The sequence below is a fragment of the Oryx dammah genome, unplaced genomic scaffold, assembly GCF_014754425.2.
Source record: "Oryx dammah isolate SB20612 unplaced genomic scaffold, SCBI_Odam_1.1 HiC_scaffold_28, whole genome shotgun sequence".
Classification (NCBI taxonomy): domain Eukaryota; kingdom Metazoa; phylum Chordata; class Mammalia; order Artiodactyla; family Bovidae; genus Oryx; species Oryx dammah.
The window spans coordinates 27,322,659-27,444,554 of record NW_024070212.1 but is presented as its reverse complement, the minus strand read 5'-3'; the positions used below and the strand labels follow the sequence as shown (position 1 = coordinate 27,444,554).

The 121,896-nt window shown below is 38.4% G+C and overlaps 3 protein-coding genes across 4 annotated transcripts; 1 reads left to right on the top strand and 2 right to left on the bottom strand.

The window, feature by feature from the left end:
- Positions 1-23,198: 23,198 nt before the first annotated feature.
- BCAS2 (BCAS2 pre-mRNA processing factor) lies at positions 23,199-40,238 on the bottom strand. The gene is made up of 7 exons (XM_040230984.1): positions 37,688-40,238; positions 37,489-37,581; positions 34,773-34,843; positions 31,156-31,317; positions 25,229-25,279; positions 24,627-24,707; positions 23,199-23,508 (listed from the first exon to the last, which is right to left on the bottom strand). Exons 1-7 carry the CDS (start codon positions 37,778-37,780, stop codon positions 23,382-23,384), a joined length of 678 nt encoding a protein of 225 aa, XP_040086918.1. The 5' UTR covers positions 37,781-40,238; the 3' UTR covers positions 23,199-23,381.
- On the top strand, positions 27,621-28,054 carry LOC120856047 (peptidyl-prolyl cis-trans isomerase FKBP1A-like). The gene has a single exon (XM_040230985.1). The coding sequence runs from the start codon at positions 27,651-27,653 to the stop codon at positions 27,996-27,998; it is 348 nt and encodes a 115-aa protein (XP_040086919.1). The 5' UTR covers positions 27,621-27,650; the 3' UTR covers positions 27,999-28,054.
- Positions 38,846-79,623, bottom strand: DENND2C (DENN domain containing 2C). 2 transcript variants are annotated; one of them, XM_040230982.1, is made up of 18 exons: positions 78,445-79,623; positions 76,929-77,065; positions 76,390-76,502; positions 75,438-75,608; positions 69,000-69,096; positions 64,843-64,887; positions 62,800-62,987; positions 59,266-59,375; positions 57,582-57,651; positions 56,977-57,054; positions 56,244-56,384; positions 55,631-55,779; positions 54,988-55,165; positions 49,851-49,892; positions 48,463-48,568; positions 42,161-42,400; positions 41,832-41,918; positions 38,846-40,778 (listed from the first exon to the last, which is right to left on the bottom strand). In XM_040230982.1, the coding sequence occupies exons 1-18, from the start codon at positions 79,266-79,268 to the stop codon at positions 40,747-40,749; spliced, it is 2,808 nt and encodes a 935-aa protein (XP_040086916.1). In that variant the 5' UTR covers positions 79,269-79,623; the 3' UTR covers positions 38,846-40,746. The 2 variants fall into 2 exon arrangements, with proteins under 2 accessions (XP_040086916.1, XP_040086917.1); XM_040230983.1 differs by having other exon boundaries at positions 42,161-42,397.
- Between the last annotated feature and the right edge of the window lie 42,273 nt (positions 79,624-121,896).

Here is a 121,896-nt window from a genome sequence, read left to right as displayed (position 1 = left end):
GGGGTTCCCAGAGGGGAAGGGGATGAGGAGAGGGGAGAATTAAGTTTGTAAAGAGAGGGAGATTAAAAGATACAAACTTCCAGTTAAAAAATATATGAGTTATGGGTATAATATTTAAGGTGGGGACAATATAGGCAATAATTAACTAATATCTTTGTATGCTGACATATTGTAACTGGTGAGCATTTTTGAAACATATAGAAATATCAGATTCCTTTGTTGTGAAACAGGAGCTATAGTAGTGTTGTAAGTCAACTGTACTTCAAAAACAAACTCAAAAAAAGAGATCAGATTTGTGGTTACCAGAGTTCAGGGGAGGGAGAATTGGATGAAGGCAGTCAAAAAAACACAAACTTCCAGTTAGAAGATAAATAAGACCTAGGGATGGAATGTACAACAGGATGAGTTAACAGTGCTGTATGTTATACATAAAAGCTGTTAAGAGAAAAAATCTTGAGTTTTCATCACAAGGAAAAAAACATATTTTTTTGTATTTATGTAATTCTGTTTCTATATGAGATGATGAATATAGACCAAACTCACTGTATTGATGTATGTAAGTCAAATCATGCTGTCACACCTTAAACTTATACAGAGCTGTATGTCAATTATATCTCAATAAAGCTGGAAGAAAAATTTTAAAATAAATAAAAAGGGAAGGAAAAAAATGAGGCTGATAGACTTGTTTGACACAAGGTTGCCACAAACCTTCAATTTGTTTAAAAATAATTAAAAAAAAAACAACACACAGTATCAGCAAAGCACAATAAAGTGAAGCACAATAAAATGAGGTATTCCTGTGAAAAAACAGGCAGTTAACCATAAAAGTCAGCATAGTGGAGAGAGATTACATCAGTAAGGAATCCTAGTAATGTTGCATTTCCTGACACGGGTAGTGTTTAAGGAGTGTGTGCTTTATAATGATTGGTTATTCTGTATATTTTATGTATTTTTCTGTGTGTGCTATATTTATAATCAGCAGTTTAATTCCTTTTTTTTTGTCTTCTCTATTTTTGCTTACTGTAGTTCTGCTGTTTAAAATGCTTCTTATTTATTTTTCTCAAAGTTATCTTTATCATGGGCTTCCCTGATAGCTCAGTTGGTAAAGAATCTGCCTGCAATGCAGGAGACCCTGGTTCAGTTCCTGGGTTGGTACAATCCCCTGGAGAAGGGATAGGCTACCCACTCCAGTATTCTGTCCTGGAGAATCCCAGGGACTGTACAGCCTGTGCGGTCACAAAGCGTCAGACACAACTGAGTGATTGTCACTATCTTTATCATTACACCTTTATATGCTATCCGTTCCCCCTCTTTAAGCAATATTTATTACTTCCCTGCCATGCACAACGTGAGCCTGGGTTTTTTTCCTGCTCTCTCACCTCATTCTCTTCATCCAGTTTCAGTTAGTAACATTACCTGTCTCAGCTTACATTTGTGACATTAGATATGTTTATCCTATTCCTAGGCTTCCCTGGTGGCTCAGATGTAAAGAATCCACCTGCAATGCAGGAGACCTGAATTCAGTCCCTGGGTCGGGAAGATTCCCTGGAGTGGGGCATGGCAACCCACTCCAGTTCTTGCCTGGAGAATTCCCATGGACAGAGGAGCCTGGGGGGCCCAGTCCGTGGGGTCACAGAGAGTCGGACACAACTGAGCAGCAAAGCACAGCACAGCATATCCTAGTCCTCCTGGATTTGTCACCCTTAAATGATACCTTTTTGACTCTGAGCTATTACAGATGACGTTTTTCAAAACTTATTCTATTTCCAAATTGTCTCCTTGCATTTTGTGATGGTTCTAGTTTTCTTACATTGTCAGAGCATGTCACGTTGCATCACCCTCATTCATAAGTTTATTTTTCTTATCTGTACCTTTATGTTTGTTTATTTGTTTTATATCTGAAATGATTCTCACTGACAGCTAAATGATTCTCCTTCAGCTAAAGTTTGCCTATGTTCTCTGCTATTCGTTCTTGAGCACTTTCCTTAAGAAAGGTTTGTATAATCAATATCCTTTGGGTTCTTGCTGACTTAAAGCTGTTCATCAGTAACCTTTATGTGTAAAGAACGGTTTGGCTGAATGAAAAATAATCTTTGCTTTTCTTTACTTGAGTATATTGTAGTTATTATTCTTGTGTTTTCTGGCATTCAAATTTTGCTGTTTGGGGAAGTCTATGCAGTTTGTTTTTCTTTCCTTTTAAATGGTTTTAACATTCTACATGCGTGTGTGCATGCTAAGTCACTTCAATCTAGTCAGATGCTTTGCGACCCTATGGATGGTAGCTCACCAGGCTCCTCTGGCCATGGGTCCTCCAGGCAAGAATACTGGAGTGGGTTGCTGTGTCCTCTTCCAGGGTGTCTTCCCAACCTGGGGATCGAACCCACATCTCTTATGTCTACCTGTATGGGCAGGCAGGTTCTTTACCACTAGCGCCATCTGGGAAGCACCATCATGTGGCTCACCAAACAATTCTTCCTTGAAATTTGGATAAATTCACTTTTTACGAGAATTTACTTATTGATCATTGGTTCTAGCAGTTCTTCTGATAGTCCCTAAAATGACATTGCAAAGAATAATAACAGAGGCCAAGGAAAGGCCTTCATTGCTTATTTCTTTAAATACTATTATTACCCTGGTCAAACTTAAAACTCAACATTCAGAAAACTAAGATCATGGAATCTGGTCCCATCACTTCATGGCAAATAGATGGGGAAATGATGGAAACAGTGAGAAACTTTATTTTGGGGGGCTCCAAAAATCACGGCCGATGGTGACTGCAGCCATGAAATTAAAAGATGCTTGCTCCTTGGAAGAAAAGCTAGGACCAACCTAGACAGCTTATTAAAAAAGCAGAGACATTACTTTGCCAACAAAGGTCTGTCTAGTCAAAGCTATGGTTTTTTCAGTAGTCATGTATGGATGTGAGAGTTGGACTATAAAGAAAGCTGAGTGCTGAAGGATTGATGTTTTTGAACTATAGTGTTGGAGAAGACTCTTGAGAGTCCCTTGGACTGCAAGAGATCAAACCAGTCCATTCTAAAGGAAATCAGTCCTGAAGATTCATTGGAAGGACTGATGTTGAAGCTGAAACTCCAATGCTTTGGCCACCTGAGCCATTGGAAAAGACCCTGATGCTGGGAAAAATTGAAGGCAGGAGGAGAAGGAGACGACAGAAGATGAGATGGTTGGATGGCATCACCGACATGATGAACATGTCTGAGTAGGCTCTGAGAGTTGCTGATGGACAGGGAGGCCTGGGGTGCTGCAGTCCACGGGGTCACAAAGAGTCGGACATGACCAAGTGACTAAACTGACCCTGGTCAAAAGTAATCCTGCCCCTGTTAACTCTATTTTTCTAGACCTTTGATAGGTAGCAACCCAGAAAAAAAAAAAAAAAAAGAGAGAGACATAATTCACATCCAATAAATGCACCTATTTAAAGTGTACTATTTGGTGAGTTTTGACATAGACAGTTTTGGCATACATAGGCCCCACACTTTTGGCTCCCAAAACGTGTGAATACACACAATTCTCCTTGACAGCCTCATTTGATGACTAACTCTCCAAGAAGAAAAAGAAATTTCAATCCTCCTCCAAAGGAAAACTAAACAATAGACACAACAGGATGCCTAGTATATCAGCTGAAATCCCCAAATACAAGTCTGAGGTTTTGCCTAAAGATTCTTCAGAGTCTTTTCTTCTTCTTCTTTTTTTTAAAGGGGGGGCTCTAGTGTCTTTTCTTGTATTTTATCCTGAACATGTTTTTTTAAAAATATAATTTCTTTATTTAAAGTGTTTGGATAAATAATATACAATTTTGAAAAACTCTGTAAGAATTTAGAAAATACAACCCACCACAATGACAAAAGAATCATTACACCCCTTTAAAACTGTTCAAAGATCCATATTTTTATAGTGTTAGTGTCTAGACCTGAAAGAACCAGCTTTTAGAAGCCACATAATACAAATTACAGTACATCTAAGTTATAATTTTATGTTCACATTACATATAGGTATTCCTAATATATTCATAAGTAATCCCTGGACATTTTTTGTTCATCTCTGAAGGTTTTTATCCTTTTATAAAACAAATACTTTATAGTGGACAATCCTGGCAGATATGAAGTGATCAAGGTTAACATTACCAGTAAGATATCGAAACATCATGTTGTATCCTCAGATACATTAAGAAAGGTACATCACTTTGTAGTATCCTTCCAAATAATGCAGAACCTCAATAATTATAAGAAAACGTCAGAAAATTGTGAGATGATTGTCCCAATTGTGGGATTGTGTATGAAATAACTGTATTCTTCAAAAGGGTGTCCCCAGTGGCTCAGTGGGTAAACAGTCCACCTGCAATGCAGAAGACGCAGGAGACCTGGGTTCAGTCCCTGGGTTGGGAAGATCCCCTGGAGGAGGGCATGGCAACCCACTCCAGTATTCTTGTCTGAAAAATCCCATGGACAGAAGAGCCTGGAGAGCTACAGTCCATGGGGTTGCAAAGAGTCAGACTTGACTAAGGAGGAGCACAATAGATAGATATGATTCTTCAAAAGTGGCAAGTTTTGAGAATTCCCTGGCAATCCAGTGGTTTAGACTCCATGCTTTCACTGCCAAGGGCCCAGGTTCAGTCCCTAATTGAGGAACTAAGATCCCAGAAACTGTGTGGTACGGCCAAAAAAAAAAAACCATCCAGTTTTGTGTGTTCATTATTCTTAATAATTGCAATGTATTTCATTGTATGAATGCTGTATAAATTACTTAACCAGTTCTCCATTAACACACACTTAGGATATTGCCAGTTTTTCTCTACTACAAACAATGCTCCTGTGAATACTATTCTACATATTTTGGGTCTTTTTGCAAGTAAATCTGTAGAACTCATTCTTGGATCAAATACTATATGCATTCAAAAAAATTTTATAGGTATTATCAATTTCCTTCTTAAAAAGCTAAAGCAATCAATAGTACTTTTTGCTCCAACCTTACTTTCAGCATTATGAAAGTTTCTTCCCCCCTAAATCATCTACAACAGTGACTATTATCAATTATTTTTATATTGACCAATTTAATAGAATAAAAAGTGATGCATTATTAGAAGGAGGATTTGGGGGAAAAGGTGAAGTACAAAGCACCAAAAATCTGTCTCCCGACCTAGACCGTAGCTGCACTGGCAAAATCTGTCTGGTGTAGCTATTTTGGAGTTCTGACATCTATAGAAAGGCTTGCAACTTCCAGGGGAAGGCTTGGACAGTAAATTGTGGTTAATTCTGGTCAAGCTAAGCTCCTAGCTCAGCAGCAGTCACCTATCTGTGTATCCTAGTCCCACAGCAGGCAGCTGTGCATGTGTTTCAGAAGGAACTTGGATGGAGCTCGTGGGAACCAAGGTAGGTAACAGGATCTTGTGCTCTAACTGTGGGGAGATCTGTGTTTTGACTGAGGATTGCTGCTTTTCATCAACTAAGTGCAGCGTTGGGCGGCCATTGCTACATTCAGCCCCACATTGTTACAAGCCTCTCCAGCTCTGTCTGAAATGACTTCCAAGGTATTTAAAGGACTGATACTCTTTTTTTCTTCCTCTTTATTTTTCTATTGTTTCCCTTTTGGAAGTCAGACTAGGACATTTAAGGACTAGATTATTCCAAAGCAACCACATATACAAAAGAATTTATAAAGTCATGCCGAGGGGAAGGTACAGGCTCAGAAGAGATAAATGGTGCTGCAGTATACACGTGGGCGCATGTGTCTTTTCAAAATCTGGTTTTCTCACAATATACTCTCAGAAGGGGCCTGCTGGATCACCAGGTAGCTGAATTTTTACATTTTACAAGCACTTCTTTCTTTTTTTTGGGGGGAGGGCATTTTATTTACTTGTTTTTTTGTAGCTTTATTATTAATTAATTAATTTTTTATTTTACATTGCAGGTGGACATGACTGAGTGACTGGACTGAATTAATTTATTTTAATTGGAGGCTAATTACTTTACAATATTGTGGTGGTTTTTGCCATACATTGACATGAATCCGCCATGGGTGTACATGTGTCCCCCATCCTGACCCTCCCTCCCTCCTCCCTCCCCATCCCATCCCTCAGGGTCATCCCAGTGAACCAGCCCTGAGCACCCTGTCTCATGCATCGAACCTGGACTGGCGATCTGTTTCACATATGGTAATATACATGTTTCAATGCTATTCTCTCAAATCATCCCACCTTCACTTTCTCCCAGAGTCCAAAAGACTGTTCTATACATCTGTGTTTCTTTTGCTGTCTCACATATAGGGTCATTGTTACCATCTTTCTAAATTCCATATATATGCGTTAGTCTAGAAAAACATCTATTTCTGCTTTATTGACTATGCCAAAGCCTTTGACTGTGTGGATCACAATAAACTGTGGAAAATTCTGAAAGAGATGGGAATACCAGACCACCTGACTTGCCTCTTGAGAAACCTATATGCAGGTCAGGAAGCAACAGTTAGAACTGGACATGGAACAACAGACTGGTCCAAATAGGAAAAGGAGTACGTCAAGGCTGTATATTGTCACCCTGCTTATTTAACTTAACTTCTATGCAGAGTACATCATGAGGAACACTGGGCTGGAAGAAGCACAAGCTGGAATCAAGATTGCCAGGAGAAATATCAATCACCTCAGATATGCAGATGATACCACCCTTATGGCAGAAAGTAAAGAGGAAGTAAAGAGGAACTAAAGAGCCTCTTGATGAAAGTGAAAGAGGAGAGTGAAAAGTTGGGCTTAAAGCTCAACATTCAGAAAACAAAGATCATGGCATCCGGTCCCATCAATTCATGGGAACTAGATGGGGAAACAGTGGAAACAGTGTCAGACTATTTTGGGGGCTCCAAAATCAGTGCAGATGGTGACTGCAGCCATGAAATTAAAAGACGCTCACTCCTTGGAAGAAAAGTTATGACTAACTTAGCATATTCAAAAGCAGAGACATTACTTTGCCAACAAAGGTCTGTCTAGTCAAGGGTATGGTTCTTCCTGTGGTCATGTATGGATGTGAGAGTTGGACTGTGAAGAAAGCTGAGCACCAAAGAATTGATTCTTTTGAACTGTGGTGTTGGAGAAGACTCTTGAGAGTCCCTTGGACTGCAAGGAGAGCCAACCAGTCAATCCTAATGGAGATCAGTCCTGGGTGTTCATTGGAAGGACTGATGTTGAAGCTGAAACTCCAATACTTTGGCCACCTCATGCGAAGAGTTGACTCATTGGAAAACACTCTGATGCTGGGAGGGTTTAGGGGCAGGAGGAGAAGGGGATGACAGAGGATGAGATGGCTGGATGGCATCACTGACTCGATGGACATGAGTTTGGTGAACTCCGGGTGTTGGTGATGGACAGGGAGCGACTGAACTCAACTAAACTGATACCATATTGGTGTTTTTCTTTCTGACTTACTTCACTCTTACAGGTACTTCTTTACTGTTCTTTACAATGGCTGTTACCATTTACATCCCAGCAGCACCATAAAAGTGTTCCCTTTTCTCCACGCCTTCACCAACATTTGCTTTTTGTCGACTTTTTGATGATGGCCTTTCACACTGGTGTAAGGTGATCTCTCATTTAGATTTGGATGACTCTGAGAATTCACGATGTTGAGCAAGTTTTCACAGGCATTTTAAAATTTTCAACAGTGAGTAAAGTAGAATTTACCTGTTGAAGTTGTCTTTTGAAAATCTGCGTATTTTGAAAACCATTATTTTCAACAACTTGCCAGGGAAATTCTTTGAGAGCAGGTATCATTTACAGCCCAGAAGTCCTTGGGAATCTTAAGTGCCCATAAGCAATAGGTTTCAGGTGGAGCTTTTTGAGTCATTTTGAGTGGTGCGAGGTGATGCCTCATTGTACTTTTGATTTGCATGTCTCTAATAATTCACCATACTGAGCATCATTTAATGTGCTTTTTAAAAAAAAATCTTGTGGGTTGTATTTACCTCTTGATGATTTCTTCATCATAGTTAGCCCTGTCTTTATCAGCACGGTGAAAGTGAAGTTGCTCAGTCATGTCCGATTCTTTGTGACCCCATGGACTGTAGCCTACCAGACTTCTCAGTCCATGGGATTTTCCAGACAAGAGTACTGGAGTGGATTGCCATTTCCTTCTCCAGGGGATCTTCCCGACCCAGGGATTGAACCCGGGTCTCCCGCATTGTAGGCAGACACTTTACCCTCTGAGCCACCAGGGAAGCCCAATCAGCACAGAGACATCTATAATAATAAAAAATAAAAACAAAAGTTCAAAACAGCAAACCCTGCAGAAGGTAGAGAATCTGATTTTTAGAATTACTATATTACTAGGTTCAAAAGTTCAGTTTTCAACAAAAAGTCACAAAGCATACAAAGAAACAAGAAAGTACAGTCACTGAAAGGAAAGAAATAAACCAACAGAAAGTGTCCCTAAGAAAGGCAAAATGGCAGGTCTATTAGTCAAAGAGTTTAAAATAACTGTCTGAAAGATATACAAGGAGATACAAAACATAAAATTAAACCCAAAAGAAATTCCAAAGCCAAAAGTTACAATGAATTAAATGAAACAGGTGGGGCTTCCCCAGTGGCTTGTGGTAAAGAATCTGCCTGCCAGTGCAGGAGACACGGGTTTGATCCCTGGTCTGAGAAGATCCCACATACTGAGGAGCAGCTAAGCCTGTGTGCCACCACTCTTGAGCCTGGGCTCTAGAGCCAGGAGCCACAGCTGCTGAAGCTCGTGGGCCCTAGAGCCTGTGCTCTGCCATAAGAGAGGCCACTGCAGTGAGAGAGGCCTCTGCAAAGAGAGAGGCCTCTGCAAAGAGAGAGGCCTCTGCAATGAGAAGCCCACGCACCACAACTGGAGTGGGCTCCGTTCTTTGCAACTAGAGGGAGAGCCTGCATAGCAACAAAGATCCAGCACAGCCAAAACAAATGAGTAAATAAACAATTTAAAATATGAGGGGAAAAATGAACAGTAACTAGAGGAATTTAATAGCAGAGCAGGTGGAGGAAAGAATCAATGAACTTGAAGATAGGATAACAGAAATTATCATGTCTAAAGAATAGAAAGAAAAAGAAGAAAATCAGAACAGAAAATCTAAACAGAATCTAAAGAACCTAGGTGACAACATCGAATAGACTAATACAGACATTGTAGGAATCCAAGAGAGAAAAGAGCGCAGAGAAATTATTTGAAGAAATAATGGCCCCAAACTTCTCAAATTGAAAAACGCAAGTATAAACATCCAAAAAGCTTAATGAATCCAAGTATGATATAATGAGCTCGAAGAGACCCACACCAAAGTACATTATAATCAAACTGTTAAAAGATAAAGGCAAAGGACGAATGTTGAAAGCAGCAAAAGAGAAGTGATTGGTTCCAAACTTTCCTCAATAAGATTGTTAGCAAATTTCTCATCAGATACTTTGGAGGCCAGAAGGCAACAGGCCAATATAATTAAAGTGCAAAAAAAAAAAAAAAAAAAAACAACCCACTAAACCAAGAATCCCTGGGAAAACTGTCCTTCAGATGTGAGGGAGAAGGGAAAACATTACCAGATTTAAAAACAAACCAAAATTACTGAGGGGGTTTATTATCAGTAGACCTGCCCTATGAGAAATGCTAGGAGGACTTTCCTGATAGTCCAGTGGTTAAGACTGCATGCTTCCACCCCAGAGGGCACAAGTTTGATACCTATCAGGGGACTAAGATCACATATGCCGAGCAGTGTGGCCAAAAAAATAAAACCATGGCCTCTAGGGGCCACATCCTCATGCCTAGCAGGACTGACAAATAAGCAAGCAGTTCTAACATAAAATGTGGTAAGTAAATATATAAGCCTGTCTACAACTTAGAGAACAGGTACAAAAGAATGTAACTGCTACACGGTGAAGGATATTAGGGAAGACTGCAAGGAGACTAAGACCCTTACCTGCTCCTTGAAAGATAAGCATGAACTCATCGGCAGCAAGTGGAGAAAGTATTCTAAGGAGAGGACAAAGCATATGAAAAGAGACAAAATAATGAAAGGGCATGTCATGATAAGTTTGGAGAATGATGAAAATTTGAATTGCATTCAGATAATGAATTGGTAGATGAGACATAAAAGATAACTTGTCTTAATTTTAGAATCTGTAGCAGAACTTAACATGTGCCACATACTGTTCCATGCATTCTATGCCCTTTATGTATATTAATTCACATATTCCTTACAGCAACCCTGTCAGAAAGGTTCGATTGTTGTATATATTTTTAACATGGGAAACAGACACAAAGAATAAATAAACTTGCCTGAAGTCACATAGCTATAGGTGCGCATCAAAATTTACTCCTGGAAGCTTGACTTAAGCACTAGGCTCACTATCTGCCTCTCTCTGAAAAGCTTTGTATGCCACTATAAAAAGTTTAGGTTTCAATTATAGGTAACAAAGAGCCAATTAAGAATTTTAAAGAAAGAATGACTTATTAGGCTAACTTTGGAAGGACGATTACTTTGGTAGCCGCTTTGAGGGTGAGTGGTAGTGTTCTTGCCTGGAGAATCCCAGGGTTGGGGGAGCCTGGTGGGCTGCCGTCTATGGGGTCGCACAGAGTCGGACACGACTGAAGCGACTTAGCAGCAGCAGCAGCAGCAGTAGTAGGAAAAAATGGTTATAAGGAAAATAGGGAAGAAGCTATTCCTATCATTTAGAGGTAAGGAGGACCTGAATTCATGACAAATGGCAGTGAATACAAAAGAAACCAGGATTAGTGCAACACGTCCAAAGTAAATGAATAGGATTGGGTAGCCAGTTCAATATAAGGGATACAGAGTTATTAACACCTCTCTTGCAAAACATCCAGGTGGAATTGTCTCAAGGTTACAGTGGAGAGGGAATTCCCCAGTGGTCCAGTGGTTAGGACTCAGCACATTCACTGCTGGGGTCTGGGTTCAGTCCCTTATTGGGGAACTAAGATCCTGCAAACCAAGCTTCTTGGCCAAAACAAACAAACAAATAAAAAACTGCTGGGGAGTCAGGCTTATTGACCCCTGATCCAGATTATTGAGTCATCAGATTATTGATAGTAGTTGAAGCCTATGGGAATAGTAACCCCACATAAAACAACAAAAGAGAGCTTTAGGGAATACCAGAATATAAGCAATAAGCAGAAGAAGAGAAGTAGTCTCTAAAAACACAGATAAAGACTGGTAAAACAGGTAGGAAGATAATTTTAAAAAATAGAAAGCAATAAATACCATAAAAGAATTACAAACAAAGTAATGTGGGAGTTCAGAGGAAGATTAATCTTTCTGAGCTTGTTAAGTCATCTGTAAAATTAAGTTGGACTAAATGGTCTCTGAAATTTCTTTTGTCTCTAAACCTCTGAATCTATTCAATGTCTATCATACACCCACTAATATGGTAGATGAAAAACATTGGAAATGACATTTATAATTAAGGAGTGAATTTTGTGGCAAAGCCTGTGGGATGCAAACTCAGAGATGAGAGTATGATAACGTGTGTATAAAAGTTTAAAGGAGAGAGAGTGGAATTGGGATTCAGATAGAGAAGAAGAAAAGTGTGGACAGAAATAAAGATGTGAGCCCATTTACTTGATGGAATTTAAAATCAGTTGGGAATTCATGGGAAGTAGGGTTTTACTAGGTAGTGTAAGGTCAAATTATGGTGGTTCTTATAAACCAGAGGAGGGGTTTAGATTGACCTGGAGTGAGCAGAGAGCTGCTGTAGATTCTTAGGGTGATTTTTGTACAGAATTTTTACTGCTGTCAGCTTCAGTGTGGTGGATGCTACCCTTATCACCCTTCTCTAGGTCTGAAGCATTCCAGCTTCTGCGAGAGTAGACAACTGGTAACTCTCAGCTAAGTCCTTCTCTGGATCTTGCCTTGGGCTGAAGACAGTCACCTTGTCCAATGTAATGTTACCTCACAGGGAGCAGCCCTCATTCAGTAACTAGTTGATTGCGTTTACAATGGCCCAACCAAACCATCCCAGTTCAGAAAACTCCAAATTGTCATCCCAGATGGAGAGCTCCCAGTAGGGACTGACCGAAGTCTTCATTGCTACAGTTCAACTTCTTTTCCTGCCCACTTCTTCTTTCACTCTCTCACAGGTGTGGATCCCAGGAATACTCCCTAATAAACTTCTTGCATGCTAACCTCCATCTTGGAAGTTTTTCCTGGTGAACCACATTGGAACACCCAAGAGAATTATATTTTCACTCAACTTTTCATCTACACTATTTAACAATGGAACTGAAGAAAGTTTTTGAACCCAGATTTTGATTTGAGCAGTTTTCCTCAATAATGTTGACATGTATAGTCTAGAACACCAAGAACTACCTTTTATAAAACCTGTAATATCTATGATCACATACCTTTTTTGGTAATGTACATCAGTTCAGTTTGGGAAGAGAGTATAGCTACAAACAGCTAAGCATAAATAATAAACACCAATCAAAAGGAAATATTGAGTTTGTTGTAACCATGGCTTGGCAGAACATACGCTTGGCTAATGGAGAACATTGTTGGGTACCTTGTATAGTAATATTCTTGCAAGTCACAGATGCTCTGCAGAGGTAGTCCATAGCTGAAGCTTTTACAGAGTGCTATTTCAGGTCACAAAGAAATTGCAACACCATTTGATTTCTTTTTTTTTTTGCAGTTGTCCAAAATATCTTACTTTTATGTACTTTGCACTTAGCACCACTTAAAAAAAATCACCAACAATTATACTGCCAGATGGCTCTCAGCTAAACACATTACTCTCCTTCAATTTAAAAACATCAAGAAAAAAGTTCAGAAATTTAAAACTTGGAATAAAAATGGGCAACAAAACATTGTCATTCTAAAGTTGGTGGTAAAGTGGTGAGCATTGTTAGAAAGGTGGCCTCAATGTGTCCACAGCATCAAAGCGCCTGTGAAACATGTCTTGCTAAGACAATGACTGGTCTGGCAGCTTTTGGTTCTTTTGGTCACTCTGCATAGTTTGTGGGACCCTAGTTCCCTGACAAGGGATTGAACCCAAGCCCGTGGCAGTGAAAACTCAGAGTCCTAATCACTGGACTGCCAGGGAATTCTTGGCCTGGCAGTTTTTGAAGGAAAGAAGTGGAATGGACAGAGGATGGAGAGATTGGCCATCTATAATGCCGATGGGCTACAGACACTTTTTTGTCCGTATGATGCCTTGTTTTTCAAAATGTTTTTTTCTAAACAATATTAGTAGATGTAGTTTAGAAACAAGTAACATTCATTGCTCACTAAAATTATCAAATTTTTAACTGTGAAGTAAATAGGCTTACATTGCACTCTTTGTAATACATACAAATTCAGTAAAGGGAAACATCTACTGAAAATGCTGGGTCTGCAATTGACATATTGCCAAAGAATAAATTATATCCTGTGCTGTAATTATGTATTCAGCAATAATGAATACTAGGAGAAAATAGCAAAGCAGTAATTATACCAATTACAATTGATTAGTTGGTATTAACATTTAAAAATGTGCTCATTTTATTATACTGTGCCATCTTATGCCACAGGAAGACTCATGTATGGAGATATCTTGTTCCTCTTTAAAATCCCTTTTTATAGTTGATTACATTCAGTGAACTTGGAAGAATACTGGGAATTTGTATTACCCATGATGAAATTTTATTTAGTTATTCTACAATTTTCATTGCTTTATGTTACTATGATTTCTAATTTTCTAATCTGTTTCTCCTCTGCTTTTGAATACTATCATTGCATTTTTTTAATCACTAAATTTCTATATAGCACAAAATAACTGTAATAAGTGGAGTATATCAGTATCCACTATTGTTTATTTTTTGCTAGAAATTGAGATTAAAGGTGACAGAGTAATTCTATTCTATATAAAGTAGAACTCTGCTTCTTTGCAGATCTACAAAGTATGCGTTTGACAGTTTAGCAGAACAAGTTGATGATCCAGGAGTTGTCTTTACAGTTTTTAACCCTGAAGTAAATAGATTTACCCTGTACTCTTTATAATACATACAAATTCAGTAAAGGGAAACATCCATTGAAAATGCTGGCTCTGCAATTGACATATTGCTGTCATCAATAGCAATTAGTGATGAGCATCTTTTCATGTGCCTACTGGCCAGCTGCATGTCTTAGGAGAAGTTTCTGTTAAGGACACACTACATAGTTTTAACATCGAAAGTGAAGTCTTGAGATTAAATTTAACCTCTGAAAAAAAAAACAGAAGGATCCTTCAATCTGTGAAACATCAGAGTAAGTTAATTATCTCCGTTTTCTCAAGGCTTAAAAAGGAGAGCAGACAGGTATTATGAATTCCTGCATAAATAATTTACTTGACTTTTTATGACCTTGTGCCCTCTATGGTCAGACAAAAATACTGCCAGAAATAAGCAGTTTCTCAAATTAAGAGAGCATAACAGAATGTGGATTGAAGGAAAGACCTTCAAACTTAGCGAAAAGTACAAGATGTAAAATAAGGCAAAGAATAGTTAAGCATGGTTAGAGAGATGTTTTTAGGGCCAATTTTAGTGAGTGGTTAAGATTTAATTATGTATGTGCGCTCTCATGGTGTTAGTGGTAAAGAACACGCCTGCCAATGCAGGAGACACCAGAGATGTGGGTTGGATCCCCGGGTCAGGAAGAGCATGGCAATCCGCTCCAGTATTCCTGCCTGGTAAATTCCATGGCCAGAGGAGCCTGGCGGGCTACAGTCCATGGGGTCGCAAAGAGTCAGAGACGACTGGGCACACACAAGAATACTAGAGTGGGTTGCCATGCCCTCCTCCAGGGGATCTTCCTGACCCAGGGATCCAACCCATGTCTCTGGTGTCTCCTGCACCGGTAGGCAGATTCTTTACCACTGCACCACCTGGGAAACCCAAAATTTAATTACAGCTATAGCAAAAGCCTAACATATATGGCCATTAACAGAATTCAATTTAAGAAAGTTATTTCCTAAGCTGTACAAACATCTTTCCTTTGAAAGAGTTTGTTTGTACAGTATGCAGGATAAAAGGAAGATTGAGGGGAAATGAAGGTGAGACTTTACACCTAAGGTATAGTTGATTTACAATGTTGTATCAATCTCTGCTATACAGCAAAGTGACCTAGTTATACACATACATATTGATACATTCTTTTTAAATGTTCTTTTCCATTACGGTTTATCACAGTATATTGAATACAGCTCCCTGCGTTATATATTAGGATCTTGTTATTTACACATTCTAAGTGTAATAGTTTGCGCCTGCCAACCCCAAACTCTCAGTGCATCCGGCCCCCTTCGCTCCTCTCTTTTGACAATCAAAAGTCTGCTCTCTATGTCCCTGAGTCTGTTTCTGTTTTGTACATAGGTTCATTTGTGCCATATTCTAGATTCCACGTATAAGTGATATCATACGGTATTTTTCTATTTCTGACTTGCTTCATTTAGTATAATGATCTCTAGATGTATCCATGTTGCTGCAAATGACATTATTTTGTTTTTCTTTTTAAAAAATACCTATTTATTTCTCTGCATCAAGTCTTAGTTATTCTTCATTTCCAAGCTCGGGCTCCAGACTGCATGGGCTCGGTAGTTGTTTATTATTATTGATAATCCTCTTTTTGATGACCCTCCATACTGTCTCCCATAGTGGCTGTATCAACTTACATTCCCACCAACAGTGTAAGAGGGTTCCCTTTCCTCCACCCTCTTTCCAACATTAGTTATTTGTAGACTTTCTAATGATGGCCGTTCTGACCAATGTGAGATGGTACTGCGTCGTAGTTTTGCTTTGCGTTTCTCTAATAATTAGTGATGCTGAGCATCTTGTGCCTGTTGGCCATCTGCACGTCTTCTTTTGAGAAATATCTGTTAAGATCTTCTGCCCATTTTTTGATTGGGTTTTTTTTTTTATGTTGTTCAATTGTATGGGCTGTTTTATATTTCAGAGATGAAGCCTTTGTCAGCTGCATCATTTGCAAATATTTTCTCCTATTCTGTAGGTTGTCTTTTCATTTTCTTTAATGGTATCCTTTGCTGTGCAAAAGCTTGTAAGTGTGATTATGCCCCATTTGTTTAATTTTGTCTTTATTTCTATTGCCCTGGGAGACTGAGCTAAGAAAACATTGGTACGGATTTATGTCAGAGGATGCTTTACCTATGCTCTCTTCTAGGTGATTTATGGTGTCATGTCTTATGCTTAAGTCTTTAAGCCAGTTTATTTTTGTGCCTAGTGTGAGGGTGTGTTGTAACTTCACTGATTTACATGCCTGCAGCTGTCCAACTTTCCCAGCACCATTTGCTGAAGAGACTGTCTTTTTTCTCATTTGATATTCTTGCCTCCTTTGTTGAAGATTAATTGATCATAGGTGTGTTTCTGGGCTGTCTATTCTGTTCCAATGATCCATATGTCTGTTTTTGTACCAACACCACACTGTTTTGACTACTACAACTTTGTAGTATTGTTGTATTGTCTGAAGTCTAGGAGAGTTTTCCCTCTTGGTTTTTTTTTTTTTTTCCCCTCCAGGATTGCTCTGACAATTCTGAGTCTTTTATGGGTTCATGTAAATTTTTGGATTATTCTACTTCCGTGAAATATGTCATGGGTAACCTGATACGGATAGCATTAAATCTGTGAAGCTGAGCTTTTTACTGTCCTGAATTGTGTAATCTTAAATTCCATATCCAAATCACTTGAACAAAAAATTTTAAGATCTAGAGAGAGAAAATTTCATAGTGGGGGTATGAACACCCTTCCTTCTCCTATTCTATTTAAAGCATTTCTTTTCACTTACTGAGATATAATAGTACATTTGCACTACCATCCATTTCATTGCTAGCTCTGCAGAGTGAGATATACATTCACATGAACAAAATTTGGTTGTAATAAATGATGATGCCCATTTTAAAGGCATTTTTATCTGTAGCAAATTTCATATAAATTAATATTTCTAGCATACTTCTTTCTATTTTCAATTGGTTTGACATTCTCTTGTAATCAATTTTTAACTGATGGTGCAAAATCAACTTTGGGAAAGACAAAGTATAACCAAAGGTAACTCAAAACATTGCTGTTGATAATAATGTCAATTACTGTGCAGTAAAATCTTATTTTAATAAATATGAATTGCTATGTTGTAGCTAAGCCTTATTAAAATGAAAATTTCCTGCTACTGTACACAGACTATTTAATCATTTAAGAAAAACAAGTACTAAGTAAATCATTCACATCATATAAGCACAGAATTCTCCTTTTTCCTTGTCTGTATACCACCATTTCTTCTAATGTAGCTCAACAGTAATTTATGGTATGATATTAGATATGTCATCACTATTCAGGTGTCAGATTCCTGGTTGGTAAAAAATTAAGAGCAAGACTTGTACCAACAAGGACCTACTGTATAGCACAGGGAGCTGTACTCAATATTTTGTAGTAACTTATAAGGGAAAAGAATTTGAAAAAGAATATATATATTCAGTTATACACACAACTGAGTCACTGTGCTGTACACCTGAAACTAACGTGAGACTGCAAATCAGCTACACATTTTAAAAAGAGCACGGCTTGCAAGCTGTAAACATCACTCAGTTCCTATCTCACTGAACACAGCCCAGCCACACGGCACACATAAATGATTAGATGGAAGTTGGAATATCAGTTTTTAATTGAGCAGCTGTGGGCCCAGCTAAAACTTCTTTATAGGAGAAGATAATACATACCAGAGAGACAAGTGATCCCTCCAACAGTAAGTCACTGAGAGAGGAAACTGAGTTTACCCCTTTCAGTTTTCATTCCAATCCCAAAGAAAGGCACTGCCAAAGAATGTTTAAACTACCACACAACTGCACTCATTTCACATGCTAGCAAAGTAATGCTGAAAATTCTCCAAGCTAGGCTTCAACAGTACGTTAACCAGTGGGAGGAGAGTAGAGGTGAGGGGAAAAAAACAACAACAACAAAAAACAGTACATGAACTGAGAATTTCCAGATGTTCAAGCTGGATTTAGAAAAGGCAGAGGAACAGAGATCAAATTGCCAACATCCACTGGATCATAGAAAAACCAAGAGAATTAAAAAAAAAAATTACTTCTGCTTCATTGACTACACTAAAGCTTTTGACTATGTGCATCATAACAAACTGGAAAATTCTTCAAGAGATGGGAATACCAGACCACCTTACTTGCCTCCTGAGAAATCTGTATTCAGGTCAAGAAGCAACAGTTAGAACTGGACATGGAACAATGGACCAGTCCCAAATTGGGGAAAGTGTATGTCAAGGCTGTATATTGTCACCCTGTTTATTTAACTTATATGCAGAGTACATCATGTGAAATGCCAGGCTGGCTGAAGCACAAGCTGGGATCAAGATTGCTGGCAGAAATATCAATAACCTCAGATATGTAGATGATACCACCCTTATTGCAGAAAGCGAAGAGGAACTAAAAAGCCTTTTGATGAAAGTTAAAGAGGAGAGTGAAAAAGCTGGCTTAAAACTCAGCATTCAAAAAACTAAGATCATGGCATCTGGTCCCAGCACTTCATGGCAAATAGATGGGGAAACAATGTAAATAGTGACAGATTTTATTTTCTCAGGCTCCAAAATCAGTGCAGACGGTGACTGCAGCCATGAAATTAAGACACTTCTTCCTTGGAAGAAAAGCTATGAGAAACCTAGACAGCATATTAAAAAGCAGAGACATTACTTTATTAACAAAGGTCCATATAGTCAAAGCTATGGTTTTCCCAGTAGTCATGTATGGATGTTAGAGTTGGACCATAAAGAAAGCTGAGCACCAACGAATTGATACCTTTGAACTGTGGTGCTGGAGAAGACTCTTGAGAGACCCTTGGACTGCAAGGAGATCAAATCAGTCAGTCCTAAAGGAAATCAGTCCTGAATATTCATTGGAAGGACTGATGCTGAAACTGAAGCTCCAATATTTTGGCCACTTGATGTGAAGAACTGACTCATTGGAAAAGACCCTGATACTGGGAAAGATTGAAGGCAGGAGGAGAAGGGGACACAGAGGATGAGATGGTTGGATGGCATCATTGACTCAGTGAACATGAGTTTGAGCAAGCTCCGGGAATTGGTGATAGACAGGGAAGCCTGGCATGTTGCAGTCTGTGGGTTCACGAAGAGTCGGACACAACTGAGTGACTGAACTAAAACTCCTCAGAAGTAGGACACAGCAGAACACTCCCAGTAGGTCAAGGCGGAGGAGAATAGGAATTTCATCAGGACATTGAGCAAGTCAAGTGCAAGTTAGAAATGTGTGCCAGCTCACCTGGGCATCCTGCTCCTCAAGGTATAAAGATACCATGGTAGTGGACATCTTTGTGATGAGAGCTCTCAAATGCTTGTCTCAAATCACACCACTCCAATCCGAACTGGTTACCCTCTACTGAGTGTACAGATATAATCCTGGGATCTTCTTTCACCCATCTCCTTGGAAGAGTCCCTCTACCTTTCCCCTGCGTTAGATCGGAAGAGTTCATCTTCCAGTAGCTGCTTATGATGCTCAGGAAGTAAATGTTTTTAAGATCTCATTTGACTGAAAATGTCTTTATTCTGTTTATTCTTAACTGATAATTTGACCACCTGATGAGCCTAGGTGGTAAACTTTTTGTAAGAATTCTGAAGGTATGCCTCCATTTTTTTCTTTCTAGCTTCCAGAAATGATGTTGAATGAGCTGGAAGATATTTTGACTGATTTTTTTTTTTTTCAAATATGTAACAGATCTCCCCTCCCTGCGATCTTGCAGGGCAGGCTTTGCTGTCATTATAACATAATCATAAACTTACCTCTGCAATCCGGCAGAAGGTAAAGAAAACATGGAACCCAAGGAACTGCAGCAAAAGCACAAAGATTATAGGAGACTGTGAGCAGATGGGGGCAGAGTGTGCTCTCCTGAGCTACAGGAGAGCAGCAATGTCACAGTCAGCAATGGTGATCTTCCTGCTGGTCTTGCTATTATGACTGGACCCAAAATACTCCAAGGCTTCCACAATATTCATACTTTAAAAAAAAAATTAATTTGACTGTACCAGGTCTTAGTTACAGCACTCAGGACTTCCATCTTCATTGTGGTGTGTGGGGTGGGCATGTAGGTTCTAGTTCCCTGATCAGGGAACCTGGGCCTCCTGAATTGGGACTGCAGAGTCAGCCACTGGACCACTGGTGAAGTCCCTTACTCTCTTTTCACCTTGCCAAAAATCATGTGCTTCCCATCCAACCATTCAGTCATGGCAGTGCAGAAGACACCTGGAGATGATGGCCTTCTTATTAAAAATTACGCAGTTCAGCTGAGGTTGAATGTGGGGAGAAGGGAGAGAAAGAATGGAGGAGAATGGAATCTGACGTGACACAACAGTCATGTCTACCAGGGGAGGGATCTTTCTTGCATATGAACCCCTTTGGAAATCTGATGTAAGTTATACTCTGTTAAAAAAATGCATACACACATGTAAAACAGGATGTGAAGCAATCTTCAACCAGTTAAAAATATTGTGTATAACCTTTCAGATATTTGCCCATATGATAGAAAATCACTTCCTTTTGTATATTACTTAGGAATTTTCCTAAGTAAATTTAGAAAAGTTAGAAGTAGAAATGGAGAGGGTGGGAGAAGGATGCTGTTTCCAGAAAACTAGAACATAGAAAAATCCTAAATCATACAAGGACTGTTCCCTTTGAATGTGGCCAGCTTTGAAAAGTATACTATCAACCCATGGTGCTCAGTCATGTTTGACTGAGTCATGTTCAACACATCATAAAACTCTAAAAAATTGTTGAAATTAAAGTGTAATTAATTCCCCTCCCCATCATAAAGACATACATAGCGAGCTTTATCTTCAACAGTCTTAACATGCTACTGAACTTTCCCTAGGGTTTGGGCTATTGTGATGCATTTTAGATGCTGATTCTAAATCTTTAAAGATTTTTAAACTTCACCACTGTACCTTTTTTTGGACATGTTTTCTAAGTACTTCATACACTTCTCTATTGTCCTTCTCTAATTAAGCAGTCAACAGCTCAAGGCCAATGGGCTTCTGACTGAAGCGAAAGACTTACCAGTTTCAACAAATTTCATATATTCATTTTCCGGTCATTTTTAAGAGCAACATATGAAAATATTCAATACATTATATAAATACTGCTATATAAAAGATAAGTAAAGCTGATGGTGCATCTGATCCCATCACTTCATGGGAAATAGATGGGGAAACAGTGGGAAGAGTGTTGGGCTCCAAAATCACTACAGATGGTGATTGCAGCCATGAAATTAAAAGATGCTTACTCCTTGGAAGAAAAGTTATGACCACCCAGACAGCATATTGAAAAGTAGAGACATTACTTTGCCAACAAAGGTCCATCTAGTCAAGGCTATGGTTTTTCCAGTGGTCATGTATGGATGTGAGAGTTGGACTGTGAAGAAAGCTGAGTGCCGAAGAATGGATGCTTTTGAACTGTGGTGTTGGAGAAGACTCTTGAGAATCCCTTGGACTGCAAGGAGATCCAACCAGTCCATTCTGAAGGAGATCAGTCCTGGGTGTTCAGTGGAGGGAATGATGCTGAAGCTGAAACTCCAGTACTTTGGCCACCTCATGCAAAGAGCTGACTCATTGGAAAAGACTTTGATGCTGGGAGGGATTGGGGGCAGGAGGAGAAGGGGATGACAGAGGATGAGATGGCTGGATGGCATCACCGACTCGATGGACATGGGTTTGGGTGAGCTCCGGGAGTTGGTGATGGACAGGGAGGCCTGGCGTGCTGTAATTCATGGGGTCGCGAAGAGTCGGACACGACTGAGCGACTGAACTGAACAGAACTGAACTGAAAGCTGATGGTATGAGCTCTACCTAATAATACTGAATATTTGATAGATCATAAATGAAACTCCATATTATTACATACAGAGAAAAAGAATGAGTGCATTGACACAAAAATTTTGACTTTAAAAAAGTCATATACAAATTATGGACTTTTTTGTAGCTTTAAAACCAGACTCTTAATATTGTCAATTATACCCCACTCCCAAAAAAGCACTATACCGTCTGTAGAGTCAAAACTATCATTTTTCCAGTAGTCATGTATAGATGCAAGAGTTGAACCATAAAGAAGGCTGAGTCCTAAAGAATTGATGCTTTTGAATTGTGGTGCTGGAGATTCTTGAGAGTCCCTCGGACAGCAAGATCAAACCAGTCAATCCTAAAGGAAATCAATCCTGAGTATTCATTGGAAGGACTGATGCTGAAGCTCCCAATACTTGGGCCACCTGATGCAAAGAGGTGACTCACTGGAAAAGACCCTGATGTTGGGGAAGATTGAGGTCAGAAGAGGGCAGCAGATGAGACAGTTGGATGGGATCACCAACTTAATGAACATGAGTTTGAGAAAATTCCAGATGGTAAAGGACAGGGAAGCCTGGTGTGCTAAGTCTACGGGGTCACAAAGAGTTGGACATGACTTAGTGACTGAACAACAAAAAGCACTATTAATGTAATAGGTTTGACAAGTTCTAGGTTTTAATGCTAAGCATTGTTTTTTTCTGGTGGGAGTTCATCTCAGTGATTTGTAAAAGGTCTCTGTACAGGGAGACTATGTATCCTTTGATATGTTGCAAATATTTTTTTTTGAATTGGTTAGGAATCTTTTATAATTTAAATATTTACAATTAGAGGGTTAAGAACACACCCATGGTGCTAACTACTGGATTCAAAACCTTGATGACACTTTCTAGCTAAAAAAACTTCAGCAAATTACTTCATCAGAACCTGTCAGTTTGTATATGAGAATATGTAATTCCATAGGCTTTTGTGAGGATCCATTTTTTTAAACTCATGTAAATTTAGTTCATCTACCTAAAGTGCTTAGACAGTGCTCAGCACATACTAAGCTTTATGTAACTGTTGCTTACAGTGATGATGATCACAGGTAACATATATAGAGCCACTCTGTTTCTTTAGTCTTGTTTGGTAATTAAAAATTTGTTTAGAACTACCTCTTTATTTGAAATACTTATATTAATAAACCAAAATTTCCAACTTCTTGTACATGTTGAAAACTTTCAGTAAGGATCTCTTGGGTACAAAATATGGTCACAGTGACTCAAAATTAATTTTAAGAACAAAACATTATTCTAAAGCCATACTAATCTTGGAAATCTAAAGTCTCTTTTAATAGCAAAAACACAAAAGAAAACAAACCATCATCATGTTTAAGTTTTTTATTTTGCTAAAATGTACAAACAGAATACAACTACCACATTTTATGGTTTCTAAACATATAACCACTGATGGTTTCCAAAAGATGCTGATGTTCCTCATAGTTAAGATGCCTGATTTTCTGTGAAAGGCCAGTGTACCTTCCTCTCTACCCACCGAGCCAGTCTATTTCAGAAGTCTTGCCGTATGTTTTCTTTGTTTGCCTCTCCGTGTTGCTGCTTCATTTGAAAGAGCTCATTTTCTAATTGTACAATAGTCCTTTCAATCTCATAATTTTTACTGACCAGGGATACCCAGCTAGAAAATAAAACAGAGGGGAAAATTACCTAAAGCGAAATTTCTCTTACAAGATGTTTATAGTATACACATAACTATACACATTTATAGTACACACATTTTTAACCAGTATATATATTTTTAACCATAATACTAACCTTTACTTTTAGCTTTACATTTTCAAAAGCTGAGGCACAATTAGCGAGGAAAGTGAGTAAAGGGTATGTATGTATACAGGACCTCTCTGCACTACTTCTTAAATTGCATGTGAACCTACAATTATCTCAAAATAAAAAGTGTAAAAAAAGAACAAATTAGAAAGAGCTGAAGAGATATGAAAGAGTGATTGAAGTTAGTATTTAATTGGGTTAGAAAAGGATAGAAAATAGGGCAAAGGCAATAGTTAAAAATGATGAAGAAATTTCTACAGCTGCTAAGATAGAATTCCACAGATTCAAAGAACCTTCCCCTTCTACCAGAAAAAAAATCTCTAGGACAAACGAAACAAACACACATGTACATGCAGATTATATCAGTTTGAAGAACAGTGTGGAAAGATGCAATAATAGACTAATAACATGGGGTACTCAGAGGATGAGGGGAAGGTAGAATAAGGACAGTGGTGTGGGTGATGGAGGCAGGGAGATTAGGGAAAGAGCAAGTCAAAAAAGAAAAGACATGATTAAAAAAATGACTATATTCAGAGATTTGTACAAATTTATTTGCGTATATGAAGAACAACATTAAGAAAACAAAATATATAAACAAAGGGGAAAAACTCCTGAGACATACACAAATGATCAAGAAAGTAAGGAATTCCCCTCCTTTAAGAGTTTAAAAATAGACTTTTTTTCCTTTTAAAAGGCAGAATTCTATTCAGAACAGAAGTAGTAGATGGAAAACAGGGGGCTCTAAAATCAGAATAAATTAGCAGTGGTTCAGTTTTTTGTTTGTAACTCTAACTTCCTTTCAAGCCCATACTTCAGAAACAGGCAGAAACAGTGAAGACTGGGATTCCGGAAAAGCATTTCTTTGATACTTGTGGCACTCTATTTGAATACTGTTTTAATCATATTGTTGAATCTTGATCTTAACATGTGCCAAACAATTTAAAAGGTGATGGAATTACAGATACTCACGTTGACTCCATTTCTCTTAATTTAGATCCAGCTGTGAGTTGCATGTTCTTTCGTTGCCAGTTTAAGTCTTGAATATGTTTCCTGTTAAAAAAAAAAAAATTTATACAACCCACCTACATTCTAACATAAGACTAAAATCAACAGAAAAGTCTGTAATTAATATATCTTTAATTGCTTAAGAATGGATAGTCCCTCCTTCCTGCTTTTCCTTCTCTCTGATAACTTTTGTTCAGTTTTTGATGAGTATTCTTTCAGATACTTTCCTGTATGTGTATATGCATACAGAGATTAGGGTGTGTGTGTGTTTTTAATTTAATATAAATCATGTTACACATATTATTCTACTACTTTTCCTTCTAAAAGTATCACTTCAATAATTGCAAACTTGCAAACTGCAAATGACCCCAGAGAGATGTTTTCAGATCTCAGGTCTATTTCTTTTCAACTCAGGTAGGGCAAACCCAACACTAAACAGTGGACAGAGTGGATCATCAATTATTTACTCTCATATGACCACAGTCCAGTGGTTCCTTTTCCTTCTTATTGTATTTACTAAGGATTCACCTAAACTTCATTCTAAAATAGAAAGAAAAACAATTTACCTTAACTTCTGAAGCTCTTTCTGTGCTTGCTCAATCATATGAACTAGATTTCTAAAAAAGAAAATCAGATTAATGTACATTAAAATCAAATAGTGCTAACTAAAAGTATACTGTCTAGTTGACACAAGGCCAAGTTTTTCTGCTAAAAATAAGCCAGTATTTTTTGAGCTCCCTGTGCCAAACATCATGTTAGACACTCTACAATACTGACTTAATTCTCACAAGAGTTCTTTGAGGTAGACATCATTATCCCCATTTCACAGGTTAGGACACTATGCTCAGATTAAGTAACTTGGTCAAGGTAACACACATGATTAAGTCTCAGAGGTGAATTCAGGTCTTATAAAACTCTTGAACCCAAGTTGTTTACTGATAATTCTGATTTTGTGTACTTATATCAAATCTTATTTTTTGTTGTTGTTGACTATTTGGTATTATATTTCTGAAAATTTGAAATATATACACATAATGTATTTCTGTATATTTTTGAAATACATACATATACAAAATTGTGATATTTAAGTTTGATACATTTGATATGTTTTCTGGATAAATATAGACACAATTTACTTTACAATTCTGTATTGGTTTTGCCATACATTGACATAAATCCACCACGGGTGTACATGTCTTAAACTGTTATTTTCTTTACATGGAGAAGATGAGGGAATATCTGATGAGTATACTTTTTTCATCATTCATGAGTATACCTCCTTTTATCTGTATTTCTTCACCTACATTTAGTGTGTCACTCTTTCCTCCTGTCTACTGCTAACTAGAGAGAAGAAAAGAACTGTTGTGGAAGGCTGTAGATTCAGATTCCAGTCCAAATCAGCTCTAACCAGCAGAGGGGAGACGTTGAGTTATACAGAGTTCCCTGCAATTATCATTAGAGAAATGACTCAAGGGTGGAGTTCAATCTCTCTCTTTTCCTAAACTACAGCTTTACCAAGATATAACTCCCATACCCTGTCAGTTTCCTCTTAAGGCAGTAGAGTCCATTTCAACCATACTGGCTCTGCTAAGCTCTTGCTCTAGATTCAGTATTATTTCCGGGCTTTTGTGGCTCAAATTCCCTGCTTCCCTTCTGAGTTAATTCTCCTATCTCTACCAAGTGATTTTCAAAAACTAACTCTAATTCTATAGAAATTTGGTCTTCAAACAGTGGTGCCTCTCCAGGCTTACTTTCAGCTCATCCCACTTTGACAATTATTCCACCCTGGAGACAATAAAGCTTAGTACTCTATTCCTGACCTCCGACCATTAATAGGGAACTTTCCTTTGAATCACCTCTTTCTGGAAGCCCCGCTTATTGTTTTCTGCGTTCTTCTAGCTTCCCTCTTAAACACACAGGCCCCTCCTCAAGTATTCTGAATGCTGAAATTGACCACACCGTACCATGGGAATCAGAAGACTTGAGGTCTAGTCTCAGCTCTGCCCTAAATAGCTATGCTTCCTTGGATGGGTCACTCGACATCAAGAGGTCTAAATCTGTTTATTTGTAAAATTAGGGGCTGACCTTGAAGGTTTCCCTTCAGTTTCAAGTAAAGAATTCCCTCCTTATTAATGAAATACTGTTTTTTTAAAGCAGTTCTGCACCAAAACCTACTTAAAATTGAAAAGTTTTCTGCCCAGCATATTGGACATCTGTGAATCCTATCAAAAAGAAAGAAAATTTACTTTTGCTAAGATATAGTATAGTTCCTCTGGAGAAACATCCATTGGGTTTGGAGGAGACAAAATAATGGGCAAAAGAAAGACCGACACTAGAAAGTGTTATGCAATTAAATGGGAACAGTGATGCGCACAGTGATCTGTGTAGTTACTCAAAAGAGGGAGAGTAAGAGAGGCAGAATTTTAATCAGGAAGAAAAGGAAACAGATTAAAGTCATGCCTTGAATAAGTTGAATTTGGATAGAATAGTTAAAAGGTATTTCAGGAGGAGGTAAGGCCTGAGTAAAGGCTCGGAGGCAGATTTTATCAGTTCAGTTTAGTTCAGTCACTCAGTCGTGTCTGACTCTTTGCGACCCCATGAATCACAGCACGCCAGGCCTCCCTGTCCATCACCAACTCCCGGAGTTCACTCAGACTCACGTCCATCGAGTCAGGGAGGCCATCCAGCCATCTCATCCTCTGTCGTCCCCTTCTCCTCCTGCCCCCAATCCCTCCCAGCATCAGAGTCTTTTCCAATGAGTCAACTCTTCGCATGAGGTGGCCAAAGTACTGGAGTTTCAGCTTTAGCATCATTCCTTCCAAAGAAATCCCAGGGCTGATCTCCTTCAGAATGGACTGGTTGGATCTCCTTGCAGATTTTATGACAGTCACCAAAGAGAGGACTACACTTTTGCTTTGAATATCACGTTAAATAGCCTGGACCTTGCTTGGTCCACCGGCCAACCCAGCATCCGCCGCTACTGCAGCCATGGGAGCGCAGGTGGAGACCATCTCTCCCGCAGATGGGTGCACCTTCCCGAAACACGGCCAGACCGGCGTGGTGCACTACACAGGGATGCTTGACGATGCAAAGAAATTCGATTCCTCCCGGGACAGAAACAAGCCCTTTAAGTTTGCGCTGGGCAAGCAGGTGGTGATCCGAGGCTGGAAAGAAGGGGTTGCCCAGATGAGCGTGGGTCAGGGAGCCAAGCTGACTATCTCCCCAGACTATGCCTATGGTGCCACTGGGCACCCAGGCATCATCCCACCAAATGCCACTCTCATCTTTGACGTGGAACTTCTAAAACTGGAATGGCAGGAGTGGCCTCCTCCCTGAGCTCCCCGTTCCTGGATGTGCCACAGGAGGATCTGGCGCCTCCAGACGCACATAGCAAGTCCATATGGAGCTCTTCCTGATGTCCCACTGCGCTCTGTAGAGGCATCTTCCCAGAGAAATGTGTTCTGTCACCGGCTTTGCTCTTCCCCTTTCTCCTCGTATGTGTGCTGACCTGAGCTATATGCCATAAACCTCAAATTACTCAATTTGTTTTTGTTTTGGGATGAAGATTGAGTTTCAGTCCTTTGGATCTAGGTTTCCAATTAAGTATTAGTCAAGTATCAACAGCACAAGTAATGGGTTAACTTTAGACTAGGAATTGGTGTTGAGGGGGCGGGGTGCAAGAATCTTTATTTTTTTGGATCAAAGTTTTATCTATTATATATTAAACGTTTTTGCTGCTGCAAAGCCATAGCAGATTTAAGGCGCTTTTGAGGGTCAAATTATTCGCCAAGTTGAGAGATGTCCTCGGGTTGAATTGAAAGCCCTACCCAAAGCTGCAGTGGGAAGGAGGAGAGCATTTGCCTCCACTGCCCCACCCTCACCCTCCTCGTAGACCCTCTGCCTTTTGAAAGCAGATCGTTTTCACTGAGATGTTGGACATTGCAGATGTCTGTTCCCTGGGCCAGCAGAGACCTCTGAAACCTTCATGGCCTGGCCTTTGTTTTTTCCTTCTATCCTGTGGTTTTTCTAATGGATATCCAGGATTTTTGTAATCGCATAGCTATCCAAGCTCTACTTCCTAAATTTTAAGAACTTTAATCGAAAGTTAAATTGAAGGTGCTGTTTGCAGACACTTAACACCCATGAAAGTGTAGCCATCATGACAAATCCTTGAGTGTTGTCTTAAGAAAATGATGCTGGTCATCACAGCTTCAGCATCTCCTGTTTTTTGATGCTCAGCTCCCTCTGCTTACCTCACAGTTTCCTGGCTTCTCCTTGCCCCCCTCACCTCTTTACTGTCCTGTGTAGTGATTTGGTGAGAGAAATTGCCGTCCACTCCCCCAGCCTACCCCCACCCCCTGCACTACACATGACTGCAATAAGTGCTTTATGCTGGCTTTCCTCAAAAAAAAAGAAAGAAAGAAAAAATAGCCTAGACCTTAAGTAAAGAATGATTATTAAAGCTTTACAGCTTTACTTATGGAAGCAATGCTCAATCTGAGGCATCTCTTTCCCCCTGCCGCACATCTATGTTTTCCTCCTCTCCTAGAATGTTTTCACTCTCCTCTGAACATCCATATTTCACCCTTTTCTGAAAACCTGTACACTGCTGTTGGGAACGTAAACTGGTACAGCTACTACGGAAAACAGTATGAAGGTCCCTCAAAAAACTAAAAATAGAACTATTAATACCATATGATACAGCAATTCCACTCCTGGGCATATATCTGAAAACAAAATGAAAATTGTTCGAAAAGACACATGCACCCCAATGTCTGTAGCAGCACTATTGACAATAGCCAAAACATGGAAGCAACCCAAGTGCCTATCAACAGATGACTGAATTTAAGATGTGGCACATATGTACACATCAACAATGGAATTACTACTCAGTCAAGAAAAGAAATATTGCCATATGCAGCAATGCGGATAGTGCTAGAGAATATTATGCTTAGTGAAATAAGTCAGAGACAAATACTGAATGATACTACTTACATATGGGATCTCAAAAAATAATACAAATAAAATATACACGCAGAACAGAAATAGACTCCCAGATACAGAAACAAACTTGTGGTTAACAAAGGTGAGGGAAGCGGAGGAGGGACAAATTAGGGATAGGTAACAGATACAAATTATTATATGTAAAGTAGATAAGCAACAAGGGTATACTGTATGGCATGGGGAATTATACCCATTATCTTGTAATCACCTATATAATAGAGTATAATCTGAAAAAATACCAGATCACTATGCCATACATCTCAAACTAACACAAAACTCAACTGTACTTCAATAATCCCCACCCTCACATCTCATCCTTTTACAATGGACCTAATCCTTAACGTCCCCTTCTCTGGATCTCTGTAGCTTACAGACCACAATGCAGCACACGCCTCCACACTGCCAAAATGCACTACTTGGTTATCTGGCCTAGAATATCTTGCCTCCTCAACTAGATAAAGAAAGCTTCTTGAGAACAAAAATCACATTTTCCCACTTATGAAATACACGTTGTTTTGGATTGATTTGTTCTCTTAAACTTCTTAATCGTCCTAACTCCACTGTTCCTTTATTTGCCTTGCAACATTCACAACAGAAATTGAATTGTTTTTTCTGCAGTTTCTTAAATTCTGGATTTTGCCCACAGATCCTTATGCGCCCACAGAAGTTTGATGATGATTATGAAAACTTGAGAAAAGCTATTTACCATTTTGTGATTTTTGCTTTACTGTTTCAGGAATCATCCTCTAACAAATGGTTTTATGCAGTCATGAGGTTCAATGGCCTTAAACTGTTAATAGAAACGTGTGATTTTAGGGCTCAAAGAAGCCATGAAGATCATCTAACCACTAACTTTTACAAATTGGAAACTGAACCTTAAATACTATAGACAGCAAAACCTAAAGCTAATTATGTGGAAAAGAAGTAGTTCAGTAGCACTCGTTTCTGATGTTAAGTCTCTACTTACAATCAATTCTCATTATCTGCAGATTCTGTACAAGAGAACTTGCCTATTAACTCAAATTTATTTGTAACCCCCAAATCAATCCTTGCAGAGTTCTGTGATCACTCATGGATGTGCTCAAGAGCAGCAAAAAATGCTACTTAATACTTCTGAACTTTGTCTTCTCTTTTATAAAATAAATAAAATACAGAACCTGTCAGGGTGAGTTGTTATAAAGTGTGTTAGATTATCGTCTATGTGAGATGGGTATATATATACACATGTATGTTATTTCTCCCAAATGCTGAAATGGTTCAGTATTTGCTAATTCAGTATTCAAGGCCACTTTAAAAAGCAGAAAGCGCAACTAGTGAGAGCTGACTGTATAAGCAACCCCCCACATTAAGGATTATAGTCTACTACCAAGCTGTTTTGTAAATCAGACCTCAGAATTTGCTGTTGTAATGTTACACAATAAATGTGTTAGGTTTAGGTCCCCTTAAACAGGTGGGATGGGTCAAAAAAAAAAAAAAAAAGGTTTCTTACTCATTATACACTTTCCAGGCATTGCATCCATGCTGGGACATTAGTTCCAGATTCTCAATTCGAACAGCCTGATGCTCTAACTGTGCCATAGAATTGTTTACGCACTCTTGCCATGCAGTGATGTCATTTTTCTGACCAGAGGAAGGGGCTGGAAGTTCGTATCTGAAATTAAACAACAAGAAATAAAACCACATATTCCTCCAAATCTTTCTCTCTACTCCCAACAGAATGCCTCATAGGTCTACGCACACTGTAAAAACAGAAGACTGGAAAAAAAAAAAAAGCCAACCAGAAGACTGAAGATAACACGTAGACCTTGCAATAATAAGAAGCACATTTATCCTAAGAATCGATTTACAAATAAGGTTTAGCATTATGATATACAGTAACAAAAAACTGTTCACTTCATTGTGAAATGATACAATAAGCTACAGTCTACATTCACAAAAAGGACTGTTATATTGGCTATTAAATTTTACTAAAGAATACTTAGAATATTAAAATGTTTGTAATACATTAAAGGAAAAAATCAGGATATGAAAAACTACGCTATAATTTTGTAAAACACACCTACATCTATGCACCCTCCTACCCACATATCTATACCCCTCTAGAGAAAAAAATGGCAAAGGTATATAATGATTTTTACATTTCACACTCAGTCTTTTCCCTATTTTTAATAATACCCAGTCCTTCAATACAGCCAATGTAGCCAGCAACATATACTCTTCATAAATCCCAGCTCATTACTGAGTTGTTACAAACTAACTTTCAATTTCCATTTTGTTATTTTTATTAGATACTGTAAAAACTTCACATCATTCCTATGAAAAACTGAGGGACATGCAGCTGGGACTAAGAAGTAATAAACCACTTTGTTTCTTTTTTTTTAAAGCAAACTTTACACATACATCATAAATGTATCATTTTAAGAACTTCAGATCATAACGCACAATAAAAAATATTTCACACTGTGACACAGTATACAAATACACATAACTGAACAGGAGTTTCACAAAACAGTACTTAACTTTATGTGCAATGCATTCTGATTTTTTTTTAAATCTTTCTAAAAAAAAGTGCTGTGATGTCTTACTAAACTTCACAATCAACTGCTTAATGGATTTTAACCTACGTATGGGTTTAAAATATGCTGTTATGAAAGAGCTACTACTGTGAAAACCTTTAGAGCAGAAGCACCTAGAAATGTGAGAACTAAGGAGCCTTGGAAGTTTTTCTGCTTTTATCATGTCAGGCCAGATAGGAAATGGAGCATAAAAAAGAAGAAATCCGGTCCTTTGGTTCTACAGGCTCAAATCCCTCTTATAATCTGTACATATGCTGAGAGGATAACTCCACTGTTTACGTGGCCCTCTCCACTCTGCCAGATTATATATTGGTTCTCATCATTTCAGAGTTATCTTAGAGCTGAAGGGGACCTAGGATGGTAAGCAACCCAATTCTCCATTTTAGAGAAAGTAACAATTGTCACCCTGCTTATTTAACTTATATGCAGAATACATCATGAGAAACGCTGGACCGGAAGAAATACAAGCTGGAATCAAGATTGCTGGGAGAAATATCAATAACCTCAGATATGCAGATGACAACACCCTTATGACAGAAAGTGAAGAGGAGCTAAAAAGCCTCTTGATGACAGTGAAAGTGGACAGTGTAAAAGTTGGCCTAAAGCTCAATATTGAGAAAACAAAGATCATGGCATCCGGTCCCATCACTTCACGGGAAATAGATGGGCAGTGTCAGACTTTATTTTTGGGGGCTCCAAAATCACTGCAGATGGTGATTGGAGGCATGAAATTAAAAGATGCTTACTCTCTGGAAGGAAAGTTATGACCAACCTAGATAGTATATTCAAAAGCAGAGACATTACTTTGCCGACTAAGGTCCGTCTAGTCAAGGCTATGGTTTATCCTATGGTCATGTATGGATGTCAGAGTTGGACTATGAAGAAGGCTAAGAGCCGAAGAATTGATGCTTTTGAACTGTGGTGTTGGAGAAGACTCTTGAGAGTCCCTTGGACTGCAAGGAGGTCCAACCAGTCCAGTCTGAAGATCAGCCCTGGGATTTCTTTGGAAGGAATGATGCTAAAGCTGAAGCTCCAGTACTTTAGCCACCTCATGCGAAGAGCTGACTCATTGGAAAAGACCCTGATGCTGGGAGGGATTGTGGGCAGGAGGAGAAGGGGACAGAGGATGAGATGGCTGGATGGCATCACTGACTCGATGGACGTGAGTCTGAATGAACTCTGGGAGTTGGTGATGGACAGGGAGGCCTGGCGTGTTGCGATTCATGGGGTCGCAAAGAGTTGGACACGACTGAGCAACTGAACTGAACTGAACAAAAGAATGTTTCGGGTTTTTTTCCTGAGGAAGGAGAAACAGTTTTGTAGTAAAGTGGTATGGGAAGGGAGATAGTAGAACCAAATTCAAACTATGCAGGCACTCTGAGTTTACTAACACTGTCTGTGTAAGAGGGAAGCACTACATGTCTAATCAGGAACATGTCCTTGGGAATTCTTAAACTTGAACTTAATTATAATTTTCCATTCTCTTGTTCTTGGATTTTAAAAGAGTTTATATTTTAATGATGGTGGAAAGAACATTCTGAACATTAAACAAAAGATTATATAAACCACGAGTGTAACTATTATATGAAAAAACATGTATTTATATAAAAGCAGACAAGTTTTTTTCCTTTTCCACATTTGAACATGGCTACAGAAGTTATCAATAACCTCAGATATGCAGATAACACCACACTTATGGCAGAAAGCAAAGAAAACTAAAGAGCTTCTCGATGAAAGTGAAAGAGGAGAGTGAAAAAGTTGGACTGAAACTCAACATTCAGAAAACTAAGATCATGGCATCTGGTCCCATCACTTCAGGGCAAATAGAGGGAAAACAGTGGAAACAGTGACAGACTTTATTTTTGGGGGCTCCAAAATCACTGCAGATGGTGACTGCAGCCATGAAATTAAAAGACGCTTGCTCCTTGGAAGAAAAGTTATATGACCAACCTATACAGCTTATTAAAAAGCAGAGACATTACTTTGCCAACAAAGGTCCGTCTAGTCAAAGCTATGGTTTTTCCAGTAGTCATGTATGGATGTGAGAGTTGGACTTTAAAGAAAGCTGAGCACCGAAGAATTGATGCTTTTGAACTGTGGTGTTGGAGACGATTCTTGAGAGTCCCTTGGACTGCAAGGAGATCCAACTAGTCCATCCTAAAGGAAATCAGTCCTGAATATTCATGGGAAGCACTGATGTTGAAGCTGAAACTCCAATATTTTGGCCACTTTATGTGAAGAACTGACTCACTGGAAAAGACCTTGATGCTGGGAAAGACTGAAGGTGGGAGGAGATGGGGACGAAAGAGGATGAGATGGTTGGATGGCATCACCAACTCAAAATGGACATGAGTTTGAGTAAACTCCAGGAGCTGGTGATGGACAGGGAGGCCTGGTGTGCTGCAGTCAGTGGGTTGCAAAGAGTCGGACACGACTGAGAGACTGAATTGAACTGAACTGACAGAAGTTTTACTAATAAATTAAAAGTAAAGAATGATCTGAGCCCAGCTGAACCAAGAATAGGACTTACCGTTTCATACTGAGCAATTCAATTGGTTGTCGAGCAGCCAGTCTTTCAAATTCATTTCTCATTATGTCTGTCTGACATATAAATTGAAGAAAGAATTATTTCCAAAATCATATGAACAAACAAATTAAAAACCACCAAACAAATAACGGATCTAACCTACTTAAATATTTATACTTTACTACTACCTATTATAATGGATCACCCCCCACCCCCAACTCTTCTCTGGGGTCAGTGCTCTCTAGAATGTGAAACTTGCAAAGACACAGACCCATTTCATATGGAAAGAGGCCCTCAAAGAAAAGCCGTTTTTGTTGTTTAATCACTAAGTCATGTCTGACTTTTTTGTGACTCCATGGACTATAGCCCTCCAGTCTCCTCTGTCCATATAATTTTCCAAGCAAGAATACTGGAGTGGGTTGCCATTTCCTCTAGAGGATCTTCTTGACCCAAGGATGGAACCCATGTCTCCTGCATTGGCAGGTGGATTCCTTACCACTGAGCCACCTGAGAAGCCTCTAACAATTTTACTATTTTCAAAAAAATGTGGTATAGTTCTACCTCTTTAGGTCCAATGTTTCAGTCTACATTCTATTTCACTTAGACTAAAGAGTAAGCTAAAAAGGTGTTCTAGAAGTCCACATTCACTGTTTAGAAGTTTGCATTAAGTATGTCTTTGTTGGAGAGAGCCTTTTCTGGACTACTGCTGAGCTTCACATTACTCTAAGAAAATATGGTTATTTAGTTTCCGGGAGAAACTAAGGCATTCTAGATAGAACCCTATGCACAGTGACAGAGTAAAAATTAACAATTAGGTAAGAAAGAAACTACAAATATACAGTACAAGCTGTCTTCAGCCGTGTAACATCAGAGCCCTTACCTAACTCAACGTGACAAGTGACAGATCTGAAATTTTAACTTAACTCTCTTCAAAGACTGAGGCAGCACTCACAGGACTAAGTTATAAAAGGAATTCTAGGCATGGATGGCATACATTAAGCATTCATTAAACTGGCTTAGAAGCACTTCATACATTCAGTGATAAATATTTGAATGCCTATTTTCTCTTTCACATGATGAAAATACAGTGGTGAAGAAGATGAAAAAGATCCCTGTTCATGAAGCATTCTCATCTCAGTTTAGACAGGCCTTCCTCAATCAAACTATCTGAAGTAGTCACCTAGTCACTCTACATCATATTATTACTTTATTTCTCTGTATAGCTTTATCAACAATTTGGTATTTTCTGATTTATCTGTCTCCACACTCTAGAATGTAAACTCTTGTTCTCTAATAATTCGTTAAGAACCAATCTTCAGAAATAGTTGTTAAATGAACTAATCAAAGAGCAGTTTCAAAAGCAGTTTGAGGAGTGCTTAAGGTCTTGGGCAAATTATGTAGCCTAAGCTCCAGTTTCCCATCTAAAAAATTGGGATATTAAACATATATAGTTTACACAGTTTTTTTAGGACTAAGATAGTGAGTGCAGTATATTATTAGCTCCCACTATAAAAAGCGCTAGATAATCAGTATACTAATTATAAAGACAGGAAGCACAGAAATAATCAGTATACGAACTATAAAGATAGGAAGCACAGGTTGTATCTAAGAGAGCTAAACACAAGACTGGCTCAAGTATTTAAGTTTGTGACTGAATACAATTATCTGAAACTTTCAGAAATCAAGCTAATAAGGACTCAATACTGTCCTTAGTTCTTAATGTGGTAACATCTATATTTGGGTAACAACATTTAGAAAAAATCATGGGAAAACAGGCATGCCAGTAGGAACATCTCTCTCCTACTTAAAACTTAACCATTATTTTTTTGAGTCAGTGATGCTATCCAACCATCTTATCCTCTACCGCCCACTTCTCCTCAGCAACTCAATGGACACGAGTTTGAGCCAGCTCCGGGAGATAGTGAAGGACAGGGAGGCCTTGGTGCGCTGCAGTCCATGGGGTCTCAGACACGCCTAAACAACAATTAGACCCGAAACAGTATTTTGGATAGGCTTCCTTTGTAGCTCAGTTGGTAAAGAATCTGCCTGCATTACAGAACACTCAGGTTCAGTTCCTGGGTTGGGAAGATCCCCTGGAGAAGGAAATAGCAACCCTACTCCAGTATTCTTGCCCGGAGAATCCCATGGACAGAGGAGTCTGGCCGGCTACATACAGCCCATGGGGTCGCAAAGTGCCGGACACGACTTAGCGACTCAACTACCACCCACAGTATTTTGGTTTCACTTCTAGGCTAAATATCTAAACGGTTTGATATGGTTCACTTAGACATTATTTGTCTCTACAAGCAACGACATACATTAAGTATTTAGGCTTTGAAACAAAGGCCAAAATCCTGTGGCTCTCAGAAGCTTAGGTAATTAGGCTTTTGTGTATTTTAATAAAAGCCTAGATCACTTGTTTTATACTTAGAGGAAGAGGATCCCTTTGAGAATTTACACAAAAAATCTATCTTGAAAGGTCGTAACACTAATTTTTGGATTGTTAGGTCAGTCTGCGGAGCCCTAGGAAGTCTTGTGGGTCTCAGAACTCTGGAGAAGGCTTATCTATGCAGCTGTTTTCAACTGAGTGACATTACTGACAACAGGGTAAGGAGTGGTGAAGCAGGAACACTTAGCTGGAATTTACAATTCTCTTTTACGTGGCAAAGGCTCTCTATCCAAAAGGGTTCACTGTGCGCTGGGCTCAAACATCACTTACCTCAAAAGCAGAATAATCCGGGGCCGTCAGGTAGCTTAGATAGTTCTTCGTAGGTCGGTATCTGCGAGTTTCCTCCTCCACCAACGCCGCAGCCTAAGGACGAGAAGAGGCCAGGGTAGGAGCAGCAGATTGTTAGGCGCTTCTTCCGGCACTATAAGCCAACGAGCGCTGAGCCAGTTACACAAAACCCCGAACTTACCGCTTCGCGAACACCAGGCGCTTCATAACCCTGATCAAAATACGGCAGCGCATCCACCACAACCTCCCCGGCCACCAAACCAGTGCCCGCCATGCTTAGGTTCACTGGAGTTTTCTAAGTCTGCGCGGGCTCAGGTTCACTTTAATACTCCAGTGCCCGACGCTAACGTAATCACGTCACCTGCGCCCGACACTAACGTAATGACGTCACCTGTGCATCTGCTTTGGTGCACGCCCAGTTGTTAATTCTGAGGGCACGCCCACTAGAAATTGCCCGGCCATTTTTTTGTTTTGGTCGGATATGACGTCACTTCGTGGTTTCCCAGAGTCCCCGTTGCGTCTGTTTCCTGTTCCCGCTTGCTGCATCTTTTTGCAGTCGACCGGCAACGAAGTGCGGAGGACTTGGGGCTTTCGGTTTCGACCAGGATGTTGGATAGCATCACTGATTCAAAAAAATCTGGAAGTGGAATCCTGTAAAATTTTTGGAGGGAACTGGCTGCAGGATTTGGCGGGGAGAAAGATATTGGGTTCCCACCTCGGCATTACTCCCGTAACCTTCCACCTTCTTCCCTTAAACTTCTTTTCCTTTGCAGTTCCTTCCTGTATTCCCACTATTCTTTGTTCTCGGCGCCCTGAGAAGTTTTGCAGTGAATAAATGCAGGGAGTGGGCTCTAGTCTCCAGTTAAAATTTCGAGGCTTCAGGCCTGCAGAAGGAAATGAACCTGATCTCCCCGCCCCAGGGCGAGATGGGTGATTGCACGTTAATCCCATCTTTTAAAAAGGCTGATTTTTGCCTTCTGGGCGTGTCTAAAATCCAATCATTTTGCCTTTATACCTTTCGGTAAAGAAGAGCTCTTCTCACTGCCTCCAACCATTCCTGCTATTGCTGATGCCCAGTCTCTGGTCCCTGGCTTCCAGTTCCCTTCGACCAAGCAGGGAAAGACCAAAAAATGTAGTAGCACTATACACTGTGCCTGGTGTGCAAATCTAGACCTGGACTTCGCCGAGAGCTTGAAAATGTTGGCCACGGTTATCAGGCTTGGTTAATTTAGGGCCGTTTATCCTTTACCTACCTTTAGATAAGTGTGTTAGCTATAGATTTAAATGAAGTAAAATATCTTTACAACTTAAGCAATTTTATTTCAAATTCTCCAAGAGATCCATGGTATTTTTTTGTGTTTATTAAAAGATCTGTGAACAATATTTTATACAAATCTTGAGCGATTATCTTACAAACGTCCAGAATTCGTAATTCTTTACAAAAACAAAACAAACTTAAGGAAGCAGCTTCAGATGAGAGGGATAAAAATAAGACTCCCATCCCTGAAGTAAAAGGCTCCTCACAGAGGGATAAACACTCAATTCCCAGTTACTGATTGTTCCCTCAGGGTGGGAGTGTCAGAAGAGACCAAATGGGGAAATGTCTGGTAAAACTCCCACTGGGGTAAGCTGCTTAATAAACATTTTTTTTTTTTTTTTAAGACACGGGCTCAGTTCTATTTTCTGGACCCACATCTATAGGAATTGTAGTATACAGCACCCATCTTAACATGTTGTCTGCTTCAGATCCATCCACACACACCTGAATGGGTTGTAATGACAATACTGCACAAGTCAGTAAGTTGTATCATAACACAACTTATGATGTTTTAAGTTTGAATATTTTTTATGCAGTTAAAGCCATCAGCAGGAGTTGAAGAAAACAAACTGACACTTGCTATTAACATTTATCAATTAAAATTACACCATGGCTGACAAATTTCTCTTTCAAATCACGGCTACTACTTTAGATGTTAAAAGTTGGGGTGATTATGTGGTGTGTGCCCAGGAAATGTCCATATTCTGAGTCCAGTTTAGAGAAAAAGTCCAACATTTCTAGAAGAACCAAGAAAAGAGTCTCAGCTGGACACCTGTAGCATGAAGTCCTGTATTCTCAGAGCTGCAAGTTGGCTCTGGTGCACTTCAGCTTAAAGCAAAAAAACAAAACAACCTTTTCCAATAGCTATAATCCCACAGAGCCCAATTTTCCATCTGTAGGAATAACCAGCTTTGTTTTAAAAAATGAATGGTCCTGGCTTCAGTTTAAAGTTATTTAAACTCTCTGAATTCCACTTTCTTCGTCAATGAAATGAGAGATGCAAACAGTTGATTTAAAAACTAAATTAAAGATGACACACATACCATTCATGGCACAAGATGGACCTTGAAAAAGAAGGTAGTTTTCATGCCCTCGAGACAAAATTTTCCTATTAGTTATATATTTTTTCTCTTTTGGCCATGTCACACAGCACATGGGATCTTAGCTCTCTGACCAGGGATGGAAACTGTGTCCCCTGCAGTAGAAGTGTGGAGTCATGCACTGAACCACCAGGGAAATCCCCCTATTAGCTATAATTTCCTAGTGTTTAATGTTGACACATGAGGGACAAGCTACCCAAGTGCCACACAATGTGGAAGGAATGTTGTAGGGTATCTATTTTTATAAGATACTCAACAATAGTGTTAATAAATAGGACTTCCATGTGAGATTCCCCTAGCTTTAAACACTCCCCCCGCCCGCGCCACCCCTAAAAAAAAGAGATGAGTATATTCCTTAAACAGCCCATAGGTTTAAAGCTGCCATGGTATTTCAGTGATGAGAATTATGTGTGAAGGGCTTGTGTCCTCTTCTTATATCATGCCTCCCTAGTACCTTAAATGCAGCACTTTTCTCACTGTGCTCCACTTTGAGCTGTTTTTAAAAATGCAACACCATGTCCTTCTCTTGTAAAAGACAAGTGTCTTCATAGGATAAACTCAAAACACAAAGAGTGAGCCAAGACTCAAAAGGCCACTTGAAAAAATCTGGAGGCAGACAGAGTAAAGGAAGTATAGGTTCCAGACTACTCCCAACAATTCTCCAGTGGTTACTACAGCAGCAACAGGAGAATTCTCCTCCAAGAACCTGGCCCAATCTGTAACCTTTCAACATTTTGTAGAATACTTCAGGGCATCCTGACTCTTGGAAAAATAGTTTCTTTGGCAGTTTCTGTTCTATTCAGGATGGAGGAAGTCAAAATTTCATTTCTTCTGCAAAAATTTCATTTTACTTCCTAAAGGAAAAAAGAGTGAACTCTCATTAGTTCATTTTTATTTAGGATATATTATTTGATGCAAGGGATTAAACCTAGTCATTCAGAACAGCCCAGGAGTAAGCTGCCATCTCAAGTTATCAGTTGATGTATTTAACTACCAAAAAACCCAAACCAAACATACACACACAGAACCCCCAAATGTCTAATTGTAGACATAGAAGGAAACTCAGACATCATCTAATCCCGCCTTTTCCAAATCTGACTGCAGGTTAAAATCGCTTTTCCTGTTCTCCAGAGATTTCCTGGAGCCTGGTGAGGGGTGGGAGTGGGTTTGATTAATTTTTTTTTGCCACACCATGCAGCCTGCAGTGTGGGATCTTAGTTTCCCGAGAAGGGATTGAATCATGCCAATTGCAGTGGAAGCTCCAAGTTCTAACCACAGGACTTCCAGGGAATTCCCTGAATTTTCATTTAAGTTCCCCAGAGAGTCTAATATTGTAGTCACAGCTGAAAACCACTGATCTAATCTAACACTGCAGTACAAAGATGAAGTAACAGCCCCAGGCATAATTTGAAGTGTAAAATTAGAGACTTGCAGAAAATCCTCTTTTGCTTCAGATGCCTTTAACCAGGTATTTTTAACCTGGAGTGCATGGATGGACTTCAAGGGGGTCCATGAACACCCTAAAAGTATATGCAAAATGTGTTTATATACTCCAAGGGTATTTTTCTGGAAAAAGGTGCAGTTTTTAATAAGATTCTCCATAGGATGTAGTCTAGAAAAAGATGAACAATTATGATATACAACATTCTTATATTATGAGGAAGCTTCATCTGAGGAAAACAGTCCCATGCACAACTCTGATGGAGAATCCTAACCGCTGAGAGTCCTGTCATCCTCCAAATACTGTGGAAATAGGGCCATGGTTTCTGGTCACTGTATGTGAGGTTCTATCGTTGATGTGATGGTAAAGCTTTTGTGATGAGGCATGCTTACACAAAAGTTTGTTATCTTGTTTTTTTTTTTAAACTATATTTATCTAATAATAATAGGAAAACACAGCAACTTACCAAGACTTCGTAAAATTCTATTCACTCCACTGGGCTCAGACTCAGGAATTGTTTCCAAATACTGGAGCGCCCGGACCTCAAACAAACCTACAAAGAAAACTCATGCTGCTCAAACTGTCATACACTCAAGACTGAAAGTCAACTGAATAAAACTGTGCTCACTACCAGTGTACTTCCAGAGCTAAAATGATATCACAAAATAAAATTTTTCCCATAATAAACAACTGATCGTGAGTCCTTTTGGCCTTATGTTATTTTTTGTTTATATTATTTTCAAATCTTTCAAGTGCTCACTAAATACAGAAGGAGACCTTTACGATGAAACTGACCTTTCACCCCACTTTTCCGAAGCTCTCGGTCCTGGATGAATCCTGCAAACATCTGAGTTTCCATGAAGAGATCCAGGAAGTGGCGTACGCTTCGGGAGGTGTGAGATTTACGAAATGGCTCCCTTTGGAATACACGCTCCCCACGCTCAGTGACAGTCATGCTCAAAGAATAATGTCCCACCAGCTCCACAAAAAACCTGACAAATGCTTCAGACACCAGAGAGTTGAGTGTCACATCTTCTGTAATATGAAAGAAAATAGAAAGGGGGGGAAAATCCCCTAAGTTTTGTGTTTATAGGGATACTGGCTCTGGTTATAAAAGTGACACCTAGGCAATCATAGACTAAAGGTCAGAGAATAAATATAGGAATCCTCATTCTCAGCTTTCTTGCTCTCTTCATGACCAGAAAAATAGCAAATGGCTTATAACCTTACCTTCACTGTCTTCCCACACATACTGTGGTCTGCGTATCTGTAATTTCCCTGGAACTGCTCTTTCAAAGACCACCAGTGAGAAACAGCTGAGTTTAATGTACTCTTCAATTTTTAATCCTCCTTAAAACTCTGTGCTGCGCTTGTGCTGCCCTCCTCCTCATTCCTTCTGTCTCCCACAATTTGATGCTCTTCTTGATTCCTCTCCTGCCTTTATGACCAAACATTTGTTTTACTCTTGACTCTTCTTCCTCTTCCTGGGATTGGTCTTTGGACCCCTTCTCTCCAACATTCCTTTCCTTAAAGAGCTAACTGGCATGGAGAGAGAGCTGACCTTCTTTGTCAATAATTCTCAACCTCAGATCTCCAGTCCTGATATTTCACAAAAATTTACCTTCCACACTTTCAGGCTACATTTTAGGTGATCACCAATTGGCTGTCCCATTAGCATTTATATTCCTTTTGTCTAAAAGTCACCATCTAGGGCATTTCCTGGCAGTCTAGTGGTTAGGACTCTGTGCTCTCATTGCCCAGGGCACAGGTTTGATCCCTGGTCTGGGAACTAAGATGCTACAAACTGCAAGGCTCGGCCAAAAACAAAAAGTCACCATCTCAGGTCCTTTTAGGAAATTGGTAGACTATGAATCACATAAATAAACAATGCATGTCAAAACCAAATTCATTATATTTCTCCACCAAATCAGTTTCTTGCTCAACTTTCTCATTTCATACTGCATCATGATTATTCCATAATAATAATTTAATGACTGCCTTTACAAATATAGTAATAATCCAGAGAGGCAGACGTATCATTTCCCTTTTACAGCTGAGGAAAATAAAGCTCAAATCAAAGACATTCTCAGGTAACCTCACCCAGTGCCAGAGAGAAGCTGCAGGACCTCCAAGTCAGGTGAGTCGTAACCACTGTAATCTAGCACAATGTGCCTCTTGCTCTTTCCCATGGGCTGACTGGGAATCTGGGACTGAGGTTTAATCAGATGTCTACCATGAAACAGCTGTATAATAGTGGGCAACTTGTTTTACCTCTCAGGGCCTCTCTTTCTGTATCTGCACAACGAGGTGGCTGATTAGGCAATTTCTAAGGTCTCTTCTGACATTACATTTTTTTTTTTTTTGACATTACATTTTTTTAAAGTTTTTTATTTTATATTGGAGTATAGCCGATTAGCCATGTTGTGATAGTTTCAAGTGCACAGCAAAGCGACTCAGCCGTACATATGTGTATCCTTTCTCCCCCAAACCCCACTCTTGACATTACATTTTAAATTTTTTTTTAAGTTATTTATTTATTTGGCTGTGCTGGGTTTTAGTTGTGGCATGTGCGATGTAGTTCCCTGACCAGTGGCTGAACCTGGGACCCCTGCATTGGGCGCATGGAGTCTTAGCCTTGGGATTACCACAGAAGTCCTTATGTTTTTATTCTAATCTAGATTTCCATTATATTTTGTTCAACAGATTTTCTTCTCATCTGTTTTTTCTGCAACTGAGAATCCATCACTGCTTTTATGGTCAACATCTTTGCCCCACTCTCTCATCCCTTTCAGTTATTGTCCCATCCCTCCTCCAGTTTACAGCAAAAAATTTCTTGGAAGATTTGTTTATACTTAGGGGGTCCCTAGTGGCTCAGTGGTAAAGAATTGCCTGTCAATGCAGGAGACTTGGGTTTAATTCCTCAGTTGGGACAATCTCCTGGAGAAGGAAATGGCAACCCACTTCAATATTCTTGCCCGGGAAATCCCATGGACAGAGAAGCCTGGCGGCCTACAGTCCATAGGGTCACAAAGAGTAGGACACAACTTAGTGACTAAACAACAACCCACTTTCTTACACCTAATTCCCTTTCTTTTAAAAATTATGTTTTTCAATACCTTATCTCCCATTCTTTGTTTCTCTTTTAATGTATATACATTATACATTCTTTTACATGCATGAATATTTCATAAGCCCAGCAGTGAAATGACCACACAAATGCCCACCATCAGCTTAGAACAGAACATCACGTGTATCTCTGAAGTTCTCTGTGTGATGCCCTCTCAGTGGCGTTCTTCCCCTACTTTCCAATAGAGGGTGACCGTTATTTGTAATTTTGGTATTTCATTTACTTTCCATAGTCTTACTACACACACGCAATCCCAACAACATAACCCCAACCCCTAACAAGGTTCTGTATGTCTTTGAACATTATATAAAACAGTATCTTCTACTGAAACTTTTTATTTTATTCAATGTGTGTGTGTTTAATCTTTTTTCTTTTGGCTGCACTGGGTTTTCGTGTCTGCGCAGAGGCGTCCTCTAGTTGCGAGGAGTAGGGGCTACTCTCTAGTCGCGGTGTGGGCTTCTCACTGTCGAGGCTTCTCTTACTGCAGCATGGACTTTAGGATGTGCAGTCTTCAGTAGTTGTGGCACACAGGTTTTGTTGCTCCAGCTTGTGGAATCTTCTGGGACCAGGGATCAAACCAGTGTCCCTGCATTGGCAGGCAGACTCTTAACCACTGGGAAGTCCTCAGTGTGTGTTTTTAAGACTCTTTTTTAATGCTATATGCTCTTGTCAGTGGAAATGTAGGTTGTTTTTAGTTTTTGCTATCACATACAATACCACTACAAAAATTACTATACTTGTTTCCTAGTTATCATGTGCAAGAGCTCTCTTGTATATATATTTAAAATGGAATTGTTGGGTTGAAGGATATATATGGAGAAGGAAATGGCAACCCACTCCAGTGTTCTTGCCTGGAAAATCCCAGGGACAGGGGAGCCTCGTGGGCTGCCATCTATGGGGTTACACAGAGTTGGACACAACTGCAGCGACTTAGCAGCAGCAGCAGCAGCAGGATATATATACCTTTAATGTTACTAGATGATGCCAAATTGTTTTTTCAAAGGTATTGAACTAATTTAAACATTCTCATCAATACTTGATATTGTCAGACTTTAAAAATTTTTACCAATATGGTGGATATAAAATGGTATCTCAGTGTGGTTTTAATTTACATTTTCCCGATTTTGATGAGGTTGTGTATCTTTTCATATATTTGTTGGCCTTTCGTGTTTCCTCTTCTATGAAATGATTGTTCATATCTTTCCCCCATTTTTCTCTTGGGTTGATCATCTTTTTACTTTTAAATTGGAGGAGTTTTTAAAACTAAATTCTACATACTATTCCTTTGTTAGTTATATTTGTTGAAAATGTCTTCATTTAGTTTGTATCTTGTTTTTTATTCCTTTTCCATGGTGTCCCTTGATGAACAGAAAATTTTAAAATTTAACATAGTCAGGGACTTTCCTGGGTGGTCCAGTGGCTAAGACTCCATGCTCCCAATGCAGGGGCCTGAGTTTGATCCCAGGTCCAGTAACTGGAACCCAACAGGCTGCAACTAAAAAAGATCTCATATGCCACAAAAAGATTCCATGTGCTACAACTAAAAAGAAAAAAAATCCCACATGCTACAAATAAAGACCCAACACAGCCAAATAAATAAATGGTAAATATCTTTTTAATTAGCATAGTCAAATTAATCAATCTTATCCTTTATCGTCTGTGTTCTTTGTGCCACATTTCAGAAATCCATTACTGTCCCCAAACATAAAATATTTTCTATCACTTTCTAAACATTTTTAATGTTTTACTTGTAACATTTAAGTCTTTAATTTATCTGAATTAATTCTGTGTATAATGTGGAGTATAGATCCATCTCTGTTTCTTTTCATGTGGAAAACCAGCTGCCCTAGAATTGTTTATTGAATGGTTCGTTCTTCTCCCACTGCTATTCCGTGCTGGTGCTGACTGACAAAAGTCAAGTTTCCTTATGCATGTGCATTCTCTATTCTTCCCGTTTTTATTGCTCTATTTGCTTCTTTCTGAACCCAAACTAAATAATCTCAATTACTATGACTTATAGTTAATCTTGATGTTCTGTAGGGCAAGCTCGTCAATCTTGTTTTTTTTCAGGAGTGTCTCAGCTATTCTTGGTCTTTTGCACTTCCACTAAAATTTTACAAAAAGATGAAGGTCATTCTAGTTTTCTCTTGAACATTCCCCTGTCTCACTTTCTTCCCACCATTTCATTGAATCAGCTGTTACCAAGGTTTCCAGAACCCTTCCCATTGTCAAATCCACTGGTCAATTCTCAGTTTTCATATTATTGGCCTCTTTGCAGCATTAAATATAACTGTTTACTGTTTCCTTCATGGAATACTTTCTTCACTCAGCTTCTGCAATCCATACTCCTGTGTTTTCCACCTACTTCACTAGCTGCTCCTTTTAGTCTCCTTTGCTGGATTCTTCTCTTCCCAACTGTCAAATGTTGTAAATTCAAGCACATCATTCCCAACCAGGGCTCAAGCCTTAAATTGTTTAAATTTTCTGCTTATACTCACTCTATTGGGTTATCTCATCTGGTTCCTCAGCTTTATTTATTTATTTATTTATTTATTTTGGTTCCTCAGCTTTAAAATAGCAATGTATGTCTCTAGCCTAAATCTTTCCTCTGAATTTCAAATTCTTGTATATAAATGCCTACTTGATATCTCCAGCTGAATGTCTGCAGATATTAGATAGGTATCCAATAGGTAGCTCAAGGGGCTTCCCTGATAGCTTAGTTGGTAAAGAATCCACTTGCAATGCAGGAGACCCCAGTTTGATTCCTGGGTTGGGAAGATCCACTGGAGAAGGGATAGGCTACCTACTCCAGTATTCTTGGGCTTCCCTTGTGGCTCAGCTAGTAAAGAATCTGCCTGCAATGCAGGAGACCTGGGTTGGATCCCTGAGTTGGGAAGATGAAACTGTTAAGAGAATGATATAAATCTCTCTGAAATTATGGGCTTCCCTGATAGCTCAGTTGGTAAAGAATCCGCCTGCAATGCAGGAGACCCAGGTTCGCTTTGTTCAATTCCTGGGTCAGGATGATCTGCTGAAGAATAGATAGGCCATCCACTCCAGTATTCTTGGGCTTCCCTTGTGGCTCAGCTGGTAAAAAATCCACCTGAAACACGGGAGACCTGGGTTCGATCCCTGGGTTGGGAAGATCCCCAGGAGAAGGGAAAGGCTACCCACTCCAGTATTCTGGCCTGGAGAATTCCATGGACTGCATAGTCCATGGGGTCGCAGAGTTGGACACAACTGAGCGACTTTCCCTTTCAGGTATCTCAAACTTAATATTCAAAACTGAACTTTTAGTTACTCCTCTAAACTTGCTCCTTCTCTAATGATCCCCATCAGTAAACAGCCTTTGAGTTCTCATCTGTAAAGTGGGGATTAAATAATAATACCTGCTTTATACAGATATTACAGGATCAAATAAGATGTATGCTAAGTGCTTAAAACAATGCCTAGCACACAGTAAGCCACCCAATAAATATTATTCATCTTTTCATTCAACAAATACTTACTGAGTATCTATTTAGTGAATGCTGTTCAAAGTATTGGAAATAGAAAACAAACAGACAGTCACTGTTCTCATAGAACTTACACTCTAGCACATCAGATGGTGACGAAGACCCTGGAGAAAAATTAGGTCAGGAAGGAGGACAGGAAGTGCTAAGGGAATGGGGACAATTTTAAACAGGACAGTCAGGAAAAGCCTCACTAAGAAAGTGACATTTGAGCATGGATCTACAAGAACAAAGAGCAGGAGCCACGTGCCTAGGGGAATAGCATTCCATACATGGAACTGAGCAAATGCCAAAGTCCTGAAAAAGAAGGGGACTTGGCACATCGAGGGTAAGCAAGGAAGCTATCAGCTTATGAAGGCACAGGCAATCTCATACTATTTTTGTATATGCTTTGGCAGGATGCTGGGCATTTGGTTTTTACTGTCTGGACCTTAAATCCTCAGCCACTTGTCTCATACCTTGTGAGAAATTCTGCTCCTGAGCCAATATTTCATTTCGTTCTTCCAAAATCTGTATCAGGGCAGCTTGTAACTTAGGTGGTAGAATTTCATCCTCATCAGATACCTTAAGAGAAGAAAATTGAGATTTTCATGAGCTTTGAAAGAGAAAGTCTCAAACTTAGGGCCCTATTAAAGTCCCCCAGGTTCCACAGGTGGCTTTGTATGTATTTCTGCTAAAAGGAGTCTGTCTGAAGCTTCCTTCCCTACAATGAACAGAATCCATGATGTTTATGGTGTGGAAGTGTTAGTCGCTCACTCGTGTCCGACTCTTTATGACCCTGAGGTCTGTAGCCTGCTAGGCTCCTCTGTTGATGGGATTCTCCAGGCAAGAGTACTGCAGTAGGTAGCCATTCCCTTCTCCAGGGGATCTTTCCAACCCAGGGATTGAACCCCGGTCTCCTGCACTGCAGGCAGATTCTTTACCATCTGTGCCACCAGCTGCTGCTGCTGCTGCTACTAAGTCACTTCAGTCGTGTCTGACTCTGTGAGACCCCATAGATGGCGGCCCACCAGGTCCCCCATCCCTGGGATTCTCCAGTCAAGAACACTGGAGTGGGTTGCCATTTCCTTCTCCAGGGAACATCTTAATTAAATTTAAGAAAAATAAATAATATGTCTTATAAGACTCTTTGGAAGTTTCCAAATCAAACAGTTCTCATCTCCAAGTCTTATGATATATTACAAAGATCATTCCCAAATAAATGGTCCTTTAAATGTGATGAGCTGATTGATTATGAAAAAAGAAAGTCTCAGGAAACATTCTTTTCACCCTATGTTCAGTGCTCACAAACCTATATACAGGTTACATACAGAGGGTTGCTCTAAGGCTTTTCTAATTCTCCTCTTCACTATCCAGAATAAGTGACCATTTCTTTTTGCCCCTACTGTATCTTGTGCAAATTTCAAATATATATCATTTCTAAAACTTTATGGCTATATCTGCTCCCTCTCCCACTGTAAACTATAAGGCCTGAGGGATCAAACTGAGTGTCTTACTCATCTTTAGTTTCTGACTGACTAGCAGAATATCTAGAAATAATTGGTGTTGAATGCTTGTTAAATTTAATTAAATTAGAGGCCTATATATCAACCTATAAGACTTGAAGGGAGGGTTACCTCTTTTGAGAATGACATTTAATCTGTTTCCTCCTTCCTTAAATTGAGACAGACAGCTATGAACCCAAGACAAATTTTTCAGGTCAATCTTGTATGACTGGCCACAGTGTCAAGTCAAGTGTGTGTGCAGGAACTATAGGTCTTACCTGAGTCACCTTCTCTAAGTACTTTCACATATTTTCTGGCCAATTATCCCCAAACGTTATGTAATCATCTCCTTTGTCACTCACCTCCTGTAAAAACTTGTCTGCGCAGAGATCAACTATCAGCACCTATGGAATAAAGGAGCCAGACAAGTTAAACCAGAGACATTCAGAGAGAAATACATTAGACGTCGTTAGATCAGGAAGAATGTTTTGATTCTTTTATGCAATGGGAATAGTTTTAAACTTAAAGGGTTTTTTGGTTCTGTTTTTAATTGAAATATAACTGACTTAAATATTATAATAGTTTCCAGTATATAAAGTGATTGGATATTGTTATGCATTAAAGTTTTAGCCCATTTAAAAGGTAACTCATCAACATTAGTAAAAAATATTTCAAGTTAAAAAAAATGATGGTGGCACACCTAGAGATTAAAAGACACTAAAAAAACCCACACCAACCAAATACAGTGCATAGACTTTATTTGGGACCTAATTCAAGCTATAAAAAATTTATGAAATAATTAGAGATCTGAATATTGAATTTTTCTGATATTAAAAAACTGTTATTAAATTTTTTAGGTGTGATAATGGTATTGTGATTATGTTAAAATGATCTTAGGCTTAGAGATTCATATTGTAATATTTAGAATTATGAAATGACATCAGGATATGCTTCAAAATATTATGGGAGAGAGGTAGTACAATTAACCTAAACTTTATAAGTATTTAAGGAGGGCAATTCGGAGAAGGCAATGGCACTGGACTCCAGTACTCTTGCCTGGAAAATTCCATGGACGGAGGAGCCTGGAAGGCTGTAGTCCATGGGGTCGCTGAGGGTCAGACACGACTGAGTGACTTCACTTTCACTTTTCTCTGTCATGCATTGGAGAAGGAAATGGCAACCCACTCCAGTGTTTTTGCCTGGAGAATCCCAGGGACGGGGGAGCCTGGTGGGCTGTTGTCTATGGGGTCACACAGAGTCAGACACGACTGAAGTGACGTAGCAGCAGCAGCAGCAAGGAGGGTAATTAATTTTACTCTTTTTTCATTTTTACATATGTTTAAAATTTCCATAGTAACAAGGTAAAAAATAGGTTAATACCAAAATTAGAAATGTTTCTATACACTAACAATAAAGTATCTGAAAAATAAATTAAGAAAACAACTTCATCTTCAACTATATCAAAAAGAATAAAATACCTAGGAATAAATTTAAACAAGGAGGTAAAAGATATCTATGCTGAAAACTATAAGATACTGGTAAGAAGAACTGAACAATACACAAAAAAAAGGAAAGATATTCTGTGGTCATGGAATGGAAGAATCAATATTGTTAAAAAGTTTGTACTACCCAAAGCAATCCAGAGTCACTGCAATCCCTATCAAAATTCCAATGGCTATTTTCACAGAAATAGAACAATTCTAAAATTTCTGTGGAACCACAAAAGACTCCAAATAGTGAAAGCAATCTTACAAAAGAAGAATAAAGGTAGAGGCCATCATACATTCTCATTTCAAACTATATTACAAAGCTATAGTAATCAGACACATAGCTTAATGGAACAGAATATGGGGTTCAAAAATATACCTCACAAATAGCCCATTAGCTTATGACAATGGAGCCAGGAATATACAACAGAGAAAGGACAATCTCCTCAATAAATGGTTATAGGAAAATTAGATGCATGCTAAAAAATAAAATTGGATCCCTATCTTATACCATACACAAAATCAACTCAAAATGAATTAATAACTTAAACATAAGACCTGAAATCATGAAACTCCTAGAAAACATAGCAGGGTAGCATCTTTACATTGGTCTTAGCAATGATTTTTTGGATTTGACACCAAAAGCAAAGGTAACAAAAGCAAAAATAAGCAGGTGGGACTACATCAAACTAAAAAGCTTCTGCACAGCAAAGGAAACCATCAGTAAAATAAAAAGAAAGTCTACAGAGTGGGAGAAAAATACCTGAAATTCATATACTGGATAAGGGGTTGATATCCAAAACATATAAAGAACTCATACAACTCAACAGCAAAAAAAGAAACCCCAAAGAATCCAATTTAAAAACAGGCAGAGAAAAAAAAACAAAAAACAGATAGAGGAATTGAATAGATGTTATTACAAAGAAGGCATGCAGAGGACTAATAAACATGTGAAAAGGTACTCTACATCAAAGAGATGCAGACCAAAAAACCACAATGTGATATTATCACCTGTTAGAATGATTATTAACAAAAGACAAGAGGTAACAGATACTGGCAAGAATGTAGAGAAAAGGAAACTATTGCGTACTCTTTATGGAAATGTAAATTGGTTTTGCCACTCTGGAAACAGTAAGGAGGTTCCTCAAAAAATTAAAAATAGAACCAGCACATAATTTAGCAATGCCACTTCTGGGCATGTATCCAAAGGAAACAAAATCACTATTTTGAAGAATAGCTGCACCCCCATGTTCACTGCAGCATCATTTACAACAGCGTAACAATGAAACAACCTGTCCATAACAGATGACTAGATAAAGAGGTGGTACATATATACAAAGGAATATTATTCAGCTATAAAAAGAAGGAAATCCAGCCAGTGGTAAGAATGTGGATGCTAAGTGAAATAAGTCAAGCAGAGAAAGACAAATACCATATGATCTCACTCACATGTGGAATCTAAAACAACCGAATTCATAGAAACAGAGAACAGATTGGTGGTTGCCAGAGATGGATTGGGAGATAGATAAAATGGGTGTAGGGAATCAAAAGGCACGAATTTCCAGTTATAAGGTAAGTAAGTGCTGGATATGTAATGTACAGCATGTGACTACAGTTAACAATACTATATTGTATATTTGAAACTTGCTAAGAGTCCATCTTAAAAGTTGTCATCACAAGAAAAAATTTTTTCTAACTATGTTAGGTGATGGATATTAACTAAACTTACTGTGGTAATCATTTTGAAATATATGCATGTGTGTGTGTGTATGAAGTCCTTTCAGTCATGTCTGACTATTTGTGACCCTATGGACTGTAGCCTGCCAGGCTCCTCTGTACATGGGCTTCTCTAGGCAAGAATACTGGAGTGGGTTGCCATTTCCTCCTCCAAGGCATCATCACGACCCAGGGATCAAACCCACGTCTCTTATGCCTACTGCATTGGTAGGTGGATGGATTCTTTACCACTAGTGTCACCAAGGAAGCCCTCAAATATATGCATATATCATATCATATCATTATATTGTACATTTAAACTAATACAATGTTATATGTAAATCATTTCTCAATAAAATTGGAGGGGGAAGGTTAACCCATCAGTGTAATAAAGAAGAGTTTTTTCATTAAGTGGTACTTGGATAGTAGGTTATCCACATTTAAAAAAATGAAATGATCCCTACCTCCTTTCTTTCTTTTTTTCTTTTTTGGTCATATTACGCAGCTTGTGAGATCTTAGTTTCCTAACCAGGGACTGAACTGACATCCTCAGCAGTGAAAGTGCTGAGTCTTAATCACTAGACTGCCAGGGAATTCCCCCTACTTCCTATTATATACAAAAAAATAAAAAATCAATTCCCAGGCTTAAGAGCAAAAAATTAAAGGCATAATAATAAAGCTTCCAGGAACTAACAGAGGAGGCTATTTCCATGAAGCTAATATTAAGAAAAACTTAAGCAGTTCACACACACACACACAAAAACACTAACCACTAAAAAAAAAAGATTGATAGTCTGGCCACATTAAAATTAAGAACATTTCCTTCCATATTTAAAAAAAATCTTTTTGGAGAATAAAAAGGCAAACCACAAAGGAGTTCATATTCAGAGTATGAAAAGGCCTCTTACAAATCAATGAAAGTAAATAATTCAGCAGAAAGATAGCCTATGGATTTTACAGAAGATGACATTCAAATGGCTAATAAACATACTGAAAGATGCTCACCCTCAACCATAATCAAGGAATACCAATAAAACAAAAATAAAATACAACTATCTGATAAGCTAAATGATATGAACTGATCACAACAAGGGCTGACAAGGATATGGAGCAACAGGAACTCTCATACACTGCTGGAGGAAGTTTAACTTGGCACAACTACTTTGGAAAAACTTGACTTTACTTACTAAAGTTGAAGATATGTTTGCTCTATGACCCAGCAATTCTGTTTCCAAATATTTGCCCATAAAACTGCATGCACATATGTACCAAGGGTCATGAACAAGAATATTTATAACAGCATTATTAATAATAACTCCAAACTGGAAACAACTCAAATGTCCATCAACTGTAGAATGGATGAGAAAATTGCAGTATATTCACACAATGGATTACTATACACAATCAGAATGATCAAACTACTGTTAAACTCATCAACATGAGTGAATCTTAAAGATATAATGTTGCTTGAAAGAAGCCAGACTAAGAAAGAAAAAGAAAAGAAAAATATTGCTGTATGAATCCATTTATATCAAGCTTAAAACCAGGCAAAACTGAACTATATTGTCTAGGGATACATGCCCAGGATGTTAAGTTATAAAGAAAAACAAGAAAATGAGCATCAAAAAAAGTCAAGATAATAGTTACCTTGTGCAAGGAGTGGGGAAGAGAACAGTGATTAAAGCATGAGGGGGACCTCCCTGGCAGTCCAGTGGTTAAGATGCCGAGCTCCCAGTGCAGGGGCAGAGGTTTGATCCCTGGTCAGGGAACTAAGATCCCACATGCCACACAGTGTGGCTGAACAATAAATAAGAATAATTAAAAAAATATTTTTAAACAAGAAAAAGGAGGCATGATGAGGACTTTGTTTCCATGGCTGTAATGTCTCTATTCTATTCCAATGTTGGTTACCATTAGCATTCACTTTGTGATAATTAACTGAGCTATACATTTTGTTTTGGGCACTTATGTATATGTATGTTATATTTGAAAGAATTTAAAAATCAACCCAGAGTAGTTTTTGTGCATGATTAAAAAAAAAAAAAAAAAGACCTATTCTTCAGAATAACACAAGAATTAGCCCACGGTTCAATGCTATAAATAAGATATAACTTCAGATTCACGGGTACTATAGTATTTTTCTCATTTTAATAAGCAGATACAAAAATATGATAGCATAACAATAATAAGTACATAGTATTATTAATTAATGACATATCCGTCACTGTTAAAAATCACTTGTTTTCATTTGCCAGTGCTCCAATCTTTTTCACAGGTACGAATTCTCCCATATTACCTCTTCAATGGGTAGGTCCTGGAGCTGTGGTAAGGAGCAAGACAGGATTCCAATAAGGAATGGAGTAGGTGAGCACACAATGTCAATCATAGATGCTGGCAGGACTGGGATGTAGGTGTGCTGCCAGGTGAACGGATACAGTGTGGCAACCACTGCATGACCACATTTTGACAGGGTGCTAGCCAGAGGAGAAAGCAAACTGATGTCACACAAACAGCAACATATGGTGGGCATGTCAGATATGACATTACAGGATTACAAACTGGTGCCAGTGATCACAGATTAACAATTCTGTAATTACTCATTAACATTCTATTTAAATTTTTAACTTAATTTTCTGAAAATCTTTAATCTCAATCCAGCTGTTTCCCACGATTTATATTGCTAAAAACTAGTGTATACTCAGAGAAGCAATACCAATTTTTAACAAATTTCAACAAAACACATTTTGAAGGTAAATTAATTGCAACCCTCAAAAGAAACTGGTATAGTTGAACACAAATAGCTTTTGGATTATCCATGTCGCTACAGCATTAAGTAACTGAGGTCCTACCTAAATTTTTTTTTTTTTTAATATGGCCAAATTCTAAAACCCTAAGAACAAGTAAAACCCCAGTCTGATGTGACGTATCTTATTTCTCACCTTAGGCTATTGGCGACAAAGATTACCCTCCGCTCCAAAAGGAGAGAGGCACAGACTCGAATGAGATGGCACACGCTCAGGCACTTAAAGAGACACTCAAAATCAACATGCTCCAGCCGTGAGTCCAGTGGTCGGCACAGCTCAATGGACTGAAATGCAAACATTTCAATCAGGGGAGCTGAGGTGGGAAAAGATCCCTAATGACAATACTAATGGACCCTGTCACTCTTGTACAGATTAAATTCCAGAGAGGGGCTCCTGCAGAGTTTGTGAAGCAGCCTACACTGATCTCAAGACTTAATACTTTAGTTTCATGCCATAAATTTCTGGTGAAATCTTTTATCCCACTGGACAACATTTATCATATTGAAATTGACCTCATGCAGGTCAACTTATGAGTGGTTCAATCTATAAATGGCAGAGAAACCTCTGGTTCTTGGGGTCTAGGATCAACAATCTCACTGATGAACTGGATGTTTCTCTAGTGCTTCTGGGACTGAAACACACTCTGTGAAATTTATGAAAAGGAGAAAGGTTTCTATCACATAAGGTCTACTAGTATAAGGACTGCTTTTTGGCAGCTAGCGAGTCTCCTCAAAATTAACTAACTTACCCCATCTCCAGCCCCAGGGAGGTAGCTCTTCACTGTGATGGTGCGTCCAGGAGCTGGGAAAGGAGCTTCCATGACACTTCGCATGAAGGGGTAAACCAAAGCTGGAGACATTTCTCTTCTCTTCTCTACTTCGTCCAGAATCTACATACACAAAACATACATATTTTTTTAAATTAAGAACTTAGTTCAAAAACATAAAAGAATCCTATTAAAGGAACTGAAAAACTGGGTGCACAAACTTGAAAATAATACGGTCACCAGATTTTAAGACAGATAAGCTTCTGCCACCTTTAAAAAAGTTCATTAAAGGCCTCCTTTCTCTTGGAGGTATCTTTAAATCTCTAAGAAAAGTTACTAAAATAAATCAATTTAATTTTAGAAAGGAGTCCCTTTTTATATCATCAAGGAAGGGACAAAGAAGGTAACACAATAATATCCTGCAGTTTGGTGCCTGGGAAAGACATGAGACAAGATAAACTTCAGGCAAAGTTCTGCTTTAAGCAGCAAGATTTAGCAAACTGAAATGAGGATTATAGGGCAACATCATGTGGTTTAGAGATCTAAGTTTAAGCCTTCAAACCTGTAGTTCGAATCTCCTAATGGAAAGCCCTTTCTAAAGTAGAATGTTAAAAGTCTATGCCACTTAACATTGCCTAGTGAAGTCATCAGAAACAAAGATGTACTCAGAGCTCAGAAAGGACACCATCTTTCATAGCACCCATTCTCCACTCACCTTTGAAAAAAGGTTGAAGCAGCCTAGGCGACTGACCATGCAGTACACCTCAGGGAGTCGCTTTCCTTTGCCCTCTGGCTAAACAACAACAAGAACAACAAAGCAAAAATTAAGTAGCACAAGTCTTTACTAATTTGGACTATTAATACCTCTTAATACTCTTTAGTATAGAGTAGGAACCAAAGGTCTCATTCTCAGTGAACACTGAAAGATGGAAAAATGCTAAAAAAAAAAAAAAAGATAGTATGATTCATTCCAGCTTAATGAAGGCATCTAAGCAAGAAGAAAGTAACTCAGAGCTCCCTCGACTAGCTCATTGTACTCCATTCCTCAAACATAAGCAGACTGACTTCAGCTATAATGTCAGTGCTTTCATTATCTATTAGAGACAAACAAATAAAATAAATCCATACCCTTTCTATTCCAAAACACTCTGTGGCTAACCTCCACCCTGCTCTTACTGTTTAAAGTTAACATAGCTTCTTTGTAATACACAGATCATTGAGTAGCCCCCAGACTCATCTAGAAATTATGCTTCTGAAGTTCCTAGTCTGACTCTATTGTTTCTCGACCAAAGCTGCCTGGAGCACAGGTCTGGGACTTACCAAGAGCTTCTTACAGTAACCAAACCACCGGCTCCCATCTTCACCAGTTAAGACAAAGGAGAAGGTTTCACTGAAAAGAATAGTTAATAGTTTGAGATTCAAACAACTACTTATGACATTCCTTGGAACAAGCAATTAAAAATTAGTGTCTAATTTTGTGATGTAAGAGGAAGAGCAGCAATTTTGTGATGTAAGAGGAAGCATTGATATTATATTTATTGCAAGTCATGTTCTTCCTGAGGGAAAATTCTCAAATTCTCAAAGGTCCAGCCCTTGAGAATATCTTGCTTTGTACTGGAGTGAGAGAATAGGTATGGGATGAGCTGCTGAAGCCACCACCTCCTTTCACTTTCTTATCTATCTGGTCAGCTATTAATCAAGTCTATTTTCCTTTTGTTGAATGCTCAGTTTAGCCAAACACATAGGTAAGCTAAAAAGGATTTTAATAAGCTATTCTTCCCTTCCAAATTCTTCTACTTAGTTTTGAGAGGTCATATGCAACAGTGATAGGCAAAAGAATATATTAATACATAAAAATTAATAGGAAAATCGATATCTCATTAGAAACATAGGCAAAAGATAAAATGCATAGATAACTTACAAAATGAAGACCTAGAGAGGCCCAAGAAATAAATTCATTAACAATCAAAAGGAATTCAAATCTGAACAACATTATATACATATGTCTATATACGGCCAAGAATTAAAGACTGGAAGGGAACATCTCAAAACACTTACAGTGATTATCTCTGAGTAAACCAGAATGCCAGTGATTTCTAATTTTTGCTTTTTATTTACTTCTCTGTATTTTCCATATATTTTAGAATGAACACACATAACTCTTGGGGAGAGGGAAAAGCCAACCATGGAGCAGCCAGGTCGATATGAAAGAAGCTGCCTATGTGGTCAGCAGTGCAACTGACAGCACAAAAGCATCAGGATTGATGGCTCAGAGATGAGAGTGGTGATCAGGCTAAACTGGTTGTGAGAGGCAGCAGCTTAGTCTGGAGGCAACGCGGCGTGGAAAGGCACAGCCACTTAGGCAACAGCTGAGGCTGTCTTCCAGCAGGTCATCAGCATGTGATATGGTTCACATAATCATGCTTTTCAGCCTAAATACATGACCAGTAATTCCAGTTTTGAAAGAAGCAGTCATCTATTTACAAGCAGGATATGAGATGATGATGTCTTATTAATTGAAAATAGTAATTTCCTCTAGATACTGGGAAGAAATTTTTTGTAATTCCTTTCCAATATACTTACACCTTCCAAACTCCAGCCTCCTTTTTGTACAAGTTTGACAGGGGAACATACAATCTGGGCTATAGCTTTTTCTAACAATTTGAGGGAGATACAAGATGCAGACACTGCCATGTTTTATTTTTGTTTTTAAGTTCAGCATTTTTTTCCTTTTATGTCCACTTGGTGGCATTTCTGATTGTATGTAAAGTGGAACTTTTTTTCCTGCAGAATTGGCAAATTGAAGAGACTCTCAAACTTGTTTTCCCGTTAACACTGTGCTTTCCTTTCGGGAGCCCCACATAGGAAATGTCCTAATTCTTTTCCTTCCTTCCCTGCCACAGAGTACACATAGCTTCACTACTGGTTCTATCTGTTTCTCGAACATTCTGATTCTACTTTTGCAGTTTCAACAAACAGAAATCAGATAAAGTAGTCTATTTACCTCTTGAGTTCCGAGGTTGGCACCCAGTCCTTTGAATCAGGAAAACAAAATTTGGGGATAACTTTGAGCCTCTCTTCAGTGTCTCTGGATTGCTTAAAGCCATGATCACCCTGAAAAAAATAACACTGGAAATGACTAATATTCTATGTAAGTGGAGTGTAGAAATAAAAAACTCAGCCTGTTCTCAGGAAAAGGGTATCCAACAAGTCGAGGTAGCAACCTGCTCCAGTACTCTTGCCTGGAAAATCCCTTGGACGGAGGACCCTGGTAGGCTGTAGTCCATGGGGTCTAGAAGAGTCAGATGCAACTAAGAGACTTCACTTTCACTTTTCACTTTCATGCATTGGAGAAGGAAATGGCAACCCACTTCAGTGTTCTTGCCTGGAGAATCCCAGGGACGAGGGAGCCTGGTGGGCTGCTGTCTATGGGGTCGCACAGAGCTGGACACGACTGAAGTGACGCAGCAGCAGCAGCAGCAGTTATCTCAGAGTGGTTTTGTGCAGTTTAATAAAACAGGAGGGCCAAGACTGTTAATCACTGAAATTTTCTAAGGAACAGTTTCTTTCTTTCTTTTTTTTTTTAATTAATTAATTAATTTATTTTTAATTTTTACTTTACAATTCTGTATTGGTTTTGGCATAGATTGACATGAATCCACCACAGGTGTACATGCGTTCCCAAACATGAACCCCCCTCCCACCCCCCTCCCCACAACATCTCTCTGGGTCATCCCCGCGCGTCAGCCCCAAGCGTGTCATATCCTGCATCAGACCTAGACTGGCATTTCGATTCTTACATGATATTATACATGTTTCAATGCCATTCTCCCAAATCATCACACCCTCACCCTCTCCCTCTGAGTCCAAAAGTCCGCTATACACATCTGTGTCTTTTTTGGAACAGTTTCTAAGTAAAAAGAATTCTGTTTTTATATAGAGAGGGTACTTGAGGAGATCCTATAATCTGATGTAAGAGAGAAATTATTGAAAACAGTTTCTTATCTAGAGAAAGAATCTTAATTCAAGTATTCACATACTAGTCAGAATATTTTTATGAATCATGGACTATAAAATAAATGAAAATCTATGTTATACTGATAGCAAAAACCTAGTCAGCTCAAGATACTCTCTGATCAATAATCCAAGATATTTTGAAAAGTCAGATGACCGTTACTTAGAAAAAACAGTATTTTTAGAATCCACCCCACATATAATCATTTCCCTTAGCATGTAATCTTTGTTACCTAATTATGGGTTTGCGACTTCCTGTAAAATTCTAACATGGAAGACCCTTTTGTGCAAGTTTGGTATTGTACTTTAGAGAACAGTCTAAATTTAGTTAAGTCAAAAGACATTTAAAAATTAGTACAAAAATAAGCAGATAAGTCTAATTACCATATTGACTTCATGTAACTAATATCAATGACCTACCTTTTAATTTCTAAAACAAAACAGGGTTTTTGATTTTGTATTCAAAGGCATGCTCCCTCAGGCACGAGGATCTTGGGGATAAGTGGGGACATTCACAGGTGCTCAGGGACCCTGGCTCACAATCTGGTGTTCAACTGACCCACCAGCTGCAGGGTTTCCCCCTCAGGCCAGGTGCAGGACTCAAACCTTGTGTCCTGACTAGGGGTAGGGAAGTTGAGCCGGGGTAACTCCCTTACTATGAGCCCGCCACTCCAACCCACAGCAGCTGGGCAACCCTCAAGGGGCTGTAGCCTCCACACAGGCACATGCTCAGTACTTGGACTGGGGGTGATGAAAAGGCTTGCACCTCTAGACCACCCATTGAATAGCAGTAGCAATGCCCAGGGCAGGGCATTAAGACACTGCATTAAGGCATTAAGCAAAGCCATGCGTTGCTTAAGACACTGCGGGGTTAATGCTTGCCTGATCCTGACCCTCCCCATGCATGCCGCAGAGGGTGGCAGCAGCCAATGAGTGAGGCTGGAAAGGGGGAAGCCTGATAGGACCTGGGGAACCAAGAAGTAGGAGTGAGGACACCTAGAGAACCCATTTAGGGGAGGAAGCAGGTGAGACCATGCATGAAGCCAGGCTTTAAGACTTTGGTACACGCCCCATTGTCTCAGCAGACCTCACTCCTCGCTTACAAAACACAAACTCAAATATAAATTGAGAGTTTCCTGTGGAGCAGGGCTCTTCTAGGAGAGAGATGCCTTTTGTGACGGCACTGGTCACATACCCATGAAGTCAGTCCTGCTCCTTACTCAGCTTCAGCCAATTCATGCCACTTAGCAATGTGGGCTGAGTGCCGGCAGTCTTTCTAGTTTCTCGGGAAAAAGCCAAAATACAGATTTCTATATGAAATTTGACTTTTAAACAAAAAACTGGCAACAAAAACTTTATTATTATTTTATTACTATATTACGGCAACCCCCCCCTCCAAATATGTCTGTGGGCTTAATAAGCTCAGAGGCCATCAGTTTGTAAGCCCTGATGTAATGACCATGTTCTTTATTTTTACAGTCACAAAGCTCAGAGCCACATTTAGGGTCTATTTTGTAAGCTCTGTGAGGGCAGGGACCAAGAAGATCTATTTTAGTTGTGTTCTTAGCATGTAATCTTGGCAAAAAGTAGGTATTTATGAAATACTGATGAAACAAATGAATGAATGATTTTGTGGAAAAGGCAAAGTAAAGGAAATAATACTGTTAATAATATTAACCATTTATCACATGCTTACTATGTGCTAGAAACTGCATTAAGCATGTTATATACATTATCTCATTAAATCCTCACTAATACGGGATAACATTATATTGTGCTACTACATGCTAGACACTGTTCTTAGTGCGTTATATTAATTATTATATAATGAGCTCATTTAATCCTCACTAAATAGGGTAGACACTGTTACGATTACCCCTCCTTCACCAATGAAGAAAACAAGACGCAGACCAGTTTAACTGCTCTAAGTCACAGAGTTAATAAGTGGCAATTACAGACAGTTGGCTCACAGTCCGTGCTCTGAACTGCCACCTTACTCCGCCACATTTATCATTCCCCTCATTAAAAATGGGGCTTCCCTGGTAGCTTAGAGGGTAAAGAACCTGCCTATAATGCAGGAGACCTGAGTTCAATCCCTGGGTCGGGAAGATCCCCTGGAGGAGGGCATGGCAACCCACTTCAGTATTCTTGCCTGAAGAATTCCATGGACAAAGGAGCCTGGGGAGCTACAATCCATGGGGTCAGAGTCACACACGACTGAGCAACTTCCACTCACTCACTCGCTCTCATTAAGAAGGAGAAAACTGAGGCCTTGTAACTTGCTAAAGGTCACTTAGTAAGCAGTAGAGCAAAAAAATAAAAACCCAACTTGAATAATGAGTTTTATTCCCCCTTGGTTGCAGCTCATGCCTGACACAAGATATCATCAGATCCATGTCCTACAAGAAGTATAGAGTTAGTAAAAGCTGATGGAGACAACAGTAAACAAGAGGAGAGGGATAAATACACAGAGACACAGGAAGGCCATCTGTTCCTGGATGTCTCATGGTCTCTATGCACCTACCTTGCTAGGGAATTGCTGTATGACCTGGGGAACGTAGCTTGCTTCTGACGGCTTCTTCTGTAGAGACACCACCACAAAAAGTTCAAAGAGCTGCTGCTCCTGTAATTCAATCAGATCCCGCTCTAAAGTCTGGTAGTGCGGATTCCTCTTGGAAGACTGCTGCAGTTGTGCTACGCGCTTGTGGCGACCTGCGATGAGATCATGGAGCATTGTCTTCCTTTGTAGCCCTATCTTCCCTCTAGCACCCAGAGGTCATGACCCATGCGGGGCTAACCTTCATTCAGTGGTTGTTAATGAGTGTTGACTAACGAATGTCTGTACCCAGACGTGCTTGTCAGGGCTATAACACACGTGGAGGACAAGTGCAGATTCCCACAGGCAGCTGGGGGCTCTGCAGTGGGACTGATGTTCTGTGTCCCAACTGATACCTAGGCATGTCCCAACACATACTCTGTGTTATCCTATCTTTCATGGCATGACACCAGTAAAAGCACTGGCCAGACCACAGATGCCACTGCTGAGACCATGAAATCATAGGTGGGGGAAAGATCTGATAAAATAATTGAGCCCTATAGAAGGTAAGTACATAAAGAGACAATTTTTATAAAATTAAAACAAAACTATCCTCACATGAAACAAACTATTGTTTTCCCTTCTCTCTTTGGTATGTATTATGAATGATGGACATATATCAATAAATGGTGCTAAACACAAGAGGAAAAGATATTCATTAGCAGATTGTTTCTCAAAAGAAAGAATTTATAGAAGCATACTATTTATACAGTGTGAGCAATCCCACTCAAAAGTGGATAACATTTACCCTTTATTCTCATCACTCTAAATTCTGGATAATTTGGGATAGTCTCCACTAGAGGGAACGCAGTAGTTGCAGAAGAAATAATCTAAGGATCCCAGAGATTTGCTTATGTGTCATTCTAAGCCAATGACTGAAAGACTCACCCTCTAATTGTTTTGCTTTTCTTTCGAGATGTGATGCATTCTGCCCCAAAGAAGTTATGATGTGGATCAAAATATTAAGAACACTTAAAAAAGTGCTCTAGGCAAGCCTTCTTACTCCAAAGGGCTTAGCTCATATCAAGAAAATTTTAGGGCCTGATTCTCAGTAGCGACAGCACTAAGTTAGTCATCTTTACACATCCACGTTGAACTTGATGATGACTGAGGTTTCACCTTAAATCAGGCTACTGAATCAAACACCTGAAGCAACTGAGGCTACTGGTAGGAGCACATGATTATTAATCATAAAGTCAGAATATCAGACTTGGAACTGCCCTGTTCTTGGCTTTGATAATTCACGTCTCCTACTTTTCCCATGCCTCAGTTAAACAGAAACGAAATAATTTGCTGTGAAAATCCATTAGATGCAGGATACAGAGCCTTTGAGTACTTGAACAAGTACAACCAAAAATGCATGGTGTAGTTTGTACTCTAACAGAAAGTAAATGGCACAGTAATTTAGAATATAAATGCCTACGAATAAGAAACAGATCAGTGTTGCCTATCTCAAGACACTTAATGAATTACACTTGAATGACTATGAAAAAATCAGATATTTTTGTCTCAGAGGATGACTCACATGCTCTGTTTTGGTTGCTGGGAAATGGCTGCATATGTGTCTGAACACGCAGCTCTGCCGCTCCCCTCAGAACATTCCATCTTAAAACTATATAGGTTTGCCTCACACCACCATGGGAGATTTTTTAAACTTTTTATTTCATATTGGGGGATAGCTGATTAACAATGTTATGATAGTTAACAGCAAAGGGACTCAGCCATACACATATACATGTATCTATTCTCAATTATGGGAGTTTTTTTTTAATGGGAGATTTTGAATGCTGTCACAACATCTGACAATGTATTGTTTAGTTCCCTAAATCTCAACAGGATCTTATAATGAAGAAATCACCGACAAAGTGAAACTTGGTGTAGAAAACATATGCTTCATCACAAAGGTAGGTGCGACTCCACCTACAACCAGGATCATCATGCGAAAGGGAGCAGCCCCACTGACTCACTCACTCTTTGGTAGATACTCGGCATCACTTTCATACCCACCAGGTTCACCTGAAAAGAAAGAATTTCTATTTGTATTGTCCAACAACAGCAGGAGGAACACGAGGAAGAGAATAATGGAAAAGACCTGGGGACTTAAGAGCAAGGAATAATAAGGAGGCTGAAACTTTCTCCAAACTGTATCTTGATACTTAGCTGTATCAAGGCTCAGAGAAGAAACTACTCCATTCCACCTTCTTCCCACACCCACTTCCCTCCTTAATTCCCCTCGCATCCCTAAATCTAGACTTTAACAGCAGTTCAAACTAGCTGCAGGAAGTCTTGGTTAGAGTAGATCCTATTTCTACATTCATAGAATGTAGACATATTTGTCTTTCGATTCCCAAATAAGGTATCACAGGTAGAAGCATCAACCTGGCTAACCAAAAGTCTCAACATGGAACAAACTATGAGTTTAGATTAAAAAGAAAATGTGAAGTTAAGAAAGTTAAGAAAGATTACCAAATGAGTTTATCAAGTAACATTCTACCTCTTTTAACATGCTTCTAAGCCACCTCGAAGGCCAAACTGAACTGAACTTTACTCTGAATTCTTACAGTACTCAGATGGCTTTGAACTACTCTTATTTTCCACAATTGGATTTTAAGTGTTTTGAGGCTAAGGGGCTTTGCTTTCAGAAGGGAATATTGTGTACAATACTAGGTGTATTGTCAATTTATAAAACAACAACAACAAAGCAACCAAAAGATAAAACATTGTAAACAAGTGAATGAAAAATTTCTAAATTAAATTTAAAAAGTTAAAGCAAAATTTTAAAATGTAAAGAAAGGGAAAAAGTTTTAAATATCAGGAAAAATAAGGACTAGGAATCGTAAATGAAAAATATATGTAAGTCTGATTGTATAAAAATGTAAAATTTCTAATCTAACAAAAAATCATTAGTAAATTCAAAAGGCAAACAACCTGGGAAAATATTTGTAGTATACATTGTAGACACCAGGCTGTCTTCTTAATATTCAAATAGCTGTCATAAAGAAATATGGAAAAACACAGCACAACAAAAGATGAATAAAAGGTAGGAATAATTCATAATTAAAGAAATGTAAATTAAGACAATAAGTAAGATATACTTTTCAACCATGATACTGGTAAAAAATAAAAATCTCTAATTAACTAAGATAATGAGGAAAATATCATTTTCAAAAGTTGTTCATAGAAATGTAAACTGTTACAATCTATTTATGAGACAATTTGGTTAGCAGTTATAAAAATATTAATTTATGTGTTCTTTAAAGTATGTGTGCTTTGATTAAGTCCACTGCTAAGAACTCATTCTATAGATGTATTCTAACCAATATACAAAATTATATATAAGTAAAAAGTGTACATCACAGCATTGTTTGAAGAAAAAATAACCTATATCTCTTTATAAACCTTAATTATCCCCAGATTAAATAATATGTTAGAAACAGCTAAATAAATTCTTTTATATTTATACAAAGAAATGCAGTACAGATATGTGGATCTCTCTGTGTTGATACTGAAAGAGCTCCAAAGTATATTAATTATACTTTTTTTTAAAAAAAAGCAAGACATAGTATAAAGTTATTTGGGGAGAAAAAACATTTGCATGTACATAAAATTTTCTGGGAGTAGTAGCAGGAAGTTCTGGAAACACTGGCTTTCCATTTTATCTTATTCTATATTCCTGCAATTTCTTGCTGTGCTCATTTTAGTTTTGTAATAAGGGAGAAGAGAAGATTAAAAAATGCTGTCTGTCCATAAGACAGGAATGAAAAGTACACAAGAGATGTTACAGAAAAGAAAGCTATCTAAATATTGTGTACTATCTAGGTTTTATAACTTCAAACTAACTACAATGACACAAAGTATACTGGGGCTCTATCCTATTAATCAATAAGTAAGAATAAACACTGTGAGCTACTGAACCCTGTCTATATCCTTGGCACCAGGCACCTCTTGGGAGCCTGTGAGGTGTCTGGGAAAAAAAGAAAAGAAAAGAAGGAGAAAATGGGAAGGGAGGAAAGGTAATTTACCTGGCAAAGACCTTACAAAAGATCATTTATACGGCTTTAACATATTTACCTCTGGGTTTGATGACCTGCATTCCAAGACATGGAATGAAGGTTAAGGGGTTTATAAGCCAATATTGAGAATCTGTAAGGATCAAAAAAGTACTAGGTTGTCCCTTTTTGATAAGTGACTTTAACACACAAAACCGTACTTTCGAAGAAGGGCAGTAAATCATTTTGTGATACTTGAGAATTGAGAGTTAAGAAATGTTTAGGTTGGAATAGATTCACTAAAACCTAGCATGTACTGGCAGAGTAGGTAAATAGAATCATCTGGTTCTATGAGGCACTGTTGATACACAGACAAAAGCTTAAGGAGGAAAACAAAAACCTGAGAACTGTGACTACTGAGCCAGGAGTCCTCAAGCATGAGAGAAACTCCTGTCCAGTGAAGAGGCTGGCCAGAGACCAGGTAAATGCACATTTCCTTTGAGCCACGCAAAAGAAAATAAACTTGGAGGGACTCCTCCTTTCGTGTGTATATGCTACAAGTTGGCAGTTTATGCCGTTGATTTTTTGTTCTTTTCAATAAAGACAGTGAAAAAAAGGATTTGATGCTTCAAAAACTTTTCTTAGGGTCAAATTTACTAAAATCTTCCTAATCCATAAAGCATACACATAAAATAACAGATCAGTGATAACATACTTACAGTAGCATATCTGGTGAATATACTTATCAACAGACTGCTGTTAATCTGGGAAAATTGACAATCTTTTCTAAGAATTTGTCCTGGTTCCAGTGTTGATATTTCATATAATTTGCAATTTATAATTTATTTCCTTATCTATAAAATAATAATATTTGCTACATACAGTTATTTAGAAAAGACAGTCATAATGTATCTGAAAGGATCCAGCAGAATATCTGGCATTACTTTTCATCTTCTATATCTCTTTTTGAATTACACAAATAAAAAGCATTTGACTATATCTTTACTGGACATATGAAAACATCTAGAGAGGAGATAGTCAAACTGCTAAAAATCAAAAACTGAGTAATTGTTGGTGATAAAGAAGAATAAGAGTTTGTGGTGTCATGTTCCTTGATTCAAATTGATGCTTCCTCTTCTCACTCAGCTGCTTACTCTGTAAAATTAGGATAGTCCCACACCGCCCAGTGTGGTCATATTTATACACCAGATAAAGTACATAAAGAAACTATTACTTCATTCAGTTAAGTAGTAGCTATTATTATTAACAATGACCAGAAGTATTTCTTCTATAGAAGACTAAAATGTTTTAATAATTGCTTCTGAAAATATGAAAATTCACATTTTAAATGGTGATGACAGGATGATTTTAATCATCACAAAAAAGAAAGAGCTTTGAATTGTTGAACGCAGAAGTTTACTTTCACATAGTTCACTCATAGAATGAGGAATAGATTTTTAATGGAAATTAAGAAATTTCTGTCTTTGGAAGTCTTTGCAAAAATATGAAACATTCTTCTCTGATATGATTTGGCTGTTGTTTCTCACCTATGAATCTCATATATAAAAACTGTTAACTTCTACATATTCTGTGCCAGACAAGCAAGTTTGTTGTAAAGAAAAGTCTAATAGTTCATTAGGAATGTTGAAAGGTTCTCAGTCAAGACAATCTAAGTTTTATCTAGGCATCTGAAGGAGAACTCTACTGAACTTATTAGATGACTACAGGTTGAATACCACATACCTTCAGTATATATACACTTAATATTTTCATTTCTCCATTGAACGAGTCTACACTGACACTATAAATCAAAGGACTATAAAACATGGATGAAACCTGTCTATGAAAAATCATTCCCATTGGTTTATAACTATTTTAAAATTTATTTACTTATTCATCCAGTAGCTATTACTTGGTAAAGAGTCAGACATGACTTAGTGAGTGAACATCAACAACCAGAACTAAATAAAAGGGATTTGAGGAAGAACAAGAAATAATCCCTTAGGCTAAAGAAGTTTTATGTTTAAGTGGGAGAGACAGGAAAGTAAACCAAAAATTATAATTCTCATCAACCATTAAATTATATAATGATCTGCCTAACATATGCTAATAGTTATGGACAGCTGGAACAATTCTTACCTTTAGAGGGAGGTACATCTTTTCCAGTGTAAGGGTGTAACTTGACCCTTTTCTTCCCTCTCTTAGACTCAAATATATCATCTATTTTTAATACAAGCTAAAAAAAAGACCAGAAAAGTACAAGTTTAAACAAACACCAACAAGTTTTGCAGTTTGATAATATTAACTTATTAGTGATTCTCATTCAGAGAAAGATCCATTTTAAAAATAAAACCTTTACATTTTTCAATTTTGAATCTAAAATTATCTTTAGTAAGATGACATGCTATTCTAACACAAAATCCATTTAATATGGGTAAGATAAGTGGGAAAGGATATTTCCTTTCTAGAGGAATTCAGCACAGGCTCCTAGAGAGATTGCTTGTCATTCCATGTCACAACATGCAGGAAATCTGGGTACTGCACTCTCTGCATTGACCAAGCCTCACCAATGGGCTCAAGGTTTTGCATGCCCAGAGTAAGAAGTGAGACATTTATTCATTTGGAAGGCAGGGTGAGGTGCAGTTATTTTTGCTCCCATGAACTTTTGCAAAAAGAGGATAATCACACTTAGAAAGTTTTAGTCAAAAGAAATATTCTTTTTACTACCAGGAACACTAATATTACAACTTATTTTAGAAACATGTCATAAAAGTAGGAGATTCTCAAATATGCCTAAATACAAAAACCATGTTCCATTTAACATGCATTATTCATTACAATTCTTTCTTTGCTTCTGAGAAGTATGTATAAAAGAGAGCAAGAAACAGATACAGACTGAGCTTAAAAAGAAGGAAAGATCAACAGCTACTTTTAAAAGGAGAAACTGATTAGGTTTTCTATGTATATTTTTATTTTTTCTTAAAATTCCAAGTTTTTTCTTAACTATTAATCTTGATTTAACATATTTAGTGCCCAGAATTAACAACTGTTAGGAGCATTATATTAACGTAAGATGATAACCAACAAAGTTGCTTGAGAAAAATGTTCTTTTTTCCTTTGTCCTTGTCTCTCTAGCAATCCTGGCAATCCATAAGCAGTGAGTCAGTCCACTGCAAGAAAAATAACATGTGAGAAACATGTGCTTTAAATACACAGATTATTCCCACATTTTTGGATGAGTTTATTCTTTTAAAAGATTTTTCTTTAATGATATTTGCAGCTGTAATTCAAATGAAAAGTTACCCATATTCTTAAATATTACCATTATAAACAAATATGAGGATCCAGACATATAAAGTTATTGTTAGGGGTTATAGGAAAGATGTTTGAGAGTAAACACACATTTTGGGTACACAAGGACAAAAAATAGTAAAAATATTCATGTACATTTGAGAAGTATACTCAAAAGTACAATGAAATGTTATAAAGGAAAGGGAACTATCTATTCCAGAAATATGAGATAAAATAATAAAATTAAAATTTTGATTGTGAGCTAGGAAGAGGAGCCTATAATTACCTTCTAGCTATAGAAAATATTGTAGAATATTCTTCCTAAGAATGATGGAAACCATATTGCTATGTACACACTAGAGACAAACAACATAAAATTAGGAAATCTACTCTAGCAAACAATCCCACACAGATTTCCACAGCAGAGAAAGAAAGGAAGGGTGGGGAAGAGGCATATGGACTAGATCAGTTATTTTCAAACTATGAAACCAGTTTCCCTTCCAGGGAAAGCTCTAGTCATCAAAGAGGAAATACTGCAAAAACTGCTTTCCTCATGGAATGTTGTTCCCAAAGATAGTCCAAAACCAAAATTTGTATTGCAAATGGAATATCCTACAGGGGTTTAATCCAACGAGGCTTGAGGCTTACAAACAGAAATGCTAACAGTTTGTTCCTGCCTGACAATCAAGAATTCCAAAAATCATTCTGTCTTCCTTACTTCTCAAAAAAACCTTTGGGAAAATATTAGAACAGGAAAAGTTGAATCATCTCACCTATAATCAAAAAGAGAGCAAGCTTTGAGTACTCAAGGGATCCACAGTACATAAACACTGAGGGATGAAATCAAAAGCACTGCAAATCTCCTCGGGTCTCATCGAACTCCGTAATCCACAATTTCTAAATATTTGCTAATGTTATTCCAAGAACCATATCTTAATACAATTCCTTATTTTGGGGGGCTCCAAAGTCACTGCAGATGGTGACTGCAGCCATGAAATTAAAAGATGCTTACTCCTTGGAAGAAAAGTTATGACCAACCTAGATAGCATATTCTAAAGCAGAGACATTACTTTGCCAACAAAGGTCTGTCTAGTCAAAGCTATGGTTTTTCCAGTGGTCATGTATGGATGTGAGAGTTGGACTGTGAAGAAGGCTGAGCGCCGAAGAATTGATGCTTTTGAACTGTGGTGTTGGAGAAGACTCTTGAGAGTCCCTTGGACTGCAAGGAGATCCAACCAGTCCATTCTGAAGGAGATCAGCCCTGGGATTTCTTTGGAAGGAATGACGCTGAAGCTGAAACTCCAGTACTTTGGCCACCTCATGCAAAGAGTTGACTCATTGGAAAAGACTCTGATGCTGGGAGGGATTGGAGGCAGGAGGAGAAGGGGACGAGAGAGGATGAGATGGCTGGATGGCATCACTGACTCGATGGACGTGAGTCTGAGTGAACTCCGGGAGTTGGTGATGGACAGGGAGGCCTGGTGTGCCGCGATTCATGGGGTCGCAAAGAGTCGGACACGACTGAGCAACTGAACTGAACTATGTGTCTGTGATCTAGCTCCTGTGAACACGTGATCTGTTCTGTTGTGCCAGCATGATTTATCAAAGAGAACTGTGCAGAATGCCTGGCAATTCTTTTTTTTTTGGAGTATAGCTGATTTACAATGTTGTGGGCTTCCCTGGTAGCTCAGCTGGTAAAGAATCCGCCTGCAATGCAGGAGACCTGGGTTAGATCCCTGGGTTGGGAAGATCCCCTGAAGAAGGGAACAGATATCCACTCCAGTATTCTGGCCTGGAGAATTCCATGGACTGTATAGCCCATGGGGTCACAAAGAGTCAGACAGGACTAAGTGACTTTCACTTCCATAGCTGATTTACAATGTTGTGTTAGTTCCTAGTGAATAATAAAGTGATTCAGTTATACATTATATATACTTTGTTGTTGTTGCTTAGTCATTAAGCCCTTCTGACTCTTTGTGATCCCATGGACTATAGCCCATCAGGCTTCTCTGTCCATGGGATTCTCCAGGCAAGAATACTGGAGTGGGTTGCCATTTGCTCCTCCAGGCGATCTTCCCAACCCAGAGATCAAACCCACGTCTCCTACATTGGCAGGCAGATTCTTTATCACTGAGCCACCTGTGAAGCCCTATATATTATGTATATCCTGGCAATTCTTTAAACCTCTGATTTTTAAGTAGTCCTCACCATACACAGTAAAATAAACACCTGAAAATTTTTTTTCCCAGAGAGATCAGTTTAATGCTTTAAAAAAAACTCTGTGTCTTTAACACTTCATATGTTAAAGAGAGAAGGGCAGGAAATGGTTCAGAAGAATTAAAGTAACTATGGAAAGAGTATTTCCCAAGGAACCAATCAGCAGTTACTAAACCAAGAAACAGCTATGACTTTTGTTTAAAGTTAAAATCAGATACAAAAATCATGGGCTAAATGAATACATATAACTAATTGAGATGGGGTTAAGGGAAGAAATACTATTTAAAAGATTTCATTTCTTTATTCCAGCATAGTAATCCTGAAAACATTCTGAATTACAGAACAGAGTAACATAAAGAGTTTTTAAATATTTTCATGTAATTTCTTAAGTGTCTCTCTTAAAAATATTATGTATTACAAATAACCCAAATTTCTTCATTTTGGTTCAATGGCTCTCATCGAGATGATTTACACACTTACTTCCTTTTCTCCTTTGAGAGAGAAGTCATTTTTTCAGTATAATTGGCAAAAATTTATATTTCTAAGAGTAAAATATCTTTTTTCCTTTCTCTGAATGGAAATTTTTGGCATATACTTTGTCATTACTGAAAATTTATAAACTCAGGCACAAAGCTGAGTTAACTTTGGCTATTATACAAATGAGTGAGAATCACTGAAGCCAGCCTAATAGAAGGCTCTTTTACATGAGATTTGAGTGCTTCCTTCACATGGGCAGCTGATTTTAATGAGAACTAAGGTAACTGGAACAGAGAAGGCAATGGCACCCCACTCCAGTACTCTTGCCTGGAGAATTCCATGGATGGAGGAGCCTGGTAGGCTGCAGTCCATGAGGTTGCTGAGGGTTGGACATGACCAAGCAACTTCACTTTCACTTTTCACTTTCCTGCATTGGAGAAGGAAATGGCAACCCACTCCAGTGTTCTTGCCTGGAGAATCCCAGGGACGGGGGAGCCTGGTGGGCTGCCGTCTATGGGGTCGCACAGAGTCAGATACAACTGAAGTGACTTAGCAGCAGCAGCACGGTAACTGGAAAAGGTCAGTTTTCATTCCAATCCCAAAGAAAGGCAGTGCCAAGAATGTTCAAACTACCATACAATTGTACTCATTTCACATGCTAGCAAAGTTATACTCAAAATCCTTGAAGCTACGTAGGCTTCAGCAGTACATGACCTGAGAACGTCTAGATTATATAAGCTGGATTTCAAAGAGACAGAGGAATGAACAAATTGTCAACATTCATTGGACATGGAGAAAGCAAGGGAGTCCTAGAAAAATGTATACTTCTGCTTCATTGACTACACGAAAGCCTTTGACTGTGTGGATCACAACAAACTGTGGAAAATTCTTAGAGATGGAAATACCAGACCACCTTATCTGTCTCCTGAGAAACCTGTATGCAGGTCAAGAAGCAACAGTTAGAACCTCACATGGAACAACTGGTTCAAATTGGGAAAGTATGACAAGGCTGTAAACTGTCACCCTGCTTATTTAACTTATATGCAGAGTGCTGTGTGCTGTGCTTGGTCACTCAGCTGTGTCTGACGCTTTGCAACCCTATGGACTGTAGCCCATCAGGCTCCTCTGTCCATGGGAATTCTCCAGGCAAGAATACTGGAGTGGGTTTCTATGCCCTCCTCCAGGGGATCTGCCCAACCCAGGGACTGAACCTAGGTCTCCTGCATTGCAGGTGGATTCTTTACCAGCTGGGTTGCTAGGGAAGCCTACAGGCAGAGTACATCATGTGAAATACTGGGCTGCATGAAGCACAAGCTGGAATCAAGATTGCTGGGCGAAATATCAACTACCTCAGATATGCAGATAATAACACTCTAATGGCAGAAAGTGAAGAGGAATTAAAAAGCCTCATGATAAGGGTGAAAGAAGAGAGTGAAAAAGCTGGCTTAAAACTCAACATTTAAAAAACTACGAACATGGCATCTTGTTCCATCACTTAATAGCAAATAGAAGAGGGAAAAGTGGAAGCAGTGACAGATTTGGCTCCAAAATCACTGCAGAAGGTGACTGCAGCCATGAAATTCAAAGGCGCTTGCTCCTCAGAGGATAAGCTATGACAAACCTAGACAGTGTATTAAAAAGCAGAAACATCACTTTGCTCACAAAGATCCATATAGTCAAAGCTGTGGCTTTTTCAGTAGTCATGTATGGATGTGAGTGTTGGACCATAAAGAAGCTGAGCAACAAAGAATTGATGCTTTCAAACTGTGGTGCTGGAGAAGACTCTTCAGAGTCCCCTGGACAGCAAGGAGATCCAACCAGTCAATCCTAAAGGAAATCAGTCCTGAATATTCTTTGGAAGGACTGATGCTGAAGCTGAAGCTCCAACACATTGGCCACCTGATGTGAAAAGCTGCCTCACTGGAAAAGACCCTAAAGCTGGGAAGGATTGAAAGCAAAAGGAGAAGGGGGCACAGGGGATGAGATGGTTAGATAGCATCACTGACTCAATGGACATGAATTCGAGCAAACTCCAGGAGACAGTGGAGGACAGAGGAGCCCAGCATGCTGTAGTCCATGGGGTCGCAGAGTCAGAGATGACTGAGTGACTGAACAACAACAAAGCTTACCAAAATGAAGCCCTCTAAGGGCTTTCCTGGTGGCTCATATGGTAAAGAGTCTGCCTGAAATACAGGAAAGGAGGGTTCAATCCCTGGGTTGATCAGATCCCTTGGAGAAGGGAATGGCAACCCACTCCAGTATTCTTGCCTGGAGAATTCCATTGACAGTCGAGCCTGGCAGCTACAGTCCATGGGGGTCACAAAGACTAGGATATGACTGAATGCCTTTCATCACTCACTCACCTAAAATCAATTTCACAAATCCATACACATACACACAAAAACCTTGGCAAAAGCCATTCATGCATTCTTCTTGCATGAGCAAAACTTAAAACTTAAGGCTGCTTTCCAAATCTTCTAATTCCAGTAGGTCAGTTTTATCCTGCTATTCATTTCAGTCTAAAATTTATTTATTCTCATTTGTGGAAATGCTGAAATAAGAGTCAAAGAATGAAAATACTGGAGGTCTTACCCTTGGAAGATTTTTCCTTTTCCTGTTTGCAACTTCTCCAGCTCGGAAAAGCTTCCATTCTGTTAACGTGACTGGCAATGTAGTATCTTTTGTGAGCTTTGACCTTATATAAGCTTGTGAGTTCTTCAGTTCCATAGTCTTCCGGTGAAGGAAATGAGGTCTGGGAGGAAGCTAAAAAAGAAGAGGTATTGGTAAGGGTAAGATCACCTAGGTAATGCCTATGTTCTCAAAGTCAAAGCTATTCTCTCCCAAATATTTATCTTTCCTTTAAAATCATTTCAAACGAGGATTCTGCCTGCAATGTAGGAGACCCAGGTTCGATTCCTGGGTGGGGAAGATCCCCTGGGGAAGGAAATGGCAACCCACTCCAGGATTCTTGCCTGGAGAATCCCATGGACAGAGGAGCCTGGCAGGATACAGTCCATGGGGTCACAAGAGCCAAACACAACTTAGTGACTAAACCACAACTACCACCACCACCAAGTGAGGATACCATACTTTCTTTTTCACTGTAAAGAAATTTCTCAGGATTCTAATCCAAAGTTCTTCTACAACAATGTAATTGAATTTACAGAGAACAACAGCTCAGAGTCCTCATTAGCTCAAGGCAGCCTTTGCTTTTGGGGGTGGTGAGTGCTCTCAGGGACCAGACAGGTAATTTAGGCCGTAGGTGATGCAAACCTATTACGGAGCTGTGGTAACTAGAGTGAACTGAGAGGTTTATGGCTTGTCCAGAGGCGTTTACGTTCAAGTTTTCTGAAGTGTTAAACAGCAAACAAAACCCCTCCCCCAAACCAAATTTAAAGATAGTTTTGTGCTGCCCCCTCAAAACAAAGAACAACAAACCCATATTTCAGTGCCTCTCAGTTTCGGCCCTAATTAAACCATTTTGACCTTTTTTTGTAGCATAAATAAGATTCTAATTTTTTTTATATCAGTTCTCTGGTTATACCTTGGGTGTTCTGAAAGCACTTTTAGGGGGTGGGAGCTTCCATGCTGAAGGGGATCTCCACAGGGGCAAAGGCTGCACTGGAATGTCTTCGTATGGATTTTCTTTGGTAGGATCTTGAAAAAAAAAAAAAGGAAAATGAAGAAGTTTAGACAAACATAATTACATGAGAACAAAGTGACTACATGTAAAAGGAAAAGAAAAAACTGACTGGTTCAGCTCTCTACTCTACATTGCTTTAGGGATATAGGTCTTAAAATCAGTGGTACTTTACATTTACAAACCACTCAGGCATCTAACCAATCTAAAAGAATTTGCAAGATACCACACTGGAAAGGCCTACTTCTGAACTGAAGAGTCCACTAAACTCAATGTAAAATCCATTAGAGAATAAAAGAATTTATACAACAAAGGTTTCAATATTAAAAAAGAAAATCTAGAGCAAGACATACTTGATTGTAAAGGAAAATACCACACTCTACTTAAGAGCTGCCCCAACTACATACTCATTAAATTGAATTGCAGAGTTTGTGAACACCTACATATGATATCCTCATAGATATTGTCCTCAGACTGTGTGTAATAAAGTGCTGAGCCAGAATTTCTTCCAAGTTCTTCATGAATCTTCCGTGAGTTCCGATTTCGAAAGTGCTGAATGTCCTCAAACTCAAAGGATTTCCTTAAGAAAGAAGATATACTTTAAGGTTGTCTTTTAAAACTATGGCATGACAGAAGTTAATAAGTAAAGGACTTGTGTGAAAAATTACAAAGATGTTTTTATCAAATACCTAAAAATAATTAGGCTGGAGCCTTATATGAACCATGAGAAAATGGAAGGTTTTTAGCCAATTGCATGGGTTTCCCAGGTGGTGCCACTGGTAAAGAACCCATCTGCTGATGCAGGAGTCAAGAGACCTGGGTTCAATCCCTGGGTCGGGAATATCCCCTGGAGGAAGGCATGGCAACCCACTCCAGTATTCTTGCTTCAAGAATCCCATGGACAGAGGAGCCTGGCTGGCTACAGTCCATGGGGTTGCAAAGAGTCAGACATGACTGAAGCAACAACTTAACAGGAACACAGCCAATTACATTCATGTTCTTCTTTGCGTACTTTATTAAATTTACTCTCTAATAAAAAGTGAGCCTACAGCCAGCATGCCCTAAATGAAAAAGAAGAACGTACTAGCTTCCCTATATGTTTTTAAAGATAGAAAATGGAAGTTTTTCAGAAACAGACTCACAGACTTAGAATGAACTTATGGTTACCAGGGGGAGGATGAGGGGAATGGATATTTAGGGAGTCTGGGGTTGACATGTATACACTGCTATAATTAAAATGGATAACCAACAACGACCTACTGTATAGCACAGGGAACTCTGCTCAATGTAATGAGCAGCCTGGCTGGGAGGGGAGTTTGGGGGAGAAGGGGTACATGTATATGTATTATTTAGTCCCTTTGCTGTCCACCTGAAACTAACATAACATTGTTCATCGGCTACACTCCAATACAAAATAAAAAGTTTTTAAAAAATAACGTGGCTAACATGTAGATCCACTCTCTTCCAGGTACATATATTTTATGAATATTACTTGATATGATCATTAAACTATCTCAGCACACATAATTACATTTTTTTTCCTTATGATGAGTACTCTTAACATCTCTTAGCAAATTTCAAATACGCACTATTGTGTTATTAACTAGCTTTATTGTGGTGATCATTTCACAATACATATACAATATATACATAGCAATATATCAAATTGCTATGTTGTACACCTGAAACTCATATAATGTTACATGTCAATAATATTTCAATAAAAATTTTTAATTAAAAAATAAAAGTTTTTCTATGGCTGTGTCAGTAGATTGTCTTAGATATTACCAGTACTCCTAAAACTCTTGTAGGTATTGTCCCCTCGGGTCAATCAACATCTGTATTTCAAATTAGAGGTGTAACCCACACATGGAAATGGAAATTGGTTTGAAAAGGAGAAAACCCAATGGTTCTATAAGGAGAATACTGAAAATCATTACCTTTCAAATAAAAACATACCTTTTAGATCTCCCTCTGATTTTTCCACCATATTTCTTTGGTTCAGGTTCCTGAGAAGAGGCCAAAGAAGATTCTGCACAAGAATTATTTTCACAGTATTCTCTGTCACAGTTTCTTTCTTTATATGGCATAACGCCAGATTCAGATAAATATCTGAATGTCCTACGAGGTTTTGGCAAAGGATTTATAGAAGGTCTGCATTCTTGTCCCTCAGGCTCAGAGTAAATGTTTTCTAAGCTCTTCGTTACTCCATATGAACTATCCAGAACTCTGAAATTCAGTTCTTTTTCTGAAGAGCCACAATGCTCCAAAGCCAAATTTAAGACTTTATCTGGCGAAAGTGCTTCTATTTTCTTCCACAATATTTGTGAGGTATAGAAATTTCCCGGAGGTAATGAAGTCTCTGGATCTAAAACTTCTTTCCAGTTTTCAATTTGTTTGACCCGAGAACACACCCAGTTGGGTTCTGATTCATTTTTAAATAAGCGTGTATCATCATATTCACGTTTTTCACTTTCATCCTCACTCTGATTGTGGCTTTTGGCGTCTTCATTAATACCTTGATCAACATTTTGAGTGTTGGTTACATCCAGCTTTTTGCTCTTTCCCTCAGCAACAGGCGTTTTCTTAAGAAGACTCTCTTGATTACAGTTATTATATCTCACTCCAAAGTCCTTTGGATGCCACTTATCTGGGTTAGATATACCATTAGTTCTTCCTTCCCACTGGGAAATTTTTTGCTTGATGTTTTTGCAGTGGCTTCTTGACAGTGTATGAACAGCAGAACGAGAAAAGCCAACATCCATGTTCCCAGTTGGGTGCATGACAAACAATGAATTTTACTAAGGTCCCATCAGAAGTCACTGTGAAAAACTATATTCATTATCTCACGAGTTAGAATCCAAAAAATTCCAGTATTTTCCTTTCATCTTTAACTTGAAAATCTTTTTTAAAAAGAAAAATTATCATCACCGATCCTTGTTGAAAATGACTACAGCTCTATCTTGAATAATCCTATTAGAATGAGATGAATATGTTAACACAGTTTTATAATTTCCTAATTTAAATTACACTAAAACACTGCCCACCTATCCCTAAATAACTCACTTATATTTCATATGTAAAGAGGTACCTGTCATCCATTAAGTAATTCAACTTCATTAAGGCATTCCTAAGATAGTGGCATAATATTACAGAGAAAATACTATTTATGGTATTTCTCAAACTATCTGCTTTCATGTTCTGCATATTTCCTAATATTAAGTAGAATGAGGTTTTATAAGAGATTATAATAGTAGTATACAACATTATTTTGTAATTAATCAATTCTTTTTTTTTAAAAGAAACTTTAATATTCATTTATTGATTTATTTGGCTGCATATTGGGTCATGAGGGCTTAGCTGCCCTGTGGTATGTGGGACCTTAGTTCCCTGACCAGGGATTGAACTCGCATCCCCTCATTGCAAGGGATTGAATTTTTAACCACAAGACCACCAGGAAAGTCCCCATAAATCAATTATTTATGAAACTTTCACTTAACGAAACAGGAGCAACAGAGTACTATCAGAAATACATCTCAAATACCAAAAGTTTATGTATAATTTCAGAGGAAGAGTCAATTAGTCTGGAAACACACCAATAGCTGATTTCCTTTTCTAGTCCTATGTTGAGAGATAATATTAGCTCATCACATACTCTTATTTCAACCTTGCTATTAGCAGCCCAGATTTTCATATTGTTTTGTTTTTTAGTTACTAAGTCGTGTCCAACTCTGCCACTCCCATAGACTGTAGCCCGCCAGGCTCCTCTGTCCATAGGATTTCTCAGGCAAGAAGACTGGAGTGGATTGCCATTTCCTTCTCCAGGGGATCTTTCTGACCCAGGATTCAAACCCACGTCTCCTGCATTGGCAGGCAGTTTCTTTACCACCGGGGAAGAATTCCATATACGCAGAGCTAAAGACAATCCAAGGTGCCATCAACTACCAGTTACTTTGAAATGTAATTACTTATTTCATCACTAACTGAACTTTCCACATCTCTGCCACCACATCCTTGACCCATATCAGCAAAAATACTTACAGCCACTGTCACATCCCTTCCTTTCTTGCAGAGGCTTCACTCATTTAGGCCCATTAACTGTTTCCTCAAATGCAATGTTTGGCAGAGAACTTTTCCTAGTAACTGAGTAAGGACCTGGTCTCAAGTTCTACTGTATGCTGGTTAAAAATAGCAACTGATTCAATACTTCCTGAGCAGGGATCATCCTTCCTTGAGCTTTGTCTGTGTGGCCTTGATTAACAGGCAGGAAAAAGTCTTGGCCCAGCTCTGTCAGTGTCCCTGACCAAACCGATACATACACGACACACACACACACAATTTATTGTAGGCAGAGCAACTGCTAATCAGGACTTCTATCAATTTAAAATATTTCTTCAAGTTTGTAGAAAAACCAGCTCTGCTAGCAAGTAAACTTTGATGAGGGTCTGATGCAAAGAAAAAGATTTTTAAAAATCTTAAGAAATTAAACTCACATGAGTGAAAAAAAAACAAAACATAGCACCTAAATATAAAAGCTGTTGTGCAGAATTCTTGACAAAAGATGAAAGCATAGACTCTGAACTTCAAATCAGCTTCTACTGCTGATTATTAAAACTCTGAAAATCCTTTTCTATTTTCTGATGTTTACAGAGGATTCCTAAGGCTTTTTAAAGGTATCCTTGAGACTCAGGTTTTTTTTACTACAGACAAAATAGGAATTTTTTTTCTCTTTACTGTGAAACTAGCTGAGGTTTTTGATACTTCTTGTTAACTGTTTCATTACTCTTCCCTTGTTAATGTGTTTTAAGTATGAATGGGTCAAACTGCTAAGAAAAAGATGAAAATTGGTTGGGCTAAAAGAAAAAAGTGTTTAACTCGAAAAGTACTGGCAACAAATGCAATTTGTTGTCTATAGAGTTCATATACAAATATAAATGATGTGTGTTCATGGTGTTTCAGGGGCAACAGAGCAGCACAGCACCATGAAACTCCTAATATATTAATTGGTAGGCAGTATGCAGAGAAATACTACTTTCTCCTACTGTTGCTGCTGCTAAGTCGCTTCAGTCGTGTCTGACTCTGTGCGACCCCATAGACGGCAGCCCACCAGGCTCCCCCGTCCCTGGGATTCTCCAGGCAAGAACACTGGAGTGGGTTGCCATTTCCTTCTCCAATGCATGAAAGTAAAAAGAGAAAGTGAAGTTGCTCAGTCATGTCCAACTCCTAGCGACCCCATGGACTGCAGCCTACCAGTCTCCTCCATCCATGGGGTTTTCCAGGCATGAGTACTGGAGTGGGGTGCCATCGCCTTCTCCAACTATGTGTATGTATTAAGACACTGCAGCTTTTTAAAACTGACAAACTATTTCAAAGCCAAAAATTTTTAATGCATTCTAACTAGATTGATGCCTTCATTGATATTACAGAGAATCTATCTTTATACATCAATGCAAAGCTCTAATTTTTGCCAAATTAAACTTTTTGGAATGTGACTTGCCTAATCTTATATATAAGCTGTGATTTTGTCCTATCCAAAAAATAAGAATCACCAAACCAAGAGGTGCCTGTTTTTTCCTTACAGGCTTCTCACATCTGATGGTCCGTTTTAGCCTAATTAAATTGAGTTGCTTTGCTATCCACCTCTTCCTCCCTCATGGCTCTCCTAGCCTGCAAGATTTATATCCCTTCCCCCACTCCTCTAGTTTCTTGCCTTGACCTCCACTATCATTAGACACTCTAATCCCTAAGTGCTGGCCCAGCTTTCCAGTCCTAGATCTCTCCAAACTTCATCTTTAGATAAGGCATGCCACAAGGAAGATTGAAGATCCTGCATGCCGCAACTAAGACCTGGTGCAGCCAAACAGATAATTTAAAAAAAAAATTTTTTTTAAAGAAAACAATGGAAAATATTTAGGGACTTTCATAGAAGTCCAGTGGTTAGGACTTGATGATTTCACTGCCGCAGCCTGGGTTCAATCCCTGGTCCTGTCCTGTCCTGTGTGCTCAGCTGCTCAGTCGTGTCTGACTCTTTTGCGACCCCACAGACTGCAGCATGCCAGCTCCTCTGTCCATGGAATTTTCTAGGCAAGAATACTGGAATGGGTTGCCATTTCCTACTCCAGGGGATCTTTCTGACCCAGAGATTGAACCTGAGTCTCTTGTACAATCTCTGGTCAGGAAACTAATATCTCACAAGGCACGCAGCTCACCCCTCCCCCACCCAAAAAACACTCGAAACAAAATTTTAAATGCTAAGGGAAAAAAAAAAAGTGAGTCTAGAATTCTAGACAAATCCTTCAAGATTTGTGAATTTGTCACTGCCGATCTGCACTCAGGGCCAGTGACATAATTTGTGGGCCCCAGGACAAGTTGAAAATGTGAGGCCCCTTATTGAAAGTACTTTAAAGGTATACACAAAGCTTTTTCCTTTTTCCTAGAAGTCTCCCTTTCAACTTGTCTCAGTTTTAAATCGATTACTTAATGTTTTCTGTAAAAAAAATTTTAAATTTAAATCATTTGCAAGCTTTTTCCATTCATCTATATATTATAGAACACCATTTTAAATGCAAATATCAGAGCATGTGACTTGAATGCAGAATCAATGAACGTAAAACAATTCCTATTTTGTGGCCTGTCCAGCTGGCCACAAGAGACAAATGTAGCCAGATTCAGGAAGGTTGGAAGGAGGATGAGAGGGTCCCCTCAGGCATGGGATCTAGCCAAGAGAATGCTCTCAAACCTAGGGATACTTGGGAAGCGAGTGCAGATCCTCACAAGAACCTGGGAGCCCAGTCCTGTGACGTGGGGCATGCACAGGCTAACCTCGCCCAGTGGCTGCTGGAATCCCCCACCTGCTACCCACCAAACCAAGAGGCCACGCTCTAGCTGAGGCAAGGTCTGGGCAAGTGCAGTCAGGTGTCTCCCCATTTCACAGGCCTGTCTCTTTAACTCATGACAGACAAGCAGCCCCTGAGAGTCTTTAAACCTCTGCCAGAACACATTAGATTTCTGGATGGTGGTAGGCAATAGACTTGCCCCTGCAAAACCAACACTTCTGCTTGGTGGCTCGCCAGATATACCATGGTACTGTCAGTATGGGGTGGGACAGCCATTTATACATCCAATTTCAACCCTCAAACACACCCAAGTGTCTGCTGAGAGTAGAGAGTGGCAGTAATCAGACGGTACAGGTGAGAAAGGGGCAATAGGGCAGGGCCAGATATGCCAGGGAGTCAGAGAGAGAAGACAGCTGACAGTCCATACTAAGGAGATGGCAGGAAGTCCGACTGTTTATGAATTATGACTCCAAGCCCCTAGTGCACACTACATTGTCCAATCAGACTTTACTTACAAAACTCAAATTCAAAGATAACATTTATCAGAATTTCTAGATGGCTACTGCACAGCATAAAATCTCACAGGGCTCTTCTAAGTGTGGGAACCTGTGTAACTATATTGATCATATGCCCATGAAGCTCGACCTGCTTACACCATAAGAAATGTTAAAGAAAGTTATCCAAGTTGGAGAAAAATGATACCAGATGGAAATCTGCATATAAATGAAGAAACGATGAGAACCAAAAAATGCTACACATAGATAAATAAAAAACACATGGGACTTCCCTGGTGGTCCAGTGGTAAAGAATCTGCCTGCCAATGCAGGGGACACAGGTTTGATCCCTGGTCTGGGAAGATCCCACATGTCTCAGGACAACTAAGCCCGTGTTTCACAACTAATAAGTCTGTGCTCTAGGGCCCTTGTGCAGCAAAGAAGACCCAGTGCAGCCAAAAATAAATAAATAAATTTAGAAAAACACATTTTTGCCATTATTAATCTCTAAAGACTATTTACAGTAAACATAATAAGGTACTGTGGAATTTAAAATAATGTCAAAATAAATGTAAGACAAGAACACAAAGGAGGGAAAGAAAAATGGAAGTAGAACACTAAGTTTCTTACTTTACATATTAAGCAGCATATTACTTGAAGGGGATAAGTTGAAGTAGTATGGTGTAAATTCTAAAAGAGCAACCACTAAAAGAAAAACAAGGAATAGCCAAGAAGTTAATAAAAAAATATTAAATGAAATTCTAAAAAATACTCAATGCAGAAAAAGATGTGGAAGTGAGAAGAGACACAAGAAAAACAGCAACCACAAAATAATCACATGGGACAAACAAAAAATGAATAACAAGATGATATACTTAAATATGACCAGACCAATAATTATGTTGTATAAATAAGCTAAGCTCTAAATAAAAGGCAAAGATGATCAAACTTGATAAAAAAGCAAGACCTAATTCTACACTTCTATAAATTGCACTTTGAATAAAAAGACATAGATCAAGTTAAAGTAGAGATAGATACAAATACTAAACACTATCATAAGAACACTGGATTGTTTATAGTAACAGCAGACTCCTGGGCAAGAAAATTAGCACAAATAAAAAGAGACATTTCAAACAAATAATAAGAGTCAATTCATCAAGAAGAATTACAGTCCTAAATGTTTATGTACTTAATGATAGAATTTCAAAATGCAAGAACCAAAAATGTCAGAGCTAAAAATGACAAATAGACAAATCCACAATTTTAGTAAGTATTTCATCACTGTTCATCAGTAGTAACTGACAGAAAAACAGAAAATCAGTAAATATATAAAAGACTTGAATACTACTATCAATCAACTTGACTTACAAGTGATATTTTAGAATACTACTCCCAGCAATATAATTCAAATACACATAGAACATTTACCAACAGAACATATGTTGAGCCATAAAACAAGATTTGATAAATTTAAAAGGATTAAATCATTCTGAGAACGTTTTCTAACCCCCAATGGAACTGAATTAGAAATCAGTTATAAACCAAAAGGAAAATCCCCAAATACTTGAAAATAAACACTTATATTACAAAAGGAAGAAGTTTACAAACAATGAATGAGGATATTATCTCTTGGTGTTTTAAGTTGGAACACATTTTACCCCATTAAGTTTCAAGTTATATTTTAATTTTCTCTCCAGATTAAATGCTCTAGCTTAACATTTGTCTAAATTATTTTACAGCCAATTCAGCACAAAATCTACCGTTCTTTTCAAAGTTACATTTTTCTAAACCATGCAGTGAAATTTGGGTGTATTCATTTCACCTAAGACATGAACAATAAATGATTTAATGTTCTCCCTAAAAAAGGAAAAAAATAAACCCAAAGCAAATGGAAGAAAAGAAATGACAGTGAGTACTGATGAAACAGCAACACACGAATAATGGAAAAGTATTAATAAAACAAAAAAGTTACTTAAAAAGATCAATAAATTGATAAACCACTAGGTAGATGAAACAAATAAAAAAGAGAAAAAAAAGGACAAATTAGCAATATCAGGAATGAAAAGGGGGCATCACTGCAGATCCCACATTAAAGGACATAAAGGACTACTATGAATAAGTTTATGCTAGTAGATTTGACAACTTAGACAAATTTCTTGAAAGAAACAAAGTGACAAAACTGAAGTAAGAAGATCTAGGAATTCTGAATACCTCTATACTTGCTGCTGCTGCTGTTGCTTCAGTGATGTCTGACTCTGCGCGACCCCATAGATGCCAGCCCACCAGGCTCCCCCATCCCTGGGATTCTCCAGGCAAGAACACTGGAGTGGGTTGCCATTTCCTTCTCCAATACATGAAAGTGAAAAGTGAAAGTGAAGTCATGTCCGACTCCTAGCAACCCCATGGACTGCAGTGCACCAGGCTCCTCCATCCATGGGATTTTCCAGGCAAGAGTACTGCAGTGGGGTGCCATTGCCTTCTCTGACCTCTATACTTACTTTAAAATTAATTTTAAAATTTTAATTAAAAACCTTTCCATAAAGAAAACTCCAGGTCTAGAGAGCGTCACTGGTGAATTTCATTAAGCATGTAAAAATTAATATCAATCTTATACAAACTCTCTCATAAAACAAAGAGAAACACTTTCCAACTCATCTTATGAGACCAGCATCACTCTGTTAGAAAACCAGACAAAGATTTTACAAAAGAAGAATAATAAGACTCATGAAAAAAATGCAAAAATTCTAAAGTATGAGCCAAAAAAATCCATATACATAAAAAAGTGACTAAGTACAGTTTAACAACGATGCAAAAGCTATCACATTTATGACATAAAGGGAATAAAAAACACTCACACTGGTCAAAATGGCCATCATCAAAAAGCCTACAAATAATAACCACTGGAGAGGGTGTAGAGAAAAGGGAATCCTTGTAAACAGTTATTAGAAACATAAATTGGTGCAGCCACTATGGAAAACAGTATGGAGGTTTCTTAAAAAAACTAAAAACAGACTTAAATGCATCAGCAATCCTACTTCTGTAAAGCTATAATTCAAAGTTGTACCCTTATGTTCATAGTGGCACTACTTATAATAGGCAGATACAGAAACAACCTAAGTGTTTATCAACAGATGAATGGATGAAAACGATGTTTTGTGTACACACACACACACACACACACAACAGAGTACTACTCAGTCATAAAAAAGAACAAAATTTGCCATCTGGAACAACACGGATGGACTTGGAGGGTATTATGCTTAGTGAAATAAGTCAACAGAGAAAGACAAATACTGTGTGCTATCATTTACAGGCGGAATCTAAAATCTGAAACAAATGAATGAATCTAACAAAACAGAAACAAACTCACAGATATAGAAAACATCAGTAGGGAGATGGAAGAAGGAGGGGCAAAATAAAGGCAGGTAATTAGGAGGCATAAAGTGCTATGTATAAAATAAATAAGCTGCTGCTGCTGCTAAGTCGCTTCAGTCGTGTCCGACTCTGTGCAACCCCATAGATGGCAGCCCACCAGGCTCCCCCGTCCCTGGGATTCTCCAGGCAAGAACACTGGAGTGGCTGGCCATTTCCCTCTCCAGTGCATGAAAGTGAAAAGTGAAAGTGAAGTCGCTCAGTTGTGTCCGACTCCTAGCGACCCCATGGACTGCAGCCTTCCAGGCTCCTCCATCCATGGGATTTGCCAAGCAAGAGTACTGGAGTGGGTTGCTATTGCCTTCTCCGGTAATATCATACTAAGTGGTAAAAGACTGAACACCTTTCCCTTAAGATTGGGAAAAAGGCAGCAATGTCTTTTTTCCCTACTTTTATTCAACCCTGTATGAGAAGTCTTAATTAATGCCATAAGGCCAGAAAATTTTTTTAAAAAGTTTGGAAAAGAAGTAAAACATTTTTGGGGGCAAACAACATGATGATATATTTAGTCAGTTCCAAGAAATCCACTATTATAAGCTAGTAGAATTCATGGGAGAGTTTAGTAAGGTCTCAATTGACTTCCCTGGTGGCTCAGACAGTAAAAGCATCTGCCTACAAAGCGGGAGGACACAGGTTCAATCCCTGGGTTGGGAAGATTCCCTGGAGAGGGAAATGGCAACCCACTCCAGTACTCTTGCCTCAAAAATCCCGTGGACAGAGGAGCCTGGTAGGCTACAGTCCACAGGGTTGCAAAGAGTCAAACATGACTGAATGACTTCACTTTTGCTTTTCAGGATACATGGTCAGTATTTAAGATTTAATTATACTTATAGATACTGAGATTTAATTGTACTTATAGAGCCTGGTGTGCTGCCATCTGTGGGGTCACACAGAGTCGGACACGACTGAAGCGACTTAGCAGCAGCAGCAGCAGCAGCAGCATAGATACTGAGAGTGCTGGAAAATAAAATTTAAAATAACATTTATAACAGCATGTAAAATTGGAGATAAATACTTAGGAGTAAAGACTTACACACTGAAAAGTACAAGATATTGCTGAGAAAAATTAAAGAATAATTTTAAAAAGAGATATACCACATTAATGAACTAAAAGCTTTGATTTTGTTATGATGTCTGATTCTCTCAAAATTGAGCTGCAGATTCAACACAATCTTAATCAAATTCATAGCAGGCTTTGTAGTAGAAATTGACAAGTTGATTTTCAAATATATATGGAAATTCAAATGACCTAGAATAGCCTAAATAATTTTCAAAAATAACAAAGTGATTTCAAGGCATTATAAAGCTGTGGTAATCAAGACTATGTGTATCAGTGAAAGCAGAGATAAATGGATCAATAGAACAGCACAGAGCCCAGAAATAGACCCACATATATACAATTGATTCCACAGAACTGGAAAGGAGTAATCTTTTCAGTAAGTGGCACTGGGACAAATGGATATTCATATGGAAAAAATGAACCTCAACCCTTACCCACACCATGTACCATAATTAACTTGAAATGTACAGGAGTCCCCTCCCTATCCATGAAGGGTACATTCCAGTGAATGCTGAAATGGCTGATAATACCAAACCCTATATATATTGTTTTGTCATATAATGGATGGGTAGCAGAAATAGCGTGGATTCTCTGGACAAAAGGATTATTCATGTTCCCCAAAGGACAGAGCAAAATGGTGGGAGATTTTGTCATGCTACTCAGAACAGCAGGCAGTTTTCAAATTATAAACTGTTTATTTCTGGAATTTTCTATTTGGTATTTTTGGACCACAACTGACTGTGTGTAACTGAAATAGCAGAAATTGAAACCACAGATAGGGGAGGATTACTGTATCATAAACCTAAGCCTAAGAGCTAAACCTATAAACCTTCTAGAAGAAAAAACAGGGAAAAAAAAAAATCTCTGTAACTTTAGGAAGGGAAGAGATTTCTTAGAATACAAAAAGTCCTAGCCATAAAGGCAAAAACTTGCTAAAATGGACTTAATCAAAATGAAGATCTTCTGCTCTTCAAAAGATGTTTTAAAAATGAAATGGCAAACCACAGTGAGAAGTGTTATACACAATATATACATCTGGCAAAGATTTAAATTCATTATATAAAGAACTATAACAAATGAATGATAACTCAATTAAAATGTGCATCAGATATGAATAGACACTTTACAAAAGATTTTAGGAGTAGCCAATAAGTACAATAAAGCACCTGAAAAATGTAAACTGTCGTTAGTCATCAAAAACATGCAAATTATAACACAAGATACCACTGCATACCCATTAGAATCACTGAAATTAAAAAGAACTGCAGTAGTAAATATTGGGGCGCATGTAACTCTAACACTGCTGCTGTAATATGGTACAACTATTTGGAAAAGAGTCTGGCAGTTGCTTATAACATTACTAATAAACATGATTGCCTTGTGTGTGTGTGCACACTCAGCCGCTCAGTCATGTCTGACTCTTTGTGACCCCATGGACTGTAGCTCACCAGGCTCCTCTATCCACGGAATTTTCCAGTCAAGAATACTGGCGTGGGTTGCCATTTCATACTCCAGGGGGTCTTCCCCACCCAGGGATCGAATCCAGGTCTCCTGCATCTCCTGCACAGGCAGGTGGATTCTTTACCACTGTGCCTCCTGGGAAACCCAATGAGTGCCATATGAGATAATTATCAGACAGGCTGGGGGCTGGGACCTGGAACACTGCTGCAGTCCTTAGGACTGGAAAAATGTCTCCTAGAGCAACAGAATACAAAGAAATTATAAGGAACTAAAAATAACTGTGTGTATAAGCAGTTGGGTTAAATAATGAACAAGATACAAAATGAGCAAATATGTAACTGCCACATCCAAGGCGCAAAACCAAAGTACAGGGCATGATCCCTACACAATGCATCACCAAAGGGGTGGGCAGACCACCGAAGCCACCCCTACCCTCACCCTATTTAAGGGACCAGCTCACTCCCTCACCCCATCCCCCAACCTCAGGGAGAAAGCTAGGAAACCTACTTGTTTTTGTTTCCTTGTGCTGCCTCTTGTGGACCATTAAAGCCTTGCCCGAATTTCTTATCTGGCCTCTCATCAACTTCTCTATTGATTAAAGAGTCCAAAAACCAGGCTCTACAACAATCTCACTTAGGCATTTCATATGAAAGGAAAATATTATGTTCACACAAATATTAATACTTTTACATGAATATTCATAGCAGCTTTATCCATGCTAGTCCCAAACTGGAAACAACCAAAAAGGTCATTAAGAAGTGAATACACAAACAAATTGTGATATAATCATACAATAGGATATTACTCATCAATTAAAAAGAACTAACGATATGAGCAATAACTTGGATGTCTCTCAAAAGCATTATGCATAAACGAAACAGTCCATACAGTATGATTCCATTCACATGAAATTCAAGAACAGGCGAAACTAATCTATTATGAAAGAAAGCAGATCAGTGGTTGCTTAGGGCCAGGAGGGTAAGAACTAACAACAGAGACATATAAGGGAACTTTGTGGAGTGATGAAAATATTACACATCTTGATTGGGATAGTAGTTACACAGCTGTATACATCTGTCAAAGTTACTGATCTTATACGTGTTATAAAATGGGTATATTTTACTGCTTGAAATTTTATCTCAGTGAAGTTAGTTTTTAAATGTGGAAAAAAAAGGTGAATGGTAAAATATTTAGTACACTGAAAATCCTATGTATTTTTGTTCTTAATTTGAATGAGAAAAATCATCCTGACTTTTAAAACATTTAAAACATGTCATTTACTTCAGAAATATGTATGACATCCCTTCTATGTGGAATCTAAAAAGAAATGATACAGATGAACTGACTTACAAAATAGAAAGAGACTCACAGACTTAGGGAATGAAATTAAGGTTGCTGGTGGGAGGGATGGGGCGAAGGGAGAGTTAGGGAGTTTGGGATGGACATGTACACACTGCTATATTTAAAATGGATAACCAACAAGGACCTACTGTATAGCACATGGAACTTTGCTTAATGTTACACGGCAGCCTGGATGGGAGGGGAGTTTGGGGGAGAGAATGGATACATATATGTATGTGAACAGTTCCTTCAATGTTCACTGAAACTATCACAGCATTGTTGATTGGCTGTACCTCAATACAAAATAAAAAGTTAAAAAAAAAAACAACAACAAAGATAAGACATGTCATTTAATTCAAAATTAATCTGCATAGTAGTTCAGTTACAAAACAGTTTGTTAGCCTATCTCCTTTCTTCCTCACATTTTTATAGGTGAGGATACTAGTGCTCAGAGAAGATAAATGAATTGCCCAGGTCACAAAGTCCAAGGTTTTCTTCTATATCATAGCTATTATTAAAAACTTGACAGTTCAGTTCATTTCAACCTGTTTTTCCTGTGTCAAAGCCAGAGAGACTGAGCTCTCTGATAGTATGCCATTCCAGAAAAAAAAAAAAAAAAAAAAGCCAACAAGATTTAACCTCTTGAATCTGAATATTTTAGGGGAAAACATTGCCAATATCAAATTTAAAAACAGAAGTTCTTCTCTTTGAAGTTAATGCCCCTCAAAACAGGTGTTAGTGATCTTCTTTATCCTTAATAATGAAGTGAGAACCTTTTAATTAAACAGTGTTAAATTTGTTACTGAAGTAAACAAAACCCAAATACAATGAATTTCAATTTAGGGACAATTTAACTTTCACTAAAATAATCTTCTATTCAATTTTCACATAAGGCTTACTGCTTGGATGCAAAGGAAGTTCTCTACTTAATAAGGGCCCATATTTGTAATGAACTGCAGACCCATGTGTAATGAATCTTAGACCTTTTGGAAACAGTGACTGTATGATGAATAACATATGCTAATAACTATAAACAAAAATCACTCTTTGTATTCAAGCCTAAATTCTGTAGGATCACTATTACTTTTCTCTGAACAACAGACTGGTCAGGAAATCTAAAATGAGTTGTCATGCAACTGTATTCTTAAACATTTAAATAATCTGACATTTCTTTCTCATAAATGCATTTGGCTCCCAAGAATACTACACTATTCACTGCAAAACTTCTGTTAAGCTTTTAGCTATTCTTTTGTCTGAAGAAAAGAGGGGGCTTAGGTATAGATGCCTATTTTTTAAATACCAGTTTCAGGTGTAATGCCAGAATGACTACTGCTATCTGAAGAAAATGGATGCCAAAAAGATTCTAACTACTCAGACACTAGAAGGAACACAGCCAAATGAAAACAAAATCACTACTGATGTCATAAGGGTGGCTTATTTCAGTGGAGATAAAACTAAATATAAAATCTCTGAGAAAGATGATTCCCTCCCCCACCCAAAAACAACCTCTACTGATTTTTCAAAAAGGTATCATATTACAAAGAGGTGAAGAGATTAAATTCATTTTATGCATGCAGTGTACAAGGTCCTTTAACAATTATAGTGCTCCTCTCAACCATATGAAGGAATTGCTCTCTGCATATTCTCCGTTTGAAAAATAGAGATGAGCCATTTTCTCAACAGTCCAAGGTTTCAACCGCTGGAGGAGCTAGGATTCAGACCTGCCTGTGCCTATCCCAAAGTCATTTGCTTTTCCCACTCAGTATACTACACTGTTCCCCAAACAAAGAGTTTGTTGAAATTAGAAGAAATGGAGTACAGTCCTAACCCTGTAACTTAATTGGCTGTGTGACCTTAGCTGTGTGACTTTACCTTTTGGGGCTTCAGTTTTCTCATCTATAAATTCTGATTTATCACTGATCTTCATGTACTTCCTTTAATAATTCTTATAGTTCAGTTCTGTGGTGAACAAATTTCCTCCTCTTTTATTAATCTAAAATAACTTTATTTCACCTTCATTTTTTAGAAGGATAATTTTGCTGGATACAGAATTCTATGTTGATAGTATTTTTCTTTAGTTAGTTTAGTTATCATTCTTCTGACTTGCAGTCAGCATTGTTTCTACAGAATGAGAATTTTGCAGCCATTCTTATGTTAAGTTTCCCTGAACATAATATAGCTATTTTTTCCTAACTTCTTTTAAGATTTACTCTTTATCTTTGCTTTTCAGTGGCCCAAGTGTTGTTTCAGTTATATTTATCTTGCTTGAGGTCTGTAGAGATTCTCAGATCTTGAGTTAGTATTTTCTATCTGCTTTTTTGCTCCTGGTTATAGTTTCAGGTATTTTTGGTTCACCTTTGGACTCAACTCTGGCAGAGCATCAATGCACAATTTCTCTATGCCTCCCACACTCACCTGAGATGCTGCTTTCTAAGTAAAAATTTATAGATGGCAGACACAGCAGATAAGTGTTGGACCAACTGGTTTATTGTTGCATTTGGGATTCTTCCAATTTCCAATCCACATTCCAATTCCAAGAGTCCATACAGTTAACTAAGGGAAAATTAAGATTTCCCCTTGACTCTGTAAAGCTTCACCATCTGTGTCAGGGTTCCAATATCCAAACCACATGCTTGTCCCCAGGTATCAAAGTTGCTGTGGCTTTCCACTCACTTATAAACAATTCATTTTGGAATTCAGTTCACTGAAGTTTCATTATGCACTTCTCTATCTGTGTTAGCCACTCAGTCATGTCCAGCTCTTCACAACCCCATGGACTGTAGCCCACCAGGCTCCTCTGTCCATGGAATTCTCCAGGCAGGAATACTGGGGTGGATAGCTATTCCCTTCTCCAGGGGATCTTCCCGACCCAGCAGTTGAACCCAGGTCTCTTGCACTGCAGGCAGATTCTTTACCAGATGAGCCACCAGGGAAGCCCCAGAGAAATATGTGATTTTTATTCTGTCCAAGATTTTCTTGCTACTATGGGAGCAAATGTTTTCTGAGTCCTTCTAAACCTACTTAGAAGAGAAAGTCATAAAATGTTTTTAATGAAATAGAAAAAAATCAGAATATGCTGCATGTAAATAAGGAAAAATATTGCTTCAGATATGTTTATTTCAGATGTGTGTATGTTTGTAATAGTTTACAAATGTATTTATCATGTTTTTGGAAAGTTTCTTCTCTAGAGACATTGAAGTCTGCCTCAGAATAAAGCACAAGTTTAGAAAAAGGATATTAGGACACCAATGTCCAAAAAGAACAGTCTAGTGCTAGACCAACTTCATGTATTCAAACTTTTCAGAAACCCAAAGGCTTTTACATATCAACACAGAACAAAATAAGTCTCTGTAAAAATACATAAAACTCAAAATTACCATAATAGGCAACTGCTGTTAGAGAAGACTAAAACACATTCAGATATTTTAATAATAAACAGTCTTTGATTTTTTAATTAAATCCAGTTTCTGGACCATGTATTGTAATTCAATTTGTTGTTACTGATTCCTATTATTAGGTTAAGAGTGCAAAGAAAGATTCTGGAGAGAAAATATGCTCTTTTTATATTTTGCTTCCTTAATAAAAATCTTTTCAAAATCTCTTTTTTAAGGGTGGGAGAAAGAGCCAAGCATATTCTCTCAATGTAGGAAAGCTATTCCTGGTGAAGAGAATAAATAGCTTTTAACTCAGCAATCAATGAAATAAACCACAGAAATGTCACAAACGTATATGGAGACTATAATATTTGATTTATATGGGCAGCATCATGGCTTATGGTACAAAGAGGGCAGACTTTGGAGGAAGACATCTGGATTTAAATTCTCTACAATTTACTCTATGGTATGGCGTTGTACTCTTAACCAATTCAGCCTTAATCTCTAACAAAGGAATAAGACTTACCATCAGTTATTGGAGGGATAAAATGAAATAATATATTAATATAAACTATCTTGTACAAAGTATGCAATAAAGCCTATGACATTACTGTCACAACTTACTTAAATATTGTATGTGTATGGGAATCAGTACATAACCTCGCCAACCTAACCTCCTGAATGTGTCTCTTCATTTCTTTTTTTTCCCTCCACCTCTCTTCATTTTTATCACCATTCAGTTCAGTTCAGTCGCTCAGTCCTGTCTGACTCTTTGCGACCCCATGAATCGCAGCACGCCAGGCCTCCCTGTCCATCGCCAACTCCCAGAGTTTACCCAAACTCATGTCCATCGAGTCGGTGATGCCATCCAGCCATCTCATCCTCTGTTGTCCCCTTCTCCTCCTGCCCCCAATCCCTCCCAGCATCAGGGCCTTTGCCAGTGAGTCAACTCTTTGCATCATTGGAGTATCAGCTTTAGCATCAGTCCTTCCAATGAACACCCAGGGCTGATCTCCTTCAGCATGGACTGGTTGGATCTCCTTGCAGTTCAAGGGACTCTCAAGAGTCTTCTCCAACACCACAGTTCAGAAGCATCAATTCTTCGGCACTCAGCTTTCTTCACAGTCCAACTCTCACATCCATATACATGACTACTGGAAAAACCATAACCTTGACTAGACGGACCTTTGTTGGCAAAGTAATATCTCTGCTTTTGAATATGCTATCTAGGTTGGTCATAACTTTTCTTCCAAGGAGTAAGCATCTTTTAATTTCATGGCTGAATCACCATCTGCAGTGATTTTGGAGCCCTCCAAATAAAGTCTTGGGGCTTCCCTGGTGGCTCAGAGGGTAAAGCATCTGCCTGCAATGCAGGAGACCTGGGTTCAATCCCCGGGTCAGGAATATCCCCTGGAGAAGGAAATGGCAACCCACTCCAGTACTCTTGCTTGGAAAATTCCATGGACAGAGAAGCCTGGTAGACTACAGTCCACGGGATTGCAAAGAGTCAGACACGACTGAGCGACTTTACTTCACTAAATTAAAGTCTGACACTGTTTCCACAGTTTCCCCATCAATTTCCCATGAAGTGATGGGACCAGATGCCATGATCTTAGTTTTCTGAATGTTGAGCTTTAAGCCAACTTTTTCACTCTCCTCTTTCACTTTCATCAAGAGGGTCTTTAGTTCCTCTTCACTTTCTGCCATAAGGGTGGTGTCATCTGCATATCTGAGGTTATTGATATTTTTCCTGGCAATCTTGATTCCAGCTTGTGTTTCTTCCAGTCCAGCATTTCTCATGATGTCACCATTACAACCACCTTAATTTATGCTCTATCACTCTCCTAGATCTAATTCTTCTAAGCCTGCTTCCTCATCTATAGAACAATCATAATGATTATAGGTAATAACATAGTGGGCACTCACTATGAGCCAGGCATAGTTCTACTTACTTTACCAGTAATAATCCATTTCATTCTTGTGACAATGCATAAGTAGGTTAGCAGTATTGTTTTTTCTCATTTTTCAGATGAAGAAACAAGGCACAAAGAGGTTAAGTAACTGATATATCTTAGCACTCTTTGCCCCAAAAGACAGAAGTATTTATTTGTTCTGTAAAGTTCTTGTGGGGATTAAATATGAGATAATGTAAATGTTTAAAACAGTTCCTGGCATTTAGTAACTGCTCAGTAAATGATAGTTACTATTAATTACTTCCTGAACATACAATGTACTTTTAAGACCAGTTCAAAACTTTTCTTGTGAGATCTTCCTTAGCCTTTTACCCAGTGTTAATCCCTCTTTCTGTGTGCTCCCAATTATACTTAATGGTATTCTGTAATTGTTTCACAATATTGCATACTCCTTACAACAAATACTTCTTTATACTGCTCCATGACCTCAAGAGTCTTAATATTTTGGAGTCATTCTTCCTGGGTATATTTAGGAAAAAAAGGAAACTCAGGGATGAAAATGAAAAGAGAGATAGCATTAACAGCCAAGAGGAGCAAATGCTTCTAGTATGCTGTCTTTTTTTTTAAGATTTACTTATTTATAGCAATGTGGGCTCAGTAGTTGTGGTGCACAGGCTTACTCACAACACAACAGTAGTTGTGTTGCCTCATGGCATGTGGGATCTTCCTAGACCAGGGATCAAACCGATGTCCCCTGCATTGGCAGGTAGATTATTATTATTATTATTTTGCTTCTTTTCTTTTATTTTATTTTACAATACCGTATTGGTTTTGCCATACATCAACATGAATCTGCCACAGGTGTACATGTGTTCCTAATCCTGAACCCCCTCCCACCTCCCTCCCCATACCATCTCTCTGGGTGGCAGGCAGATTATTAACTACTGGACCACCCGAGAAGCTCCTGCAATGCTGTCTTGAAAGACCTAATGTCTTTAATCTCAGAAAGTCATTCTTGTACTTGTTACAGCAGAGGATGCTAAGACATGCATCAGAGAAAACTGAACATAATAAAGTCTGCTCAGGAGGATGGGTAGGAATTTGAACTGCTCATGGTATTTGCTTTTTTAAATTTCTATTAAATATATTTAATTAAATATTAATATAGCATTTAATCTGTAAAGCCTGAAGATAAATTTTTAGTAAAACTCACAGGGAAAAAACTTGCCTAAAATTTGTCATTAAATTTAGCAAAAAATATTTTAAAGCAAATGATAAAGGAATAAAGCAACAAAGGAAAAAAAAATAAGTATCAGACTGGCTTCTGCCTTTCAAAACTTTTACCATTTTGCTGTTTCTTGAAAAACAAATCTTCAAAGCAAGCACATACAGGATATCAGCCTTTTTTGGGGGGCGGGGAGTGGATATCAGCCTTTTATCTCACTCCTATCAGAGGAAACAGCCTTATAGGTAACTAAAAATGATTCCCAAAATAGCAAAGAAATGTAAAAAACCCCAACATTGCTAATAATAGACAACATAAACATCTCCAGTAGTTATTCCGCCTAACTACAAAGCAAGAAATATGATTCTTCAAAAAAACTGAATTTTAACAATTCTATAAACTCTGTTGAGACATTTGTCATGGGAATTTTTGAGATTTTTCTAAAATGAAAGAATAAAAAATGATAGTTGATTTGATGTAGATTATATTCAGAATTTTGAGGCACAAGCCAAAGACTTAGAATAATATTAACTTTGGGATAGTGTTATATAGTTGGTTATCCACATTACTCAAAAAATTTCCAAATGATTTTAATTATTCTTTGCTGTTCACTGATTTTACTGGCTACTACCGGAGGTTTTACTTGCCACAGCTGTGTGACCTTAGGGGTTATCCCTTTAACTATGATGAATGTTTTTATTTCCCCCAGATTCACAGGGCTTCCCTGATAGCTCAGTTGGTAAAGAATCCACCTGCAATGCAGGACACCTCGGTTCCACTCCTGGGTGGGGAAGATCCCTGGAGAAGGGATGGGCTACCCACTCGAGTATTCTTGGGCTTCCCTCGTGATTCAGCTGGTAAAGAATCTGCCTGTAATGCAGGAGACCTGGGTTTGATCCCTGGGTTGGGGAAGATCCCCTGGAGAAGGGAAAGGCTACCCACTCCAGTAACCTGGCCTGGAGTAGTCCATGGGGTCGCAAAGAGTCGGACACGACTGAGCGCTTTCACTTTTCAAATTCATATGTTGAAGCCCTAAGTGCCATTATGACAGTAATTGGAGGTGGGACTTTGGGAGGTAATTATGAGGATGAAGCCCTCATGAATGAGATTAGTGTCTTTACAAAAAGAGACATAATACAGACGATCTCTCTCTCCACTCTGGGAGGTTTCAATGAGAAGACAGCCATCTGCAAACCAGGAAGAGGACCCTCACCAGGAACTGGATAGGATGGCATCTTGATCTTGGAATTCCAAGCCTCCCAAATTGTGAGAACTAAAATCCTGTTGGTCAAGCCACCCAGTCTACGGAATTTTTGCTATACAGTGGCCCAAACTTACTAGGACAAATGGTAACTCTTATTGGCTCCTCCTTCAAACATATCTGTAACTCTAACCATTTACCATCTTCACTGCTATCACATTAATCCATGTCACTGTCACTTCTCCCTCTCTCATTTTTCAATTTTTATTCAGTTTTCATATTCCATGTCCATCTTATCTCAAAGGCTTCTTTCCTCACATATTTCTCTATGCCTTCACTCTACTATATTTTCTCCATACAGCTTATCGCTTAACTGAAATTCTGTTATTTATTTGTTTACTTGTTTATCTCCTCTATTGGAACAGAAGTTTTTTCACTACTGTATTCCAGCACCTAGAAGACTATGTACCAAACAGTAACCCCTCGGTAAATACTTGTTAAATGAATGACTAAATCCTGACTATAAGAATATATAATAAGGAAAGGTTTATGAAAATTAGCAATGCCTATTACTTTAAGGGCCTCTAATGATTTGAAGTTGCCCCATTCATAGAATACAAAAACATCTTAGAATACTTTAAAGATAAATCTGCACACGTGCTAAGTCACTTCAGTTGTGTCCGACTCTTTGCAACCCTGTGGACTGCAGCCTGCCAGCTCCCCTGTCCATGGGATTCTCCAGCAAGACACTGGAGTGTGTTGCCATGCCCTCTCCACGGTTTCTTCCCCACCCAGGGATTGAATCCATGTCTCCTGCAGCTCCTGCTTTGCAGGCAGATTCTTTACTGCTAAGCCACCAGGGAAGCTCTTAAAGATAAATGAATAATATCAAAACAAGTTACTTAAATAATTATAAGCATCACAATAAAGACTTTTTTGTACATTTCCTATTTGCCAGGACTACATGTATAATCTCATTTAATCCTTACAATAATACTTAGAGAAAGATATCTTCATTTTCTAGATGAAGAAACTGAGGCTTAGAAGGTTAGATAACTTTTTAAGCTCATATATGTTCTTATAGGGGCTTCTCTGGTAGCTCAGCTGGTAAAGAATCCTCCTGCAATGCAGGAGACCCCAGTTTGATTTCTGGATCAGGAAGATCCCCTGGAGAAGGGATAGGCTACCCACTCCAGTATTCTTGGGTTTCCCTGGTAGCTCAGATGGTAAAGAATCTGCTCGCAATGTGGGAGACCTGGGTTCGATCCCTGGGTTGGGAAGATCCCCTGGAAGAGGGCATGGCAACCCAATCTAGTTTTCTTCCCTGGAGAATCCCCACGGACAGAGAAGCCTAGTGGGCTAACATCCATGGACCCAAAAAGAGTCAGACATGAATGAGCGACTAAGCACAGCACAGAAAAGTAGAATGTGAACCCCAAAACCCTTGCTATCATTAATAACATGTAACATGTTACCTTCGTGATAGACATATTAAAGGGGGGCAATATCTAAGTCAGGGGTCTCTAAATTTCTATTTTAAACCCCTATGAACAAGAAAGAATGATTTATGTTATAAATTATAGACATTCAGTTCAGTTCACTTCAGTTCAGTCACTCAGTCATGTCCGACTCTTTGCGACCCCATGAATCGCAGCACGCCAGGCCTCCCTGTCCATCACCAACTTCCGGAGTTCACTCAAACTCATGTCCATCAAGTCGGTGATGCCATCTAGCCATCTCATCCTCTGAGGGGTGAGAGTCTTCTCCAACACCACAGTTCAAAAGCATCAGTTCTTCGGTGCTCAGCTTTCTTCACAGTCCAACTCTCACATCCATACATGACCACTGGAAAAACCATAGCCTTGACTAGACGGACCTTTCTTGGCAAAGTAATGTCTCTGCTTTTGAATATGCTATCTAGGTTGGTCATAACTTTCCTTCCAAGGAGTAAGCGTCTTTTAATTTCATGGCTGCAGTCACCATCTGCAGTGATTTTGGAGCCCCCAAAAATAAAGTCTGACACTGTTTCCACTGTTGCCCCATCTAGTTCCCGTGAAGTGATGGGACCAGATGCCATGATCTTTGGTTCTGAATGTTGAGCTTTAAGCCAACTTTTTCACTCTCCTCTTTCACTTTCATCAAGAGGCTTTTTTAGTTCCTCTTCACTTTCTGCCATAAGGGTGGTGTCATCTGCATATCTGAGGTAATTGATATTTCTCCCAGCAATCTTGATTCCTTGTTCTTCTTCCAGCCCAGCGTTTCTCATGATGTACTCTGCATATAAGTTAAATAAGCAGGGTGACAGTATACAGCCTTAATGTACTCCTTTTCCTATTTGGAACCAGTCTGTTGTTCCATGTCCAGTTCTAACTGTTGCCTCCTGACCTGCATATAGGTTTGTCAAGAGGCAGGTCAGGTGGTCTCGTATTCCCATCTCTTGAAGAATATTCCACAGTTTATTGTGATCCACACAGTCAAAGGCTTTGGCATAGTCAATAAAGCAGAAATAGATGTTTTTCTAGAACTCCCTTGCTTTTTCGATGATCCAGCGGATGTTGGCAATTTGATCTCTGGTTCCTCTGCCTTTTCGAAAACCAGTTTGAACATCTGGAAGTTCACAGTTCATGTGTTGCTGAAGCCTGGCTTGGAAAATTTTGAGCATTACTTTACTAGCATGTCAGATGAGTGCAATTGTGCAGTAGTTTGAGCATTCTTTGGCATTGCCTTTCTTTGGAATTGGAATGAAAACTGACCTTTTCCACATACAACTATAATCACAGCATGCATATTAAACACATTAAAAAAACTTTAAAAGCATGAGGTATTTAATCATGTTATTAGTTTTCTTAAAAATTAAATATGTAAAAGGAGGGTAAAATAACCATATCACTCACTAAAATATGATTAATTACAAATATTAGTAAAAGCAATGTGATTAAACATGATGATTTTGCCTTGAAACAGCAATCCAAAGATCTAGTTCTAAATTCAGTTTATTTCAATTCCTGGTCCTAAGGGTATTATGAGCTGATTATGTCCAAATTCACATGCTGACGTCCCAACCCCTAATACCTCAGAATATGGATATTTGGAAAGAGAGCCTTTAAAAAGGTAGTAAAGTTAAAATGAAGTTACTAGGGTGGGCCTTTATCCAATATGACTGGTGTCTTTGTAAGTAAAGAAAATATGGTTACAGACGGAGAGAAGATTCTGTGAAGACACAGGGAGAAGGCAGTCATTTACTGATTTAAAGCCAAGGAGAGAGGCCTCAGAAGAAACTGTCCATGCCAACACCTTAATCTCAGACTTCTAGCCTCCAAAAGTGTGAGACGACGTGAGACGACAAATTTTTGCTGTTTAAGCCATTCAGCCTGCGGTACTCTGTTATGGCAGCCTGATCTGACTAACATAAATTACATAAACAGTAATTGAATAGGATTAACTCCCCACAATACATAGAGTCAATGAAAGAAGAGCTTCATGGACAGAATCAAAATACTCATCAGTCAATTTCATTCACCAATTAAGAGAGGGTTTTTATTGAAATCTGATTAGTAACCTCCATCTTATCCAATGTTTATCAACCAAACTTGCAAACTAATTGGACAGTATTATACTATTTAAATTTTTAAGAAACTGATTAAAAATCCCGAGACTACTTTCTGTCCTTTATCGAGCCCATCTTTGCATGAAATGTTCCCTTGGTATCTCTAATTTTCTTTAAGAGGTCTCTAGTCTTTCCCACTCTGTTGTTTTCCTCTATTTCTTTGCATTGATTGCTGAGGAAGGCTTTCTTATCTCTTCTTGCTATTTTTGGAACTCTGCATTCAGATGCTTATATCTCCTTTTCTCCTTTGCTTTTCGCTTCTCTTCTTTTCACAGCTATTTGTAAGGCCCCCTCAGACAGCCATTTTGCTTTTTTGCATTTCTTTTCCATGGGGATGGTCTTGATCCCTGTCTCCTGTACAATGTCATGAACGTCCGTCCATCCATAGTTTATCAGGCACTCTATCAGATCTAGTCCCTTAAATCTATTTCTCATTTCCACTGTATAATCATAAGGGATTTGATTTAGGTCATACCTGAATGGTCTAGTGGTTTTCCCTACTTTCTTTAATTTAAGTCTGAATTTGGCAATAAGGAGTTCATGATGAGCCACAGTCAGCTCCTGGTCTTATTTTTGTTGACTGTATAGAGCTTCTCCATCTTTGGCTGCAAAGAATATAATCAGTCTGAAGATCATGGCATCTGGTCCCATCACTTCATGGGAAATAGATGGGGAAACAGTGGAAACAGTGTCAGACTTTATTTTTCTGTGCTCCAAAATCACTGCAGATGGTGACTGCAGCCATGAAATTAAAAGACGCTTACTCCTTGGAAGAAAAGTTATGACCAACCTAGACAGCATATTCAAAAGCAGAGACATTACTTTGCCGACTAAGGTCCGTCTAGTCAAGGTTATGGTTTCTCCTGTGGTCATGTATGGATGTGAGAGTTGGACTTTAAAGAAAGCTGAGCACCAAAGAATTGATGCTTTTGAACTGTGGTGTTGGAGAAGATTCTTGAGAGTCCCTTGGACTGCAAGGAGATCCAACCAGTCCATTCTGAAGGAGATCAGCCCTGGGGTTTCTTTGGAGGGAATGATGCTAAAGCTGAAACTCCAATACTTTGGCCACCTCATGTGAAGAGTTGACTCATTGGAAAAGACCCTGATGCTGGGAGGGATTGGGGGCAGGAGGAGAAGGGGACGGAAGAGGATGAGATGGCTGGATGGCATCACTGACTCGATGGACATGAGTCTGAGTGAACTCCGAGAGTTGGTGATGGACAGGGAGGTCTGGCATGCTGCGATTCATGGGGTCACAAAGAGTCGGACACGACTGAGCGACTGAACTGAACTGAGACTACTTCGAAAGATTTCAAAACAGACTAGAAAATTGTTTCCAAGCATGCTAAGTGTGCAGATATGGAAGTTTTACAGATGACACACATACTTTGTCTTGGGCAACAATAAATAGCAAAGGGAATATTCTCAATGATCAAAATTCCCTCTCTAAATTTCATGAGTTTCTTTAGGAAACAAATGATTTCTCAGTGATTATTAGCTTTTGTCTTTAAGGAAGACATTAAATGTGTTTATATTCAATTTTTTTGCTGATTATGACTTATCACAGAAAACCAACAATTTATGAATCCTTCTTATGGCAAAGGAAAATTGTGTGACATTTTATGTCTGGAAACTTCATGCCAATGTTCTTCTTATGTTCAAGGACTATAATGACCCTATCATTTAAAATATAATTTCTAAATCCATTATTATTTGCAATAACTAAAAATGAACAATAGGTAAAAGACAAGTAAGGATGTCACTGTCAAATCCTTTTTGTTGGAGAATGACCATTTTCCCTCGGGATTAATGCTCTAGATGAAATCTGATAAGACTGGATGCAGCAGAGTCAACCTGTATATTAAATAGTTGACAAAGCCTAACTTATTACATTTTTCTTTTTTAACTGACTACTTTTTAAGGTGAAAACAAATGTAAGTAACAACTCGAATGCTCTTTTCACATCCTAATATATCATCTTAGACACCCCCAGAAGACCTTGAGTATAGAGTAAGATATTCCAACTTATATATGCATTAGCTGCTTTAATGCTTACCATTTTACAAAGGAACCTGAGGGTATTCAGGGGTCTGCTAAAGTAACCAGGTGGCTCCAAACTCTATGAATAGACAATATAAACACTCTTCCCTTTGAAAATCAAGCAAGAACAGTCAGGAGAAGCAGTAACTGTTTCCCACCCCCTTGGTTTATTGAGATATAACTGACATAAAACATTGTATAAGTTTAAGATGTACAACATGATGACTTGATACATACATAGTATCAATATATAGACGGTGAAAAGATCAGCACAATAAGTTTGGTTAACATATTCATCACCTCACATAACCTCTTTTTTTTTTTAGTGAGACCATGTATGATCTACTCTCTTAAAACAGCATTGTTAACTACAGTCACCAAGAACTATTTTTTTGAAAGGTGTACATGCCCACAGAGGTCATTTACATCTGGATAGGTCTCAGGCTTTCCTGAATGACAGTGAAACATAAAGGAAGTCTATAATAGGGGAGATATATTAAAACACTACAGGCAGAAGAAAAGATGAATGTGATTTGGGAGAACTAAATATTAAGGAGGTTAGAAATCACAACAGTAGCGATACTTCCATTGCAGCTGGACCTTAATCTAGTGCTCCAGTTAGTAATCTAGTTTAGAGAGGATGCAGTATGATGACTACAAACTAGGCCCTATCCAAAAATGTGCTGGTCCCAAAAGGCTATGGGCCACTGGAGAAACAGACCTTAAATAAAGTTGGAAAAGAACTAACTTCCCAAACCTGCTTCTTATACTATGATGTCTTTTGTTGTTGTTGTTGCTGCTGCTGTTCAGGCACTAAGTCATGTCTGACTCTTTGTGACCCCATGGACTGTAGGCCACCAGACCTCTCTGTCCGTGGGATTTCCCAGGCAAGAATACTGCAGTGGGTTGCCATTTTCTTCTCTGGGGATCGAACCCACATCTCCTGTATTGGCGGGTGGGTTCTTTACCACTGAGACACCAGGTCAGCCAAGACTGTATCAGGATTTACAGAAAAACTAATTTTCTTGTTGCAGAACCAGTGTTATATATGCTACTTAGTAAATAGATTAAATCACATCCTTGAACTGAAAAATAACAATTATATTGAATAAAAGACTAGTGTAATGCAGTTAATCTATAACATTTTACTAAATATCAGTGTTTTGAAGATATTCAACTAAATTTATTCAAGAAAAATAAATTTATAAAGTTAATTTGAAAAACTGGAAAACATATAATCTAAGTTTAAAATATATTTCTTAAATAATCTCCTGACATGGCTCATCATCTACAGCAATGTTCCTCGCCCATAAATAAGGCTACAATTTAACAGGCAAGTATTTAATGTTCCCTAATTGCATGGTTGAGGTCAAAGCAGTTCTCTCAGTCTAATTTAGTTCCTACATATTTTCGATCTGCAGTAGAACCTAATTATCACTGTTTAAATATTTTCAATAAGAAAATATAGAGGTGATCCAGAGAGATGATACGGGGTGGGAGGTGGGAGAGGGGTTCAGGATTGGGAACTCATGTACACCCGTGGTGGATTCATGTCAATGTATGGCAAAACCAATACAGTATTGTAAAGCAAAATAAAGTATAAATAAATTAAAAAAAAAAAAAACAACAACAAGAAAAGAAAATATAGAGGAAAAATCCAGGTGATACAGAAAAGATACATTTGTATAGTAGTGTAATATTTTAAATATTGATGCTGTGCTTAGTCACTTAGTTGTGTCTGACTCTGAGACCCCATGGACTGTAGCCCACCAGGCTCCTCTGTCCATGGGGCTTCTCCAGGCAAGAACACTGGAGTGGGCTGCCATGCCCTCCTCCAGGGGATTTTTCCAACTCAGGGATGGAACCCAGGTCTACCACACTTTAGCAGATTCTTTACCATCTGAGCCACCAGGGAAACCCTAAATATAGATAATCAATTATTTATTAAGTGACTATATCTGTCGAGAACTGTGGTTAGTACCTATTTTCATTATTATATTTAATTTTCAAAACTCTTGACAGTCATTATCACCTCTCTTTTGTCAATGAAGAAGCTGAGACTGAACAGGTTAAGTATTAAAAGGTTACTGAAGGTAATACAAACTTAGTTCTGCTTTACTCCAAAGCTTGTGCATTTAACAACTATATATTACTTGCTTGTAGACATAACAATATCAGCTAATATAACAGGATGTCAAATGCAACTCTTCCTGTCCTCTCTGTTCAGCAGGGGCCTCAAAGGCCAAAATCAAAACAATAGAAGTCAAGTACTTCCCTATTCTAAAGAGAAGCGCAAGGCTTACAAGTAGGGCGGCCAAAACCTGGCTCTGCTAACATCAGTACATTACCCTTGCCAAGATAATAGGAGATGAACTTCAATTCTTTAATTATAAGGATTTCAAGGAACAATAGCGAGGACTTCTTAAAGAAACCAGGTGGTGTGTTTCTCTGCCTCCTGAGGGAAAAGGGGGAGATACTTCCTGCCCACCTCAAGCCAAGGAACTGAAACCAGATAACCACTCAGAGTGTTTTAACATGTATCCTGAAGCAGCAGGGAACGGGACAAGTACCAAACCTGGCTGGGGGCGGGGGTGGGGTGGGTAAGAAAAGAACTGGCTCAGAGCTAAATTTTAAAAACTGTTTAGGTATACCACAGTCAAATGTTTCAATAGAATAGGAAGTTTTACAAAACGCCACATGTGGAAAAACACACATAAAAATAACTTTAAGAGCATGAAACTACAGAATTTCATTACATTAACGCAATGTTAGTAACTATCTGCATAATTAAATGAAGTTTATCTTTTCTTTTTTAATTGCAGTATAACTGACATGTAACATTAGTTTCAGGTGCATAACACAGTGATTTGTTATGTCTATCATTGTGAAAAGATCTGTACAATAAGTCTAGTTAACATCCACCCACATACATAGTTACAATATTTTAATAAATCTTTTCTTGTTATGAGAACTTTTAGCTACTTTCAAATATGCAATCAATATTATTAACTATAGTCTTCATGCTGTACATTATCTTCCCACCACTTTTTTTTTATACCTGTAAGTTTGTAAGTACCTTTGATCCCTTCACCCATTTTGTCCACCATCCCCCGGTCTCCTAACCACTAATCTGTTCTCTGTATCTATGAGCTTGGGTTTTGCTTATTTGTCTGTTAGATTCCACATATCAACGAGATCACACAGTATTTTTCTTTCTCTGTCCAACTTACTTCACTTAGCACAATGCCTCAAGATCTATCTATGTTGCAAATGGCAGAATTTCATTCTTTTTTAAATTAATGATTAAGTAATATTCCACTGTGTATGTATATAACACATCTTATTTATCCATTCATCTATCAATGAACACTTTGATTGTTTCCATATCTTCATTATTGCAAACAATGCAGCAGTGAACATGGGAGTGAAGATATCTTTTTGAATCAGTGTTTTCATTTTCTTCAGAAAAATACCCAGAAGTGGAATTGCTAGATCAGATGGTGGTTTAATTTTTAATTTTTGAGAATCCTCCACACTATTTTTCATAGAGTTTGCACCAATTTACATTATTACCAACAGTGCACAAGGGTTCCCTTTTTTCTACATCCTTGCCAACATTTGTTATTGCTTATCTTTTTGATAACAGCCATTCTAACAGATATGAGGTGGTATCTCATTGTGGTTTTGACCTGCATTTCCCTTATGACTAGTGATATTAAGCAACTTTTCATGTGCTTGTTGACCATCTGTATATCTTCTAAATTAAGTTTTATCTTAATCTGTTTGACGTAATTATTCTTTAAAAAATCTTAATGTAAGAAATAACTGTCCCAGAACTTTTCACCTTTGTAAATGCTTAAAATAACCTAGTTTTTAAATCATAAACTAAACTTAGTTCTCAGTAAGACATTAGAAAATAAAAGCAAAATTCTTACTTCCTAGAATGTTCAAAGGTTGAAACAAATTTCTAAAAACTAAAAAGGGATTTTAAAAGTCATAAAGTAATACTGTTATTTTTCAGAAATTTTGAAGATATAGAAAACAGGGGGGAAATATCTATAAGCCTACCACATCCAGCATAATCGCTGGTATATTTTGGTATATTTCCTTCCTGTTTTATTTCATAAGATATTTTTATATAAATGCAATTATAATATATATATAATTGTATCCTGCTTTTCTTTTTAGGGTTGTATAAAAAGATGTACTTTTCAAGGTTTAAAACTGAAACATAACAAGCTCTCCTGAAAGCATACATTCATATCCACTGTACAATGCAAATTCCCACTTTATACTAAAGCTTTTAAAAAAACAAGACGACATATTTCTCAGATTTTTCAAATCACATTACCAAATTACACATTCATTGGGTAAAACTGCATTCACATGGTTATTAAATATAAATGCTAGTCTTCAAATTACCACTTAAAACACATAAAAGTATTAACTCTGCAATATTTAACCCTCAGGCCCAACAATATCATTTAGAAATGAAGTTATTACTAAGATAAAAAAATTGTCACCAGCTCTTCCCTCTCTTCCTGAACAATTTAGCTGAAAGTCATTAAGTGGAACAGAGTGAGTTAGGCCTCCCTGCCTGATGCTACGAAGCCACAGTGGTGGGACAGGTCACTGAGGCACTAGGGCAGGAGGAGCAGGAAGAGCAGGGCAGTGAATGTGGGCTGTCAGGACTCTCAGAGGGCAGAGGGCATGACCCCACAAAGGGGCCACCTCTGTGAGATGTCAGCACTGGAGCAGAACAAGGGGGTACCAGCCTGATGGGTGGGACGATGTGGGCCATCAGAGCCAGAGCAGGGTGAAGAGAGGACCCTTGTGGGAAGGGGCAGCTAGTCAAGAGTACTGACAAGTGGACCTTCAACCCCTCACCTGGGTGTCTACGTGTAATACACAAACTGCTCAATTACATAGGACATCCTGACTAAATACTACACAAGTATTTAAAGAATAAGGTAGAGATTTGGGTGCAGATATGGAAAGATGTCCCCAAAACAGTGTGGAAAAACATTTCTCAATTACGGTTCCTTTCCTATAGAATTTAAAAAAGGATACACATATATCTATACATACCCACTCACACAAAGATCTTGCAATAATGTGAGTTTGGATGTTACACAGCTGACCTCTACCATGTAGAGTCCCCTTTTCTGAAATGGGGGTGGGTGGGATAGATCTCTTATCTTCCTCAAAGTGGAAGAAGAAGGTGGTTAGGAAGTGATCATTCTCTGATCATCTGGATATTCTCACTTCTGTATATGGCTGATTGTGTCAACAGAAGTTCCATTATCTTCACATTGGTGCTTTTTATACAATCAGACCATATTTTAAAAAATATTGTTTTTTATTATCCTTATAATAACATGACTCAATGTTTTACAGGACTGAATCTTATAAATCCTGCTTATTGAATTAAAGTGAATATGGAAGAAACTGACAACAGTGTGACCAGTGACAAGAACTTGGGAGTAGGGGAGAAAGTTTTTTATTTTTCATTTTATAGCTTTTCTCAATGTTTGATCTTTTTTTTTTTTAACTAGAGTTATGTATTTCTTAATGTTGTTTTTAGTTTTAAAATAGGACCTATTTGAATGGTCAAATAAATTGCATTCTAGATATACTTTTATATATATACATACACACACACACACACACATACACAAGAGAAGATTTAGAATACTGTACAATTTAAAATAAATTATATTTCCAGTAGGGGACTTAAATGTATTATGGGAAATACATCAGTTCAGTTCAGTTCAGTCGTTCAGTCGTGTTTGACTCTTTGTGACCCCATGAATTGCAGCACGCCAGGCCTCCCTGTCTATCACCAACTCCCGGAATTTACCCAAACTCAGGATGCCATCCAACCATCTCATCCTTTGTTGTCCCCTTCTTCTCCTGCCGTCAATCTTTCCCAGCACTGGGGTCTTTTCAAATGAGTCAACTCTTCACATCAGGTAGCCAAAGCTTTGGAGTTTCAGCTTCAACATCAGTCCTTCCAATGAACACTTCAGGACTGATCTCCTTTAGGATGGACTGGCTGGATCTCCTTGCAGTCCAAGGGACTCTCAAGAGTCTTCTCCAACACCACAGTTCAAAAGCATCAATTCTTCGGTGCTCAGCTTTCTTCACAGTCCAACTCTCACATCCATACCTGACTACTGGAAAAAACCATAGCCTTGACTAGACAGACCTTTGTTGACAAAGTAATGTCTCTGCTTTTTAATACACTGTCTAGGTTGGTAATAACTTTCCTTCCAAGGAGTAAGCATCTTTTAATTTCATGGCTGGACTCACCATGTGCAGTGATTTTGGAGCCCCCCAAAATAAAGCCAGCCACTGTTTCACTGTTTCTCCATCTATTTGCCATGAAGAAGAACTAAAGAGCCTCTTAATGAAAGTGAAAGAGGAGAGTGAAAAAGTTGGCTTAAAGCTCAACATTCAGAAAACCAAGATCATAGTATCCAGTCCCATCACTTCATAGAAAATAGATGGGGAAACGGTGGAAACAGTGGCTGACTTTATTTTTCTGGGCTCCAAAATCACTGCAGATGGTGATTGCAGCCATGAAATTAAAAGACCCTTACTCCTTGGAAGGAAAGTTATTACCAACCTAGATAGCATATTAAAAAGCAGAGACATTACTTTGCCAACAAAGGTCCATCTAGTCAAGGCTATGGTTTTTCCAGTGGTCATGTATGGATGTGAGAGTTGGACTGTGAAGAAAGCTGAGCACTGAAGAATGGATGCTTTTGAACTGTGGTGTTGGAAAAGACTCTTGAGAGTCCCTTGGCCTGCAAGGAGATCCAACCAATCTATTCTAAAGGAGATCAGTCCTGAAGTGTTCACTGGAAGGACTGATGTTGAAGCTGAAACTCCAATACTTTGGCCACCTGATGTGAAGAACTGACACATTGGAAAAGACCCTGATGCTGGGAAAGACTGAGGGCAGGAGGAGAAGGGGACGAGAGAGGATGAGATGGCTGGATGGCATCACTGACTCGATGGACATGAGTCTGAGTGAACTCCGGGAGTTGGTGATGGACAGGGAGGCCTGGCGTGCTGCAGTTCATGGGGTCGCAAAGAGTTGGACAAGACTGAGCAACTGAAATGAACTGAACTGAACTGATGGGACTGGATGACATGATCTTAGTTTTCTGAATGTTGAGCTTTAAGCCAACTTTTTCCACTCTCCTCTTCCACTTTCATCAAAAGGCTCTTTAGTTCTTCTTCACTTTCTGCCAAAAGGGTGGTGTCATCTGCATATCTGAGGTTATTGGTATTTCTCCCAGCAGTCTTGATTCCAGCTGGTGCTTCATCCAGCCCAGTGTTTCTTGTGATGTACCATGGATATAAGTTACATAAGCAGGGTGACACTATACAGCCTTGACGTACTCCTTTCCCTATTTGGAACCAGTCTGTTGTTCCATGTCCAGTTCTAACTGTTGCTTTCTGACATGCATACAGATTTCTCCAGGCAGGTCAGGTGGTCTGGTATTCCCATCTCTTTCAGAATTTTCCACAGTTTATTGTGATCCACACAGTCAAAGACTTTGGCATAGTCAATAAAGCAGAAGTAGATGTTTTTCTGGAACTCTCTTGCTTTTTCAATGATTCAGCAGATGTTGGCAATTTGATTGCTGGTTCCTCTGCCCTTTCTAAAGCCAGCTTGAACATCTGGAAGTTCACAGTTCACGTATTGCTGAAGCCTGGCTTGGACAATTTTGAGTATTACTTTACTAGCGTCTGAGATGAGTGCAATTGTGCGGTAGTTTGAGCATTCTTTGGCATTGCCTTTCTTTGGGATTGGAATGAAAACTGACCTTTTCCAGTCCTGTGGCCACTGCTGAGTTTTCCAAATTTGCTGGCATATTGAGTGTAGCACTTTCACAGCATCATCTTTTAGGATTTGAAATAACTCAACTGGAATTCCATCACCTCCACTAGCTTTGTTTGTAGTAATGCTTCCTAAGGCCCACTTGACTTCACATTCTAGGATGTCTGGCTCTAGTTGAGTGATCACACCATCGTGATTATCTGGGTCATGAAGATCTTTTTTGCACAGTTCTTCTGTGTATTTTTGCCACCTCTTCTTAATATCTTTTGCTTCTGTTAGGTCTATACCATTTCTGTCCTTTATTGAGCCCATCTTTGCATGAAATGTTCCCTTGATATCTCTAATTTTCTTGAAGAGATCTCTAGTATAATGAAATATTATGAAATCATAACATGTTCATAGTAAAAGAAGAATGCTATAAAACACTGGGGCAAAGGCAACCCACTCCAGTACTCTTGCCTAGCAAATCCCATGGATGGAAGAGCCTGGTAGGCTGCAGTCCATGGGGTCGCTAGCAGTCAGATACAACTGAGTGACTTCACTTTCACTTTTCACTTTCATGCATTGGAGAAAGAAATGGCAGCCCACTCCAGTGTTCTTGCCTGGAGAATCCCAGGGATGGGGGAGCCTGGTGGGCTGCCATCTGTGGGGTCGCACAGAGCCGGACACGAATGAAGAGACTTAGCAGCAGCAACAGCAGCATAAGTTAATTAAAAATTCCCTGGCAGTCCAGTAGTTTGAACTCCACACTTTCAATGCAGAGGGCTCGGGTTCAATTTCAGGTTGGGGAACTAAGATCCCATAAACCATGTGTTGTGGCCAAAAAAAATATATTTATATGTATAAATAAATAAAATTTAAAAGTAAATATGTATATATACCAAAATGTTAACAGTGATTATCTCTGGGTATTAGAACTATGGCTGAGTTTTCTTTTGGCTTATCTAATTTTAAAAAATAAATATAAATTACTCATATAGCACTTGTTCGTTCTGAGAATCGCTTCATAAAAGGCATTGTGGGAAATAAAATAGAACAACAGTTAAGTTTTAAAAAATAAATTTGTTTCTTACCATATCATGTCACAAATCCTTTATTACTAAATAACTATATATATTTTGCTTTTAAAATGACTTTCATAGATCGCATACTCTGTTAAGACTTAGGCTTTATAAACTCCAAAAACATTACTAACCCAAAACAGGTCAGTTCTGGAACATTCAGGGTCAGACCTCTTCTATCACAGATAGCCATTTAAGTCATAGAAATAGGTAACAGAAGAGAGAAAAATACATGGGGTATGTGGAATCATGGGAGCCAAAGGAAGAAAACCTTTCAAACAGAAAAGAAAGGTCAACAGTGGCTGATGTGCCATCAAAAGTTAAATAAGGTAAAGACTTGAGTGTCTACTGGTCCTTAGGACATTGGCAAGAGCAGATTCAGTGGCATGGAAAAGACTGAAGAAAGAGCACAGTGAATTGAGAAGCTGATGGGAAAGAACAAATGGAAACAGCACCTGTAGAAAACCCTTTCAAGGAGTTCATCCGGGTAGGCAAGTGGACATCAGAGTAGTGGCTAGAGAGGAACATGGGGTCCAGGGAAGTTTTTCGTTTTTGTTTTTTTAAGAAAGAAAATACCTTTCTTAAAATGCTTGTTTAAACATTGGTGGGAAGGAGTTGGTAGGAAAGAGAAGAAATAAAGGTAGAGAGCAGACCCCAAATGGGAGAGAAGGCACAGACCTCCAAACAGAACCAGAGGAATCAGCATCTGACAGGAAGAGGGACAGCTCTTCCACTGGGACAGAAGGTAATTAGGAAGGAAAGGTAAGGACGCAGGTACATTTACATGTTTGGGGTCTGCATGCTTATTAACGTGCCCCCTAATGGATTCTATTTTCTCTTTGAAATAATAATGTGCAATTATTTGCTGAGAGTAAAGTGAGAGAAAAGTCAAAGGGTTAAGGAAAGTAAAGAAAGTTTAAAATAGACATTTTGGAGATAAAAAGTAAGACATATAATTACTTACATATACATTACATAAGCAGAGAGTTTTTGAAAGGCAAAGAATTAGCGACTAAAGCTTTGAGAACATTAATCATTAATAGGGACCACATATGAAAAGAAAAGGGAGAATCAGATAAAGAGTGGAAAAAAGAATAGTGAGTGGTAACAGAACCAGGAAAATAAGAATCATGGATAATCATTAAAGGAAAAGGTCCTACAAAGAAAAGAAAGGTAAGGAGAATAAAGACTAAGAAAGCGTCCTTGTATCTGGTAACAGGACATTAAATAAATGGCAAAAGGGCAGTGAGGACAGAGATAACAGCTAAAGCTTAGGGGGAAAATTAGGGAGAAAAGGGGTCAAGTATGAACGTAACATTTATTGTAAAGTCAATGAGAAGAGTAAGGTCAAAAAAGAGAAGGAATTTTAAATACAAAGCTTTCATATGTGGAATCTGTAAAAACAGTATAGACAAACCTTTTTCCAGGGCAGAAATAGAGATGCAGACGTAGAGAAATGGACACATGGACACAAGAAGGGGAAGGGGAGGCTGGAGCGAAGTGGGAGGTTAGGACTGACATACATACACTATGTGTAAGACAGATAGTGGGAGCCTACGGTATAGCACAGGGAGCTCAGCTCAGAGCTCTGCGACGACTCAAATGAGCGGATAGGGGTGGGGATGGGAGGGAGGCCCTAGAGGGAGGGGATATATGTATACGTATAGCCGATTCATTTTACTGTACAGCAGAAATTAATACAACACTGTAAGGCAATTATATTCCAATAAAAATAAATAAATACAATGCTTTAAAGTTGGGGAGAAAAACTATGTAGTTTAAAACTGTAGCAAACAGTTAATGAAGGATATAATAAATACAAGGAAGAGGGAGGGGAAAGTTAAGTCACATGGAAGATGTGTCAGGAGTTTGAGAAAGATGACAGTTCTTATGGAAGTGGAAAAAAGATAAGGTTTATGTATGCTTAAGACCCAAACCAGGCTTCCCTGGTAGCTCAGCTGGTAAAGAATCCGCCTGCAATGCAGGAGACCTGGGTTTGATCCTGGGTTAGGAAGATCCCCTGGAGAAGGGCCTGACAACCCACTCCAGTATTCTTGCCTGGAAAATCCCCATGGACAGAGGAGCCTGGCGGACTACAGCCCATGGAGTCAAAGAGTTGGACACCACTGAGCAACTAAGCAGAGCACAGCACAGCACAAAACCCAAGCCAAATTAGTTAAGGTTGTATTATATAACTTTAATCTATAAAAATTACAACAACCATGTTAAGATTTAGAGAAAAAGCCCATCTACTTGAGGAATAAAATTTTAAGAGGTGCTCAACAACAAGCTCAGTAATTAATATATTAATGGTGGTATATTCAATTGAAGTTGGAAACATGATTCACAGAGGGTCTGGCCTACATGACTGTTCATCTGTCTCCTAAACCTGGGCACAAGAGTGAACAAAGCAAACTGGAGTCAAAGATAGGAAAACTAGCAATTAATCCAGCAGGTGGAATACCTTGCTTCTTGGTGTGCAAAGAAGTTATCACCATGGGTTATCACCAAAACCCATGATAAGAAATACATTTGAGTCACAATACATGCACACACACAACTGAAACAGGTTTCAAAAAACAATTAACCTTATTACATATTATAAAGTAAAACGTAAAGTTAACATCAAATATTATTTGATCATTATTTAAAGACATTTAAAATTCTAAAATTAATATACAATATAAACATTAAAATTAGAAAAGAGTCTACGTGGAGCAAAGGAGCCTAGTGACATGAGACCCAAACTGAAGTCTAGGGCTGTGAGAGAGAGCCATGTTTGCGGCGAGAACCTGGGTTCAAGTGAAGCAATAGACACAAGGAAAGTAGGCATACATAATACTAGTCGGGGATGTGATACAGTGATCAATGGTAATTGTTTGCAGGAAGGATGGAAAAACAAAGACAGATCATTTAAGAGCAGTAACAGCAAAAGTATGTGTTGGTACAGTTTTATAGAATACACACACACACAAACACACAGAATCCCTAAGGGCCCTGTGGCCTTATCAAATCAAATCCTCTTTCTCTTGCACTATAGGTCAGTGCTTCCTGAACCCTTCTGACCAAAACCCATGATAAGAAATACATTTGAGTCATAATACATGCACACACACAACAGAAACAGGTTTCACAAAACAATTAACCTTACTACATATGATAAAGTAAAACACAAAGTTTAACATCAAATATTATTTGATCATTATTTAAATACATTTAAAATTCCAAAATTAATACACAATATAAACATTAAAATTAGAAAAGAGTCTATGTAACGCAGTGAGTGACCTTTCCTGTTCATAAACTAATTCCAGTCTGGAAAACACAAGGACCATGTTACATACTTAGCAGGTTCACAATAGAGTCTTGTATGCTTGCTTGAAATTGGGTCAGGGTTGAAAACCCTAGATGAAACAATAAGTTGTTGTGAAAGGTAAAAATAGTACTGAACTTATTCTATTTAGTAATGGAAATTCTTTGGTCTTAATACAAAATGATGGTCAGCAGTATTATTCATAACCACTTCAGAGTAAATTAAGAACTAAGTTGTAAGAATTCATTTTCTCCTTGGAATACACATTGAACTCAATTACTGACGCAGGGCAAATGGATCTTTCAGCCAAATGTTTAATGTTTTTTTCAATGTTTTAAACTTCCCCTCAGGAAAATAATAATTAACAGTCTGGAGACAAGAGAAAATTTTATATCTCTACATTTTATTTTGTTCAAGTTTTTTCAGAGATAATGCTCTCTTTCAGATGTAGCAACATGTTTGAAAGAGTAAAACAGCAAGAGTACTACTTGCAAAAACAATGTTTTGGAACCCTGAGATATAGAGCTCCCAATTTAGTTCACTAGGTTGCCAAACATATCAGCTAAATATGCAATTTTGTTATCCAAAAATATTGGAGAACATCTGCCAAATGAGAATGTCTTTCAACTAGAAAAATTCTAGATCCATACAACCTGCTTAGCTCTTTATCTCTTAACAGCTATCAAACTCTGCTGTTTGGGTGGATGGGTACACCCAGTGAATGGGTACAATTAGCTCTGAATAACACATTTTAAAATCTTGGCTACTCATCAAATCTCCTTTACAATAATGAATAACTTGCAATGTTTTTCAATATATCCAAGAGATTCGGAGAGTTTTCCGCATATACCAAAGCTCTGTATACATAAAACAGTGATTCCAGAGAGGACACTTAAGTACTTAGAACAAATGAGACAGAAAGAAGAGTCCAGTGATGACCTGCTGAGCAGTGTGGTCACTCACGATCAGTCTATTGCTTTTGCCTAAAGCTTCAAGGACCAGCAGAACAGCTGCCCTGGACGTTCAGAAGAAAGTAGGAGGATGCCTGCACTGTCCGTTGTGCTGCTTTGACTGTTGTCTCTATGTCCGTCCCTGTCTGTCACTGTCTGTGTCTCTCTGTCTCTCCCTTCCTCCCTTTGCTTGAGTGTTGGGAAGGTGCTTTGAGGAAATAATAAAACATAAAGTGTGGATCTTTGGGGGTGGGAGAAAGCAGTATTATCAGTAGCTTCAAACAATGTTTAAAATAATTCCTCTATGTTATCTAACCGAATTTGCAATTCTACTGCTTTACTTCAGTTCAGTCGCTCAGTCGTGTCTGACTCTTTGCGACCCCATAGACTGCAGCACATCAGGCTTTCCCATCATCAACTGCCAGAGCTTGCTCAAACTCATGTCCATCAAGTCGGTGGATGCCACCCAACTATCTCATCCTCTTTTGTCCCCTTCTTCTCTCGTCTTCAATTTTTCCCAGCATCAGGGTCTTTTCCAATGAGTTAGTTTTTCACATCAGGTGGCCAAAGTATTCGAACTTGAGCTTCAGCATCAGTCCTTCCAATGAATATTCAGGACTGATTTCCTTTAGGACTGACTGGTTGGATCTCTTTGTAGTCCAAGGGACTCTCAAAAGTCTTCTCCAACGCCACAGTTCAAAAGCATCAATTCTTTGGTTCAATTCTCACATTCATACATGACTACTGGAAAAACCACAGCATTGACTAAATGGACCTTTGTTGGCAAAGTAATGTCTCTGCCTTTTAAAATGCTGTCTAGGTTGGTCATAGCTTTCTTCCAAAGAGCAAGCATCTTTTAATTTCATGTCTGCAGTCACCATCTGCAGTGATTTTGGAGCCCAAGAAAATAAAGTCTGTCGCTGTTTCAATTGTTTGCTCAACTATTTGACATGAAGAGATGGGACTGGATGCCATGATCTCAGTTTTTTGAATGCTGAGTTTTAAGTCAGCTTTTTCACTATCCTCTTTCACTTTCATCAAGCGGCTCTTTAGTTCTTCGATTCTACCGTAAGAGTGGTGTCATCTGCATATCTGAGGTTATTGATATTTCTTCCGGCAATCTTGATTTCAGCTTGCACTTCATCCAGCCCAGCATTTCACATTATGTACTATGCATATAAGTTAAATAAGCAGGGTGACAATATACAGCCTTGACGTACTCCTTTCCCTATTTGGAATCAGTCTGTTTCATGTTCTACTCTAACTGTTGCTTCTTATTTCTCAGGAGGCAGGTAAGGTGGTCTGGTATTTCCATCTCTTTCAGATGTTGTGATCCACACAGTGAAAGGCTTTGGCATAGTCAATAAGGCAGAAATAGATGTTTTTCTGGAACTCTCTTGCTTTTTTGATGATCCAGCAGATGTTGGCAATTTGATCTCTGGTTCCTCTGCCCTTTCTAAAGCCAGCTTGAACATCTTGAAGTTCACGGTTCACGTATTGCTGAAGCCTGGCTTAGACAATTTTGAGTATTACTTTACTAGCGTGTGAGATGAGTGCAATTGTGCAGTAGTTTGAACATTCTTTGCCACTGCCTTTCTTTGGGATTGGAATGAAAACTGACCTTTTCCAGTCCTGTGGCCACTGCTGAGTTTTCCAAATTTGCTGGCATATTGAGTGTAGCACTTTCACAGCATCATCTTTCAGGATCTGAAATAGCTCCACTGGAATTCCATCACCTCCACTAGCTTTACTTGTAGTGATGCTTCCAAGGCCCATTTGACTTCGCCTTCCAGGATGTCTGGCTCTAGGTGAGTAACCACACCATCGTGGTTATTTGGGTCATGAAGATCTTTTTTGCATAGTTCTGTGTATTCTTGCCACATATTCTTAATATCTTCTGTTTCTGTTAGGTCCATACCATTTCTGTCCTTTATTGTGCCCATCTTTACATGAAATGTTCCCTTGGTATCTCTAATTTTCTTGAAGAGATCTCTAGTCTTTCCCATTCTATTGTTTTCCTCTATTTCTTTGCATTGATCACTGAGGAAGGCTTTCTTATCTCTCCTTGCTATTCTTTGGAACTCTGCATTCAAATGGTTAGATCTTTCCTTTTCTCCTTTGCCTTTAGCTTCTCTTCTTTTCTCAGCTATTTGTAAGGGCTCCTCAAACAACCATTTTGTCTTTTTGCATTTCTTTTTCTTGTTCATGGTCTTGATCACAGCCTCCTGTACAATGTTACAAACCTCTGCCCATAGTTCTTCAGGCACTCTGTCTATCGGATCTAATCCCTTGAATATATTTTTCACTTCCACTGTATAAATCATAAGGGATTTTATTTAGGTCATACCTGAATGGTCTAGCAGTTTTCCCTACTTTCTTCAATTTAAGTCTGAATTTGGCAATAAGAAGTTCATGATCTGAGCCACAGTCAGCGCCTGGTCTTGTTTTTGCTGACTGTATAGAGCTTCTCCATTTTTGGCTGCAAAGAATATAATCAATCTGATTTCAGTATTGACCATCTGGTGATGTCCATGTGTAGAGTCTTCTCTTGTGTTGGTGGAACAGGGTGTTTGCTATGACCAGTGCGTTCTTTTGGCAAAACTCTGTTAGCCTTCACCCTGCTTCATTTTGTATTCCAAGGCCAAATTTGCCTGTTATTCCAGGTATCTCTTGACTTCCTACTTTTGCATTCCAGTCCCCTATAATGTCTTTTTTGGGCGTTAATTCTAGAAGGTCTTGTAGGTCTTCACAGAACTGTTCAACTTCAGCTTCTTTGGAGTTTGGTTGGGGCATAGATTTGGATTATTGTAATATTGAATGGTTTGCCTTGGAAACGAACAGAGATCATTCTGTCGTTTTTGAGATTCTACTACTTTAAAGTATTTTTAAAATAATATTATATTAGAAACTTATAATAGAGATCCCATCAATTTGGATTGTAAAGTCTGTATCAGATTGTAGCCACCTTATAAGCACTGTTGAAATGTCCCATAATGATAGAACAGAGATATGTCAATATGAAAAGGTGAAATTTTTGATTTTCCACCAACTAAACACCAAACATCACACGTGTAACATCCATGCATTATTTTTCATCCATGCATTTTAAACAAAAACTTTTTTCAATAAATATGTAGCACTTTTTCTCTCATCCCACTGATAATGCAACTAAATAAAATAACAATGAAACTGAAATAAAAAGGAAATTGACATAGTTTTATATTCTTTTCTTTCTTTGAAAATATTTGAAAAGGTTACTGAAAAGTCTAGAATGCTGCTTCCAAAAATCTGTTCAATGTAAAAGATCATAACTTTCATTTGCAACATTAACACAAATACATGGAGTCATTTTCATGAGGTTTTGCACATTTGATAAACCCATTTTTGAAATTATCTTCGTGAAAGAGAAGATTTTCATATAAGATATCTTACACTTTTTCTTGAGTCACCCTTTCCTCAACATTTTTGTACTTCCAGATGCAGCAAGCCTCTGTATTTTTCACTTTATGCGTTCTTTCTTCTAATAATTAGACAGTACATTTAGAGGGCAAATTGGTCTAATTTCTTTTTGAACAACAATTATCACTGAACTCAAAAACATCACACTTGAAGAATGTATTTAAAGTTAATAAATAAAACTTAGAGTCTCACCATTTTTACCAACAGCAAAGAAAATCCTGCTACATTCTGCTTGACCTTTAATTACATTAATATAAATTAACTGTGTAATAACCATTGCATTACAATCATCACCAAACTGACCATCACTCTAATTCACATAATATTGCTCTTTTGTTCCATGGTACCCCTTACAGTTTAAGTAGGTACCAGGGAAAAGATGATTTGCAGTAAATATTGTTGAAAACCAGGCTGTGTCATTTCCTCCCAGCAGGCTCTAATATCATCAGCCTTAATAGACTTTTATTTAATCAGAGTATCAAAGAATACAGATAAATATTTAAATACAAAATTATGCTTCATATTGCTAAGTAACCAACTCAAAAATATCCTAGACAGCTGGACTGTTTTGTTTTTTTTTCACTCTAATGGAGAAAAAGAGAGAGAGAAAGAAAAAAAGCACACTTCTTTTAAGTAGCATCAAGACTAAATCTCACCCTCCTCAAAACTATCCTCTAACATTAACATCCACACAAGGAAAAAAAAAACCACAAATATGTCACTTTTATGAATTTAAACTTCTAAATAAAACTAATAATTGTCCCCCATGTCCTCTGTTATAAACATTTATCT

Coding starts and splice junctions, on each gene's coding strand:
- DENND2C (XM_040230982.1), bottom strand. CDS start 79,268: ATGCACCCAACTGGGAACATGGATGTTGGCTTTTCTCGTTCTGCTGTT. Junction 55,166..55,630: donor TTTGTCGCCAATAGCCTAAG/GTGAGAAATAAG, acceptor TCCTCTGGCTAG/CACCCTGTCAAAATGTGGTC. Junction 49,893..54,987: donor AGGACCTACCCATTGAAGAG/GTAATATGGGAG, acceptor TTTATTCCATAG/GTGCTGATAGTTGATCTCTG.
- BCAS2 (XM_040230984.1), bottom strand. CDS start 37,780: ATGGCGGGCACTGGTTTGGTGGCCGGGGAGGTTGTGGTGGATGCGCTG. Junction 37,582..37,687: donor CGCCTGGTGTTCGCGAAGCG/GTAAGTTCGGGG, acceptor TCTCGTCCTTAG/GCTGCGGCGTTGGTGGAGGA. Junction 31,318..34,772: donor GAATTGCTCAGTATGAAACG/GTAAGTCCTATT, acceptor GTTTAATTTCAG/ATACGAACTTCCAGCCCCTT.
- LOC120856047 (XM_040230985.1), top strand. CDS start 27,651: ATGGGAGCGCAGGTGGAGACCATCTCTCCCGCAGATGGGTGCACCTTC.